This window comes from Camponotus floridanus, unplaced genomic scaffold (assembly GCF_003227725.1).
Source record: "Camponotus floridanus strain SB8 unplaced genomic scaffold, Cflo_v7.5 scaffold16, whole genome shotgun sequence".
Lineage (NCBI taxonomy): Eukaryota > Metazoa > Arthropoda > Insecta > Hymenoptera > Formicidae > Camponotus > Camponotus floridanus.
The window spans coordinates 3,202,715-3,346,893 of record NW_020229281.1 but is presented as its reverse complement, the minus strand read 5'-3'; the positions used below and the strand labels follow the sequence as shown (position 1 = coordinate 3,346,893).

The window sequence follows — 144,179 nt, the reverse complement described above, 5'->3', positions numbered from 1 at the left end:
GAGAGTGAATTATTTAAAGCTCAGTGAAATAATTTTCATACATTTTACACACAATTTACTCTATGCGATTATACTAGATTACATTATACCTGTCAATGTAAACGAAATTGTTTAAAGATGAATTCAAACGCGTTATGTTTCCAAAGAAAACTGATCAAAAGGATTGTAACGATAAAGAATGCACGTTCTCGATTGTATAATACAAGGTAAATTCTCTTTTACAAAACACCATAAATCCCGGTTCGTGAGGAGTTGAGAATTTTATTTGAAAAATATGAAGAATAAAAATGCAACAGAAACCACGAGATACTCCAGATGAAATACTTCTTCCTCTGACGCGATTATTATTTACTATAGTATATCGCATTGTTGATCGATGTCGGAACTTTAGAGGAATAGCTTTTTCGTCTATTGTAATATTTTAACGCTAAGTGAAGCCCATTCTCATCGCGAGTTTAATTATCATCGACACTGTTACAAATTATTCCGTGTAACAGTCAACACTCATGAAGACAACGTTCAATAATATCTTATCGATATGCCGATAACCGCACCGTTCAATAAAAGGACGCGTTATTTGAGACCGATACGAAACAATATGTTGACGAGACAATATGTCACGGGTGAAACGGAAAATATATCTGTTTGTTGAAATGATTATTACTGTTAGCGATAATTATTTAAACACGGCTTATTATTTATAAGCCAATCCTTTGTAAAATTCGCCAATCATTCTTCGAGGATATTTTTCTGCGCGCAAAATATTTTTTTATCCATAGAATTTGTAAATTAAGAGATTAATGCGATGATGCAAATACCATTTCCGCGAATATATTGTAATCGTCGAGAATTATTTCCGACATTGATACATATATCCGTTTCCCGTTTTAATCTTGCCACGCACAATAAATATTTATCATATGCTAAAATTGTGATTAAATAAGAGAGAGATAATTTTGTTTTGTAATTAAAAGAATATCATTCGATGTCAAAAAGAAGACAATGGAAAATCTCGTAAAAATTTAGAGTAAAAAGAATTATTTTATATATTTGTATTATATAATAATATTATATTGTATAATCCTTTATCACTTTGGCGATGCCAAGAGGATTTTTTCGCTGATACAACTTTGCGGTAACATTAGTTTGGGGGATGTAGAATTAATTTACACAAAAGCTCATGATTCGTCAAGAAATCTAACGCATCTCTTGCGCTCGAGATTTATAAACGTTTCTCGAGGAAATACAATGTTTTGTATTTTCATCATGTTTTAGCGCTGAATACGCCTAAAATTTATTTGTCTGCCAAAGCATCTGCATAAGAATTCAACATTAATACAAAATTAAAAGAAAAATTTAAAAACCGCTATAAATTGAGGACTTGAAATTACAAAATACAAAACTATAATAAAAAATTCTATAATATAAACTTGAAAAGAAATTCTTTTGAATCATAAAAATATATCACGAAAATAAAATATTTTATTTAGGAATAAGCTTTAACTTTCGCCGAGAGAAATAATTTTGATTTTAAGCTTAAAATATATCTAATGAAAGAGTAAGCTTAAAATATATTTAATGAAAATGAATAAAAATTGGAAAAAATTTTATTCCGAATTTTGAAGAGAAAAATATTCGCTAACTTGAAGCCATTTCATCAAACTTAAGTACTATACATTCTCTTGCACAGATAGAATCAAACAGCCGATTGACATTTCAGCGCTAAAAGGCGTGCCGAGAAAAAAAAGGCGGTCCGTTATCTCGTAATAACGCAAACGAATCGATAACTATTTTTCCTCCGGTGCGATATTATACGATCGCGCGTATATACCCGCGTAGAATTGTAGACGTATTTCGTATTTGTAGTAAGGCGCTCGTAGTAAGTCACGTAGCCGAGCGTGAACGCTCGGATCATTTTTAGGAGTCGCTTTAAGCGTAAGAACTTAAGTGTGTTGTAGTCACTCGATTTTTTCTCTTCTTGTCGATAGGATATTATAGGCGGGGTCCACCTCAAGGTCGACCACGGTCACGCGTGTAGATTAGCAATAGTGAGTCGTAGCGTAGCGATTATTTCGACGCACCTATTATTGTGTACCCCTTTGCGCGCGGATAAGAAAGGATAAATTCTCCCCTTCCCCCTTCTTTCCCTCGGATTCACACAAAGTACGGGAAGGACACATTGTACGTTTCTCCCTCGCACTCCCTATCGTTCGGTGAGTCTAGTCGTGAGTCCCTCGCCAAGGGTGGTCGTCGTAAAGGCGCCAACGGAGAGAATAGGGTCTCGTATTTTTGTCTCGTTGAAACGTTGGTTGTACCGATGTTTGTACAGGATGCTTCTTAACGCGCGTCAAATATCTCAGGAACGAGTTTGGAATTCAGAGAAAATATCTATACGAATCGTTTGTATTTTTCTCTTTTTTCTCTTTTTTATTTTATATATATATATGTGTATATAAAATAAAACACAAATGTATAGATCTATATATGTAGATCTATATATATATAAATATTTTATCGAATGTTTTATTAAATATGAACACATGAAAGAGAAAAGATGATGATGATTAATCGAGAGCGTGAATGATTATTGAGGAAAGTTGGGTGGAGTGACGATCCTGTGGTAACGACACATGTTAAGAAACATTTCGTAACGTCGGTGTTATCTCATTATTAAACGTTTGAGAGAAAATTTATTTTTCTACTACATATATCGCGCGCGTGTCGCATCGCATCGTGCATTTCCGTTTTTGCGAGACGCGGCATTCTCGCGATACGATCCTAATATGCGGATCTTCCTCGAAAAATCGGAGATCGTTAACACTAGAACATTCGGAGATTCGCCGACGATTTTCATAGCATTTTTGTAATCTGCCGAAAAGTGTTACGAAAACAACAATGTTAGTCACATAGGCATATATTTTCCTCGTCGAATAAAAATAATGCGAAGGTAGATCGAACACCGTCTGTCCGAAAACTCTGTACGCAAAAGTTTCATTATTTCGAAAAGAAAATTTCTCTTTTTTTCCCTCTGCATACAAGTTTCGAAAGAATGTCACATGCAGGTTCTATTAGCGCGTATATAGACATTCGCGATGTCGATACGCGTGACACGTGATGTCGAGTCGCAAAGTTGTCGCTCTTTCCCTTTACATTATTCACTCGTCGCGACTTAGTTTTCTATTTGATTGCGTACGGCGAGTTCTGGAAGAGCAGTATTCGATCGCAAAACGTTCCCTGGACGTTCTAGTGTTACGCGAAAAAAAAAAACGGGAAGAGAATCTTTCTGCGAAGGGACAAAGGGACTAATTAAAAGCAGAACGAAATCTCCCGAGAAGATTAAGAATAACGATTAGAGAGGAAGAAATAGAAGGAGGGAGGAGTTCCCGGTATATTTCTCCGTCATTCTCAAGTCGAGGACTCGCGACAACGCACATATATCGACGCGCATTTTACGCACACGTGAATGGAGGACGGGAAAGGAGGGACGCGGGGGAGGGAATGAACGTAGACGCGTATAAAAATGAAAGACACGTATATATCGACATGCTATGCGCGCACAACATTCGCCACATTGTAATTGCCACGCTGTATAAAGAAATCGCCGTTAGCGTATAACTATTACCTTCGGAAGGAAGATGTTATGTGTGTAAGGAACACGTTTCGCGTGTACGTTTTCGCACGCCATTCATATTCTCCCCGCGACATCAGTATCCCTCTTTCGTGTCTCCGCGCGCCGCGATTTCATCACAAAACCGATCGAGAATAATCGATCGTATATATTTCTCTCCCTCGCGCGATCGACGAAGAAGATCGAACTCTTCTCCGATGAAAAAACACTATTTGCTTCGAGAAACCTCGCGTGAGACGTTGTTGTTGCTTTCTAATAGTCTTTTGGATATCCAAAAATAATCCACGCCGTGCTATATTTGCGAGGCGATACTTGCGAAAGTCGGTCGGTACAAAAAGTCTCGTCGCCTCGGGGCGAGAGACACAGACGAGAGAAAGAGAGAGAAGAAGGCGGCCAGAAAGAAAGATCGCCGCGAGGGATGTCGCACGTTTTAGGAGCTGCCGCACCACCGCCCGCGCACTTTTACCCATCCTTTAAGACTGAACGATTCTTCGTATATCCTCGCGTGACTTCTGAAAGGGACGTGACAGGCGTATCCTCGTTTCTTAAAAAAGAAAAAAAAAGAAAAGAAAAAAAATGAAAAATGAGAAGAGGAGAAATCGCGCACTTTTGAGACGTGCACACCTGACGAGGGATGCTTGCGCGCGCAAACGAGAGATTGGATGACAGAACGATAAATCTGTACATTTATCAAATACCACTTGGATATGTTTTTCGTCGCAAGAGTTTGACGTTGCCCGGCGTTGAGGGGTCGGAAGTTGTGCAATCGGCAGAGTTTTAGTTTCGCGAAGAGGGCATGGGATTTTCTAAGTAAACACGTGTCGAGGGTCACTCGCGGAAAGTAAAACTCCCGAGCGAGCACTAACGTGACGAGGGGAGAGAAGAGGGCGCGGGGACGGGGAATAGGAATATTAACGAATAATCGACAAAAAAAAGATGAAAAAAAAAAGAAAACAAACATAATAAGAAAAACGATTGATTCTAACTCTATCTCTATATTCTTCTACCAATTATATTTTTCTAATTATATTTGTATGTTGACTCGTAAGCTAATCGACCAAGCGATGTTTTGTGCTTGTGGAACGAGGGGAGGATAGAGAGGAGGAGGAGAAAACGCGACAACAATTGAATTAAGGAAAAGAAAACAGGAAAAAAAAGAAAAGACAGAAGAGGAAGACGGATTATACGTGGTATTGATGAAAACTGGGAGAAACTGGGATGAAAACAGCGATGAGACTCGCGTTGCACTTCGCGACGACCACGATAAATCGCGTCGCTCGTTTTCGCGAGACGAGATTCGGTCTATCTGCCCTTTTTTTTATTCTCGACGATCGGCTCTTTATTCTTACCGCTGGTTCATACATACATACAGGAGCGCGTTAATACTCGTATATACGAGCGGGAGATCACGAATCGGTGTAATTTCGGCTTTTCTCGAACGCAGCGAAAAGCAGTCTCCAGCAGTTATTCGTCGGAAAATATGGAAATATGGAAACCCAATGATTCGGGAGGGACGAGAAGCATTCTTTTAACCTACGCGATATCCGAAATCCGAACTCAGCCGAAATTATATCGATTTCAGTTCCTGCGCGAAATGTACGACTTTAAGTCGCGCTAATATCGCTCTTATACAATGCGATGGTGACCTTTTTGGCGAGCAGAGCTGGGAAAGATTTTTCTCTTTTCGTGCTAAATATTTTCACTCGTCTATCGTTTGCGGAATTAACGAAATTACTATTCGAAAAAAATTGTATCGTATTTTTTTATTAGTCGAAATTTATTAAAAAACGGCCGAGAAGGGCGATAAAAAATCAGAATCTCACAACACATTTTATATTCTATTTCATTATATTCTATGCCATTCGTTTATTAGCTCAAAGAAACGAGATAAAAAATCATCACGTTGCGTTTAAAATTCTCTTTCAAGCCAGTCATACTCCGCTCGTAGTTCGTAATTATTCTCTTTCATTCGCTCGGCTCTGCGCGCAAGAATACGGACGTACTTAAAACTCCAACTACGCATACACAAAACTGTATCAGATTGAATTTATTAGGCCGATTTCACGCCGCGCCTGGTTCCCGACGGCAGCCTTTCGGTCGAAAAAAAAGGCAAAAAAACCAGAGAGGTACGTCTGCTTGTGATCTGACTACGAGACACGATGAATAGCGAAATAGGTATTTTATCACGATCTTCAAAAGTACTATTCGGAATTTTGTGCGGTACGATTGAAAAAAATTCTTTCACTAAGACTAAAGCAATCTATTAGAACTTATTTTTATACTGCAAAGAGGGGAGTCCTTGTGTCCAATGCAAAATGCGCATTCGTGCGAATATCAAGCGGAACTCTTTCAGAGATTTTTCCTACGGACTTTCCGCGTCGAACGAGGTCATTCTGATTGTGGCCGAAAATAATGAAAAAAACTAATATTATCTCTATTAAACTACTATGATATATTATGCTAGTAAATTATTATTACTGCGACTGCTATTCTCTCTGCCGAGCAGTATCGTCGGATTTATGGCGATTCCCGTGGCTTTCATCGACCGAGACAATGCTTATCGAAAATCAAAAATAAACGAGTCTGTATATCGCGAATCCGCAAAGCTCGTATTTTTTACGCGTGAAAGGAGAGCGAAATGTGCACCGACGCGTTCTCCACAAAGCCACAAAAGGCACTTGTTACGACTAATTTCGCACAAAATATACATATGTATACACACATACACGTACACAGATATGCGATTCACAGGGAGGCGCGGTGGCTCGAAATCACGTAGAAGCAAAAAAAGAGAAACGAGGAGAGCGACGTCGGGCCCGAGGCGCGGCACTTTTTTTCTTCGAGCACCGGAAGCAAGAAAAAAAAGGCCATTATCAATCAGCGGACAAAAAAAAAGAAAATTAATAAGCACTCAAAGTTCGGTGACGACGGCGCGGACAATTTTTTTATATCGCGTTTTATCCGGCGTTGTTAAGTCTTAGCGTTAATGATCGGCCAAAGGAAATGCACACCAACGCGATAGCGTATACACACGTGTATGAGACATACACATGTTCACACTCATATTTACACATGCATATATACAGGAACTCTTCATTTTCTCACCGCTCCTTCCAGGTATAGAACAATGAGAGACGAAGGGACATCGGTTTTATCCACCATCGGCGATCTGCCGGCCCATTCACCGATGTCCCGCACACAGTGTACGTAACAAATGTACATTTATTTCACACACACACACACACACACACATGTACGAGTCTCATGAAAATCCGCGAATCCGTATGAATGGTATTTGCATAATTATTGCGTACGTATATATGTATATTAATCACGATCACGTGTACACGAATATATCTATTATACGTACACACACTTGTAATATAATAAACATATATTATCAAAAGGCGAAGTAGAACGTAAGCTGATTGCGGCTGCTACTTCAAGAAATCAAATTTGCATGTTGCGAGGACGATGTTTTGCAAGGAAGACTTGTGAGAGTGAGAGCGAACGAGAGAGAAAAAGAAGAGAGAGAGAGAGATAGAGAGAACGAGACGATCGGAAGGGAAGAAGAATGGTGGAGACGTGAATAATAATAATTAACGATGACTGTAAACGGTTAAACAAGCGCCACGGGAGGGGGTGCGAGGTGTGCGCGGGTGGCCGATATCTTCGAATATCTTGCGCGAAAAAGAAACGAAGAATCGAAAGAAATGTTTGTCAGAGCGCTCATGATGAATATTTGATAAACTCGATACAAGTGTATGCATAGTTGCATACAATTATAAAATGTTTATTCCGACAAAATCTCACAAAAGAGATGCTGAAAAATTGCAAAGTTTGCACAAAAGCAAGAGTAATGAATACTCCTCTCGTTACTTGAAAAGTAAAAATTGGTAAAAATCCTTTATAATTTTTCAATTCTATGTGAAGAGAAAAGGGATAACAAAAATATTTTATGAATAAAAAAAAGAATTATGCTTTATACATTACATAAAATTACAAAATAAGACTGTTGCTGGAAGGAAGCGACGATGAAATTGCAAAATCACTCTCTATCACGATCGCTCTGATAAAATTTATAGCTTTGATAAACTCGATGCTCTTTGGGCGAACTTTCTATTTAATATTTGCAAAGGGGAAACGAACTCACGATATTTGCGGTCGGTTTTTAAATTAAGAGGCGGCGATATACGTTTCATTCCGTATCATTAATGCAACAGCTGCTATTTTAAATATAAAAAAGTTTTCCAGTTGGAATCATTATTTTATTAATTTTTATTTGTACGTTTTTATTGAGAAGAGAGAGAAGAAAGAATATATATATATATATTCACGGTGTCATATATATACATATTATATATTGCGCACTTTTGGAATTTTGGCTCAATTTTTTTTCCAATCGCAAAGGAGATATTGCTTTTAAATATATTTTTATTACCGATGTTAAACATATATCTGAGAGTCCATTTCTTTCTCTCTCTTTTTCTCCATTTCTCAGAGAGAAAAATTCAGTGATGTCATTTTCAATTTTATTATAGAAAGAAAATTCTGCCGTGCGAAATAAATCCTCGTTGAAAGTCACTGTTGAAATAAGAATTTTCAGTCGTTTCCCCATATAGAGAAAAATTCATCTCGTATCTATCGAGAATCATTCTCGAAAAGAGGAAATTCTCAAGTGAACGTCAGACTTTGCTCGTACATACACCAGTGACGTTATTGACAGAACGGATTCGTATTAATGATACGTGCTCGCGCATGTTTCAAACGCGAAAGAAGGAAGTAATTTTTTTTCGATATCGCGATATCGCGGATACGGCACGTCAACGTCGGGTTTGCGAAAGATTCTTTTTTTTCCGTAGATCGGCGCAACGTCCGCAACCCCTCGTTCGCAGAGCTACCCCCCGTCGGTCGCCGATTCATGTTTGTTTGGTTTTTATTGTCAGAAGTTTCTATTTTTCCATAATATGATAAGGGACGATAATATTTACTACTGATATATGTGTATGTGTGTGTATGTGCGTATATATGCGAATAAGTGTCGAGAGAGAAAGAGAGAGAGAGAGAGAGAACAAAAGAAAGAGAGAGAGAAAGAGAGCAACCAGAGCGAAACAAGTTTTATAGCGACATGGTTTGTTAAGTATTAAAAAGAGGCCACGAGTTTGCGAAAGGTACTTTAACAGTGCCCATCGTCGGGGCTCGAAAATCGCGTCCGCCATGTTGATAAAGGAGTTGTTGCAATTAAATATAGAGGAAACTTGATCGAAACCAATTATAAGATTTGTAAGGAAAATAAAGGTTTAAGAGAGACTAGTAGTTCTTGTTCGTCTGATTCTTTTTCTTCGTTTTTTTTATGTTTTGCTTTTCGAGCCCCGTGTCTGTTATTACCTATGATAGATGATACGAGACAAGTATATCGATAAAGATAAAGAAGAGAAAAAAAATGTTGCGAAGTTACTCAAGTTGAAATGATAAGGATGCAGAAAATAGAGTGAGGAGGACGGCAGAGCGAAGGCAAATCGGATACGAGTGAGTGCGAGCGAGAGGGAGAGACAATTTTTTTCTTGTTATGAACTAAGTGTGCCTAGTCAATAGAATATATCTCGTCAATTTTAATATTATATATATTATATATATTATATATATTACTAATATATATATAAAAATACGATTATATGATTTAAAACTTGATACTGTAATATTAAACGATGTGGAAACCTCATCGGACGCGTGAGAGGAAAAAAAAGAAAAAAAAAACGAGAAAAACCATAATGATACGACAATGATTGTGCTGTGTTGTACTACGAAATGTTGGCCTGTGACTTATATTTGTAGCGATTATACATACGTACCCGCATGAGAGAAGAGGAGCTAACAATTGGAATACAGAAGGATAAAGTAATAATAACGATACGCGAGTCGCATACGCATACGTACATATATATACGTGTCTATATATGTAGGTTGTGCCATCTTTTTTCAGCCGAGAGGGTCGGACCCGTTTGAGAATCGCGAACGATCGATCGTGACCGACGAGACTAACATGATTCATAGAAATATCGAAATTTGAATCTCTCTATTTCTATCGAATTCGCGTCTTTTTTTTCATAAGAAGAGAGAAGCAATATAATTATTTTTTTATTGAGATAAAGACGAGAGAGCTCGCGCGAAAAAAAGAGGGATAAACTCAAAATTCTTTTTTACGAAAAGAAAAACAATTTTGGGATCAGAGTTGTCGTCAAGAAACTTCGCGATTCTCATTCTTTTCAGTCGCGCACATCGGATAATAAAAGGAACAACGCTCATGTGCGCTTCGACTCGTAACAAGAGTAAGAGAGAGCCACGAGAAATAAGAAGGAATTTTGAAAACAGCAAAGTATATAAATGTGGATGAGCAACGATGCATTTGTTTGATTCGTTGCGCTCTCTCTCTCTCTCTCTTTCTCTTTTTCTCTCTCTCTCTCTCTCTCTTTTTCTCTGTCTCTCGCTTTCTCCTGCCCTTCTCTCTTTCTTTGTCTGATACATTTCTTGTGTTGGAAAAATGAAAAACCTAGTGTTAAAGCATATGTCGCAGAAAGAACCGAGATTCCGCAGAATAATCATAAATGCGAGTATGTGTGTTTGTGTATTTGTGTGTGTATATTTGTTGTATGCATGCGAAAGAAAAATACCGAGCGAGAAATATTTTTTCTAATGAAGATTCGTCCGTCGTCCCGATCATGGCAAGTAATTCCCTACTTTGTTACGAAACCGATTCAGTGTTACCGATTGGTTCGTGAACAAAACAGATTTTGGATCGTAAACGAAAGAGAGAGAGAGAGAGAGAGAGAGAGAGAGAGAGAGAGAGAGAGAGAGAAAGAGAGAGATAGAGAGAAATAATTTCTCTTAAAACCAAAGAAAGCGTGAGGAAGAAATAAAATAATAAGCGAGTGAGAGGGAGAGAGAGAGAAGTAGAGAAAGGAGGCAGATATTAAAGGGTCATATCAAGATTGGTTATGGAATAAGAGGGCTATTTATTTAGGATATAACTAAATGGTCTGTTTTAATGTGTCACGGGCTACACGTACTGTACTATAATATCTAACAATAAAGTATTTTGTTTGCTTCAAAAGGTTTTACACTTCATTTCTTCGCTGTTTCACTTAATAACTCTGTATAGAAACCTTTCAAGGGTAGGTAAGTATAAAGAGAGAAACAATTGAAATTTAAATAAATATCCAACAATTATTATACATTAAATTAAATAAAAATAAGATTTCCTCTAGAACTTATATTCATGTAAATAATTACTAACAAATAATACACCACATAAAATAATACAACATAAAATACAATAAAAGTGTGTAATATATATATATATATATATATATATATATATATATATATATATGGTATAGAAGAAATGTATTGTATATTCTTAAATAATTATACATTATATAATTTCTCATTAATATAGACTAGATATTAATAATATAACATTGTTAATATAACATTAATATAACATTGGAGTGAATATCATGGAGGCTAAAAAGATGCTATGAATATAGAAATTGTCTATTTTTCGCTTGATTTTGGCAAATACACTGAAAATGAATAAAAAAACGCAGTTTTATAATATATATATATATCTTAATTAAATTAAATTAACGTCTTCTTTTTATGTTTAATTTGTAATTAAAATTTCCATGACATATATATACCATGACTGATACACATGTCAATGAATAAATATCAAATCGACGTCGGTATTCATATTTATCTATACTACTGCCAATCGATAACTATCCAACAAGTAGAGAAAATAATGCATAATGCTACATAAAGACACACACGTGCGAATTATTCATTTATGTAATTTCGAACCAAGAATTTGTAAAATAATTACTAGATGACGTTTTATAGAATATCTTATCATTATTTTAATAATTACTAGAATCAATGCAAGTGATTAATATTGAATAAATTCAATTCAAGTGAAAAGTTTGCGACATTTTTACGATCGATAAATTTGTATATCGCATCTTGTTGATTAAACAATATGTGTCAATATATATATTTGATGATGATAATAAAAGTCATAGGAAAATGTGCAATGTATAGATATTTGGATTTATGAAACATTTGGCAAGCAAATATATCTGCTATCAATTTTAATGAATCATAATTAGAATACTGATGTAATATGCTTTCTCTTTATCATTAATATATTAATATTAATACTTTTACGCACTATACAGTGTTTTATTTTATTAATATACAATTATATGATTATAAGTTTACGAAAAAGAAATTAAATTTCTCAATACTCTACTTAAACTTTTTGATGGATTGTCTGTTTTGTAAATACTCAATTTATTTTGTATTTTTATAATAAAATGTAAAAATTTAAAGGATAAATATTTTTCTAACATGTAAAATTTTATTCGTTTTATAAATTTTGTTAAATTTTTTTTATTTTAAATAAAATAATGAAACACATATACTCATTCGATAGAAGGAAGAATATAAGCGTAAAAAAGTGAACTTTGTTTGACCGAACTTGCGTCTTTGTCGCATTTGATGAGTGTCCATAAGCTTTGGAGGGGCGAAGGAAGCTCTTCTTCGATCATGAACCGAAGGGGATAAACTGGAAAGTAAGTACATAACTATATCTTTACATTACGACTGAAAGCGCAAAACTTTTCCAATCGAGCTTCGTTCCTTCGTAGCGATCTATCTGTATTTCCGAGGCATTCCAATTTACTACGTATAAGCCGAGTCTCGTAAAAAAGATTTCCACGTCGACGAATTAATCGAATTGCTACTCTAAAACGGTTCCATCACTACGTAAAGTTTAGTCAGGTACGTTTAGTCAGGTACGTGTATAATTATAGAAGATATATGTGCCGATATAATATATGTGCGATTTTTCGCAAAAATCTTTTTATAATTTCTTAATTTGTGCTATCTTTCTATCTAAATTTTTTTATCCAAAATGTTATAAATAATATTTATAATCGTTATATTTGCTTACTGAAAAAATTGTATATTTAATATAAATATTACATTTTCAAAAGTTTATCCTTTTTAAAAAAATTATTTAACTCTTTTGCGCTAACAAACATCACATATATATATTTCAAATTTTATTTTATACATAATAGATTGAGAGAGAGAGAGAGAGAGAGAGAGAGAGAGAGAAATTACAACAATTGCACATTTAAAAGCCATTATATAATAATAAATATTAATATTAGAATAATATTATCTATTTTATAAATGGATGGAACATTAATCTCCAGAGAGAATAATATCGAAACAAAAGCGAATCACACAGGGGGAGGCAATTTCCTGTTCATGGATATTTTTTTCAAACTGTACGCTGATCATAAACACATTAATTATATAGAATGTGATTAAATGAATTAATCATTAAATCTGAACATGCGAACGGTATTCATATTCTAGATGGCGAAAGATTAAAAATATCTCCATTTTCATTTGCCAAAGATTCCTTTCTCCTACTTCGTTCCTCCCTCCTCCTTCCTTCCTTCTCTCTCTGTCTCTTTCTTTCTTTTTTCTACGCGTTTCATCTACGCGTACGTTTAATTTCTTATCTCGCGCGTTGCCGGCGACTCTTTTATTTCGCCGGCAAGTATACCCACCCTCGTGGACGCGCTTCGTAGGGGCAAATACCGCCGCCGGGAAAGAGACGGGGGAGGGGATTCTATCGCACCCCTGCAGAGTCTCGTCTCCCTCGCTCTCTTTCTCGACCCCTGCAGTCCCTCGCGGCCGACACGATCGATGGAGCGTCGCCCGCGGTGAGTAACCGGTCGACGCGTCGCGACGCCGCGGGCTTGACACACGTAAAACGTCGCGTAGCACGCGTCGACGCAAAATGCCACGGATGTAAATAGATTTGTTTTTATTTTATTCAAAAACGCATTTTACACGATGGATTTAAAATAATGAATGTAAAAGAAATAATGAATGTAAAAGAAGGCGAAAGCGAATGTAAAGATAATGGAAGGAGAAGCAGATATTACGAAAAATCGAAATAAAAATATATTGAAGTTTCTCCTGCGTGCTTTAATCATCCTTAGGATCTAAGAACTGTATTTCGAATAAGAATAATTTAGTACTTCGTTACTTATTGCTCGTTCAATTCCTGCTCGTAGACGAATTGCGAGCGTAAACGCGAACGGCCAATTTTGCGAAATAAAGTTAAACGAGCAACGCGATGAGCTCAACCTCGGCACGAAAATAATTAACCCTCAGATACTATCGGATAAGTTAAACGTTGGTTCGTAATAATTAGAGCTAAATGTATTGCACCTTAGAAGCATTCCTTGGATTAACTGCAATTTCGTATTTTATATTCGGACACCAGTAGGAAAAAAGAGCAAGCAGAATAGAATGAAAGTTAGAATAAAAGGATGGAAAGATAATATTATTACATTTATTGATATTTTTTTTTCAATAATAACAACATAGTGTCGAAAAAAAATGTATAAGTCAAGTTTTGACTCGTAGCAGAGAAAAACTGACTAACGATATTAAATTTTATTCAAAATTAAATTTTATTCTTCCTATATAAACTTTAATTAAAAATTCCCTTTGTTTAGTATAGAAAATCGATGAGTAGATAAAAAGATAAATCTTGCTTTTATACTCAAGTAACTTTTCCTATTTTATCCATATGAAACTTTTTTAGCAGGATTATTACTGAATTACGAAATGATATATAAATCACGTGATATACTTTGGAGAAAAATTATTTTCCACGCACAGTTAAAATTGAGATACTGTTGAGATTTCACATTCATTATTTCATATAATAAAGGAAAAGATTAGCGATAATATTAAGACAGACGATAATATTAAAATAAAAGAATAATTGCTTTTACTAGTAAAAGTGTAAAAAATCACACTCTTAGAAAGGAAACATTTCGAAACACTTATCATTTATGTCTCATAAAAATCGCAATTTTTATTGTTCTATAAAAAAAGAGAAATATGCGTATACGATCGCGTTAAAAATATATGTGACTCAGTATCAAAAGTACCTATATAAGCACTCACACACACACACACACACACACAAGCAGCAATGACGCGTTGAGTGTGACCTTCGTTAAAAAAGATTTTCAGGTCGCAGAAATATGATTCACAATCGTCCTCATGGCTCTGAATCATTACGCGTCATTGGAGAGAACGTCGATTACGTCTCTCCTGGCTACTGGTCGACCTACAGGTAGGTGTACAGAAATTACTTATACAAAACTTACACACTTACAAACACTGGACAAGGTAAGATACACGCAATATCGTAAACCAGGGTTGCTTTATTTCGCAACGCGCGTCATTTCTCCTCGATTGCTTAAAATATTAGCATAATGCAATGAGTTAATTAATCTCTTAACGATATCTGAAAATAATGACAAATAAAGTATTAAAATCATTTATATTATAATAATTATATATATATTGTCATAAAATAAAACTCGTTCACACATCGTTCAGAATATATTAAAAATTCAAATAAACATAGATTTTTTTATAATTGATAATAATCTTTATTAAATATCTAATTAAATCTATTAAATCTATTAAATTTATTAAATCTAATTAAATATCTAATTAAATCTTCATTAAATATCTGTAATTATTGAAATAGAAAAGTAGCAATATGAAGCACTAGAAAACATCTTATGTTTATTTAACGAATTTCTGTATGAATATAACTTTATTTCGTTCAGCTGAATTTTTTTTTTAATTTTGTAATTGGAGAATTTCTATATTTTATGTAATCATTTTTTAAAATTTGGATTGTGAGTAAGTTTGTTAATACTACGTACAAGATATATTAATCCAATAAATATATCAAACAAATACAATAAATAATTTTAAAAAACAATGAAAGCTTTTCAAAAGTGTAACTTTACAGTCATGTATATTTTAAAACACATTTTAATTAAAATATACAGTTTTAACCAGAATTATATGTAAAATAATAATAATAAAAACACAATTAAAAAGCTTTTATATATCAAACATAGGAAATATTTATGTTCATGCAAGAAAATAAAAACACAATAAAATACACTTAAGAAGCTTTTATTTCCTGTATCAAACAACATAGGATTATATATTATAATTTATATGCGCAAAATTAAATATGGAAATAAAGAACTAACAATAAGCGTACCACGACAAATAATAGTATAAAATTAAGATTGAAAATTATCAGGTCAAAAATAAAATATATAGTCTATTTACACTAGAAAAAATACTGAATTTAAATATTTATTTAATATTCCAGAAAAGAAAATTTTCAACAAAGGATATTATTTTCTCTATCTTGAAAATATCGAGTTTCATCAATACGAACTACAAGAGCTATCTAGCGAAATAGAAAACGATTGGTAAGCGATAATGCGTTACCAAAGAACGGTCATTCCTGTTTTCTTCGTGAAATTACCGACAAGAGGTACTGTTAAAGACAATCTTATAGATATTCGCATGCAAAATCCGCTGTATTCCTGAGAGAAGACTGAGAAATGTCATGGCCCGCTTTTGGGTGATCTCTGGAAGCGATACTCCTTCTGTGGATATTAAAAACATGAACATGAACTACAAAACCAATGTCCACGAATTCTCTCAGAGGGTAACATATACATATACATATACATATGTCTCTCTGATAATATAAATAATATAAATAAAAATATAAATAATTTAATTAATAATAATTTATTATATAAAAATATTAGTATGTTCTCTCTTTTCACGTTATTATTAATTAATTTATTTATGTCTTCTTTTTCTTTTCAACATCATTTATTTATTTATTTAGCTCGCTATAAGTCAATCTTTCAAAATGCAAAACTAAATATTATAGAATTTGATTTCGGAAAAGCACGGTAAAATAATCGAATAAAGTCAAATAATTAGCTCCGTGATAAATTGTTTAATAAATAATCAATTTTAATCAATAAATTAAAATACTTCCATAATTTAATATTCCATATGTTAATGTATATTTTATAATATATAAAATATTTCGGCAACGAATTATCGATAACACGGCGTTCGACTTTGGCAATATAAAATATAAACAGTAGTGCGCTATACGTTACCGCTTTGTCATCATTCGTAAAGTGACTCTTGAATAATAAAGCAGTGAGAAACGCTTCGAATATTATAATTTTCTTACTAAACACGATTACAATTAGTATCAAAACATAATTTGCTTTAAATATTAATTAATATTAAATATTATTATTAATATTAAAAATAAATATTAATATTAAAAATAAATATTAATATTAAAAATAAAATAAATATTAAATATTAATAAAAATTAATTAATTAAAAATTAGTAAGACATGAAACTCTATCGCATAAATCTTTATCGAATCGCAATGCTTCATTACAGCGATTAAAAATTGAAACAGGGGATACATAAAAGGGGATAAAAAAATTAATTATATGTAATAATCTTTCGATCATTGATACTAATTATAATATTTCTTTAATAATATTAGAATTAAATATATTTCGACCAATGCTTTAAATTTTCTCAATACTTCTTAAACAATTTAATCGAAAATATATTAAATTATAGGAATCCAAAATACTAAACAATCACTTCAATCGTTGCGATTTTTACGGACAATAATTATTATTTTAATATTTAGAATTACAAATATATTTCATCCGACTTATGTTATCGTTCTACTTGATTGAGACATTTCATATATTATCAAATTCTTTCTTTACATAGTCGATCTTGGCGATATAAACAGTATCGCGATAATGTTTTTGACTTACGATCATTCGCACAGTGATCTCGAGCAATAAAGTAGAGACGTTTCATATCAAATTCTCTCTCTACATAGTCAATCTTGGCGATATAAACAGTACCACGGTAATGTTTATGACTTACGATCATTCGCTCTGTAGCTTTTGAGCAGTGAAGTAGTGATGTGAGACGTCTCATATATTATCAAATTCTAGTCGATCTTGGCGATATAAACAGTATCGCGATAATGTTTTTGACTTACGATCATTCGCACAGTGATCTCGAGCAATAAAGTAGTGACGTTTCATTATCAAATTCTCTCTCTACATAGTCAATCTTAGCGATATAAACAGTACCACGGTAATGTTTATGACTTACGATCATTCGCTCTGTAGCTTTTGAGCAGTGAAGTAGTGATGTGAGACGTCTCATATATTATCAAATTCTAGTCGATCTAGGCGATATAAACAGTATCGCGATAATGTTTTTGACTTACGATCATTCGCACAGTGATCTCGAGCAATAAAGTAGTGACATTTCATTATCAAATTCTCTCTCTACATAGTCAATCTTGGCGATATAAACAGTACCACGGTAATGTTTATGACTTACGATCATTCGCTCTGTAGCTTTTGAGCAGTGAAGTAGTGATGTGAGACGTCTCATATATTATCAAATTCTAGTCGATCTAGGCGATATAAACAGTATCGCGATAATGTTTTTGACTTACGATCATTCGCACAGTGATCTCGAGCAATAAAGTAGTGACATTTCATTATCAAATTCTCTCTCTACATAGTCAATCTTGGCGATATAAACAGTACCACGGTAATGTTTATGACTTACGATCATTCGCTCTGTAGCTTTTGAGCAGTGAAGTAGTGATGTGAGACGTCTCATATATTATCAAATTCTTTCTCTAAACACAATTGCAAGTGCAACGAGGAACTTTTCGTGAAACGTAGTTTCGTGAGTGTAAGTGCAACGAGGAATTCAAATGAGTGCAACGAGGATTGGAGTGCCACGAGGAAAAAATGAAGAAAGCAAAAGAAAAAAAGGAAGTTTTGGAAATGGATGGATCAATAAAATATGATGTAAGTCATTAATATTTTAATTATTTATCACATTCATTATTTATTATATTGTTACGTCCTCGCATCTCATCCCCCTGAATGTATTCGCCACCTATTGAATTCTTTCGGCGGGAAGTCTGTCGACGGAAGAAAATTATTTCTGCGCGCGTTGTCAAGATGTTGTTAAACAACGACTGTCAGAGAGTCTAAGCTCAGCTGTCAAGTTGTGCGGACGTGTGTCTTTATATAATTTTTTAGTCTTTATAGATTTTCTCTTATCTTTTATATTTTTAATCAGTACTTAATCAGGCTTGAGGAGCAAAAAAACTTTGAAGTTAAAAACGGACATATGAGTCAAATTTAATATAAGAAACACACTTTAAATGGGTTAACGTTAATCATATTATTTGTTCGCATACTAAAAATTAAAAATTTAAAAGTTATAATTTGATAAACTAATTTCACACAAAATATTGACAAATCGAAAGTTCTATGTAAACGTTTCGGTCCTCGTCTGGACTCTGCTCAGTACAATTAACAATGATGAACGGAAATAAATAAAATATTAAAAAATAAAATAAAATAAAAGGTGAAGCTTTTTGTACGAATACATCTGAGTGTCGCAGCATATTCAGTTGTACGGACTCGGAATCAGGCTCTCGTAATTGTAAGCATCGACCATCTGGAACTTGCTTGTTAATGTCAATCTCCAAAGCATGTTCCCACATACATTTCTTTTATATTTTTATTTATCATTTATATTTGCGAATTAAAATTTATATAGTATATTATAAAATTAATTATGTATTATATTATATATAAAATTATATATAATATAATATAACCCTCCCATGGGGTACACCTTGTCGCGGTGGGAGGGCTTAGTACTTGGATGGTGACTTGAGGTTTAGCTTAAATTTTTCAATTTATGATAAATCTTAAGGTGCCTGAAAAGGAAGCTAAGTACCCTTTCGCGTCGTCGGTGCCGTCAACGTGCCGCGGACGGCAAGCGCTTCGTCAACGCATCGCATTTTCGCGATGTAATATCGCGCGATCAAATATAAAATTTTTAATCGCATCGAAATAGTGCGGGAGTGCCGTTCAGTATCGCGCGTAAAATAACGAAAATAGCGATATAAAAATATCGCTCGCGAGTGCGGGAGTGTCGTTCAGTATCGCGTGCCAACAACATGAGAGGAGGAAAAGGCCTGGTAGAGGCATCGGGCTTCGACAGAGCAACTTTCTGGTAAGCAATTTATTTATTTGTTATATAATTATATATTAAATATTAAATATATTTATTATAATTTAAATTAAACAATTAATCGCAACAATTAATTTGATGTTTTTATTTATATTTATATAAGGCAGAATTAAAGAAAAAGATTTTTAAATTAAAGCTATAATTTTGTAAAGGTGTAAGCTTTACAATGTTATAAGAGAATTATTAGTAATGTTTTTTAAAATTTATAGAATTATTTTATTAATCTGCTATTATTATATGCATTGAATATAAAATTCAATGTATACAATAATTCTTGAAATATTAATTATTTTGAACGCTGCTACATTGGAATTTTCTTTTGTATGTTATAGATCGATGCAATCCTGATGATCTGAGAGGAGGAGCAGGCCTAGGAGAGGCATCCTGCATCGGCGGAACAACCTGATGGTGAATATTATTATTTATATATTAATTGTTATAAATCGTTAACTTATTAAACAATAATTCGATTTTATTATTTAAATGAAATAAAAAGAAAGATTTTTATTCATATAAAATTTCCTATTTAAAAAGCAGTTTTAAAAATTTATAAAATTTTTCCATGCATGTTTATCTGCTCATTATTTTACACATATAAAATTCCGTGCGATAAACATTTTTTTAAATATTAATTGCATTTTGTGAGCATTATTATAAATGAATTTTATATTTGTATGTTACAGACAACTAGCTTCGATAACAACTCCGCTGTTGCGCATCAATGCTGGTGAGTGAAAAAAACTTTTATTTAACTTTAAGGTAACGGATTCGTAGAAGTTGCAGATGTAGATTGTAGATGTAGATTATATATTGTAGATAAATCCGTTGCCTCAAAATGGATGAGCTAGGATGGATTAAATTAAATAAATTAAATTAAATAATTAAATTAAATTAATTAAATTAAATAATTTTAATAAGTTTTTTAGAAACTTATACTTTATATCTTGCGAAAATATATTGAAATATTAATTAAAAAAAGAAGAAATCAAGAAAAGATTTTTTTGTAATGATTTTGTCTAATTTATAAAGGACACTCATTAACAATTATTAATTTTATCAATTTTTGATGCTAATTTATTATTATAATACGCACTTATTTTCTAATGCTCATAGCTCATCCATCGTAGAATTTGTAGATATTGTTTCCAAACTTTACTTTAACTTAATACAAAGCCAAATGATTAATTAATTAAATAATTTGTAATACGATAAATGTACACACATTAATTATATATTTTATTCTAAAATATAATTTATAAAAATTTGTAGTAATTTGGCTTTATTTTAGTTAAAATAAAGTTATATTCAATATTTAACGAGCGATCGTGAAATCGGACGATCGTTATTAAATGGGCATAAGTATTTCACGCTTTTTTGCCGGTATTATCCGTCAAAAAAAGGAGTAATTATCTCTTTCTTCGATCTCTGATTAGAGATCGAGAAAGAAAGTGGCTAGGATCAACGAAAGATAGGTTCAACTGGCCTATTCTAAAAAAGGCATGTTAAGTCGATTCTCGAAAGTCTCGAAGTATTGTTATCTCTCTTCCGCAATGCCGATTGGTTTTTTTATTGTGCTCAATTCATATTGTGAGTAGCTGTCATTTGCGATTATTACAAATTTTGACAGCTTGTGTGATAGTGAGAAATATATAATGAAAGGGAATAAATGGCGCGCGCGAAGCGCGCGCTTTGCGTTGTACGATTAAAATTTATATAAATCGTTATGATATAGTTTTGTTAGCAAAAAATAGAGAGACGTTATTAGAAATGATGACTATTTTCAAGAGGTTTTGTAAAGATAGAGATTTAAAATTTAATGCGGAAAAAACAAAGATTTTAGTATTTAATAGAAAAAAGAAAGAAAAGATGGAAAAATGGAAATGGGGTAAAAAGATGATAGAGGAGCTGCAGAACTCCAAGTATTTAGGATTTACTTTCAATAGGAACGGGAAATATAAAGAGCATATTAAAGAATTAGTGAGGAAATGTTGATTAGCAGCGAACAAGATCTGAGGATTAGGAGAAAGAATTTATAAAAAGGATTTTAGTAGGAGATGGAAGCTGTTTAGTTATTTAGTAGAAAGTGATGGCATACGGGATAGAAATATGGAGTGAAGGAAGAGAAAAAAGAATTGAAAAAGATTATACTGGATTGTGTGAGATGGCTATTTAAATTAGATTTTTGTACACCAAGGTACATAATAACAAGGAAATTAGGGATTGATAAATTAAAAATAAGGTGGGGTCTAAGAGCAAGAAGGAATGAAGAAAAGATAAAAGAAATGGAGGAATATAGATGGGTAAGAATATGTTGAGAAGAAAAAAAAAGGAATAATTGGGTAAATCAGTATAGTAAAGAGAGAGAAAGATATTATAATAGGAATAATCGAATAAAAAAGCGAGTCGGAACGCAATCAGTCGAATAGTGAGTTAAATATTTATATATACCAAACGAAAAGATGAATCGGAATGCATTCGTTCGATTAATTCATTAAATATTTATATATATAAATATATATATATATATATATATATATATATTAATATTATATATATAATTATACATATAATTATTATAATATTATGTATAATATAATATTATAATATTATATATAATTATATATAATATTATATATATAATTATATATATAAATATTAATATTTATATATATATAAATATTTAATTAATTAATCGAACGATTGCATTCCGATTCATCTTTTCGTTCGGTATATATAAGTATTTAATCAATTAATCGAACGATTACATTCGGCTTGCCATTTTACTCGCAGCGTTACAGTGAATATCGCGCGAGATAGGCAGGCAACATGTGCGGCATCGTGCACGATTTCGACCGTCCGCGCGCAGACAAAAAACGGCCAATTTATATCTCGACTTCCGGACGCGATAGCGATTTTGTTCTTTTTGCATAAAATTCTACACCATTTCGCGGCACTACCGTTTAAATCTCGTCCCGATCGCCCGAGGAGCGGCTGACTTATAGTAAATATCCGAAATCTGCTTCTTCGACTCACACTTAAGTGTAATATTTATATATATCGAATAAAAAAGCGAGTCGGAACGCAATCAGTCGAATAGTGAATTAAATATTTATATATACCAAACGAAAAGATGAATCGGAATGCATTCGTTCGATTAATTTGTTAAATTAAATATTTATATATATAAATATATATATATATAAATATTAATATTATATATATAATTATATATATAATTATTATAATATTATATATAATAATTATATATAATATAATATTATAATATTATATATAATTATATATATAATATTAATATTTATATATATATTTATATATATAAATATTTAACGAATTAATCGAACGAATGCATTCCGATTCATCTTTTCGTTTGGTATATATAAATATTTAACTCACTATTCGACTGATTGCGTTCCGACTCGCTTTTTTATTCGATATATATAAATATTACACTTAAGTGTGAGTCCAAGAAGCAGATTTCGGATATTCACTGTAAGTCAGCCACTCCTCGGACGATCGGGACGATATTTAAACGGTAGTGTCGCGAAATGGTGTAGAATTTTATGCAAAAAGAACGAAATCGCTATCGCGTCCGGAAGTCGAGATATAAATTGGCCGTTTTTCGTCTGCGCGCGGACGCTCGAAATCGTGCATGCCGCCCATGTTGCCTGCCTCTCTCGATGTTCACTGTAACGCGGCGAGTAAAATGGCAAGTCGAATGTAATCGTTCGATTAATTAATTAAATACTTATATATACCGAACGAAAAGATGAATCGGAATGCAATCGTTCGATTAATTAATTAAATATTTATATATATAAATATTAATATTTATATATATATAATTATATATATAATATTATATATAATTATATCTAATATAATATTATATGATATAATATTATATGATATATAATATTATAATAATTATATATATAACTATATATATAATATTAATATTTATATATATATATATATTTATATATATAAATATTTAACGAATTAATCGAACGTATGCATTCCGATTCATCTTTTTTTTAATTAAAAAAATGATTAATAAATATCAAAGATCAGTTTACTGCTAATTAAGAATATTGATAGAAATACGGTTAAAAATGTTTTTATTCCACAGCAGACATTTTGTATTTTGTAAATAAAAATATATAAATATGGCAATGAATATAGAAAAATATTTATTTAATTTTTGAACATTACATTAGAAGATTACAGTATCTTTCGCGATTGAATAATCTATTTACTATCAATTTATATACATAAGTATCTTGTTATATTCTGGTGCTATCGGCGTTTCGTGCATATAGCACGGAACGAAACCAGAAATTGTGCACATTATATATTACCCTCTGAGAACATTCATGGATATTGACTTTGTAGTTCATCTCCACGTTTTTAATGTCCATAGAGGGACTATCGCTTTCAGAGATCATCTAAAAGCAGGCCATGACATCTCTCAGTCTTCTCTCTGTGTATACTAACGTTCTTTTTCTTTATTTCAGGATATATAATTTTTTAAATATAAATATATAATATTATTAAAGTCTTTTTTATATAAAATATATATACAATATTTAAAATTTAATTTAATTTAAAGTTAGAGAAAAAGTTAGAAAAGAGAAAAAAAATTAAATAAACATTATTAAAATATTATGAGAAACAAGTTTTATTATTTTATTTAAAAAGGATCATTTTATTTTTCGAGAATGTACAACTTATAGATATAGCTCTTGATGTTGTACAATCTGATTTCGTACTACTTTATCAGGAAGAACTCTTATTGTCAGTATCACGATGCAATTTGTAGATAGATGTAGCATCGATCAACACAGAGATTATCGTTAAAATGAGCTTTAACGCTAATTAACGTTAAACGACAAATTAAGAATTTTATGATTTTTGCGACTAATTTTTGGAAAAAATTTCGATCTTCGTACATCTTACATCTAATTTCGTATACTATTTAACGTAACAATATACCATAAGATTCGATTTTTTTCTTGAAATGATTTCAGGTGTTATATTCTCGGCGAAAGGCATCGCTTTGAAACGGGAATCAGTAGTATTCGAGCGATCGATCCGATAGTTTCGCATCACGATTTATTGTCATTCTCGGTAAAGAGGAGGAGAAAGGAGGAGACCGATGTTGCTGCTAATTTGGATTTATGTTCGCGTTCGCGCACGTTACTCGAGGTGACCGTTGACACCTCATTCACCGATTTATTTTACAGATGACTTTTCTATCGCAGCAATATATGAGAATCGAATAGAACTGCCATTAATTCACCAAATTTTAGTTGCAAATTTGTTGCACAACATTTTTAAAGAAACGCATTATCTTCTTTGTCTTTACATGTATTATAAAATTATATTTTCTAGCGAATAAAAAAATAGAATACTTTATATATATAATATAATGTATAAAATTTTATTTAAATAAATGGAAGAATAATATTTATATTTTCAAATACATTTTTTTCATAAATTTTTAATAAATTCAATACGAAAAATTGCAAAAAATATATGAAAAGACAATGACATTTTAAATAAATGCGCACTTATATAGTTAAGATAAATCTCGATAAATTATCTATAATAAAAAAATATTTTTTATCTTTACACTTTTATTATTTTCAGTGATGATTTTTCTTGAATTTCTATTTTTTCTTTATTCTTTTCTTATTTCTATTTTTTTAAATCAAAATTTTTCAAAAGATACAGTTTCTAATAAGTTTCTAATAGGTTTTAATTTCCAAGAGATACACTTTTAAATTTGTCTAATTTTATGAGAAATAAATTTTTTTTTAAATTCCATCGCGAATTAAAAAAATGACAAGTGTAAAGATTTAAAAATGCATTTTTTTATATTTTTCTAGACTCCTCTTAAAGTTCTAATCGAGCGAAGAGAAGCTATTCAAAATCATCTCTTATTCTCGATGTATAATGCTAGTCAAATTTCTGCGTAATATACTTTATATGCGCAGATTAATTTACCCAGCGGCTGATTCTGTAGGTCCTTCGCACTTTCGCGCTCCTCTCGCGCGCGAATCGCATTCTCCCATATAGCGACTGATTTATTCTCGCGGTCTCAATATATCGGAAATCTCCGTGCATTAATTCCACCTGCGAGTCGGGATCCGCTTTCGCGATCGATGCCTGATTTATTTCATCGATTGAATTGACGTTGCTCGGACGGCAACGAGGCCGTCATGTCGATACCTGTACATGTAAGCCTACTCGAGGTGCATTAATCGAAGCGTCGGCCATAAGTGTCATTTTGCGAAACGAAACTTGTAGCCTTGAAGTCTCTCGCTGCTTTGATATTTCAGTTGACTAGAAACCGTCGCAAGATTGCTTAGCAAGATTCCGTTAGTATCGTTTCATCATTCTATTATTAAGATCTGATAAGTTGAATAAATTGAGATTTAGATATTTCGCGACAGCATTCCATTTATCATTTTCTATACGGCAAATTTAAATAAATTATACGTAAATTCTTAAAATGTATACTTCATTCGTGCGTATATTTTTCAAATGTTTTTGTAGCCTTATTTCGAAGTTCTGAGTAAATGATTTATATAATAATAAAATTTAAGGTCGAATTTTTTCTATTTAAATATAATTTTATGCGTGATACAAAAAACATATGAAGAAATATATCATGAAATATACATACATATAGGTATAAAATATCTATACAAACATATATTAGGATGCAATATGTGAAATTATAAATAAAATTATAATTTTCAGTCTTGAATTTCTGTCACAAGTTATCTAGAAGAGCTCTACTATGGGATATGAAATAATATAATATGATTAATTGCTTGATAATTTCCCGAATTACAAATCTAAAAAATAAACTTAAGAACGCGAGAGATTTTAAGGACGATCTCTGCTCAGACATTCCTCGATTTTCTTCTTTCTAATGTTGAATGCAGGTTCGATGCACTCTGAAGCGCAACGACGAACGAGGCGCGTGAGAAACGCAGCGAGTGCACGCCGCGGACCCCGCCGTTACGACTCTAGCGTCGGGCGCAACTTTGTATGGAAATCCCGATACGCGATAAAGCGCATAAATGGGCGAGCGTGACGGGGCAGGGGAGAAAAGAGAAAAGGGGAAAATATGTGATCCAACGGGCGGACGGGCGGGTGGTAGCCGAGGCACCGGCCGAGGTCATCATTATCCGCCATTATCCGGTCCCGGCCAACCACTGTAATCCGTATTTCATTCTCTGCCGGTTTTTTGTCGCCGGCCGCGAGGAGCGGTTACGGGCCCCCGAGATTACAGGCCCGCTACGGTGACCGATAGTTTCCGCGATGCAACGGAAAGCGCGAGACGAGACGCACCGCGCCTGGGCGGAATGCCACCCTCTGCGAGCCCCCTTTGTTCCCGACCGATGCGTAGCGATGGACCGGGTCAAGAGGCTCGGGGCTTTTAAAATAAAAAACATTCTTTTTTAAAATTCTAATAAGTAAAGAAGGAATAGATAGAGTTCCCCTTAGATGATTTTTAAGAGAAGGGAAAAATTCATTATTGATTTTCTCGATTTTTGCACGCGATCGATCATTTGATAGAAAATTTCTTTCCTAATGATTACATCTGACGCACACATATCTTTTTTCATAAAAAAGTCTCTACATCATAAGTTACTATTTAGAATGCAGGATACTTATGAGTTTTTAAAAAATGAGAGAATCTATATGCACGATTGCATCGACTCCTAAATTATTATTCCCCGCATTTATGAACATCTTACAAAGTTCACCAATCGCATCAAATAATCGTACATCATGGAAGAAAAAAAACAGACTTGACTTGCGAACGTTTTCGAGACTCACATCTTGAAGAACAGACTCGGGATATAAGTCGGGACTTGTTTCTAAAATAAAAATTGCAACGAATCAATACGCAATCTCGCGCGCGGAATATCTCGCTATTTGATAGCCCCCCAAAGTGTATCGATAAGTGTTCAATTTCTCTTTCTCTCTCTCTCTTTCTTTTTCTAGTTGTCTCAATACCTTAACGCTCAGCGAGATCGTCCTTCGTAGATCGATCTCCGAAGCGAGACAACGCGTGTCGCTCGTAATGAATCTCGGTTGTTGCATAATGAGAGCATAAATTACGCTCTCGTACGAGAGCTTGCTCTTTCTCTCCTCCTCCTCCCCCTCCCGTGTGGACCCCCTCTTCTCTCCCGCTATCGCTGCGCCAGGTAAGCGCAATAAATTCCAACGTATAGACAACGGGGGCCCCGCGGGGCCCCCGCCGTGTCGTCCGTAAACGCGCGCGCACTGGCGCTCGTTGTTCGTATATATTTACCTGGCAATTAGTTTTGCGGAGAATGTTGTTGTCCTTGGTCGTACAGACAGAGCGAGCGTGAACGCGCACGCGTCCGCGCGCTCGTTTGCGGGGGTGTCCTCGTCGCTGAGAACAACAGTCGGGAGAATCTTAAGGAAAATTTATACTCGCGCGCTCTTTCTCTCTCTCTCTCTCTCTCTCTCTCTCTCTCTCTCTCTCTCTCTCTCTCTCGATGATTATGCGAGTTGCATTTAGACTTAAAAAAGATCGCGATTAATTTATGTATGTATAAAGAATACTTTTATATATTTTATTTTTTATCATGTATAAATCATGTAAATTTACAATCTTTCAAAAATAAGATTGTTGTATAATCTAATTTCAGAGAGATTGTCGCGATATCATAAAGTTCCTTGAAGTTACATTTCATATAAAATTAATATATTAACACTTATACATGTATTCATGTTTTACAAAAACTTGCATGATTATATTTTTATAATTTTTTATGCAACTTTTAGCTATAACAACAAATAAATTTAACAATTTTATTTTAAATACATTGTGAATTCTTCCTCGCGTTAATGGTTTCATTTGACTCGCGTTTTCTACTGACAGCCTATCATCTTTATAATCGCACACCGTTATATCGTGCTTGATAAGAATACCGCTCGTATACGAAAGGAGGAATCGTGACGCCGATACTGGTCGCCGGTTTTCGCATCTAAACGGGGAGAAACCCGCGTTCTCTCTTGAATTATGCCGTTTTTCAAGTCTTCACCAGCGATCGCGAAACAATGACGGTCCAATAAAAATCCGGGGGACTCATTTATCGCGTCTATAATACGCAACACTTCGCGGCCGCTTGTGGTTGCTGCTTCGCCATAAGACTTCGTATATCGCTTCTCTCGCCCTTTGCGCCCCCGCCCCCTACCCCCGCGTTAATCCTCTTTAACACCGTGGTTAAACCTCGCATCGACCCGAGCGATATCCGCCGCGATAGATCGAAGCGGGACTCACTCCACCCTCCTCGCGATTTTTATTTCCCCGCCGCCGCTCGGCGAGGTGTTGTTGCAACAAGGTGTTAGATTAATTGCGCGATTAAATTGTCGTAAATCTCGAAAAGGGACGCCCACTCGTGGCGAGGGTGAGATGAGAGAAAAAGAGAGAGAGAGAAAGACCGCCTTCTCGTGCTCTTCCTCGACGTTTCCAGAGCGATACGAATCTTTATGGCGGCGAGATTCTCGCCTTCCCTCTTCGCCGAGGTTCTTTTCTTCCTTTCCTTGAGCCGCAAGACGTCGATTCTGAAATTAGAATGCCCATAGTTCGCCGGCTGGATTGCCCCCGAGGAGAACTCTCGAGAGCAAATACTCCCCCGTCGTGGCTATCGGCGAGTAATCGAAAAGTCTCGTACGCGCGAGTCGCTCGCGGACAAAAGGATCATGCACCAAAGAAATTAATATCTTAGTTGGTATTTTCACCCGTTATATTTTTCGCGATGCTAAGTCACTCCGTTATCAATCTCGCAAAAATATCAAGAAGCAATTTTTTTATATGCACATAATATTTAAAAAAAATGTATCAATATGTATTTAAATATACATGGAAAACAAGTACTTTTTATAAGCTTGTTAACGTTTAAATATGTTTTTTTTTTAAATAATTTTTATCGCTGAAGAATAATAGTTGTGCAAAATTTGGAGACTTGATGATCGGTACAAATCTAATCGCCATCGGTGATGATTAGAAATTCAACTCAGACTTTCACTTCATCGCTTTCGTTTCTTCTGGGCACGATTTGCGATACGTTCAAAAAATGCGTTCCGTTACTTTAGCGTTGGCGTAACCAAAGTTTCCAGGGAATTCTGGATGATACGACGCGAATTCCAAGAGAAAGGAAGTCAAATGGAAGAGAATAAAATAATAATCTCGCAAAATGTATACGAAATTTTTATTCTTTTTTATTTCTGTTTGTTTCGTATGTTAGTAACTCGCTCCGAATGTCGGCAGCATGAAAAATATCGACGTAAGAAAATATATATATGTGTATATATATTAATAATTAACATTATTATTATTATTAAAATTATTGCTCTTATCAAAGCTCATCCCACGTATTTTATAATCGACGTGTTAAATCTACATATGTCTTCATTTTCGAATGTCATTAATACACATGCTTTGAGAAGAGCTTTGATCTATGATTATTATCTCATGCGCGATACGCTGTACCCAACTTAATCTCATTACAACAGTCGAAACATGAATATATAAATATATATATATAATATATGCATATGTATATAACAATGTCTTTACTTGTAGCAAGACCGCCGTTAAGGAAATCAACGCTTAATGCTAATTAAATCTCTGATCATATAAAACCAGTATAACGCCTAAACTTACAATTATTATAAAAACATATATATATATGCTATATTATTCGTTAGCCGCAAATATATATACATTTAAATGCGCGTATGTAGTTAATTATGTTCTGATTGTTAAAGATTACTGGGATAATGGAAGCACATTTTCTCTCAATTTGCCATATTTTTTTCTTAACGAGATAAGTTAATTACAGCGATAATTTCTAATAAATTCCAGTATTAATATTTCTTTATATTTTCTTCATACAAAATGTTTGATAATGGACGTAGAAATGATGAGCAAGATATTTTTCCTGCCCAATAAAAATATTATCTTTGTTTATAATAAAATTTCAAATTAAAATGAAATTTGCTGTTGTATAATTATTTAAGAAATAAAGTTTTCTTAGCTATTTCAATTTTGTGATTTAATTCAATAAATTTTTTCTCTTTAAATCGTTCATGTATATGTATGTGTGTTCTCAATATTGATGTCCGACTAATAATTTTGTTAAAAAATCTTTTTAATTTTACATAAAATAATAGTCTATTAACAGACATTCTGTACAAAAATAATATTCATTTTATTGTCCTTTGCAAATAATTATTTACAAATAATTATTTTTCATTCTCACATATGTTAATCAAAGAAAAAAATTGTTTCTTCTTAACGCAATTTTCTTATCTTATACAATTTTATTTTAAGAGGTATTAATTTAATAAATAATTGATTATATAAATATACATAACAAGAGCTGCGCTGTGCAACCACATTGCGCGATTGGGATCTATTCGATGTTATTTACACTGTTATTTCGACCAATTTTATGATTTCCCGTTTCCTTACCTGAGTGTGCAAAATTAACCGCGCTCTTCAATTTTGTTCCTTTCTATTATTGTAGTTATACCGGGATTAATCTTCGGGGGATAAATCTTCCCCGCCTTCGGGTTTTATCGTGAAATTGAAAAGCTAACTACCGTTAAACTTATAAAATATACAGTATGTACGAGTATATGGTGGAGCCTGGCACGAAATGGGATGCAGGTGACTCTCAACATGTAAATGTAAATTTTTAGCGACTTTAAAACTCGTGTTGTTTCAGCAAGAGAGTTTTATAAAAAACTTTTTTATGTTGTTTATGTTAATTAATAGTTTTATATAAAGTAAGATGAAAAATTGGTATAATGGTTCTTGTTGGAGTAAGTAAAATATTAAGACTGTTACACTTTTCGACAAAAAATTGAAAGAAATATGAGTTAATTTATAAACATCGATTAACATTTAAAATACATTTTTTTCAATTTCACACACAATTTATTACAGTCGAGTTTTGAGATCCCGCCTCGGTCTACTTCCAATTTGACGAGCGTTCCATGCCAGGCCGCATAAAAAAAAATAATGCACGTGTCGTAGAAATCTAACAGCCGTGGAAGCGCACTTTACGATCTAATTACGCGAGTAAATCCATTTCCTCGATAGAACTACCTGGCATTCGCTCGTTTCACCTCGCCATGTGTTCTTTGGCTTCAGTTTCTGCATTCGAAACAAATTCGAGTCGAATCTTTCAGCAGCCCAAACGCCATTAATAAAGAATTATTACTCGAAAAGTGTCAATTCGTCTCAATAAATACGTAAATAAAATTAGCAGTCTTGTCATTAAGCGGATGAAAAAAATAAAGAATTTTTAACTGCAATGATAGGGTGAAACTTGGCAATATCGATACTTTATAAAAAAATAAATTTTAATTTCATTCCTTTTAATATTTCAAAATTTAATAAAATAATTTTCATTCTTATTTTTCTTCTACTCATCACAATTTTAAATAATGGCGTCATAATGAGTTGAGAATAATTCAAGTCCGATGAAGTAATGAATGCACGGATATAATTGCACTCTTCATTAATTGCACCCTTGTACGATCGAGAAACGACCGCGTAGTCCCCGTGACATTACTTTGCATAAGCAAATTGACAAGATGAAGTTGATGTTAATTGCTAAAGAACTTCCCAATAAAATTATTATACATCTCTATGTTATATATATCTTATCTAAAATATAAATTCGGATATAAATAGATAAAACGAATAAAATGATTATGCCATAACATCTATATGTACAACCGATCGGTGAGCAAACGTGAACACGTTAGTATGAGTCCTATACTTAACTACGTTGAAAAATTCGCAAAATTAATCATGTTAATCGTATCTTATATGCATAAAATAACATATTCGAAATTGCAATAACGAGCTTGCTAAAATATTTTCTTTCGAAAGAGTCATTCGTTCAAATATAAAGATATAGTGGTTTCTTAAGGAAAGCAACAGAGAAAAATATAAATTAATTATGCGAATGGATATTATTCTGATAATTTGTGCGATAGAAATGAAAAAATGCTAAAATGAAAAAATGCTGTTAATAATAAAAGAAAATAATACGCGTTACGAAAAGCTGCATAAAATACAATGCGCGAGAAAGGCTCATACAAACTACAAGCACAAGAAATGGACGCGATGTCGACGTCATAATGACGCGTAAAGAGAGGAAAATATGAAAGAAAGAAGATAGATGAATCTCTTCGAGTAACCTAAGGATGGCTCACGTGAGCCCCGATACACTTACGTAGCTAATAATAAGTCATCTTAAAGCCTAATCGTTCATGGAACATACAGCATTTAATATATCATAGATATATGGGACCAAAATCACCAGCACCAGTCGTTGCGTCTAGGACGCCTCGAGCGTAACACGATCGCCGATTAATTATTCTCTCGAACGGCAAGCTCTCGATCGATGATCTACGGGCGCGATTTCGATCGAGCGAAATTCCCATCCTTCGCGATGCCCACGGCACGTGTCTAAGGCACGCTCTCGACGACTTAATAAATACCTTCTTAGATGATAAAAATATTTTCGCGAACTTCGCGCGTGCCGACAGATTATAAAATTGTAAAAATGTCGATTAAAATGACATTATTAGACGATTAATATTCGATCAGGCAATTATATTTCAAAGATTTGATATTTCTTTGATAGATTTCTATCTTTTTACATATCGGTCGCGACGTAAGCACGGAAGGATGGTGATTGTAGCGGTTAGAAAAAAATGTTTAGTATAAAAAATAGAATGTTCCCTCTTTGTTTCGTCACTTCCATCGAGAGAACGGATATCAGAAGCAGCAGCGAATAGTTCCGCGCGCTCAAAATATCCCGATTATATATACATCGTGCGCATTGCTCGGACAATTCGAGGACATCCGACAACTGGTGCCGACAAGCGATCATGAGAATAGAGAGAAAAGAGTCATTTCTTCCCTTTTCTCTGGCGAATCTCTACCCGCTCGCATCTTCGCTTCACGATGAGAGAACTTCATCGAAGCGCAGGAACGATTCGATAGAGAGAAAGAGAAAGAGAAAAAGAAGAGAAAGAGAAAGAGAAATCGCACATGCTTATATATATTATTATTGACAGAAGAGGGAAAACTCGAAAAAACAATGCAAGAAACAGAGAAAGAAAGAAAAAAAAAGAAAAAGAACAAAGGAGAGGAATAAACATAAGGCGAAAGTGGTCGCCCAAAACGGGCGTACTAAGCAGACCCGGTCGTGGCCTCGGCGTTATCGTCACGGATAACATCGAGCACGGCGGATCGTCGTCTCGAAATTTGTTACCTTTCGATCTCCTCGTGCTGGGCTCATCCCGAAGTCACTCGCTCCGAAGGATCGCAGGTGCGCGCGCGCGAAAAAGGGGGCTCAAAGAGGATTCTTGGGGAGGGAGAAGAGTGGGAAGAGAACTCCTCACAGGCAGTAGGGATGACAAAACTGGTACACCAATCTCTGGCTGCGCTCCGTCTTCTTCATGATGCCCTTCTTGTAGTACTGTCGAATGCTGCGGCTGAGCTTGTCATAGTTCATGGCCGGCCGGTTCTTCCGCTTGCCCCAGAGCCGCGCCACCCGGACCGAGTCCTCGATCTTGAAGACTCCCTTGCCGCGATCTAGCCAACGTATGCAAGAGCCGTGGACACTCGGACTCTGCAGTAGTTCCTTCAAAAATTGCCACAGGTGGATGTGGCTGCCACCGTTGCGCATCTTGCCGCCACCTGCGCTGCCTCCACTCGCGCCCTGACCGGAAGCGCAATCCTCGTCTTCGTCTGCAGGCAAGAAATAAACAAACGCAAGGGATGAAGGAGGAAAATTATTTTTTATATATATTTCAGAGCCACCAAGGCACATTTGATTCGCGCGAATATAAAAAAAATGAGACGAATCGTCCTTATTTCGTTGAACAGCGTTGAATGATGTAAGAATCGAGCCAAAAGAAAAAAAAGAACGTACCATCTGAGAAGTCTACAGTGCAGGGGGATTCCTTGAGGTTGCCCGTCGTTGTCGTATTTCCGATAGTCGGCGATGCCACGGCACTGCTGGGAGACTGGACCACTCCCGCAGGACTCCAAGAAGCGGCCAGAGTGTTCCGCGGTGACTCCTCAACAGCGGCCTTCCAAATCTCCAACTGCGCGTGCAACATGCTCCCGCACTTCAACACAAACAGGTGTTGTTGCGGCGTTACAATTAGCCTAATTAGCCGTGACTTTGGGGCTCCGTGTACTTTAAATAACAGTCATCAATGCTCTACTTGAATTGATCGAGGCATAGCGTCTATATATGTGTGTGTTTCACCATTTAAAGCGTATCAAAATTTGATCAATTACCGTCAAAATCACGCAGTGATTAAAAATGAAAAGCTATCGGGGGACGAACGCGAGAAGAGCTTCGAAATAGAGGAGAGAGAAAGAGAGGGAGAAAGAAACGAGGCGCGGAACGTTAGAATTCCAACGGAAGACTCGTAGTGCGCGAGAGAAGAGAAAGCGGCTCTCCGGTCGAGACGCAACGCGGCGGACAACAAGACATTCGAGCGGTTGACCCACTTCTCGATCGTTTCTGCCGAGCCAATGGTGCGCGCATCGGCAGGTACGGCAAAGCGATCCTGCCGATCGCGAACGAGCGCGTGTGCACGCATGTACGCATGCACGTGTGCACGTTTCGAATTGATGGCTCAGCATCCTCGACGTCGCACATCTTCGTGACGCAGAAGTGACATTGACATCCAGAGCGACATGCAATCCTTCCATCTCTTGTATCTCATAAATGACGCGAAGCGATGTCATATATATATAGATATTATTTCGCAACAACTTTGAATGGGATATTTAAAAAATGGAGGATTTAATTGTTGAAAAAAATTAGATACTCTCTTGCGCGAATTTAAAATATTTCGACCTATGTGCAGCATTCGATCAGAGATTCATCCGGCGATATACAATTACACTCGCGACGTTCCGAGAAACAAGTTCTCGCATATCGATAATTACCGTCATTAAAATGCGATGCCCAACCGCAAAGAATGCCGTTAATTATTTCCTCGAGAAGCGAGTGCACCAGGACTCGTTCGTCAGTTCTCTCTCTATACGATAAACAATCTCAATGCAATCTAATTTTTTGTCCTTTCGCTTTTTCAATATTTTACTTTTCTTTTGCAACAGATTTATAATTAATAATTCAAAAGTTTATATATATATATATGTATAATATATGTATAATGAATCAGAATTCTCATTTAAAACATTTCTCTTTGTGCAATCTTGACAACTTTATGGAAGGTAAAACTGTTGGAATGTCAAATTCTTACATCATTTACTCTACATTTTTGATAGAAAACTTTTTATAATTTTTTATAATTTCCATGATATTTACGAGTATTTACATTTTTTCCTACCCCCTAGATATGTAAATTTCATCACAATAATTTTATTGGCAGCAAAATGTGCTTGAAAAATTAAAAAAAAACATCCAAATGATTAACCAGATAAATTAAATGTAAGAATATACAATATCCCCCTCTCTCCAAATTTGTGAGATCTCATTTTAATCAAACGAATTCTTTTACTAGAGATAAAGCAAAGCACACACGCACATATTTATGAACCGCACGTGAATGAAATCTTCGCGAAGAAAATTCAATCATATCGACGAGAAGCTGGAAGAAACGAGGAAAGAACTTCGCGAGATCGTAGATAGAACGTGACCATAAGCCTGACCATGATTCCACGCTATACGCTAGAGAATTACCGCGATACTTCGTAGCGCGATTATCCAATTACTAGACGCAAAGCAGAATCCATTATGCATGGCTACTTTTCCGTTCGCCATACACGGCTACTCTACTCGCTATTAATTTACGTTACGGTCCTCACGTCTGCAATTTCGAATAACGAGACGCGCGTCGAAAGATTTTTCAAAATTTACGCCGTTTTGAAAATAGTCCAAAATTTATGGCGTCGAAAATGTTATGTGCTCCTTGTTTAAGTGAATCGACTTTTCTGTTTCTTTCTCAAAAGTTTAGAAGGAGAAAAAGAAACGATTAAAAGATTTAATTAATTTTTATGTGATCAAGAACAAAAACATATTTCTCTTTTCTTATGTCATTATAATCGTAAAATAAAATAAATGCGAAAAAAAATATTGCAATTTTAAAAAACTAGTATATGGTTTTTTCAGGGAAAGTTAATTTATCGAAATGATATTTCACATACAATGTCAAGTTCACTTCTCTTCAGTTTTATCTTGACTTTGTCAAGTTTAGGGTTATAATTAGCAGTGCGTATAATCAACATTGACAGCAACCGGTTTTTAGTACGTTCAATGTCGATGGAAAACTTGTTACTTAATAAACGACAATATAATAGCCTTATACGCAAGTATCGAGAGAGGCGGTAGAGAAGTCGTTCCTTTTTATTCTCTTACAATTAGTTCTCTCACGAATAATGATATATTCGCGAGGCAATTTCATGCTTTTGTTCGCCAAATAATCATGTCATTAAAATGTGTCTTGTATAAAAGTAACTATTATACATTATTTTATACGTTACACTTAAGTCATGTTAAATTTTTAAATTAGATGTAGTTTGCAGGAATAAGTGTGTAATGAACGAATTCTCTTAACAAATTAGCAATAATTACTTTCATGGTACAAAAGTCACGCGATCATGGAACATATACTTGTGTCTTAAATTTACTTAATATGACATAAAAGATATAAAAGATACAATAATTATAATTTCTTTATTATTAATAAATTATTTTTACTCTTTTTGTATATGTATTGTATTTATTTTGTTTCATAATATTATATTATTATGTTACAATATTATTCTTTTTATTATTTAATAATGAATAATTACGGTTTTAACACATTTTTCAAATTTAAAAATTTAAACTTTATGTACATATGTAACCAAAAATGTATTTAACCAAAAATAATTTCATTATTAATAAAATTTTATTTATGCAAATATTTAAAGCAAAATTTTCTATATAATTTATAAATAAAATATATTAAAGTTTAAAAAATAAATTAATTTATTAATTATTTAAAAATTTTAATTTTTTAAATTTAATCTTATCTCTATTATAGATTCATTCAACATAGTAATGCAAGACTATATCTTGTTTAATGCATAAGATAAGGTATGATATTTGTGTATATAATGATATGAATTAGTGCCCGCATCTCTCGCATCAATTTCATTATCGCCAATCTCATCAAGATTTATTATTGATGAATAAGTACCAGTTTCGTAACAGAATCCGTTAAATAAAGAGAAAATAGCCTTGCAAAATCTTGGATAAAATCTTTAAGGGCCTCTCTCCCTGAAACTCTATCTCTGACGCAAACTGATGCAACTCTCACGAGTCCGATGATTCGCGCGGGAATTCCGATCCCGTTACATGTCGAAATCTGCCTGTAGTGTAGATACCTTCTTTTTATTTATGTCTCAGGTATGGATTACACGGAAGGAGCGCGTAAACGCACGTCGATTACCAGGAAACTCACTTTCACCGGACCTCGACGAGCGTTTCTCAAGTCCCTCTCTTTATCGTTTTATTTCTTCATCGAACGAACACGAACGTACTCACTATGCGACCCAATCGCAAATTGCGTGTTACAGTAATAAAGAATAAAGTTAATAACTGACTGACTCATAATCCAATTTTCCTGGTTGCCAAAAGTCTTGAACTTAATCGCAATAATTTCAGATGAATATTTTTAACTTTTTCATCTCCTTTCGTTGTGTCATGTTTTATAGTTCGATAAACATTGATACTTACTCGCGATTAACTGATTAAGTAATATAAATGTTGATTCTCTTTATATATTTCTGATTAAATAATATAAATATTGATTCTCTTTATATATTTCCTATCTTCCTAAAATTTTTTCTTATTTTAAATATTTAATTATTTAATTATTTATGAAAATTATATTGAGACAATGAACTTATTATCTAAAATAGATATTATGAACAATTTTTGTACATACGGCAATTAAAGTGATAAATGCAAAATGTATTGTAAATTCTCACGACGAGAGATAAATTTTATAAAAAATTCAGCCGTGTTGACAGGAGGCAGATAAGGAATGGCAGATATATATTTTCGCTATTATTTCTCTCTCTCTCTCTCTCTCTCTCTATCGATTCCAACATTATCAATTATATGTTTTAAACTAACAAAACTAAATTTTACGCGAAAATGTTGCAATTTTATTTTACTATCGTTAAAGCCTGGCACATAATAGGAGGCATTTCAAAAATCATTGTGAATAATTAATTTCTTAAAAATATAAGATCCCAGCTGAGATAATTACAAACGCAGATGCAGGCATTGCACAAAGTGTGTGATAAAATAAAAATCGAAGAAATAAAATATAAGATATATTATAAAGAAACACAAAAATTTAGGTAACAAGACATTAATATGAAATTTATAATATTTTTGTCCGAAGATTGAAGTTTGATGCAAATATTTGCGTAATATTCATGATTAAAATATTTTATTTATATTTATAATTTATTATATTTTTAAAATATTTTTAAATTATTAAAATATTTTAAGAAAATTAACAAAAATAAAGAAAGAACTCTTTTATTTTTCATTCTTAATCAAGTTTTATATTAAGTAGAATTTTATGTAGAAACACAATTAATCACGAGATATGAACAGAGATGGAAAAATTATGAAAAAATTTCGCAAAGGAAAGATGATCTTACAATATTCCGTAGAGTGAAAATATATTTTGTATAATTTTTATTATAATTTTATGTGTGTGACACATATCTGTATTTTTTTCATTATGTTTCTATTCTAAGAAAGAATATAATAAGCATATTCGCGCTCACCTGGGGAGCTCTCTGGCAAAATTCCTCCTCGGTGAGGGCAGCTAGCGTCGCGCCATCCACATTAAAACTCTCCAACGGCACCAGCGGCAATTGCAATTGTCGTCTGGCCCATTGCACCCAGGCCGCCACGTCTGCTGCACTCCAGCGTCTCGGTTCTACAATTAAAAGTCAGAAATCGGACATTATTCTGCGCGCGATTGTCGTGGAAAAAAGCATAATACTCCGACAAATTTAAATTTGGAGAACGAATGATCAAATTAATTCACTGAGAACGTTTGCTTGTTCAAACATTTATGTACATTCTCGGAATAAATTATTTTTTTTCTCTAAATTAATTAGGTATCAACAAGGTACAAGTGTATTCAAAACAAAGTTTTTTGCAAAGCATAATTGCGTCGATGACGTGTATCTTCATGATGCGAGTAATTTCGTGACTCGGCTTTCACGGCACTTCGTAACTTATTTCGAGCGTGACATCATGGTTTGAAACTAATAGACGAACTAAATACTAGTCGCATATACGACGACGATGACGAAGACGACGACGACGTCGAAACTATGCTCGCGGCAAGGTAACGAGGTCTAATAGAGCGAAGTCGAGAAAATCGATATACGCCTCGGAATTTCTGATGACTCGATCATAGCGTGTCATTCATATATCATTACGTTATACGAGATAAATCTCTACGGTATCTGATTACGAAGAGGGAATTTATATAAACAAATAAAAGTATATAGAGAAATTAATGAAATTTTTAGCTCTATAACAAAATTAAAAAACTTTAGAGATGAATTAAAAGCAGTGCTTGGCTTGATTTTTTTTTACCAACGGGAACTTTCTTTCACGTATCATATGTTGTGGAATGATATAATAAGCATTCCAATCTTCTTCTCTTTCAAGAATTATCGATATAATCGATATAATTTTGCACGGCGAGTTACATAAAGCGATTTTGATGAAAGAAATCAAATGATATAATCTTAAAAAACTCTTTAAAAAATCTTACACAATTATTGTAAAGTTGATAATAATTAATGCGCACGTAATTGCATCCGTCCATGATCATTACAACTATTGTAGAAATAGCGTGTTTACAAAGATACGCACAAGGTTACGCATTTTACTTTTCAACGAGACAGGATCCATAATCACGAAATATATAGTTTTATATTCTCTCTCTCTCTTTTTATATATTGTAAATTTAATTTTTCATTCCATTATTCATAATTTTTAATTAAATTTTGATAAGTTAATATACATGAATCTATAATGACTCTAATACTCGTTTTGCAAAACACTTTCTTTGTATCCTTTAGTAGAAAAAAAATTAAATCAAATCACCCGATCATAAAAATATAAGTACGATATGAAAAATCGTTTTATGAAAATTCCAACTAAACTTTGACAAGAGTAACCGACTCACCTGGATGAATGCCGAGGGCTACGCAAGTATTGTCAAAGTCCTTCTGCAATTGTTGGATGGCCAGACTGAGGACCGGCTCGAGCTGTTCGCGAGCGAGGTCGCCCACGCACTCACCAGCCTCCATGTCCTCGACGTAGCCGGTGCCGACACCGCCGAGATCGACAGGTCTCAGATTGTACTTCCTCTGGAAGCTGGTATCCCTCAGCACCTCACGCAGCAGCTGATGATCGCTCTTCTGACCGTCCTTGAAGAGTTGCTCCTCTTTTTGCAGCGGATTCACTAGCTCCTCCTGCGATCGTTCCACCTTGAGCTCGCTCAGCTTGTCGGGCATCTCCCCTAGGTTCTCCTTGCGAGTGACGCCCTTGAAGAGAAGTTCGCGCAACGCCGATCCGTTGCTCTCGAACTCGCACGAAGGGCTGGGCGAGGACGAGGTGGAGGAAGAGGTGGAGGAGGAAGAGGACGAAGATGAGCCGTTGCTGGAAACAGAACGCGGCTCTTCCTTGAAGAGAATCTCCTTAAGCAACGGATGAGCCTGCACGCCAGTGTCCTCCTTCTTCGGCAGAAAATCCGCGTCCAGGCTATTATAGATATCCTCCTCGCTACGGGGTGGAGTGCAAGGCACCGTGCAATCGGTCGAGTCCTCGCGGTAGCCCAGACTCTCGGCTAAGAGTCTGTAATCATGCGAAAATGCGCGATTCGTCGCCGTTATAAGATTGCAACGAAAACTGGAGATGACAAATAACGGCACTTAAGATAAAAACGTCGCCACGATGCTAAACGTCATCGTGCAATTCCCAATCATTTAATATGAAATTTTTTGTTGATATCATGTTGCAAACTCAAGATACTTATATTTAAACATGAAACATATGCAAATATGAATTATAAAATCGACTCGAAAAATTGAAAGACGTATTGTAACTTTTTTTCATAGCGGTAAAGTGACGTGACCATAAAATAGATCGCGATCAACAAGAGTTTCGAGGAACGTGATCTACCTAGATTCTTGAAGGATGGCCAAGAGATCGAGGCTCTTTTCCCTCTTGACCGGTTGCTTGGCCGACGGTTCCGGGCTGATGGGATAAAACTGGGCGCTTTGGGGGCTCCTAGGTACGTAGTACGGGCTCGTCGGGTATCCCGGCGAAGATCCCTCGTGCGAATAGTTGGGCGACAACGACAGGTCACCGTTCTGATACGGCGGGCTCTGGTAGATCGTGGGAGATCCCGGACGCGGCGAACACGCCTCCTGCTTGATCTGCGAACTCTTCAGACCGAGCTGATCGCCGACCGGGCTGTAATCCTCCGGCAAGAGGGACAGATCGAACTGAAAAGTGCTGTAGTCGAACGACGGCGAGTAGCCGGCCGCGGTGGGCACCGTTTGCGGCATCTGAGAAAAAAAGATGGAATTCAAGATCGTATAGATTGTTTATACACATTTCGTTCGCGAGCGATTAGATTGCAAAAAAATGTAGAGAAGAGAAAGCGGCGTCGCGCGTTTCTCGTCGCGGCCAAGGCTGATCGATCCGTGAGCAACTCGGCTTCGACTATAAGCGGCTAATGCTAGCAATTAGAGCGCGATTGTGGTTTTGTGGTAGTGGGCCGGTGATTGCGAACGCGTACATAATGGACGAACCAGCCCGCGATAACGTTGTACAACGCGCGAGCGCGAGGAAGAAAGACGCGAGAGAAGGAAACGCCGGAGATCTGTGTTCCATGAAATCTTATTCAATCATATTACATTGTAACCATGTTGTGGAACATATTAATCATACATATATGTATATATTTGCTCATAAAATTGCATATCATGATTATTATCGTGGAAATCGACTTCTATAGAAATGACGGGATAATGGCAAATAACGTCAGATTTTTCACGAGTGTCTCATTTATAACGGATATAATTCCCACGGGACAACAAAGAGATAACGAGCGCGGGGCGAATCCGAACTGTTCCGGGTCGTAAAGTACAATATAAAACGGTCGCGTGTAATAAAACAACGCATATGTACAAAAGAGGCAGTAAACTGGACCCCGCCTTTTGTAGTCCGAACGATACGAGAGATTCTTCATATCGATTCGCGCGCGAAAGCGAAAACCGCCGCGGAACCGCACCGGACGAAACACTTTCTCCGAGCATCCCGGATGGACCCGCGCGATCGCCCGTTTATCTTTCAGCGTGTTTATTGCCCGTCTTGCGTTTGACCCCGCGTCAGTTTGTTACGCCCCGCGAGTCGCTTAAGGCGATCCTCCTGCTGCTTGGGATGAACGACTGTCCCGAAACCAAGGAGAGATTAAGGAAAAAGAAAATGAAATTAAAATTATATTTGAACTTATTTATTGCAACGAAAATTTTATAAAAAATGTAGTAAATAAATTCTATAAATATTGAAGATAAAGGAGCGTGAAGCGGAGTATCTTTTTAATTACATAAATTAGGGAAAAAAACTTAAAAATTGGGGAAAAGAACTTAAAAGTTATCGCTGTGAAAAAATTGTATGCTAATATCGAAATGCATTTTCAATGTGATAAAAATATAATACAGAGAAAATCGATGTTGGTTTCAATGTCAGAAAAAAAATTTAAGTTTTATAAATTATATTTTACTTGTTTTCTTTCTGCTTTGCAAAATATGCAATTTTTCACTTGCTTAAAATAAAACCTCGCTACATAAAAATGATTCCTTTCAACCATTTCATCAAAATAAATATTCATAAAAATAATCATTCAAAACTTTCTCAAATGAAACAGTCACGCATATATGCAACTTACACAATTAAGTTACTCTTTGTTTCAAATGTTTAACATAATAATTGCAATATTTATATTCGATCTATTTTAAAATTGCAAGCATGTCAATCATATAGCACGTGAATGAAAATTTGAAACGAATAATGATTTCAAATCATGCTAATTATATTTATTTATGACTGCTACATTCGAGGCTGCAAGTATTTATAAGCTTTCAGGCTATTTTTATAAAAATTTCTCATTATTAATCACACGTATGACTGAACTAAAAGGACGTGCATTCACCTTCACGTAGCGAGTTTCAAGTTGCTGTAAAGCAAGCGAAGAGAAATGCATTTAAATATTTTAAAGAGGAACAACATAAAATGTAATTATAATTTATAGAATTTATATTCTATTATTTTGACGTTAAAATTAAAAATTAAACCGCATTATTAGAAACAAGATGACTGAAAGCATGTAGTTTGCATTCAATTTTTATTAATATCAAGTCAGAATTTTCTGCCGCAGCACTGTTATTTAATTAGCGCAATTTGTGCATTTTTATTCCGTTCTACTACTCCTATCTCTGAAAGAAACACGGTCGTTTACTCGTTTACGCGAGAACGAAAGCGTTGATATCCTGAAAACGGGCTTTGGTATCGTGCCCTCGGATCGTCTCGACGCTCATCTCGCGTCCCGGCAAACAAAACGCTCGAGATACGCCGAGTCGAGAGACGAAACACTCTCTCTCCCGCCGGCGGGCCCCGGTGTGGTGCACCTTAAGGGCCCATTTATCTCTACGTGTGTTTATTGCCCGTCGTGTGTTTGACCTCGCATCAGTTTGTTACGCTTTGTAAGCCCATTACAACGTTCCCAGTGCATCTCCCCTGCGCTCAGGCGGGGTCGCATCTGACATTTTGACGTAGTGCCCCGCAAAGGTCGACGCGAAATAAACGATTATGCCCAACGGACACAGGTACGCGCGCGGGCGCGGGGGCTCTCAGACAACGTAGAGACACAATACCTCTGCCACTTTGATCGCACACGCCAACAGCGCTCGCATATACGTGAACAAATATGTGCACGCGCACACGAGCACGCGAGATAGGAGTACCAAAGAGATACGCGAGCGAGCTCGGCAAGAGCGCACTCACTGCTCATTCTTTCTCTCTCTCTTTTTCTCTCGTTCTCTCGAGGCCTCGCGAAAGGTTCCGAGGAGAAAGAGAATGTTTATCTATACACTGATGGAATCTAAGAACGCCTCTCAAGAGAGAACCTTCCTTGGGTTTACCTCGCGGAATCACGAGGCTCGCGAGCGACACCGCGATTAAGCGAAAAAAATCAGCGTGCAAACTTAGCACGGCATTTATTAACATTGAGACATTTCAACCTGAAACCTTGTGGGAAACTTTGGGAGCCCTTGTCGCCTGATAAGCAAACTAAACAGACACAATATTCTCGCTCTCTTTTATCTCATTTTATATGTATTACGAAATGAAATGAAATGTCATCGCGAGAAGCGAAGAAGAAATTTCAGCGAAATTAATTGGTCGCCCAAATATAAATAATTGGCCAAAAAAATTGCGCGGCAAACCCTCGGGAATGACGCTCACGTGGAGAAGAATCTTATGGTTCTCCTTGGATTTCCTCCCTCTCGGCGAGCCTTTCGCAAAGACAAGCGCCATTGACGTCACGCGTTCGACTAATCGCCGGTGCAGCTGCAACATTCTCCCCTTCCGCGCGCAAAACGCGGGATTCCGCTGGAGTCACGGACCGCGCAGTCAACGGGACGGCCTCGTAATTTTCGAGAGACCGTCTCGTTCCGTTCAAACACCGTAATCTGTTTGCGATTACACGGCGGCACCTGACATTCCGCCGGGTTTCTTTGTTTCGTGCAAGCTAATCTTTCAAAAAGGCGCTTGTGTTTGGTCTCTCCCTCTTATACGCGTAAAAAAAATATATCGTTTAACGAGGTCGATAGAGATGATGCGATCTGTTGCAATCTTGAAGAATTCAACGCGCTATTAAAATTCAACGTTGCTCGTTTATCGCGATTCCGAAAATAGCGCGAGGAAAGAAAGAACGAAGATCGATAGATGGAATAATAAATCAGGGGATTTTTTTCGATATGCGTTTATTTAATTAATTGCGAGAATTGCAACGATACGGTTTAACCGAAAACAATTATCGCGAAACAATTACCGTCGAAATGTCTGCAATCGTCGCGCGAATTATCGGCAATCGCCGGCCGATTTCGTAATAATGGAGATTTTTTACGATTCTGTCGGACTTTGAACGCGCACGGTGACATTTCGAGCGAGAAATCGCGACCTTCGATAACACCGTGACCACGAAATGAGAGACGAGGAGAGGCGCGAGAGGCTGTCTTACTCAAGCGACTCTCGATCGCGCGGCTCTCGTTCGCGCGATCGTAAAGCCGTCCTCGCGAATTTGAATATGCATTCCGCGCTCGAGAAAAGGAAGGATGGGAACATTACGAGAGACGGTTGTAAAAACTGGAATCTCTCTAAGGCGCATGCCGAAAGGTGCGCCGTCGTCCATGTATTTATTGCACGCGCGACGATATTCATCCAAATATATCGCGCATTGTTTTCGCAGCATAAATTATACATTTCAGCGTTCGGTGAAATCGGAACGCTACAAACGAGCTTGGATGTAGCAGCGATTTTAAATAGCTATAAATGTCTAGCACACCTGATACATAATAAGTCTAATCGCGCTTTCGATTCCACTTTAGCTTAATGGATTTAAGAAAATGGCAACGTACTTCGCGGAGAATAAACTTAGCGAATTATAAGCGGACGGAGTTTCAATTCGAATTTCTCTTCATGATATTCTAATTATGTTGAATAGTGACTCAAGTTGGAAGATATGTTACTTTTATACGACATTGTAATATCTCAAGATTTAAATGGTTCGTAAAAGAGGAGAGCGGAAACTAAGAGCAATGATCGTGATGTGCGAGATCATCCTCGATTCTATTATGACGTAAGAGATTTAGAAAGGATTCTGACGTCACGTGTGTCTATTTACTAGCTAGCTTTATAGTAACTCAGAAAGAGAGAAAGAGATGCGATCTTTCTCTTCAATCTAAATCTGACGTGAAGTATAATGCGCTCCTCTTAAACACACAAAATGCCTTTATACTTCTATTTTCATCCATTTTTCTGCCATTTTAGTTAATGAAGAAATATAAAGAGACACCTTGATTTTTTAATGTAGATACACAGAAAAAAAAGTGTCAAATCAAAACTTATATACTTACATTAACGCGTTTATTGTTTCATATATACGCAACAATTTATAATCTTCTTAGAAGAATTTAATAATTTTAAATTTTAACAATATTATAGTCTTATTTTAATATTGTAATTGTCACCTCAAGAATATATAATTATTTAATTCTACTTTAAGAAAATCATAATCTTTGATTTAAAAATGTTATTTTCTACCTAACATTGTTTCTTTTCCATTCAAGAAAATTAAATCTTAAATCATAAGAATATATTTTTCTCGATTAAACTATATAAAATGGCTTCATTCAAGCAAGCAATTGTTCAAGCAATTATATTTTTCTTTAATTAACGCAATATAATTTCATTTCAAGATTTTCATGTTAAAACCAAAGATATTTTCAAAACAAGAATGTCCTTTTTTTCTGTGTACACAAACATCTTTGTCTTTGCATATAAATTCCACCCAGCAATTAACCGAGCCATTCTACTATACTTGATACTCTTGTTAATTACCTCACCCGTGCGACCACTCGACTCGATGTCGTTGTTAATGTGAGACGTAAAGAGGCAAAGAGGCGACACGTCTCGAAATCCTGAAACTTCTTTCCGTGTATTTTTCGAATTTACAATAATCACTGCGCATGCGGAATGCAACTTTATATTATATTCGGAACGTTTTACGGAGCAAATAACGACTTCGATATTCTTCCTACGGGAAAAAGTCGACTTCAAATTGGCCGGTGGATCTGTTATTAAAATGTCACGTCGTGGAAGCGGGACACGCACCTTGTACACATATCGAGATATATATACACGTATATGTCTTTATCCGCATCATCGCGTCGTTTTACGAGCCGGGATATTTACGGCAAGAATTTCCTCCCGAATTACCATCATTGTGACAAGACGCGATACCGCGCGACCGGTATTCTTTCCACCTTTTGCCGGGCATTCCGTTCGTTTGTCGTGCAATTAATTCCACTAACGCTAAATGCGGCAAACTGATGTCAGCCGCCTCAACCTGAACGCGAGAATCGCGGCTTGCGTGCGTCATACGCGCTGAATTACTCTACAAACCTCATTTCCAGATCGTCGCCCATTCAAACTCGTCTCGGTCCGGAGAACGCGCAGCGTACGCGCTTTCGGCCATTAAAGCTAAATGCGTTAATATAGAAGTATATAAATGCGAGCGTAAAAATGCAGACTTTTGTTTCTCGCGAGGAAAAAATTAATTAATTAGTTTGAAAGATGTAATTGGGAAATATTTCTCGATCTAATTAGAAGTTTAATTGTCGAGAAAAAGATACCAGAATATGTTATAATTGTTAATAGTATTATAAAGAAATAAAATGAAGAGCTATGTTTGATATTGCTTAAAGGGAGATAAAATATCGCCATTCACAGTACAAAATTAAGACGAGAGCAGATAAAATTATTTAATTAAGAAAATTTTTCTCTTTCAACGAATTTTTCAAAGGGAACCGATAATCCGTTTATACGGATTACATAACGAAAACGATTATTAAAAATAATATGAAAGAAATAATACGATAGAGAGAGACATAGGAGTATATTTATCACGAATAAATTAAAGTACGAGTGGCTAGATAAGAATAAGATTCTTCGCAGATTCTCATTCAGTTTCGATATTCCACAATGTGTATACATTTTTTTATATACATGTATCATTCTCCTCGTTTATCGACATATATATATATATATATATATATATATATATATATTGCTTTTTTTAAGCGACATGTAAAATATTCGTCGCGGCCGCGAAGAAACCGGCCAAAAATCCATCATTATCAATCGCGTAACAAGTCCTCGACTGTGAACGATTACTCACTTATTCTCCGAACGAAGATGCGGGAAGATTGTATATTTTTCTTTTCTCTCTTGCAACTATCCGCGACTGATTTCTATGCATTATTAGTGCAACGAAGACACTACTATGCGCCGCGTCATTTACATATTTTTTTTCTCTTAGCCGCGGATTAGTCGACGCTTGTGTCTATACCGCCGTGACATCACAGCAAATTAAAATAGTATCGCAACATCTCGAGATAAACAATACAAATGAGTAGTAGGTTTTTCCACTTCAATTCTATATTTTTCATTCGCCTCGCACGCATCGTAATTATATCTTTCTACTTAAACATCTTAGATTATATCGCCGTCATACGTTAATTAAATGTTGAAGCGATTATTTTAGATAACATATACATATTTCATCTCATCTTCATTATTTTTTTATCTTTGAATTAATCGTACGTGTGGTTTTTCTATAAATTTTTTCCATAATCAACTTAAAATCTTATTCGTTTTGTTTTAAATTATTTATTGTGTCTTTTGTGCTTTTGATATTGTATAATCGATGCTCCGCAGCTGTATCGTGGAAATCTCACGTGAAACGTTACTTTAATTACAGCATGTACTCCAAGGCCATAGCAGAGATATTCAATTCCAGTAAAAAAAAGCCCCTATCGGTTATTACAAATTAAGTGTAATCTCAACACGAAGAATATTTCTTTGCGATGTGTGCGGTCGCGTGGTTATTCGCGTAATCAATTATCTTTCTGCCGCGCGAGTAATGAATAAGTAAGAAAAATAATAGCGCTCGCTCGCTTAACTTATAGCTGGTCGTAGCGTTTCGCAGGCATCCTTACGTACGTATCTTTTACAATTCGATTGAATAATTAAAAACTCTTATACTTACAAAACAAAGGATAATTAAATCTCTAATTATTTAATTCACATTCTTTTCGTAATAGACTCGATCATTTATACCACGTAATTTTATCTTATTAACTATATATAATATAGTTATAATTATAATTATACTATATTATAATCTATCTTATTCATTATAATATTAATTCATTATAATATTATAACTATAATAAATCGAGACAATAAATTTTTTTAGAACTCTTGAAAATTTTAACATACGTAACTTTGATTGTAACAAAATTTTAATACGTTATATAACTATTACGTAATGAGATACATTTAAAAAATAACTCACTTTTGCAACTTTAATCAAATTTTTCAATATTGTGATATGATGGAATTTGAAAGTTGATAATCGCATTTAATGTCAAGAAAGATACATAAAATGATTATTTTCTTTTTAGTATTCTTTTTTGTTTGTTGGTAAACTGCATAATAATGATAATAAAAAATTATTCTAATCAATATATACCGCGAGATAAAAATGTGCGTAGCTAGTGTCCGCGTAGCATTTGAGAATGGAAATTACGTGCGATCTGCGGTAATCCGCGACCTGCGGAAACGCAGCGAGATGCAGCGAACTATCAGGCAGGCAACTCCTGATGGCTACTTTATTATCACATGGTAGGTAAACGACGATATCGCGGACACTAATGACTAAACGGTCGCTGGTCGCATTTCCCTTATTCTCGCGATTTTCTTCCGTACGTCGTTAAGTTCACGCTTTATCTGGGGATAACAGTTACGATTCCCTCGTCGCGCGAAATTCTTACGGCCCTCCTAGGTGCTCTATAACGAAACTACCACGTTACTAATCCGGAGATAAAGTCCCATCGAATATCTCGAAATATTCGAAAAGATTTTCGAATTTTAAGACTGCACGTTTCGCTGCGATTCATGTTTCGCAAAATGAATCTTGATAACAAATCTCCGTGAATCTGGTCTTTGTTGTAAATTTTTGCCATTTTATAAGAATCTGATATCTTGGAATATTTAAATATTTGGAAAGAATCATTCATGCAATCAGTAGCACAAATTTCATGTCTTATAGCATTTTCCAACGATAAGATAAGAGAGAGAGAGAGAGAGAGAAAGAGAGAGAGAGAGAGAGAGAGTGAAAAGACGAGCTAGTTAAAAAATCGAAAAAAAAAGAAAATGAAAGATCGAGTGAGAAGATCAAGAATGGCCAGCAAGGCAAGACAAATAAATAGGCAGTCGCGATAGCGTAAATAGTAACATAATATCGCATAATGGGGGCATAACGCGCCACGGTAATGCCGTCGGTGCATCACCATGAAGAAGTTATGGCAGGTCGGCCTTTGTCCGGCGCGAGCGAGCTTTAAAGTAGCATTATTAAAGCGCCTTAACTCGCAGATCCCCCAACAGGATCGTGTCCTTAGAGCGTTGCTCTGTCCGTGGATAGCCGCGCGAGGATCGTAAATTCGCGTCCGGGACCCGGACTGCGGGTCCCCCGGCTACCTGGATCACTCTCGTAGCTTCATCCCAGAGAGGACTGCAGATCTCGAACAACACATTTATCTCGCGAGATAAATTCGCAAATGTCGGTTCACGTGTTCTGTTCACTCCTCTATCTCTCATCTTTCTTTCTTTCCGGGGAGAATAGGGGGAGTTTACATTCACTTAATAGATCTATTCGTTTCAGTTACACTTCTTATACTTTGTTTTTGCTCTTCTAATGCCTCCCAATCCATTTTACTTTCTAAATGCAAAAGTGCAATAAAGCGTGTCTTAATTAACAAGCTTAATACAATGATGCTAAAAATTAAATTTCTTACACATCCCTATTTACTCTCTGTAACAATATTATCTTTAAAAGATAGTATCTTAATATATTATATCTTCTTATATCTCGATTATTCTCTTTTTATATCTCTTTTTTAAATATAAAATTATAAATATTTTTAACACATAATTGGAAAATATAATCTTAAATTATGAATGTCCTGTCAATGAACATCGTATAAATGCGAAAATATTAGAGATCACGCGCCTAATCGATAATCAAAGAAACGACACGCTGCATCACGTGAGATTTACGCAACGACTGCACGTGATAATTTTATGAGAAATTCGCTGAAATCTCTCCTGCGCGGCTCTCACGACTGCTAATCGACTCTCGTTAATAATTGCCTCATTATTGCGCATCGTTGCGCCGTCCGATATATCGATGGTGTACGCTATTAATAACACTTTACCGCCCACGCATCGCCCTTGCCGAGACTATAATGTCTTACGTTATGTACACATGTGCATTCAAGTTTGCCTCTGCATTTGCACACATGTTGCACGGTATTAGAAATCATGAAAAATTTACACCGTGTTTCGCGAAATTCTATGTGATTTGACGCAACAATGCACAAAATATTTAGAGTATTAAATTCTTAGGAAATTTAGTGAACTCTCTAAAGCTATTTTTGTAAAAAAAATTCAATAAACTAAACTAAGCTTTTTTGTAATTAAATTTAAACTTGTCATATTCGTTAAAATATATATTTTTTGTACAAATTGTAGCATAGGAAGAGAAAATTTTTATTCCAATTTTTACATTTGAAAGCTTTGAAGAAATACTTAGATTTATATTTGAAATATCTCGAGAAATTATTTTGCTCTTTTCTTTAACTTACGCATTATTTAAAAAAAATATATTTTTATAATTTATATATTTATATAAATATATAATGGATATCAGAAATGCGATCAATATCTCCGTCAAATTTAAAGATGTATAAAAATGTTTAGAATAAAAGAGTAATTCAGGTGGCATTGAAAGACGAATGTTATGCAAAGCAATTTTTTTTCTCCTCAAGGTTATTTTTTTAGAATTATCGCTACTTTCGCAACATTCTTTTTAGACTGGGTTATATTTTATTTCTCGTTTTGATAGGTTTAAAAATTATTTACAGCTAATTTAATACTTTACGATGCAAATATCACACATATACAAAACATTATATATAAATAAATATATATATATATATCATACAGAATATTTTGACAATGAATTAACTAGTATTAAATTGATAAATATATGAACATTAATAATTTATTCTCATATTTTCATTATGTTAAATTAATCTAAAGAAACTAATCTAAGAAAAATAGTTTGTAGATTAGAAATATGACAAGGGATATAAAGCTCATGCATGCGTGCGATGTAGAATAAAAAATTAAATTGGCCAAAATAACAGCGATTTCGATTTTTGTCACAAGTATCAATTAATTTTGTATAATGATTAATATAAATATAAAAATTCATAATCATTTTGTTGATATGCATCGTAGAAAAGTGATTTAGCGAAAGAGACTACTCTGTCTTATTTAGTGATAAATACATCATTATTTAACGATGGAACGCTTCCGTGTTCAAAGAGGCCCCTTGTCATGTATGGCGCAGGACCTTGTGTTGCTTTTAGATTAGTCACGTGCCAGGCACTTCAGCTATGATTTAATTCGATATGGACCGCTTTCCGAGTGTCGCAAGATCGGTGTAAAAAAATCAACGACGCAAAATATTTAAACTACTTATTGAACTAAAGAGAAGGCAAGAAACCAAGAAAAGGCAAATCCGTTTCGAAATTGTGATCTTATCTTTTCGTTCAAATATTATAAGAGAGAGACAATTAATTTTTCCTATAGTTGAATATATGATCTCTCCCATTATAATATACTATTATATAACTTAAACTGAAGATAATTAATTTTTAATTGCATGTATAAAAAATTATTTATAACTAACGGATAGATATATTTTATTTTTTATATTATTATATTTTTTTTACCTTTTCAATTAATAACGTATTAAATATCAATAAAATTTTAAACATTGCAAACACTGATATGATAAATGATGAATAACAACAGCAATATAACACAAATAAAAAAATTAAATATAAAATTAATGTGATTATATGCAAAGAAGAAGATTAAATTAAATTTAATAAGTTTTTTTAGATTAATTAAACGTTGACACAACGATAAAAACTGCACTCCAGCATATAATAAATAGAATTATTATCGGAAAAAAAACATTGCGGAAGAAAAAGAAAAGTGTTTCGTTGAAAATAAATATCATCAATTACAGATATTTATATCCTAAGACTTTTTGTTGGCAAATGTTTTGCTTATTTTTTTCGTGTTTATTCGCACATCTCGTGATAATGTATTCTCTAACTAGTTTCTAATATATTCGCTTACTGGTCCAATTATATAAGTGTGTTCCATACTTCGATCGTAGATATCGGCGCCAAAGGGTCGCCATCGAATAGCTGTGCGACTTTTTGTCGTTGAGAATTACATCGACGCAGCTCTTCTCCCTTCTTTCCCCTTCCCCTTCGTGCTCGCGGGCGAGACGAGGACGACGATAGGAAGTAACTCGTCATACAGGACCACGATTTGGAAAACCCGAAGTGACCGACCTTGAGACTGTCGGTCCACTCTGGCAGCATAAGGAGAGAGGAACGGCCACTTCTTCTCGACACGCGGAGAGACACAAGGAGGGAATACCTGCATCTCATGAAAGGGGGAACGGTGAAGAAAAAGACGGAGAAAAAAAAAGAGAGAGGAAGAGAACGGAGGGAACGAGAGGCGTTACATCTCCAGTTGTATGACGACTGTGAATAGCTCGATGAGTGAATATAATCCGCCGATAACAAGTATAAAGAGAAGGGGCAAAAGAGAGGAGAGATAGGATGCGTTGCAACTTCCATCGAGAATACATTATGAATTTTATACATGTACGTACTACGAATAAAAATATCAATGAAAATCAGAGTCATAATTAATCGATTAAATCGTATTGAATTGAGGTGTTTTAATTGTAAAAATAAGAAGAATAGATAGAAATTAGGTTTTTTATGTATACATTTAAAAAATGTAAAATTTATTACAAAAGATAGAAAGTATATCTGACAAACTAAGCTACAATGTAAAATAAGCGATAAGATGATGATTTCATTAAAATTGCCTTGGTAATTTTTGAAGTTTTAAAATAGCTAAAACATATCACGTCTATTTAAATAGAAGCCCATCAAATTAAAATACTTGACAATGTTTTCTGATGGTTTAACAGGCGATACGTGTATACTTTTCTCCCTCTCTCTCTCTGTTTCGTGAACGAATAGCATTCCAGACGTACGTATGTTTGCTTCCGCACGCGCTGCGACGCCGATCAGACCGTTATGACATAATTTATTCGTTAATAAGCGGCGATCTCGCGAAGCGAAGCGAGAACGAGCAGCCCCGAGGGACGAATATCCACGCTGCACGAAGTAACGACGGTAATGACGATAATTACGGGAGTCCCTCCGAGAGTCCCCACGCTTCATCGCGATGGACGCGAGGCGCAACGGTACATCGGCTGCGCGATGCAGTCCGGAAATGCAGCTCATGTTCCTCCTTGATCGTATCAAACATATACGACATGATGGTCGCGCGATAAATGTGTTTTTCTCGCGATAAAACTGACTATTATATGCTTCTGGACTCTATGAACGTATATAATATTATCTACAAAGATATTATAAAATCTAAAAATACGTGAAGATTAAAGCTTAAGAAAATTATGTAAAACAGAGAAAATTATTTCATTTTGAGATATTTCAATTTATAAAATTCATATATATATATATCACTTTTTTTACATTTTTATTTATTAATCATTCGCGTGCGTCAATTAATAAAATAAAAATAAGGTTCAATTGTGCATTGAAAAAATGCAACGATAAATTCTCTCACGAATAACTTTTTCAGTAATAATTATACGTTTGTTTGATACGCATCATAAAATAATAACTTTATGCAAAAAATCAAAATAACATCGACTTGACCACAAATGAGGTGATTCTTCTTCCCGAAAAGAAAGTTAGTGCGAAGATGCATCTATCGAGTCGCGTTTTATAACTGCCATGCCGGCAACATTCGCGGCATATCTTATGCACACGGTGACTTATGTTTAATTCAGCGACGCGAAACGTATGTTCGCATATGCGGAGGAACCGAGCAAGATCGAGCATAGATTGGTCGAGTCGAGAGAGTGAACTCGGTGCACACAGTCTCCGGAAAAAAAAAACGAATGAAAAATACAGAAGCGCGTAACGAGTTAAAAATAAAACGGCGACGATAATTTACAAGTGATGTTTCTCGAGTTCCTAATCGCCCGACGTTAATAGCTGTCAAGCCAGTTTTCCATCTCTATCTACGGGATATCGAATATGTGGGAATGTTGAAACGAGAAGAAAGAATATATATATATATATATATATATATATATATATATATATATTCAATTTATCCGTCGTCTATCTGAACATTTTTTAACCAAACATCCATTTCTTTCTGACTTTATGTTCGAACGAGGAACATTATTTGCGACATCGGTGTTTGACATCAAGTAAGGAAAGACGAGGGCGATATAGAGAGCAAAAGGAGCGACCGAATAAGAATATATGTATATAAACGACACATTGCTTCTTGGAAGCCTGGAAAGCCTCTCTGCGTAGGAGTTACGCAGTTTTCTCGCCCACAAACGCATGTAACCGTACTATTGTCATACTCTCGTTCAGAGCGGATTATATCATGCATACGGTACACCTACAACGAAGCAAAGGACGTATATATTTTCTCAAATTTATCTCTTTGTTAACGTAAAAAAAGAAGAATGAGATTTAAATTAGAACGAAAAATTTTACTAATTATAAACTTGCGCTGCGTTTAATCGGAAAAATTAATTGTGAGAAATCGAAACAAAGAGAAATGGTAAAATCTCGAAAGATAAATATTAAACATAAATCAAGACGCGTATCGGAAAAAAATTCATGTTATCCTTCTCGGTCTCAGCAAAAATCCATTTAATTCTTCTTCCATTTTAATAATATTGCAAAGCATAATATCTTTTCGAACAATCATAAAATTTCTCCCCTTTAGAAGATAATATTAGAATACTTTGCATTGAAGGTCTCGAAAGTGAAATTATGCGATAAGATAGATCGAGAACACAATTTTCTCTCCTCAACGCGAGCGCCATTTTCTCATAACGATCGCGAAATTTCGCATCCTTTATATTATATATGTAATGCGTTATCCTTTGCCAGGATAGCGAAACGAGAACATTCTCTTCGACGGTGATAGCGAGAAACGCCCGCGCGTACGAGCGACGCGGGGGCGAGCGAGTCGCGAAAAAAGCGCGACGTCGATGCTTTCCGCTCAAGACATAACATCGCCATGTTTACGGCGCGCATAGCGACACGACAATTCACATCCCCGAGAATGCTGGAACGTTTTATCCATGTTATTCGCGAAATGACAACGCGACGCGAAATCAGAGCTTTTGCTTCGTCGCGAAAAATGCGCTGCTTCTTTTCTCTGGAAAACTCGTGTCGTTCTTATCGTCTCGCGGAGTATAAAATACACCGCCATGTGAGATTTGCTATGCATTTCTTACAGTGGTACATGGACGCAGATTTGAAACACGCGATCTACCGGTTTCCGTTATCATTCTTGTTAATTAAAAATTCTGGCTTCTGATATCGCTCGGTCGAGGTATCTATCAAGGTCCGTTTCTAAGTGTCTCCTTTAATGGAGCGTGAATTTTGCGAGCGCGTAAAAGACGCGGGCGAATTCCGCTGACGCAAAAGCGAGAATTCGCGACGAAAAAACTCCAAGGGGACAAGGCGGGCGTTCCTGGAACGTGGTGGTACGTGGGGCGGACAGCTATTCTCGATGGAGCAATACTCTCTCCCGCACGACGACGATTGTCCTCGGTATACCCGTGGCATTATAATGGATTCGAGAGCTAAGGGCACGTATTGAGATATCAGTACGCGGCCGTGCACCAGGTAATGGCCTCTCGTTCCGAGAACTCGCCACCGTGTGTTCGCGCCAGATAGGATACGCGTATGTCGCCATCGTTTCTCCTCTCTCTCCCCGCGACTCCGCCATTTTTTTCACCGTCCACATCCTTTCGAATTTTCAAATATGACCGGAGGTAGAAGGGATATATGAAAATATCGAAATGAAATTACTCCTTTTCTTGCATATATGCAAATATGCATATATATATGAAAATATCGAAATGAAATTACTCCTTTTCTTAAGCTTTATATTGATCTTTTTAGAGAAAGTAAATCTCTCATAAAAAAAAAGAAAATTACACCAAACTTTATCTTCAAAAAAGGTTTGTTGCGTTTTTGAGGAGTAACATTTATTATTTGATAAAATTAGTTCTATGATGTTTGAGTTCTATGATGTTTAAATTTCATTTATTTTTACTTTCGTTCATGCTCAGATTCGTCTTTAATAAAGGGATACGTTCTAATGTTAATTTCATGGATTGTACAGTGAACAATTTAACTTTATTCTACGAAATGTACAGTTGGAAGTTATTGCTGATTGAATATATCCCGTTAGAAACCGTTCGCTTTAAAGCCGCTTACTTTTTACAGCGTTCAAGCGTTTAAGGTAATAATAATTATCTCAAAGAGAGATAAATAAAAAAAGTTGCAAAGTAAAAATGAATAATGCTAACACACACGCGCACAGTTATTCTTCAATTCTCGCGTCTGAATAAGCGGCGCGCTTCCCCTTGCATTGGTGATCGTGCATGGCATCGTGTATACGATAAAATCGCTATAATCACGCATACATACACACATATTTCCCTTCCTTCTTTCGACGTTCATTAAAAAAGAAAAAAAAACGGTTGTTATTTGCGCATGCTGTTGACGCTTTAAGTGTTTCCCCGCAAAACTCTCCTGTTTGCGCGAAACCATTTCTTTCTGCTACGTTATGCATTTCCGAGTGAATGGAGCTCGTCAAAGTCAGACGGCCGCGTCGCGCGCGGGAGATACCGTTGCACGTGAATGCGCCGCGCTGGTTCACGCATAACTTTGTACGACGAAGTTTCATTCTTTGCGGCGTCGACGAGTCTGGCGTGCATTAGCGTGCCTTGCGCAATACATGTGTGTGCGTAATATTAGAAATCGTAATTTTCCTCCACCCTCATGTTATACATATTGCTATACGTATTGTGAGCGTTCGCGAAGAGCGCATTGATTTCCGTTCGAAAAGAAAAGAAACAAATAATAACGTCATTGCCGTTCCACAATAATGGCATACATCATTGCAAATGCTCATCCTTGATTGTCTCAACTTTTACGCAAAACGTTTCTTTTTCTTTACTTCCGAAATCTGACGTAATAATATGATATTATATATCATTATGTTTTGAATAACTCTTTGGGAGAAACAAGGACTTATTCCGCGTAATTGGCGTCTTTCGATTAGCCGTGTCCGTCGTAACTTTCGTCGCTCTCGAGTTTAAGCGTTTGTTCCATTCGCACCGCAAATCGCAGAGGCATGGCGTACCTGAATTTTCTGATATCGACGTGTGTACGATGCTCGTAAAGAGGCAGACCGGGACGGTAAAGAGCAGCGAGAGGAGAAATGGAAAACGGTCACGAGCGTATACGCCGTCGAGTATCGTAAATCACTATCGACCTATTCTATTTAAATGAAACTCGTGTTCTCCCTCTCGGCGATGCCGTCTCGCGCTCTTGTTGCTTCTGCAAGCCCCGTCGTATCTTAAGAGATCTTCTTTTGCTTACGCGGAATCGCATTATTAATGAGAAATACCGAAAATTTATACTTCCATAGTCTATTCTGGCTTGCGTAAATATTTATCGCGCAGATATTTAATAAAATTAGTGCAATGAATAATAATGTTTTGCTGCTTCTGTATTTATTATATACCCTCGTTTTAAAATCATCTCTCTTGAGTGTAGCTAAACTATTTTAAATATTGTATTATATTTTATATATAATTTAATATTATTATATTTTTGTTATAATTATTTCACCTTATTTATAATTTTATTCGAATTTTATTGAATATTTTTAATTATGTAAAAAAAACTAATTGTAAGAAATTATATGAAAATTAATCATAACATGGCAGATGTGACATACATTAAAGAGCCTTCGACTTTTTTTCGAATAGTCATATCAAAGTGTCAAATAAATAAAATTTGATTCTAAAGTATTGACAATCGTCAATCGCTCGTCGTACCTACTCAGTGTCGGAGTGAGGAAGAGAAGAGAGAGAGGAGAGAGGACGGAAAGAGAGAGAGAGAGAAAGAGAAGCATCGAAAACTCGTTCATTAAACACGCGTAGTGGCTGCTCCGTATGTAGGCAACTCGCGGACAGAAGAAGCGGAGAAGCGGCCTAACGGTAAAAGTCACGTACCGAAGAAACTCGGTTGTGCCGCAGCGGTTGTGCCCGCGAGAGGATCACGTAGCTACGCGTAAATACCACGGCGTACGCACAGCGTAACCGAGGCGAATCGGCGGAAAGCGCGATTACGCCTCTGTAAGCCTCCACGAAGGGAACCGCGAATTAAAACCCCCTAAGAAAATTTCTTTTCTTACGCGTATGGGGAGTCACAGAACGGGACTGGGAATTAAACGCGAATATAAAGGAGATTAATGAAACGCTTGTGATATCCTCCGATTTGAAGAGAGTTTTTCAATGAAGAGTTTTAATTATCATTATATAATTTCATTTCTACATAATGTAATTTATAAAATAATATGTGTTCTTTTTTATTTAAATGAAACATGAAAATATATATATATATGTACTTTTATTGATGATACTTGTGAAATGATCAGTGCACTCTGAGGAATTTACGACTTTCTAAACAGCGAATGTGTGAACGTATAATGAATTATAACAGTGATTTGCAAATTATTGCATTTTCATAAATATTTATTGCATTTTCATAAGTATATACTATCATGTTGAAGAAAATATATATCCATCATCCATCCATCAGCGCATTTGCACAAAAAGAAATTGGAATGAAAGAAAAACAAATTATTATGGGCGCAACTTTCAGCAGAACGTATATATATAATGGAAGGTACTTTTCTCGGCGCAATAAAATAATAATGATAAAAGCTGCGAGGTAACAACGGATGAAATTGAACAAATGTCAAATGTCTCTTTATATCGATGAAAAATCAATCAAATTTAAAAAAATCAAAGAAACATAAATATTATTAATTGCTACTTTATTTCTTCTGGGACTAAAAATGGGACGTATGAAGAAAAAAATTCTCCTACAGAATATGTTTAGTATGCAATCAATTTAAAAGGCTTTTCACGTAAGTTGTAATATTTATAGACGTGACAATGTTTAAAATCGATGAAGAAAAATAAGCAAAACAGTGATAGACGAGAAACTTGCGTAAACATCGATCTATACGCATAACGCTTTTCATATCTAGTCATGTTAATGACAATCAATTACTAGCAAAATTTGCTCGTTTGAAAAATGATGAGAATAACTCTTTCTCTTATAACAAGCTAAAAATTCTTAATGATCCCCAACACGCGCAGATACACGTGGTGCGTACGAAATGGAATTGGAATGCACGCAGCGATAAGTGCACATCATAAAACGGCTGTTTCTTTCATTGTTTCCTCTTTCAAAACGGCGCCGTGTATTTTCGATCATCTTCCCTTTGCAATGATCACGAAATCCGGTGTCGCTCTTGAATATCAGATGTACCATGTATGGAATCAAAAATGATGGTAAAGAATTTAATGATATAATTATATGCTAAAATAAGCGAAAAAGTTTTAGTCAGCATGAGTACACAACTTAATTGCTATCGAGATAATGAACAATTTAATTTGACATCCATTAACACTATGAAAGTTAGTTTAAAAGATTTATCAAAAGAATGTTTTTATTACATGTAAAAAGATGAATGTTTAATTGCATCTTTGCATTTATTCGCAACTTTGTTAAATTGCATAGTCATGTTGATTAAACTTTTTTTTATTTCCACATATAATTGACATCATTAAATTTTTTGCCGTCTTTTGATATACTCTATATTATATATTTATAGTACGAATACTTGTTCGTTAATCTGCGTCTCTTTTTCATACAACAGCATGCCGTATGACGACAGTGACATGTCAGTGGAGAACGTGTAGAGAACTTTCAATACATGATACGAAATAGCTACGTATCTTTCGTTTGACCGCGTCCTTGGACGTCCCGTTTATCGTAAGCTAATAATATGGCGCTGGTAATTTATGAGATTGTAATTTATGCATCGTGTGTGGCGTGAGTATTTTAATATTTTATTCGCGAGTTTGCACAATAGAAATTTTATCGAAATCTTATTTAATATCTTATTTAATATATCTTATAGAGACCGAAAAATTTCTGTTTGCATCCTTAAATCGCGAAAATATAGAAGATTTTTTTCGTATGGAAGATCTTGTTTCGTCGATTTTTTCACGTTGTTGTAGAAATATAGATCGGCCGAAAAGAAAAAATTAAAGCGAATTACTCGAGTGCCGAGACACCGCGCACTAATAAAGTACACATTTCGAAGGACAGCTTTCGGCGCGAAAAGGTGGAGCTACTTCACTTGAGCGACAAGACAAAGGATATCGAAGTGTAATGGTTGTCATAAATTTTGCGAGTTAACACGCAAGAATGAACTACAGCAAGGATTCTTAAAACCGCATTGTGCGATCTTACGTAATCGGAATTCATTGATCATAAGTTATAAGGAAGTTAATCGACAATTCGTCAGCGAGTTCTTTTTTTTTTTTTCTTTACAAGATTCGAACAAAGTTTACAAAAAAGGCACAGTTCATCGACGATGATTCGATCATTCGACATTTATTTATTTGCACGACAGTGACGAATGAATTTGCGTGCGATAAATCATGGGAACTCACATTTCCCAGAGACGCTTTCTTTTCTTCTCTTCTTTTTTTTTTACTTCTCGTACAACAACACGAGCAACAACACGAGTTCGCTTTCCTCGATGGGAACTGCGAGAGGAGATATCGAAGGGGACGATCGACCTTTCGCGAAAGCCGCCTTTCGAAAATCCAGCGCTCTCGCCTTGCCCTGCCCTGCCCTGCCATGCCTCGCTTCGAGGAGCTTCGACCTCGCTCGATTTACCTCGCGCAACGTAGGCAAACGCAACCCGGGAGAAAGAGCCGATTTACGTCAGTAACGGCCACCCACGTGCGCAGAACGCCGCCGAACGCTGATTAATGTCCTCGATTTCGTGCTCCGGATCGATCCTTAGATCGTAGATCGTAAGCGCCGACACGCAAACCCGACGTCGCTCTTGCGAGGGCCGTCTCGTTCGACACGGCTGAGGATTGCGCCACCTCGTCGTATCTCGCTCGCGTTGGCAAGCGACGACCTTTCATGTCCCTTAAGTACGGGAGAATGGAACCGCAACGGTGTCGCGTTGACTAACATAAGCTATTACATGCGAACCCTCCGACGCGTAAGAAATGCATCGAGATTTCATCCCGGAGCGACGGGAAAATGGTAGCTTTTCGTAGACAGGCCTGCATTAGCGCGTCACATTATCTCGAATAATAACGTTTTACATTGTTTTCGCGCGATACTTATAGATTGAGTATAATAAAGTTCGCATTCGCTACGTCTCGAGCCATTTCAAACCCCAAAGTGCAAAGGTAATCGAAGGCTTAATAATTTATGGTACTCTAAAAACGTATTGCGAATCAACTATTTGAATTGAAATTATCCTGTAAATCTTTGTTTTCGACCGGTTAACGATTGGGCTCTATAAAAAGTTTAAATTATTAGTGGTTTTAATTAATTAGTGCGGTAAATTTATCCTTTCTTTCTTAACCAATCTCTCCTGTTTTACATATGCATTATCGCCTTTTCCTCGTTGATTTCAGAGGCCATGACTGGCACAACTGCCTCTGAATCATTTTTAAATTCTGAAATGTATCTCCGTAATGTGTTGCCGAATATTGCGCAATGATTTTAAGACATGCACTTTTCAAAGTTGAATATCGCCGCTATAGATATTTCTTGCTATTTATACATATTTTCTGCATGTTTTGCATTTATATTACTAACCGTCTCCCCTTATTTTCGATAAACTTTACTGTAATTCTTCGAAAAAAGATAAGTCGACAGATAATATTGAAATATTTAACAGTAAAAAATATTTAAAAATCTTTGACTTTAAATCTTTGACTTTGTAAATATAATTTCAGATTATCGAGAAAAATAAAAATGCAAATAATGATTGAAGCAGCTGCAAGAATGCAGAAATATGAAATTATATATCGGGATTTAAACGATTTTTTTATTGAAAATAATGTGGATTCTTAGGCCGTTCGCAAAGTCGGGGCCACAAACGAGAGAAGACAAGAAGAGAAAGGTGAAAGGGCACACTAACAGAGGGCGAGATGCGATGTCGTAGTTCCAAGAAAACCAACAAGATTGCCTCGAATGTATCGATTTAATTCACCTCGCGAAAATGTTCCTCGCATCGAACATGCGTTTTACCTTTTCCGAGTAATGTACAATAAAACTGACATTTTTAATGTTAATAAATATCGATAATATGAAAAAAAATCTATAAAAGAAAAAGCTTAATTGTCGCTTACATAATTTATTATGTTTTATTAATAAATCGAAAAACAGATAGATATGCAAATGACTTTGCATATATTATCCGTAAGTTTTCTCAAGCGTAACAATATACATGATACGAGGAAAGCCTTTGTAATTAATAAGTCTTTGTAGATAGTAAGAATTATATTTATCGAATTTCGCGATGTAATTTCTTCAATTTCATTAGGGGTTTATCTTATTCCGCAAAACATTATTTCTTTACCTTTATCTATAACATCGAAACCCAAACTCGAATTACATATTCGATCTCGGATAAATCTACATAAAAGATCTCGATTATGCGGTATTAAAAATCAGAGCAGAGATCTTTCCGAGGCAATATATATGTATGTCCATAGAGATATGTGTTTATCAGCGAGTCTTGCGACGTCGAGAAGGAAAAAAAGCGGAGGGAAAAAAAGAAAGAGAAGAAGGAGCGTGGAAAGAAGTCGAAACCATAAAAATCGCGCAATGGAAACGAGTCTGGTGCAATTACTATCCGAGGCTGGCTCTCCTCGGACCAGGAACGAACGACCAACCACGCCCTCGCTAATGCGAACCCGCGCGAGACAGGATTTCGAATTGGCTCGGCAAGGACGCCTGCTATATACAATGCCGGCACAAAGACCAGCTACTGACAATTTTTTAATTACACCCTGTTTACGCGACCGCGGAACTTGATACGACGACGCGACATACCCGGCTCTATCGCCGACAATAAATTTCGTATGATATGGGTACGCGCTTTTCTACACGCACATCGGCAACCAAAAATTCTGGACAAAGGCTGTAAACGAGAAAGAGAAAGATAGAGAGAGAAAGAAAGAGAGAGAGAAAGAGAGAGACGTGATCGGAATGAAAAAAATCGAACTTTTTTGTTTCTTTTCACTAGGTAAAGATTAGATTTAGATTTAAATTTAATAGATTTAAATTATCTTCCGTGCTGATTCTATGAACAGGATGAACAATTTCTTAAGGAAAATTCAAGAACCAAGTGATAATATACGTGAAAATAATATACATAAAATAGAATAAAATGTTATGCAATCAACACAACAGTTATGTACAATTATATCGCCGAGATAAAATCAAGATCAAAATCACAAAAATATCGGTTATAAAGAACCGTATATTTCTATCTCATAAATGTCATATCTCATAAATATTGTAAAAATATGCAGCTGCTATTTATTTTAATATCAGAGAAAGAATTTCATGCATGAATATTTTTGCGAAAGGCACGCGATGATGGACGCTTATCAATGAAACATAATTATCTATTATTCAAAAAGCAAAGTTCAACAGAAAGTCATTAAAAATGTTGTTTAATTCGTATGTTAATTATTTTTTATTTTTCGCGCATAGCGTGAAAGATGAACTCGGATACACTTCTTCGTGAAGATCTCTCTCGTAAAACTTCTCTGTCTTTAATATAATTTGTTTTCAATTTATGAAATGATGAATGGATTATTTTAAATTACTTTTTAAATTAAAAAATAACAATAAAAAATATAACAAGCTAAAAATCATTTATATAATGCATAATATTAATAAATTTATGCCATCAAATATATATGTACATTTCATACAAACCTAACGCATACAAAAAAATGTCGAGAAAGATCTCTATGTTAATTATATCTTTAAATTTTCTTTTATTTTTGGTATCTAAAAATTTTGATTGTCAATTAATTTATTAAATAACATATCCATAATTAAACAATATTTGACGAATTGGTTTTTATTATTATTAAAAAACATTTATGATAATATATTATGCTAATATTAAATAACATTAACCAATATTTTCGAAAAAAAATATTATTCTGGATAAGATTACATAAAATTTTTTATATGCTATCTTTCACATAAAGATAAATTTATCTAAAAATAAACTGAATATAGAGAATACTGATACATAAAAAATTTAGAAAAAAAATTAACAATAATATATTATTCTATTAATATTGAATCATCCTCTTTAAAAAAATATAATCCTACACAAGAGATTACATAAATAAAATTTAATATACTGTCTCTTACATAATGATGGAAATATTTACGAATAAACTGGATGAATAAATTTTTAGGGATATAAAAAATTTTAGAAAATATTCATGTTTAATTTTATATTTCAAATTTTCAGATTTCAAGTGATTTATTCCAAATGATCGCTTCATCTGAATAAATCGAAGAGACATAAAAGGGAACGACTGTTTAGCCGCTGAAGATTTTGTAAAATAGGTGAACAACGCTCGATTCGCACACAATAATACGGATGTCTTGTCCAAGCGTTTTGCGGAAGACGACAAACGGTGCTCGGTAAAAGTTGCGCCGCCAAGAAAACCGCGGACCGACAACGGGTTTCGCTTCTGTTTTTACCGCGAAATTTTCCATCACGTACTAACCGAGTGAATTTCTCGGTTCTCGTATCCAACTATCGACACTGCCTATAGTAGTGGTAAATTCGAAAGTTAGCCGACCGACTCGCCGGCTCGTGTCTTTCCTCGATAGGGCCGTAACTATTTTGACGCGTGCTGTTCCTCGGGAGAATCGGACCTTATCACGACTCCTTTATTTATGCCTGTGATATTTTTACACATTTATTTATATGAAAACACGAATATCTTAATATTATATTTTGCAAGAAATCGATCTGAGATTTAGCAATAAAACAAAATGCACACGTTTATAGCTGTGCGAACGAATCGCTTTTATGCTCTGTTTTTGAATTTATTTTTCTTGCAGCATTGTGAAGAGGATGCAAGATTTCCGATGTAATAATATTGAGTCACATTCTTCTTCATGTGATTTTTAATGATGAATGCGGTGAATGATGTGAATCATTATTGTTCCGGAAATTTGATAGTGTATAAACTTGTGCAAACAAATTGAATGATAAACCAAAAAAAAACTTCAAAACCGTCTAATGTTGGAAAAAATAATCGATGATTTTATTTAAAAAATTAACTGCTTGTAAAAATAATTATATTAAGATCTATTTAATCATAATATAAATCAAGATTTTCCGATCACAGAATTGAAAATAATAATTTTTAAGGTATGTACTCGTTCAACCTGTGTATGTGACGCAAACATGTGTTTATTCTTAAACAGGTTTTCACATAAAATCGCACACGCGTTCAAGAAAAATGGCTTACAGTAGAAAATTTATATAATAAAAATCACATAATATGGAAAAATAATGAGAATCGAAATCATCAAAACTCACCGTCTCCACCATGTCGAATCCTCCTCCGTAGACCATATCTCGATCGCTGGCGGCTCCACACTTTTGACAGCTGTCGTCCTCGCGCGCGAGGATCGATCTCTCGGCGCTCTCAATCGAGAGGAGAGATCAACTTTGTCTCTGCGCAGTTGTGCCGACGACGACGGCGACGACGACGATAGAAAATCCACCGGATCCTCTCCGTCTCGCTATAAACGCTGCGTTTCCGTCCGATAGTTTTTATCCAGCCGCTCTATCGCGAGCTCCTCCGTGTCTTCGTCGCATGCGCGGCCGTGCCTCTCGCGAATTCTCGCGGCTCCTCGCGGTTTTTCGCGACCCTCGCGTGTCGCGTACAATCGACCGACTGACCGCCGCGTCGAGCGCGTGGCGGGAGTCGGTGGGCGCGTTCGAATCGGGCCGAGCGCGACCGAGCGTCGCCGAAGCAATTCCGAGCGCAGGCGACCCACTAACTCGCGCATGCGCGATGGCGCGCGCGATTCTCGCCGGTGCGTCGCGCATTCGCGAATCTCCTCGACGCGGCAGACACGTGGTCCGCTAATTTCGCGCTTAATGACTTCTGCGCTTTGCGTTATTCTTGCGGCGGATCAGCACGACGTATATCACGCGACAGTGAAATTTTTGCAACGAGAAATATAATATCTTTTTCCTTGGTTTTCGTCGCGGTTCATGTAATCACGTGATAGATTCGAAGATTGCGTTTATGTTTATCGAGAATTTGCACAATTGCGAAAATATAATATGACGAAAATTTTGTGGTGGATGGGCGCTCGTAAGTCGAATGTAAAGCGCATTTCGCGACGTGACAAGTTGGGACGAGCGTACTAAGAGTGACCTACTAAAGATCGACGCGCATGCGCGCGACGTCTTCCCTCCTTTTTTTTCTTAGCTTGAACTATCAACGAGCGATCGGTCGTTTTTACTTATAATGTAGCGTAGTAAAGGAGAACGTGGCGAAAAGTTACATATTTTGTTATTCGATCATTCGTACAGGCGGCGACGAGGCATGTAAAGTACGAAAAGGAAAAAGTATGTTGGAAATGCGCGCTGAATAGAAATGGTCTTTCAATACGATGCTTGATCAATGTTGTATCTAGGTTCGACACTTTCGCAAATTTGTAGCTTAACATTTGACTATGACTTTCGTACAATTGTCTAAGTCCCTTGCATTCCTTTGACAATCCGTAGACATATTCCTGTAACACACACATATATGCTAATATATTAATTATTTTACAAATAAATATCAAAATACTAGATACTTGACACAATCAGAAATAATTATATTTAGTAAATTATTCCATTTCAGAGATAAGAAAAAATCGTATTTCTCATAATTAACAACATATATTGTAATTACAATTTTTAATGATGCACGTTGTTTTATGGCGTAATGATATGATACGAATGATATGCATGGTGCTGTTATGCGCTGCGTAAAGAATACAAATAGAAATATTTAAACACACGTGTTCATTTCAAAGTTAGCGCTCCCATAAGTCAGAGATTGGAGCAAGTGCTATGTGCGTCACGCACTCTTAACTGCATCCTGTCCGTATGTACACCAACGTAATTCCATTACTTTCAAACAATGTCCTCCGATAGGAGATCAGGATCTGTACCGCGAAGGTATATAGCTTGAGGTGTACAATGCTCTGAAATATTTTTATCGTTGGGAGGTTAGCGAAAACAAACTGAATGTAATACAAAAACGATTCTTAAGCGGGAAGACAATACATTGCCTCTCTTTTATTATGCCAGTGTACTAGTTGAAAACTAAAGTATACCATGGTAGCTGAAGCGTATATCTGTCATAAGACCACGCGTCTCGCGGGCGCGTGTACCAACCTTGATACGATAGTAAATAACTCGCATGTGCGTAACACGCTCCTTGAAATCGTAGTCCCGCGCGACTCGGCTCGGCTCGGCTCGACTTGGCTTGGCTTGGCTTGGCGATTCGCGCGAGAGCGCGCAGGCATTTCGCGTGGGCGATTAGATCCGCGACGCGGGATAAAAAATCGTCACAATGGCCCTTTGTGTGTCTGTCTGTTCGCGAGACGGTTCGGCGATGGCGTCGTGCGACGCTGTGTCGGCATGTCGTCATTGTGAAACGAATTCCACAGGCGTTTTTCCGGATCTGCGCAGTGCGTAATCCGTCGCGGTTTGCGTAAGCGCCCACCTTCGAAGAAATGAACCGCTTTGCAAGGGTGGCCCGCCCGCGTCACTCGTTACATCGCTTCTCTCGCGTCGACTCTCTTCGTGCTTTGCAAAGCGCCGAGATATACCGTGATTGCGTATGCCAAGGATCGATGTACTTTAACACAGTTAAATCTATCTCGTCGACTTGGGAATATTATTGCTTTACAACGCCGGGTGTTATATTTGTATTATTACCAGGAAAATGTATTTCGCAACGTGTCTTGTTACATGCTTTCCTGAGAAAGATGATGATTTAGCTGTATTAGCGTTATGTGTATGTATGTGTGTGTGTGTGTATGCAAGTATTACTTTTACATTTTTCGCATTATTATATTTTATCTCTTGTTATTTCTCATACAACGTTTTTTATTTCTATGATTTGTTGCAAGGAAATGAAATTTATAACATCTTCACAAAGAATTTATTTGATAAAAAAAATATTCACGTGCGTAAAAATTGCAAAAATAATTGCCATTTCCAAGCTGCAATTTCAAAGATATCTATAATTCGAGCTTCTCTATTTTTCTTGTCGTTATAGTCCATGAAAAAATTGCATCACGATCTTTCAGAATTCCCGTTATGCAATCGATAGCAATCGTCACCCATAGGACCCACAAGATTATTGCATATGCATCGTGATCTCATTTCGTTCAATTTACACTTCATGAGTAATATACATTTTATTATATTAAAAAAAATGTGTGTGTGTAAAATATATATCTTCATACATATTCGTACAAAGTACTTAATTTTTTTTTATCTTAAGCAATACAATTACGTGATCAATATTGACCACAAATCCACAGGTGTTCGCTATCGATTGATCTTTCCTCATTACGAAAAAAATACATGTCCGGTTAAGAATTAGTTAACTTTATTTCCAGTTGTGTTTCCATAGACATGTGTATAAAAACGATTTATATATACATACATACATACATGCATGCATACATACATACATGCATTCATACATACATGCATGCATACATATATACATATATATATAACATCGTTACATATTTGTAAATTTTATAATTTAATTGTGTGATATATTTAATATTATTTTTGTACGTAATGAAAACGCATGTTAATCATACTATTCGAATGGCGACAGTATGAAAGGCGTTTGCGTCATCACTGTGAAGGAACTCGAGAGGAGAAAGCGCGTTCACCGAAAAGAGTCTCGATTATGTTTTGTACATCCCCGAACATGGCAGAGGGAAAGGTCCTCTCGTGTGGGAAACACGAAGGGCGGCAAAAACAATAATGCGCAGATCTCGCTAGACATGACGTCCGTTGGACTAACGTCGCTTAGTTGGAAGAGAGAAAGAAAAAGAAAGAAGAAGAGAAAGAGAGAGAGAGTGAGAAAACGCGATTGAAAAAAAGGGAGCAGAATTTACGTCGTAAAGGAAAAAAAACTGCAAAAGTGCAATGACACTTCTATATCCCTCTTTCGCTACCCTGTGAGAGCTAATTTGCATTTCCGCCGAGAAATTAATTTCAGAAAGAGTTTCTATGGCATAATTATAACATGACAGTCGATTTAATTATAGATTATCATCGACTTGTAATAATTAAAATATTTAATCGGTTGATTCTTGAAAGATGAACATCTTAAGATATCTATTTATTTTTTCTTTAACTTGCGAACTGACAAAATAATGTTAGTCTCAATTATAATATCTTTTTTCAGAAAAATGAAAAATAATATAATATATTAATACTTTTTGATTATTATATTAGCTTTAAATTAAAAGACTACAAAATTCTAAATTAATAATTTTCATACTTTTAAATTTTAAATAATATAATATTTTTTTTTAATTTATTACATTCTTCGAAAAATATTTTTTCCACTTCATGTGTAATAAAACAATTATTCTTTTAAACTTTTCATTTATTTTAATATTTTCGTAAAATTGAAATAATTATTTTCTTAATAATTTCTTTTTAATAATTATAATAATTATTTTATATATGAATAATAATAATAATTATTATTATTATAATTATGATTTTATATATGAATAGTGTGTGTATTTTTCATTACATTATTTCACTTTATGATATTCTAATTTAAATCAACAAATTCATTTAATTTAACGAGCTCTCTTCAATATCAGCAAGTTAATGCAGCGATTTATGCGGGAGAGGGAAATGATAGACTGCCACTAGGTCATTACCAAGGAATTTTCGCGTGTTTCCGTCCGATCGACAGAAAATCATTATTTCATCGCCGATGAAGCATTATCTTCCGACAATCGGGGTAATAATTGTCCACCGCGTAGCCGAAGACTCGGGGTCCCGAAGATATCCCATTGTTCGAAGGATCCTAGCCCGAGATAGCAGATATTTTTCATCGTCTCGCATCTCCGTAACTTCGCGTATTGCGACCACCCTATGGTATCTCGCATGAGGTCTCTGGAGCATATTTAGGGCCCGTGCACACTAAGAAATGAGATTTTCTTTCCGAATAAAATCGTCATCCGTTTTGCGATGGATATCATTTGCTCCAAACTTTTGTTATTCCTTGATCCAAATATACCAAATATTGTTTCTGTACAATTATATACAATATACGCGAGTCTGATCGCAGATGCAACATAATTACAATTGTGCCGGCCATTATCTATCACACGAATAACATACGCTGCAGAATTCTCGCGCAAAAGGTTACAACATGCTATTGCAGCTCATATATATATACATATATCTATATATATGTATAATACATATATATATATATATATATATATACACACATATATATATTGTAACCTTTGCAAGAGGCGCACCGCGTCGTCATGTCGCAATCCCTCACAATACGCGGCGTTTACCGCCGCGCGCGCCTAACACTTTTATCGTACGAATTAATGGTGCGCAGCATTTTTTAATAATCCCGCTGATTTATGGAACGCGCGCTACACTGTTCAACGTTTCTTTTTTCTTTCTTTTCTTTTGTTAATCCAATATATACGAACCTTCCTTCATTCTAGGACGAATAATGAAGACCGTAAATGTCAGACTGTGCGCGAGAAGAAGAAATTTCACGCTTATTCTACGTCACGTCATTTTACTCGTGCTCTCCAAAAGAAAACATTGTTTATTTGTGATCGAAAAAAATCAATTTCTTCCATCCCTCAACGTAAAATATAAAATGCAAAAATGCTGCAAAATATTGCTTTTATCATTATGGAGAGATCGTCTAGTTTTAAATATAATTAAACTAAATTATGAATTTATGAAGATTTCTCCGCTAAAAGATCGTCTTTAAAATTTGCAATATTTTCCGGCTTAGAAAATAGTTTGTTAAATGAAGAGATAAAGAATTTGAATGATTTCAAAACATTTGTTAAAATAACAAAATTGATGATTTGAATGATTTCAAAACATTTTGTTAAAATAACAAAATTGATTTGTCAATTTTTTTTAAGACATAAAAACATGAAAAAAGATAAGGGGAAAGACGATATAATAATGCTTGTGTAAGTATCTGCAAGATACAGATAAAGATTTTTCTGATCCTTCGAAAAGAGGATTCTCTCCCTGCGCGAATCGTTGTGAGCTGATCTTAACGCGATCGGCGCTTATTGAGAAGCAGCCGTGATATGGGATAGAAGAAGAGCGAGGTTTGGTGGTGCTTGGTAAAGAGGAGGGAAAAGAGAAGCGGACGGGCGTCCACCTTCTCTTCAGGGTGCTCTTACCGTGCGTAAATATAGGGCATACCACGTAGCGAGTGCACCGCGGAGGGTGACCCCGATGACCCAAGTGGTACCCGAAGGCAGCCAGCCTCGATGAAGAGCCCGCGAGAGGAGCGTGAAGGGAGCGAGGGAAAAGAGAAGAGAAGGAAAGACGCGAGGGAGGAACGAATCGTCGAGCCGGTCCAAATGGAGAAAAAAGGTAGATTCGCCAAAGAGGAAGAAGAGAAGAAGAGAAGGAGGTAAAGGAGGACGACGAGAGAATGAATAAAAAAACAGAGAAAGAGAGAGAAAGAGATAGGTGGTACGCTAAAGAGACGTACGTTCCCACACGAACCCCCCAAGATGCGTCCTGCCATGCTCGGGCCTCTAGACCCCCGATGCCCAGAAGCTGATAAAAACAGCTACAAAACTGCCTACCGGTGTTTTCTGCCTTTTGCTCCTGCATTACTCCTTACTGCTGTCTCTCTTCGACACCTTCTTTCCGCTCCATCGACTTTACTCTCTGTTCTTCTTTATTTAATCTACATACAGAAAAATACATATTATATTCAAGTGAATATTATTTCTTTCGAGTATTTTATAAGTTTATAATCCGCATGTCTATCACAAACTCTTCACAAGTGTAAAAATTATTTATTCAAAATATTTTCTGAATCTGAACTTTCTTTATTATATTTCTAAGATATTTTTATAAATAAAAAGGATACATTCTTCCTTTAAGAACATGATAATGAGATTTTCTATAACTTGTGACGAGTATATATTAAAACTACATATCATCAAGAAAATATTCTTTGTTAGAGACGAAGGAAAATAAATTGAGTAATTATCTTTCCCAGTAATAGAATATTTTTTTCCGTATGTAATCTCGAAGGCCTGATCAGAAAAATTTCATAAAATGATGATCATCGTAACTGTGAGATAATTTTAGATATCAAGTTTTTAATGACAAGAGAAGTCTATATTAATAGAGTTGTTCACAACCAATATATATATTACATATAAATAATAATCAATATATCTAATATCTCTTTCCATTAATATAATTATTGTTCACCAAAATTAATATAAATATTGATATAAATTAGTAAAATTGGAAAAAAATGGAAGCATCACCGGCATATATCTGCAGGAAGCACAGGGGGGGAGAGTTGTTGACATACTGGGGCGCGAAGCTTAAAAGTTCCCCGATGTCTAACGGCAAAATGCACGTGTTCTTATACTTTCTCTCTCTCTTCTTCTGAATTTACATCCCTCGCTCAAATTGCTTCGGGATCGCGAATTGCGACACAGATTTATCGTGGGAATCGCGCGACGATGGATCGCTTACGGTTGGCGCGCGGCGCAATTCCACATCGGATGCGATCATGTTGTCTGTGAGTCACACATGTGGGGCGCCGTTGCTACACTTTCTATGATTCAGTGTGGAAAGAGAGTCGAGACTACGTACCAGAGAATTGCGAAACTATCGTCGAGATCGGTCGATTATTATTGGGAAGGTATACATACAGTGCCGTGACTTTTATGCGCGCAAGAAAGAGAGATAGAGAAAAAAAAAGTGCAATCAGCCTGAAAAATGACGCGTGAAATTGCAATGGCGATAATTCCTGCGCGCGGAGAAATAGCGACGTACAACGGAAGTGACTAATGCGATTTTTAACTCACCACCGCGTCATATCGCCATTCGTGACGTCGATCTCCCCCTTCTGTATAAACAATTAAATTTCTAAATCAGTGAATAAGAGATCTATTGCCTTATTACTAGTATCTCAATATAGATAGACTTCAGATTAATAAAAAAAATCAATCATTAAAATTCAGAATCAACATGACAATGATGTTCGCTGACAATAATATTGTTGCTGACATTATTTAAGAAATAAATATTCGACGAAATAAAACGTACATTCAACTAAGTAAATGCAATTTATTTTTTCTTACGGTGATGAAAGATGAATGAATAGCGTAAAATCGATAATTACTATTGTACCGTAAGTTTGATTCTATATAGATTTATTCACGCATAAAGTTGCCATCTAGAGAAACTTGTTTCGTGTTACATAATATTATCGATAATTATGCACACTTATCCTTCATACTAAATATATAAATTTTCTTATATTATACATGCCAAAAAAATATGAAATAACTGTTGTTATTTATGAGACCGATCGTCTTAGAGAACATCGGTTATGTTTTTAATCTCTTCTAGTGCACTTGCAAAATTCTAATTGTAAGACTAGATTCTATCTTCCCTCTGTAGACTCTATCTTTCCTTACATGATCTGTTGTACAGCATCGAATTATCGCAACATCATATCATAAATCAGATTATGGGATCGCGTTCATTTAACAGTTTAATCGATAAATTAAGCATCGATAAAGAGTTGTGTAATTTCGAGATAAATGTCTGATATTTTAATCGAATTATTATAATTAAATATATCATTCTTTGGTCTAACAAACTTTCTGTGAATGCGTTTTCTAATAGAGTTAATTTCTGAATCTTCAAAGAATTAAAGTAATTTGAAATAAAAATAGATTTATATTTAGCTTTTCATTAATTAATTTTATATTGCAAATTTTCTATGTTGAATGCAAAGGAAAAAGATCAATCTCGTTTTGGAATCAAATATTTATTTCGATTTAATTTTGAATCATTCGATTAATTTATCCGCAAATCACTAGAAGATAAAAATTACAATTATTAATAAAAATAACCATTAATCGCAATTACTCACGCGGAATTTGTATGTTCGAATACTCCTTTCTTTTCTTTAACTCGGTGAAAGTGCTGGATACGCTTGAGCTCCGTTAATTTATTTAAATTGCCGTGGTCTCTCTTCGTGTGCTTCCCAACGATTCGATTGTCGGTGAACCGTCGTTATTTATCGGCGCGTAATTTCGTTTCACAGTCAGATTTTTGTAGCATTGACGTCAGAATAAGTAAGAGGAAGATATTAAGATCGCACTCTCTTCTCTTCTAAATTAGAAATATATAATATTTGAATAAAGCACGCGTAATTATTAAATTAGCGAACAAATGAACAAATAGAGTAAAACACATGTTTAGAATTAATTAATGCCAAATATAGGTTGTACATAGATAAATTAACATAAATCGCGAAATTAGAAACGTAGAATTTAAAAATTAATGAACAAAATAATAAAGAAATTAATAAAATAACTAGCGAAATTACAATTGCAACTTACGCACGTTTTAATATACAGAATTATTCATCAGACGTTTTAAGGTATATTTATACATACATACATACATACATCATATATATATATATATATATATATATATATATATATATGATGTATGTATACTATCTTTATGCAATATGCAAGTTTATCGCGATATATAGTATAGCATACGCAGTGCGTTTCGCAAGTCGAATTATCCAATTATCTTCAATCGAGATTATATCTTTTAAAGATAATTGAAGGGATCAATTTTAAATATTATTATCATACCTATGATTAAAAATTAAGTAAAATTAATGCATTCATAAAAATAAAATATTTTTCTCAATATATAAATATATATATTTATATTTTTATATGCTGAATATGTACATATATAAATGTAGAATATATATTTTTTACATATTCTCTCTCTCTCTCTCTCTCTCTATATATATATATATATATATATATATATAATAAATATAAAATATAAATAGAATATAGAATAAAATATATATATATATATATATATATATATATATTTTTTTTTTTAATTTTATATTCTATTTATATTTTATATTTATTTTATATAAAATAATTTTTACGTATATAAATATATTTTTATGATTTACACGTTCTTACTTTTTGTCATAAAAGAGGAAACCTGCTAACCTGTTTTATTGAATCACAATTAATCTCTGTCAGTTCGATAATACAGTTAATATAAGGAGTAAAAGAAATCACGTCATTTTCCATTCGATTATTTTATCATTCAAAATACATCATCGCAAGTAAATAATGTTACAAAACTGTCGATTAATGTTTTCGCAATAACAAAAGACAAAAAACAGAACAAGTAACAGAAGTTAATCGCTACAGCTCGATTTCTCATTTAAAATCAACTTCGATTTCAAAATAAAAAGTATGAATATAAAAAATTATTATTACCTATATTTTGCTGTTGTATAATCACTTAGTTGTCACGCTTGGATATAAAAATCGGAGAAATTTATTTGATTGATTATTAATCTTTATCTGAGATTGAAAAGCGAAGACGTTATCCTTTTCTTGTTTTAATAATGCGCCATCTTATAAAATACATGCAGCGACATCTAGTACCAAAGTAGAGCAGGTTTGCTGTGCACTGCAGATAAAGGAAGAGAAACTAGTGCGAAAATTGAAGGTAAAAAGAAAAGATATAAAGAGATTTTTAGCTGTATAAAATTATAGACTTTTAATTACATAATAAAATATAAAAAGAATCTTATGCACTTGTCTTTTCGACTATTCGATCTGAGATATCAAAAAACTGATAAATGTTAAAAAACAAATATATCTCAAACTGTATGGGCTTCACAAACTTCTTATTAATTACACAATATATACTTTATATAATTATATATTTTATGTAAACATAGATTTTTACATGTGAAAAATTGTTTAGAAACAAATGATGTATTCTTTGCTTGAATATTGACAAATTTAATGTTGAAATAATTGCATATTATGGTATCATTAATATATTTTTTAAAATTTACATTCATTATAAAAATACCTCTCTATGCATGTTATCAAATCTATCTAGTAGACAATAAGCGAGAAAAGATAGTGCATTTTTTAAAAATCTGCATACACAACTAATAAATGCAACATTAAAATGATTGTATCAAGATATCAATATTTTTATTTAATTTTTTATCATATAGGAATCACATCATTTACCCGTCTGTCGACAGTCACATATAAATTGAAGAACACTAAATATATATAAACCGTAATTTTACAAGTTTTATTTAATGTTATAGTTACTACACACTTAGTACCACTTATTTGATCGAGCGACACTTGTGTTTTGTCTAGGAAAGGGCTCCTACAATAGTACGATAGTAAATTGCAGCAATATGTAGAGGTATTTAGCTCCTATAAACATTCGTATTCAAAAGAAAAAAATTTATGTGTAATATAAACCTTTTGAATTGATGAATTTTCGGACGATACTCCATTATTTCCTCCTTTATTTCACTAAGCCCATCTTCTTGGCTTCCACCTCATAAATTAATAACCTCCACATTTTGACTACAAATACTTCTGCTTCTTCGTCTAATACCTAAAACACACGAGATGTGTATTCCACAGAAAAGATATAACGCGATAGCGAGAAATATTTGATAATTACCATCTGTACATCGTCAAGTATTCCTTGGGGAGGACTACCTGCCATTACTTTGCTACAGATAAAATCCACTAAAGTAGGTTCCGATTCGCCAATGTATTCGATAATTTTTTTATTGATCCAAGGTCTTATCCTCTTCTCCATCAATGTCTAAACAGATAAAAACGTAAAAACAGATTAGCACATCAATAAAAATTTATTTTACCGCCAAAAATAATAATATGGCTATGATATAAACGAAAAAAATATAATTAAAGATACAATTGTATTCAAACGATGTTAATATAGAATAATTGTTTCTGAAGAATAAGTGACACTTACGTTATCGATGAGTGCCCAATCAAGTTGGTAGCCAAATAATGCGTTCTTATCAGTGGGTATTTTGTCTATTAAAGATTTTATATGTTTTCGCTTTTCTTCTTGGCTTTTTGTACTTTCTTCCTTCCCTGCCTTCGTAGCTTCTTCAGTTTTCTTTTTCTTTTCGTCACCATAATCTGTAAAAATATAGACTATAAATATTCTAGTTTTCCTTCTTGTTAATATTATTAATAACGAAAATAAAAGTAATTTACCTAAAGGTACAAGTTTACGTTTCTTCGCATTATTGGCAGCATCATCATCATCATCGTTATTGAAAACGTCTTTAACATCGATACGGCCTTTTTTCCGCGTTTGATTCGGTTGTTGTGAATTCGTATTAACAGTAGTATTAGGACTGACTGGCGTTTTACCACCTATGTGATCGCTAGCACGATTGCCTCCACTTCCCATAGCAAATGGAACAAAGTTGCCTATAAAAAAAAAAAACAATTATGAACAGAAAAAAAATACATACAATATCTGTCAACTAATGGAATATATAATTAAAATCATAAATAATATGAAGAAATAAGAGCTTAATTAAATCGCAACGAGACAAATATTGTATCAAAAAGTGAATCGAACTTACTGCCACTTGTTTTTTCCGGTTCACTGACAAGAGACATACGCGAATCTTCATCCAATGACGGTGGAATGGATTGAGCGGGTGTTGCGGCCGATTGATGCGCGGGCGACGGTCGTGCATCCTTTAGGCTTTCTCGATCCGCTTCCGCAAATCCTTCTTGATTCTCCTCACCATCACGATGATGATTCTGATGATGTCTATGATGCCGCCGATGATGATGATGATGTCGCGGTGGTGTTCTGGATGGTGTTTCCGGTTGAGAAACTTCATCAAATTGCACACCATCATCACTATCGCTCTCTATTGGCTCGGTTTCTATCGGTGGCATTATTTCTTTATCCTTTTTCGTCGCCTTGTCATCCTCTTCGTCAATTATAGTAATCACTGGTTTAGGCTTATACTGTTCCTCCCTTTCGGCTTTCAACTAACAAAAAATATCGTAGAAATAAATAGTCAACAAAAATCAAGAAATTCATTAATATACTTTCTTTGTTATTGTAATTAGAATTTGTAGCCACCAGATGTAATGTGATTAAGTGATTAATATACAAAAGAATTAAATCTTACAATTCTGCAATCATATCAAACATAACATTTTGCAATTATGCAAAAAGAGATCTTTTTTAAGATAAATCCACACACACAAGCTTAGAAAATTAATACAATTTTTGATAAATGATAGAAAATTGTGTTGAACATTTATCGACCTAAAATTTCCTGAATTAAGAAATTAGATATGCATTAAATATGCAACGCATTTTCTTATGCTCAAGATATAAGAGATATATGAATTACCCTTTCAAATTCTGCAGCAGGATCCGGATTAGAGGCATCTGCATATAATTTCTCGCGTAAACGTTGAAGTTCTTGACGTTCTGCGCAACGGTCCCGCGAATCCGCCTCAGCCTCCAACGCTCGTTCTTCGAGCCGGCGAGACAGTTCCTTGCCCTTATAATACTTAGCATCATCGCGATCGTCATCGTAATCTTCGAGAAATTCTTTCAAGCGTTTCGCTTCTCTTTCTCTAGCCTCACATTTCGCGCGACGCTTCTCGGCTTCCTTCTCATATTCTTTCTGCTTACGTCGTTCACGTGTCTCCCATGCCCTTAAACGTTCCTGGTATGCCGCCTCTTTCTCTCTGGCTCGTCTCTCGTTCTTTTTCCTCTCCTTCGCCTCTTCTTCCTCTTCCCTTTCGCGCATAATCTCTCTCTCCGTTTTCCTCACTTCTTCTCGTTCCCGTTCTCTCTCGCGCTCCCGGTCTCTCTCCTTTTCTCTGTCTCGCTCACGTTCTCGCTCACGTTCTCTCTCGCGATCCCGATCACGCTCTCGTTCCCGCTCTCGATCTCTTTCACGGTCTCTATCTCGATCCCGATCTCGATCATTTCTCGATCGATCTCTGTCTCGTTCTTTAGATCTGGAAAAGTCAAGATCATGAAAGAATTGTAAAAATTATATTGAAGCAATATTTATATATATAAACTAAAAGAAAAAAAATATTCAAATCGAGTCACTTGTAAATGTTGACGGGTCGTACTCCATAGCAAGGCTCGCACAAGTTCCTATACTGTAATCAAGGTGTGTGAACACACCATTTCTTACTTGCAAATATTTAATGTCATACATTTTATATGCTGTATGTATATTGGATTATTGCATCTGTTGTATGTGGGATGCAAATGGAATGCTCACCTAGATCTAGAACGACGTTTGTCCCTTCTACTGCTGCCTGTACTATCACTACGACCTTTATGAGACGTAGGACTACCAAGTTCTCCATCCTGATCTTCCTTAGAAACATCATCGTCGCGTTTATCGCGCCGCTCTTTCTCCCGCTTTTCACGTTCCTCCTTTTCGACGGCTTCCTTCTTTCGCTTTACTTGGGCCTTTTCTTCCTCTTGTTTCTATAAAACACAAGAACGCGAACACAGGTGAGACAAGAAGGTTGAAACAAGGATATCGGTTTGTGATATTGATGGAACCAAGGAACTAGCAATCGTATCCTCCTTAAGCGTAAAACACAAAAGAGATGAAAAAATATTCATAAATTATATTGTTATTAATAAACAGAAGTATCATTAATAATCATTATAAAAACGAGCAAGTTATAAAATAGCAAGCGTTCAATGAAAAACTTTGTCAAATTAAAATAGTTTCATGAGTATCATGATCTGATTGAATAAACTTTGATAAAAAATGCTCGCTAATTATTAAAAATGTGTCTTTGTTTATTTTCAAAATTATTGAATTTTTACATCTGAAAAAAATATATAAAGACAGAAAAAAAAGAATTAGCCATATCACGATTCATATACAGAACGATTACTAGTTGTATAAGCCTTAATCATCTGACATAACAAATGTAGAGAAGTGTTCATTTCAATATGGTATACTCACTCCACTGGAGTATGCTCGATCAGCGGCATCTTACACGCGAAATCTCGTTTACATATCAATTACCTAAGTGCAGGTACAAATATTTGGATACAGGCATAAAAGTTATCTTAGACTTTTAGCTTATATTTAAATACCTTAATAGCTAAACAGATGCATCGCAGAGGCCACTCAATGTACTTACAACATTGCAAATGTGCCTGTAAGATTTTCGATAGTCTAAATCTAATGGTAAAATCTTTATAGTTTGAAAGGGTTCTTATTTTTTAGATTAAATTTAGAGACATTCTTGATCAATACTCAATAATTATTAGAAAATATTATACCAATCGAAGGCGCAGTCGTCACGAAGAGAGGGTATCCCGCCAAAACATCTTTTCACATTTGCCAAGAAACTGTCTGATAATATTTGTTTTCTCCTGGATATGGTTACACGCGTTATGGCAGCCGATGCAGCAAACTGTTGAATATCAAATGCACAATAGTTTGCCCACCGTTATCGTCCCCGTGTTATTAAACGCAACGTCTTAGAAATAAATTAGTATGGTTCATCCTTATTCGTTACTAGTATCCAAAAATGGGTTACTGTTTGGAAAATCGATTCTATTGTTGTGCGATTTTTACACGACATTAAAATATAATCTACATAAAATTAATTATACTATTAAAATATATACTATTAAAATATTATTAAAATATATATTATTAAAATTTTCTTCTAATACTTTTTCCTAATATATCACTATATATAGAAATTTTTATTATAATATGCATTGGCAAAGCTGCTACAATTACAGAATTTAAAAAAATTCTCTTTACATAATTTTTTTTTCCATCTCTTTTTTTATCATGTAATATATATCATTAGTCCTATTTTCCATAATTATCTATTCCAATATCAAATGGAATATAATGATATATAAGCTCTCTCGTCCATACGGTAACCCATGGTTTTAAGCTCTAACAAGGGTAGAATAACTCAGTGCATAAAAATAGATGCACATTGTGAGGAGAGAATAGACTGCTGAAACATGAAACGTAGTCAAAAAGGTATTTTTCTCAGAGATGGGCAGTTCACTAGCAAAAAAACTACAAGAACCGAATTGCTTGTGTTGGCTCATGGTTGTGGAGTTTACTCACGGTGTGAAGTTGACTTGGTCAGTCAGTGTGGTGGTACCGGAGAATGGAGGAGCGCGCACCTAGGTACTACATGTCTGATCGAGACGCTGACAGAAGCTGTTTACACAAAATAAAGACAACAACTGAACAGTCTCCATTGGTGATGGACAAAATCAGTTTCAATTGTGTGTACCGAGCAAAGTTTCTCTCGATCCTATCAAATAGTCTAGTCCGTATCGTAAAAAGTGTGTCAGCGCCAAACTTGTGTTTTGCTCAAAATGATAATAATAAGGTTCGAATCCTAAATTATGCATGAAAGCAACCTGAACAACCGCTTACCTACGTTCGATATGCAAATACTAGACTGCTAGGCCTCTCTTAGCACAAATATCAATCAATCAGACGTTTGTTTACAAATGGTTCTTGCCGTTAGATACTTTAAATCATTGGATACTTTAATTTTATTACCGTGTTTTTATACCGCAACCATGCTCCATATGAAGAATTATATAGCATTGGATAATATAAATATTATGTTTTGATATAAATATGATACATAGTGTAACATGATAATAAATTAGAAACAAAATATATAAGAATTTTCCTCAGGTTTAAAAAGATGCAAAAAATATTCAGAATAAAATAAATAATCTTGAAAATTAATCTCGAATATAATCAATTTAGATATAATTAACGCTTTAATTTTATTCTATACAAAATGAAGAAAATTCTCTTTTTATAATTATTTTTAAAAATATATATTTCAATGATTAGAAAAATAAAATTCTAGGGAAAAATATTTCTTTTCGTATGTACTAAAAGTCTTTAAAACCATTTAAATTTTATTTCGAACATTTTTGTACATCTTTGAATCTAAGGAAAATATTTAATTCTGTTTTATTTCTAATAGTTCTTTTCGTATAAATAATATCTATTTGTAGTACGAAATACTATTAGATGCAATTACATATATTCCTATATTTTATAAATATACCTACATTTTAATATTTGTATACTAAATGCTTGTGCATATCAATTTATGACAGTTCTGTCAGATAAATCTTTTCAATTTTAAAAAATACTAATAATTAATATATTCTAATTTTAATAACGTATAACAAAAAGAAAAATAGAACGAATATAAACAATTACTCAAACATATTTAATTATGCGTACAATTAAAATTGTGACTGTTATAAAAATAAAATGTATCCATACAATAGTAATAAAGAATCCATTAATTCGACACATATTGAAATTGATATTAATTGTGCTAGCAGTTTAGCATGACATATACAGAAGTAGATAAAATTACTTTATTATCAAACGAGAATCGTATCTATCTCTAAACATTAAAAATATAATAGTCGCAATGAGACTATTTGCGACAAATTAATAAAACTAATAGAAACAAAACAGATGAGCTACATGTCATCAGCTTGTCGCGAAGAGCTATGAGAATCTCCTTCTTAATGTACAATATAATGCATTTCTTTTTATTTTTTTTTCTTTTTTGCTTTTTTCATGTTTGGTTGTTTGGATTATACTCTGACTTACCGACGAGCCTGCAGCCGCCTGCGAAAATACGAGGGATGTGCTGTGATTGACTCCCTTCAGAGCCAATGAGTGAGTGAAAGGGTGGTCCCCATACACAGCATTCCTAGGCGTGTGCGTTTGCTGTGTGCGACGCACGCTGCCTGTTATTATAATTATAGCAACGAGTCACGGCTCCAATTGTTCAGAGCTAACATAGCACACACGCACTTTACCACAAAATACTTAAAAGCTACGGCTTTCGAGATATATACTTGTAATCCTCTCTTGTATATCCAAGTACATTCTTTTACATTTCAAGTATACACAAAGAGAGTCTAATCAGTGCCTGCGATAGAATGCATATGCGATTGGACACTTTTACGATTGTAAAAGTGCTTGTCGCGATTTATGATTTCATATTATCGTTTAAACATTGAAAACGCGTGAATCTGTGTCCGATCGCAACATCTATATAAAGTAGATATAGCGGCAATTCATCGACAAACATTAAAAGATGAGTTCTTTCTTTCATATATAGCATGATAGATTCATAGATTTACGTCGTTGTTATGCTGCTGTATGCCTTTGATTTCTATATCAGCAAGACGTAATGTGATAATATTTTTCTGTACATTCAATATTTTCAAGTTTCGCGAAAATTTTGCGTACACACACTATATATCCGACCAATATCATTAACATATTCAAATATCATAAACTTATGAATGCACATATGTAAAAGATATAAACATCATAAAAATAACAAAATAATACAAAGTATTACAAACATATGATATTCTGAAAATAAAAAATGAAATTGTATTTCTCTTTATATTTTTATAAGAAAAAAATTATACAAGAAAGATAAAAAATATTAATGATATGAATATTTAGAAAGAATACAGATACATATTATTGCCAATGTGTATTAATAAGCACAATTAAATCACATAGATTATCTCATATTATTTTAATCTGATTTTATTTATATCTGAAATGTATTATTTTGTCCCGTCAAATTTCTACTAGTTTACAATAAGAAAAATGATATTCAATCGCGCGTAAGAAAATATGTTTATAATGCTTTGTAGACCGAGAGTGTGTTACACATAAATAATATTAATTTCGTCATAAATATCAATAAATTAATGAAAATTTTTTCAGCGTACTTGTTAAGAGAGATAAAAAATTCTATCTTTCATCGTATCTATGCAAGATCATAAAAGAATTTTTCATGGTATAAAAAGAAAAGAGAGAGACGTAGGATTTAAAGAAAACAAAAAGAGATCTAGAGAAAAATACTCGTAATAATAATTACCTTCATGACTTCACGGAATTTGCCAATTTCTCGAGTGATCAAATCTCTTTTGCTCTCTTCTATTTCAGCGTCATCCAGATTTAATGATTTAGCTACCATTTTTGTTTGATGTTCCTCTGTAATTATAAAGTTAAACTTTTAAACGTTTCCCATGTTAGCAAAAGAAGAGATTTCGAAATTATAAATTACCTGGAGCAACCTGGGCCATTTCTAAATCTGCAGCATGTTCGGCAATGATCTGGTTGATACGAGCGAGCGCATCCGCATCAACCACTCTCATACCTTCGTCCATATAATCTTCACCTTCTTCGCCATCTGCTCCTTCACCGGATGTCTCGTCTTGTAAAGGTGACTGACCACCTCTGAGCTTCTTCCTTCTTTCAGCTATAAAGTAACGCATCGTATTTAATTCACGTTATTCAAATTTCCTTACCTCCAATCTTATTTTATTTTTTAACGCGAAAACTCACCTTTAAATTGATCCAGGACTACCTTGGCTTTAGCATCTACTTTGACGACAAGCTTTTTCGTGCCTATTTCCATGTCGTGGAGCAATCTGACCGCTCTAAGACCTGCATCGGGACCCGCGTATTCGCAGAAGCCAAATGCCTGTACTCTTTTCCAAGAAAGCACATGTCCACATGCACCGAGAATATGTCGTATCATCACGTCAGGGGCTCTGTCCATTATGTTACCGATGAATACCGTAACAGGCGGGCCAGACTCTCTCTCCCGTCTTCGATTATTGTCGTGACGATTCTGATTGCGCGAGTAACGTACAGCCGGCGCGGATGTCTGCATCGCAGATACGGGTGTTGGAATCATCTATGTTTTGTAAATGGTAGGATTCTTAATTATGCACATGTCTACTCATGCACTCAGTTTTTCCCCTCCCTCTCTAATAGCGATTAATTTATTTTTATTTTAATTAAGCTTCTTACTACAGAATATCAAATTATAACACATTCTGTTTTATGTACTTATCATGCATCGAATAAATTCAAAGAAAAAAACTGCATTAAAAGTATTTTGCATTCAAAGCTGTTTGTATAATTTTATTAAAAAGATATATTTGTTGCAAGTTTGAAACAAATTTTGTGATACAATTCACATTAATAAATGTTGATATAAATTGCATGTTCATGCTTAATATTTTAAAAATAAAATGCAACACAATATATATATATATATATATATATATATATATATATATATATATTAATCAATACCACTTTGATTACATACATGTGTATAAATTTATTTTATAGATTAGAATTATAAGAAATTAATTTTTCAGCAATAACAAAAGCAAAAGTTATCACATACAAATTAAATTATTTAATATAATTCGTGTATAAGTAAATATTAATATATTTTACATAAATAATTATCAATATAAAAACACTTATCATGCTACAATCATCATGTGATAAATTTACTTACATGTGCCATAGGCATGACTCCTCCTATAATTGGTGGAGGTGCGCCAACCATATATGGCATTGGGGGCATCCCTGGAATACCCATAGGTGGTTGACCAGGATAAGACATGATGACAAATTGATACTACAAGAATGAATGCTCTGCAACAATAAATTTCATAAATTTTTAATAAAGCAAATAAGATAAAAATTGATCTTATCTTAAAAGATGATTACACACAAATTTATATCTTATAGGAACAAAATTATTAAAAAAAGAAAAGATAAAAGGCTACAAGGACCAGCGCAAAGGTTAAATATATGCGAAGAATTAGACGGTAGTTACAATTTAATAAACCGAAAGAAATGTTTATTTAACTTAAACAAGACAAATTCTTTATATTAATTTAGAACAAAATTATAATACGCATCATAATGCAACTATAAATAATAGATATTAGTTTTATTATATATTGTCTAATGCAAATAAATTTTTTAATAAATAAACAATAACATTGAAATGCAATATATGTATATACAGTATCTGATGAACATTATATGCTTCAAAAAAAGCATATATATATTATATATTATACATGTCAATAAAATGTTAAACTGTTTGTGACATTCTAAACAATTAATTATGTAGGAAAAAGAATATTACTTGATATGCTGTAAAATAGCATTATTTATCGTAATTTCGAAGATAAAATTGCTATCAAAATGCATGAGTTTTTAGTCATATTTGTACGTAGAAAGTATGGGGATGAAAAGCGACAATTGATATTTATTGCAATACATAATGGAGGAGACAATCATACTTTATTCTTATTACGTGATATTTGCATCACTCAGATAAAATAACAACAATAAAGTGCACCAGATCACTGTGAATGAGAGTAATCAATTCATGAATAACAGGAGGCGGAAGAAATTTAACGCGATATATAACAACTCTTTACAAATGCTTCTTCTTCTCTTTCTCTGCCTTTATCGTTTTTTATCTATCTACATGGTCCAATATACCTTCTGCAACGACTTCCTAAAATTAAATTAGCATCTTTTCCTCGAAAAAAGATTCATATAATCCCGATACAATCCTAATTATCCTCGCGTCGTGCATTGGCGTACTATTCATAAACGCCCGACAGAGAAAAAGAGAGAGAAAGAGAGAGAGAAAGAGACGTCAATGCGGACGGATTTTAACCACTAAATGAAAAGATTGTCGGGATTATACTCACACAACGGATTCGGAAATCAGTCTACAAATTATCGTACTAGAGTTCTACACGTCATTTCGATAAAAATTATCGGGCCGGACGTAAATTCTCACGCTTAAATCACAATATCACCCCGATCTTTAGCAACGATCTCGGTACAATACAATTGCGATATCAACACGGTATACTCGAGTATTATAGTACGGCAACTGCCCCGATATTTCTGAAACTTTCGCGCATGCGCGAGCAGCTTGTACTAGGCGCGGCACGCGGTAAGCGATTCGTTGACCAATCATATTTCCGCTATGATTATCGTCTCCGGACAAGCGAGAGATGATTGGTCGCCGCATTATCGTCATAGAACGCATTCTATAGTCCGTATCAGATTATGCATCGAGCTCTATAGTATATTACGCGAGTTTTTCCTATATAAAATGGCAACCAGATGTATATATTCTGTATGGTGTCTGTTGCTTTTTCATTTATCATCTGACCTAAAAACATTTCTCGTTAGATATTTAATAATAAAAGTAATACACGCAGCTTTTAGGAAATATTTTAGTTTTATTTATGAATTTAAATAGTGAAATTGGAAACGTTAAAGCCCGTTTCAAACTATGAATGAAAAATGTAAAATTTGAAATTTGAATGAGAAGAAAAGGAAACTAGAGATTTCTTTGTCTCGATTGGTCAAATGTCAATTTTCAATGCATACTTCGATTTGAGCTTCACAGAGCTCAATGATCGAAAATTGAAGTTTGACCAATCAGGACGAGTCAATTCAAACTCTTTTTATTCCGATTAATCAAATTCCAATCTTCAACGTACACACATACATAGTCCAAACAAGTTACGGGACGCTCTACACGCGCATTTAAAGACAATCGGCCTTCGACTGATTGGCGTTGCGGTCCTCTGTAACGGCAGCGCGATGCGATTTGCCAAAGCGGTGCGCGTGTGTGGAATAGTAGCGAGGACGGAAGAACCGAAGGAAGGAGCGTGAACTGCGTGAAGGAGTCGACGAGACGAGGACAAGAGTGCCACGGTGGGCCGTGCGTTGCGGGCCATTGACAGGCGCGTTCGGATGCGCTTCCCGCTCGCGCTTTCCATCTCGGCACGCGTCGCGACGACGAGGAAAATATTCGAGGTCGTCGTTCCCAATCGTTCCGTGCTTCCGTTAACGCGTACGCTGCGTGCAACCCAAGTACAGGCCTGCTCGTTAGTTACCCCTCTCGTTTCGCGATCTCGTACGTCCGCGTCTCGTATTTCTCGTTCCCCGTCTCTGCGCCGTCTTTCGGAGCCTTTGCGCCGGAGGAAAAACCGGCTGATCGTCACGCACGATACATCGAACTATTCCAAACGGCTCTATACACATTACGTATATATATATACATCGCGATCTTGTTGTAACTAACCTTGCGGAACGCGACTCTGGCGTCTCCAGCGAAATCTAATTAGTAGTTTGCGAATCTCTCCATTTCACTCGTTGCGTTTCTTCGCGAGTGCCCGTTGCTCGAGTGCGTGAAATGTGAGTTCCTCTAGTTGAATAATAATAATAAAAGAGTCGTTTGTTAGAGAGATAAATCATGTAAGTATATCTATCCTCGCGGAGGATGACATGTATGGGAAACTAATTCGACATTGCGAAATTTGCTAGAAACTCTTTCTTGTACAAGGCGATCCATTGTCGATTGTTGATTATTGCTGCTTGATTGTTTCCCGTTATTTTCATATAATTGACATTCGAATATACATTTGTGCTATGAAACAACAATTAAACTATAAAGGCTTGCCGAGAGAACATTTGTTGCATACGTAGAACAAATTTTCGCATTCCGTAAATTAGCATACTCGTAGAAATTATCGCTGGTAAAGTGTTTACTTAATGATTCGTTAAGTCGCTAAACAAACTTCAATCTTAGTTTCTTTGTTGATTTTTGAGGGTAATATGCATGTATAGATACTTTAGTGCGACTAGTGTGATAAAATTGTGCATATCTAATTTGTAGAAAAAAAATAGTATTTTTAAGATAGCAAGTAGCATTCCTTACTGACCCGAAGCATGTAAACAATTTCACTTAGCTGTCTCGTCTCGAGAAGGTTACAAGATATGTAAGAATGATAGTAACCTAAATATACTTAATATTTTATATCTTATATTTTTATATTGAAATTGATAAAACATCTATCAATTTATGTTATCTTAAAATTATAGAATAAATTTGCTTTGTTAATGATAGATGCACATTATAAATATCTCCTGAATATTGTAAACATTTGCTAATAAAATTAAACATATTAAATGTATATTTAATTATATGTTATTATGTTATGTGTATATAATTTTAATGATATATATTTCCATGCAATTAATATTTTCATGTCAATTAAAAATGTAAGCGAATAGTATTCTTTTAGAAGAAATTAATGAAAAGAATAAAATGCAAAATTATAAATATAATTATTATTGTGTCTATAAATATATACAATATATGTATTGATATGTTGTATGATAGTTGATGCAATGTATCGATATTTTACTTGTATCAAATAAATCTTTTTTATGATAGAGTTTTGAAGTTTATTCTTAGCAAGAATAAACTTTACATTGCAAATTGAGATTGTTTTCTATCTGTATGATATGTAATAAGTTGTGTTATTTTATCAAATAAATAGCAGATTCTTATACATGTGAATAATTTAATAGCTATAGAATGCCACCAAGACGAGTGGAAGATGTACCTGTGAAGAGAGTGGCAGCTGCAGGTTGTAAATTACCAGCGCAACTGCCAGCGGGAGAAATCTTAACTGATATTACACAAAATAAATGGAGACTCGGAAATACCATTGGATATGGTGGTTTTGGGGACATATATTTAGGTAAATGTTTATAGTCTGCATTCATAATATTGAATATAATATAATCTGTCATATTTTATATATATATATATATATATATATATATATATATGTATAAAATTAAATGTAATAAGACTTTCTTTTGTTTCTCTACAGCTTCTAATGACGTTACGTCGCCTGTCGGCCAAGATGCCAAATATGTTGTAAAAATTGAGCCTCATAACAATGGGCCATTATTTGTTGAAATGAATTTTTATATAAGAGCAGCACGTAAGCACATGAGTAAGTAATGTATATATGATACAATTTAGATTAATTCAGATTTATAATCTAAGAATACAAAAAAATGAATGAAAGTATCATTGTTGTTTTGACATTTTTTTTTTCTTTTGCAGTTGAAAGTTGGTGCGAGTCTCAAAGAAAGAGGAAAATTGGTGTTCCTACATACGAGGGCTCAGGTTCTCATATTTATAGAAATGAGCGATATAGGTTTCTAGTAATACCACGATATGGAATAGATATTGGAAAACTATTCCTGTCGCATAGAAGGAAATTACCAACAAGATTAGTTAACACGCTGGCTATACAAATGGCAAATTTCATATTTGTGATGCACTTTTTAGACAATTATTGCATAATTTTGCTTTTGATTATTCAGGAATTATAATTTTTTTTACAGTTGGATGCATTAGAGTATATTCATAGCAAAGGATATGCTCATGCAGATATTAAGGGACCAAATATTTTATTATCATGTGGAGATGGGATAGGAAAAGAAAAATCCCAGGCATACCTTGTAGATTATGGCTTGGCGTATCGTTTTCGTACAGGAACTGGTGAACACAAGCCATTTGTACATGATGAGAGAAGAGCTCACGAGGGTACTTTAGAATTTACATCACGGGATGCTCATCATGGAAGTATGTCACATTACTTTTAATGGGCATTTGCACATTTATAATTATTCGTATATCAATCTAGTTATAAAGAATATTCTCTTCTTACATGAGAAACCAATAGGAATAGTTAAACTGTTTAATTTCAACAAAAAACTTAATATTTACTATGGCAAAAACCACCCATTGACTATATTATTAGGAATAACTTTAAATTTCAAAATTTCATTAAATAAATTATTTTTTAGCACATTCAAGAAGAGGAGATCTAGAAACTTTAGGTTATAATATTATACAATGGTTATGTGGAAAGCTACCTTGGGAAAAAAATAGTGATGACATGGACTCAGTTATGGATCCAGAAGAAGTTCATCGACAAAAAGAAATTCTTTTGTCAGACTTGTCTTTGTTTATGGATAAATGTTTTCCTCACAAAAAAACACCACCAGGTTAGTCAAAATATAAAAATATCATAAGATAAAATAAATGTAAAAAAAATGGATTCACACTCTGTGTATTATTTTCTGTTTTCATTCTTTTTTAACATTATTTTACATAAAATATCTATCTCTCTTATAGCTGCAATTATGAAGTATATGAAGTATGTGACTGAATTAGAATTCGAGACCAAGCCCAATTATTCCTATTTACGGAATTTATTTGTACGCAGTAGCAGCCAAGATAGCAATATTCCTACATGTCTTTACAGTATGAAAGAATCCAATGAAAATCTTACAAGTGCTATATTTTTCGAGCGTCCATATTTAAGAGAAAGAAGACCTTGCAAACCTGTAAATGGCGAGGTAAAATAATATTAATTGAATATCTAATTAATTTTAAGTATCTGTTTCTTAAACTCACGTAATTGATTGTTATTTTAATATTATTTAGATTCGAATAACACGAAATACACAGCCTAAGCATTCAGTTCAGGATAAAGAATTTAGCTGGGAAGCAGTATTGGCGCTGCACCCGGATAAATTTGCAAAAATTAGTACTCAACCGCCGTCTTCACCTCTGACACCGCCTCTTACACCCCCGCCATCCTTACCTTCACGACCACCATCTTTACCAACGTACGCTATGCTGGACGTACTTCGTAGAATGAAGGAAAGGCAATCAAATTCATATAGGCATAAAGGAACGCCGAGATCATCGGAGTGAGTATTTAACTTTAGTTATTGTGTATTCAGACACGATATATGAAAAGTATACATATATAAATATATAAATATAAATATATATATATATATATATATATATATATTATATTTATATTTATATTTTTAGTAATTGGTTATTTTTTGAATTTCAGTAACGAACTCAAACCAAAATGGATGACACCCGCGATGGAAGAAGTTGCACGATTAAAAAAAATGGTTATTGAGTCTCCCAGTCCCGTTCCTCAAAGTTCACGTGTAACACGTTCACGTGTGGCGAATACAAAAGGTAAGATTAATACATAAAATTATTGTTTATAGAAAAGAAAAACAAGAAAAACATATAGGGTGATCATTCTTACACTTTTAATTGGTAGTATTACACTTAGTCAATATATTGTAAATAAAATACATATTTATTAAATTCTGTCAATTTGATTGCATTATTTGTAAATTGATGCATTAATGATTATTTTCAAAATAACTTTAAAGGTATTTTACAATATAGAAACATAATAACAAAATTTTAATAATTTTAACTAGTTTGGAAAATATTAATGATATTTTTTTATTACTGAAAAATTATTTCCACAATTTTAAAACATTTCTTCTTAAAACATTTTTTGTAAACGTTTATACAATAAAACAGTAGGACTTTCGAATACATTTTTTAAGATTGATGTGGATAATATGACATATAACTAATCATATAATTATGTGTAATCAGGAGTTAAGAAGCAACATAAACGGAAAAGGGATAATTCAATCGAAGTTACGCATAAAAGAAGGAAAGCCTCATTCTCTTAAATTGGTCTGGTTAGTATTGATGGAAATCAGTCTCTGATAATGAATCCATCGGAAATATATAATTAAGTATTATTCGGACAAAATCTCGATTTATCACGATGTTATCGACACACATCGCATTAATTTATTTAAGACTGCTTCATCATGATGATTTGTTTTTCAATAAAATCGAACAATATATATATAAGATTTCTAAATAGTTGTAGCGAACAAAATAGTGATAATATTAATAATATTAAGTGACTTCCTCCTAGGAAATTACAGAGATTCAATAGAATTAATGTGTTCGTATAGAAAGACATCAACTATGGATGTCGTAATATTCCTGCAAGACATGATGTCTGTTGCATAATTTAAGATCGCACAAATGAATTTTGCAATCAAATCATTAGGTTGAATTTGTTGTTTGTAACATTAATATGTAGAGAGAGAGAGAGAGAGAGAGAGTGTGTGTGTGTGTGTGTGTGTGTGTGTGTGTGTGTGTGTGTGTGTGTGTGTGTGTATATTATATAATATTATAATAAAATCAGTCAGATTATAAATGTTTCTCCCTACATATTTACAATCATACATTAATTAATTTAACTGATGTTTATATTTTACACAATATATAATGCAAGCAATGTTATAAAATTTCTAATATCTCAATCTCTTGTGTTCTAAAAAAAGGTATAACAGTATTAAAGATTATTTAGATACAAGCGCGAACTTACACAAAAGATAATTATCAAGGATTATGATAAATATTTATACATCACAAAATTTTTAATTCGTGAATATTCTTGTGCAATATAAATCATAAAGATAATGCACAAGATGATAATGTGCAAGAAAAGATAATGTGGATATTGAATATCGTATTATTTGTAAAATCTTGTTTTTCATAACGATTGTGCTCTTCTCTATCTAACTGCTCAAAGAAAAATCATTGTAATATTAAATTATTTATGTAAATATCTGATTCGATTAATTCTTATATTTCAGTTAATTTCTTGAATTGTTTTAATTTCATGCAAAATCGTGCGATATAAGAAAAAATAGATTTTTTTTGCGTTATGTGCACATATATTTCCTTTGTTAAAATCATAACTGTATATATGCCATTTCTTTTCATTAGAATAATTCGTTCTGCTAATTTATGTAAAAATGTATTTAAAGATATTAACTTTTATAAATTAATTTCTGCAATGACAGTAAGCAAAAGCATAGATATAATTATATTTAGTTTATATCATGACATTTAATATTATTAATATATATACATATTTATGCTATTATAATTATGTTCGGAGAATAATTCACTATTATATAAAAAACATTAGCAAAACGTATGATAAGATTTCGCTATTTTATATACCGTACATATGAAAGAGATTCAGTAATTTTTTGTATTCCATTATGGCGTAATTTCCGAGCTTACCATATATTAGAAAATATTGTATCATGATCTATTTTATGTCACAATTACGTGAATTTTTATCTCTGATAGAATTTTAGATATAATCTAGAATGCGCGCGTATTTAGATAAAATATTAATTAATGTTTGTTAGTGCTTTCGTTGTCCATGTCGTGATCCATTTATAGATTTATGTTACAATTTTTTTATACACATTTGTGATAATTTATTTATATCATTTTAAGTTATATATGTACCTGTGGCCCCTTTCTCTCCCCAATGTAAAATGTTATTACTCTAAACTGAATCGATGATCACCTATATTTGTATTGTATTTCTACATGAAATTCTTTATTGTTATATTTAAGTGCGAAAATAATTGAAATGGTACTCTGTTTCCAGAATATGCATTCAAAAAATAATTCATTGTAATTCCATATGAGAGGTTTTAAAAAACCATAAGATCTTTTTGCTAGACAAACATTATTCTCTTATAAATACTTTATACAGTCAAATATACATTATTAGATTATTTTATACAGGTTAATATCTCACTGGCAATAAAATAAATTTTGTAATAATTGAAAATACAGCGTAAGAAAATCGTTCGTTTTCCTAATTATCGAAGATTATAAAACTATTATTATGACTTTATATACATAAAATGAGATAAATTACTTAAATTCGAACGAAAAATGTAATTAAGATCAGAGATGTAACTATTAGGTATAATAAAAGAGGAGAAATGTGTGTATATAAAATATAAACTATATGTATGTGTGTATGTATGTATGTGTGTGTGTGTGCGTGTATACACACACACACACATACTCGTACTGGCATTGTATATTTACCGCTCAATACATTGTTCATGGCTACATTATATTGCGAAATATATCAAACAAATATATGAATAATTAACAAATTTATATTTTTGCATGTACAATATTACAAATTTATACAATCATTCAAATTATTGAATTATTATTTTGTGTGTGCAATATGACAAAAAGGGAAGGCAACTAATCATATTAATTATTTGGATTACATAGCACGTTATTCATTTTCCCATTACTTTTAAAAAATAGGCAATATATAAATAATGCTAATATTAGAAAAAAATTAACTACAAATGCGTTTTAATCTCTCTTTTGAAAATTAATAAGATATTAGTACAATAATGTTTCTTATTAACAACAATATATTCCTTATTAATAGAGATTTTTAATTCCAGTTTTATAGTAAAGCAAATTTTAGAGATTAATGCGATTTAAGAGCTATGTTTGTGAGAGATAGTACAAAAATTATTCAAATTTATATGAAGAAAAATCTCGATCCAAAATAATTAAAAAAATAATATAAACGAATGAAGGGAAACCTCTCTGCAATTGTTGTACAATTATCTCTGCTTAGTTTCATTAATAATAGAAAAGATTGACTACAAACTTTCGAAAAGTAAAAAAAGTCTTGAAACTTTGAAATTAATTTTCTGAAACTGAATTTTGTTCGTGGCGAACATTAAGGAGCAACGTCCTAATGTTCAGGGAGTGCATTCTCCATTCATTCCCGCCGTCGAATGCAAGCGTTGGCCATCTAATAATAGAACGGCGGCGATTCCGTTGACGTATCGTGCCCCTAATATATACGCACGTGTAAGTGCATGTTCCATGTTGCTTCTTCGAAAAATAAACGCAGCCACACGCGTGAAGGCTCGAAAGAATGTACACTTTCGCGATGTCCCGGGTTTTAAACTATACCGGAGTATTTTCGGGACATTTTTTTATTCCAATGTCACTCCGTAGTCATTGATATTCCATACAATGCGTATCAGTTACACGCTTTCTCATCGAAACGTCTCGGATATAAATCTTTCGAATCTTATATATTCAAATACACAGTTTCACAGGAATATTTAAACGGTGCGATGCTAAAATAAAAGTCAACGTGATTAAGATCATTCAATATCCTTTCAAATCAAGACTCCAACATAGGTCTTATTATTAAGAAAATCCTTCAAAAAAATATTTTTATTATATAATTTTTCTTTAACAAAATTTCTTTTTTTTAATATAAACCAAAATAAATCTGGAAAAGAAATTAAAAATTTTTTTGAAGGATCCGTTGAAAAGTATTTGTATATAATTGTTCATTCTTTTTTCTTTAATAGAGACTAAAATAAATGTGTGGAAAGAATTCAAAATCGGGGAGATTGTTTCACAAAATTGAGAGAAACGCGTTCATTGGCCCGCGCGATCGTTCACCCTCGACAATTTTCGGACGACGCGCGCCGATCGCGTCAGGTCGTCGCCGCTGTCCTGTCAGTCGCGCTTCATCCTGCGAGCGTGTCGCGTGGGACGCGTCGAGCGTCGGTGCCGTCCGAATCCGACGTCGGTTTTACGATCTCGCCTCACCCTCCTCGAGCGCGAGTTTCGGCGCGCTAGGAGGATCCAGTTCTGGTTCCAGTCAGTGGTGCCAGTCGCGATCCGTCCGGCGCAGCGTGTTGGTCCGTCGCTCACGTCCGCTCGCTTCGCGCGTCTCGCTGCTTCGTTCACCCTCGTTCGGACGCGCGCGTGATTCTCTTCCCAGTGTCTCGCGAAAGACAATGTCGGTCCCCGCGCGTTCATGGATGTGTCACCGAGCCTGTTCGGAGGGATCCGGCGAGACGTCATCGCGCGACAATCACGACTGCACGTCACGCGAGTAAACGCAACGCTCGACGGAACACAAGATACGAGGGATCATCGCCGTGGACGCCGCGATGGGCAGCGAGGTGGAGACCGTGAGTGCCAACGCCGTGGACTCCGACTCCGAATCGGTTAGCTGGGAGGATTTCTACGGTGAGTGAAAAAATGCGCTATTTAATCTTATTTTTTCCCTCTCGTTTATTCTCGAAAAACTAGATCCTAATCCTAGATCGACCGCGCATGCGCCTCGATTGTATATGTATTATTGTTTTTATTTTTTTTTTCGACACGTGTCTCGCCTTGTATATTTCGTATATGACGCGAAGGCAATACAAGTGCGAGCACGCACTTGTATTGCCTTCGAAACGTAAACGACCCGAATTAATACGCGTCTCGAGGCTCATCGCGCGCATTTATTGCGTCTAATAACGCGATCGTCTTATCCTCTCTCTCCCTCCGTCTCCTCGTCCAGTGAGTTTAACCAATTTGAAATGCGTGCAATTGGGCAGATTTCCCGCGCTACACGCAAGATTTTTAAAATAGCTTTAAAAATATTTATGAAGAAAAGAGAGAGAGAAAAAGGACAGTCAAATTAAATACTATTATAATAAAAATATATATAATTAAAATATAAACTAAAAATCTAATTAAATATATTATTAGACATATTGGAACATGTACAAATGAAAGAAGCTATATTTTTACAAAATTCGGATAATTGTAATTTTTCTATATTAAAGAGGGAAAAGCTAAGACTTTTGTACTTTTTTTAAAGAGGGAAAAGCTAAGACATTTGCACTTTTTTTTATATTATCAAAATTTTTCAATCATTTTATATCAATTAAATATAATTACAAGTACAAGAGCGTAAACATATTTCATTTGTACTTTCATAAATATTGTTAGAATAAATTACAATGAAACATGTTATAATATAAATAACGTATATACAATGTTCGACTAGATGCATTAAAATTTCAATGAGACAAGACAATAAACTGATCGATATAATAACTCTTTCAACTCTTATATAGTATACAAAGTGCTAAAACATTAGAACAAATTTCTAAAGTTTTCGATGACATTGCATTCAAACAAAAAGAAAGTATATTTTTTCGAAATCATAACATTTGGCCACCACAAAATATGTAAATTTTATTAAATTCTTATATATCAAAAAAAAAGAACAGTTTATAAACATCTCTTTTTCATACACAATTTCAATACGATTCAAAAATCGTACGCTTTCTGTTGATAAAATTTTTTGACGAATTCAGAATTCAAGTTCTTCCTTTGATGCAAAGAAATTGATCTCGTTGATGAATCAATATTGCTTCTCTCGGCAATGTATTTTTCTTCAAATATCCTTTTAATTTAACCATGGTAGATCTTGCGAAGAGAGCGCTCGCTCGGCGCTTCTCTTTAATTAGAAAGTCTGTAGCCGCGGAAAATGTATGCTATTTCGTAAGGACAAAAAGCGTAATTGAGACGTTACGCGCGCAGAGCGAGGCTCCTGTAAGAAGGTCGAGAAGCTAACTCGGAGAAGTTAGAGTCGGCGGGATTAATCGCCTGTGATAAATAAAACCGCCGGAGAGTCGCGATTCTCTCGCGTACAGATCATCCGTAATGAAATGAATATAAATAGTTGTTCTTAAAAAAAAACAAAGGAGAACGAAATTCGAAAGCAGGGTCTACAACAATAGTAGAAGATTGAATATGACGGGAAACGATCCTCGGATCTTTCGACGCGCGAAAATTTGCGACTCTTGGCGAGAAGACTTTGTCCGACCACTTCCAAGGGACAAGTGACGCAGAACTTGAGGATGCAATACCCGGCGTGTCGCAAAAAACCGCCGCTTTGCCGGATGCAGCTTAGAGTGACGACCGAACGCGCGTGCGTTCCGTGCGTGTGTGCGTGTATTCTTGCCCTTTTACGCACCGCAACGTCATGTCGCAACGAAAATTCGAGCGTTTCGATCTCTCTCTTTCTCTCTCTCTCTCTCTCTTTTTCTCCGCGCGTCCGGATCTCTCCAAAAAGCTGCTCCAGTCTTTTCGACGCACAAAAACGGCCGTCGTACTTTGGAAAGTACATTAGAATATGTATTGTGACTCGCGCTTTCTCTAAATATGGTCACACGAAATCAGTAGTACCTTTTGGTTTCTCGAAACTAAATGTCGAAGGTTCAAGTTTCGTAAAGCGTCCGAGAGACGTTGAAGTTTTCAAGTCGTAACTTTTCGAAGATCTATAAGGTATACGGTTAAAAGAGCGTTTTAATTATCCGCGTGTGATAGAGATTGGAGTATCTTAAAACTTTGAATTTCAGTGAACGTTATCCGTTTACGAGCAGCGAGACAAATTGCATACCGTATGGCATACTCGCTCTCGTGCAGGCTGAGGCGAATAAAAGACCGCGTGTACTCGATCTCGATGCGCGGCCAGTCGTCGTTCGCCGAATCGAGGAACGCGATCGCATTTAAACGCGGCGATCCTTCCGCGACGGGTATTTCCGCGATTCGTTCGGAATAAATATCGACTTGTGCAATGGACATTCCGGCGCGCACGACATCTCGGTCACACCAGACCGAGATACTTACGGTCCTGATAGCGTGGGCTTCGCCTGCTGGCGTAGGCGTGCTTCTCGCTTCTCTGGTTCTGCGACCCGAGAGAGAACGTAACAAACGCCGGAAATCTTTCGATCGCGAGAGATTTATCGAAACGTTATCGAGTCGTGCTATGACTCTTTACCGTTTAATAAACACGCGAGTATGTCTCTTGTCTCTGGCTTGATAATTGTTATTATCAGCATTTTCGATTTATCAAATGGTGCGTTAAAACTCATATATCAGTTTGATAAGGGCTTTCTGGACTAATCCGGAATCGATTTTTCTTTAACGAAAATGTCGAGATATTAATAATTTTCCACCCGGTGAAAGGAAAAAATTGATTTTTTGCAAACTAAAATTCTGGGAAACCAAAAAATAATAAATCTTACATTTAGCTAAAATTTCAAATAATTAATTTTATCTAATTTTAATTTATTGTTAGTTACAATGATATATATATATATATATATATATATATATATATATAAATTAGAAACTGTTGGGAATATTAAAATTAATATATCAAAACAAAAATGTATCAAAAATCCTTGCATGAAAAAAAAAAATAAAAATATCGAGATATTAATAATAAATTAATAAAATATATAAATATATATAATATGACCGATTAATATATAATAATATATATATCTATTCTCTCTAACAAAATTTTTCTCTCATAAAGTATAAAGAAATTAAAGAGAAATTTAATCACGGGAAATGAGACTTTATACAACAAATGCAGTACAACACGCATCTATATTTATAGCGTTACAGAAAGATAATTAGTATCATTAGGATAATAAAAAAGGCTACTACGCGTAGTACATTGTGATCTGTACACGTGGATGAGAGGGGGGGGAGAGATATATGTACATTTATATACGACTATTTGCGAAAAGTTGCACGACGCATTTCTTCGAGGTAGGCTCTCTTACGCGTGTACTATGTATCTTTTATGTACACGCGTGTACGCGGCCAGTTTAGATCTTCATCCCAGACGCCATTGAACTTGATTTCCCGCGGCCTCGCTTGCACGTGCAGAAATTTTAAAGGAGAATCGCATCGCCCGCGGCGGCGCAGGTTCGCTCGCGAGACCAGAACGTGTACGTCTCCGCCGAGAGTGGTCTCCTCGTCTCTTTGCCTTCTTCTATTTAATCCTAAACAGATTAACCTCGCATGCGCGTACACAACAAGGCGTTATCAACAATCCATGTAGGAACACAGAAACGATGTTTGTTACATTTATATCTAATTATTGAAATAATAAGAGTAATCAATTTTATTATTCAAATTTCCTATCTTATTATGTTTTATATCTTTTATTATTTTTTATCAATCTTTTATTCATATTTTTCTATCAATTTTTTTGGAATGGGATTTTTTTGCACCCTGAATAAAAATTATTTCAAGGAAAAATTAAAAGAAAATTAAAAAAAATATAAATATAAAGATTAATAATAAAAATAACGAAAGTTATGTAAATTAAAAATATTTATTTTGTTTTATTAATGAAAGAATAAGAGAGATATTAGTATTTTAAAATTTAATAAATTATAAATTTAGAAATTGAAACAAATAACGCTAAATTCGAGTAAAATTGATTAATCGTATTATTTTTTTTTATAATAAAGATTTAACTTGATAATCAATATTTACAAATTGAAAGACAAAAATCTCAAATCTTATATTGTGTTATAATTCAATCTCTCTTTTCTTTTTTCAAATTTTTACTCAGCCATTTCTCGACGAGAACAGCAATTATTGTGGCAATATTAGCTGCCGTTTCTCGCGATTCTTTGTTGACGATGTGAGCTGCTGGATAACGCATTATCTAAATAGGATCGTCGTGTTCTTTTCATCCTTTTCCTTTCCCTTGCGTTTCGACATTCGTCGCTTATGACGGGGAAAAGAGGATGTTTGCGGGCTTTGTTCTTCTTCACGCGAACTCGTATCTCCGCTCTTGATTGCATCCGCACCCACGCAAAGCGCGATACGATTTTCGCCGCTCGTTTCACTTGACGAAGAAACATGAAACCCTCAACCCCTTTCACTCTCCTGCTTGCGTGATACATACAAGCTAGTTATTATAACAATGACGTGATCAATCTCGTCTGTTTTTCTCCCCGCGTTTAAAGGGATTTATTAACTCTTTGTATCGAGAGCGAGAAACTTCAATCGTATAAACTTCGACGAGATAGCGAAATAGATTTCTTTCGCAACATTCAATATATCGACATTTTACCTCGTCGATCGTGCACCGTCTTCCTCATTAACGAAATTGAGGAAGCGAGCGAGCGCGGCTTTGAATCGGCCACGATGGAGTGTGTGAACGAACCTTTATCTCGATTCTGCTTAAACGTATAAGGGAATCGTAGCGAGTAGCGACATTAGGCATCTCCGCGGCTTTAAACCCCCTCGGCTGGCGGAGATATCCGGTTTTACATGTGCGTGTGTATCGATATACACGCACACACAGCCACGTGCATACGTGTAGTCGATCGCGCAAACAAGGAAGGGGGCGACTCGTGTCGCCGGATCGAGATACGAAGGTCCCCTTTTCCGCGTCTGCTCCGGCTCCGCAACAGCTGAATCCGGAATCGCGCGGGATCGAGATCTGACGGATAGATTAGCCGACACATTCGATCTTTGACCCGTGGCGTCCGTCTATGGAAGTCTATGGAGTCTATCTATGCAAGGCCGCTTATCTTCTCTTTCGTTTGCCCTTTTCAGCTTCCTTCGTTCCTGTCCTTTTTATGTACTCGTGTAAAGCGCACAGTTATTCCTAGATATCTAGCTTTTTGACACTTTGACTGCCGCGTCTTGCGCATGCGGAGGGAAAAAGATACGTAATAACACGCGCGAGAAAGCGTTCGGATGGTTATAAATATTTTTCACAGAGTTAAAGTAAATGGGCCGCATATGTCACGAGACATGTCGTAATGAGATTCAGGCGCTGGACGACCGACATGTCGAAACATGACCGGAATAATTAGCTTGGGTTTACGCATCGTCATTTGTATATTTTGACGAATGTCACGCATGTTTCCCGAAGATTGCGAAAGTGCGAGACGCGACACTTTAAATGCTGATAAAACGTGCGGAAACCGAGTCGCGTGAAAGAGCGACTCTCTAGCGCGTTCTAGATATTATCGTTCATAAAAGGATTTCTCGGAAACGCATTTTTTTGTCAAATTTATGCGACGGATGCGAAAAATAATCTAACAACTCTCTTACATAGATTGCACTTTTTGATCGGATAAGAAATCAAAATGGCCAAAATTCAAATATCCTAGAAAGCGATTCGAGAAAGATTCTTGAGAAAATGTTGACCTCTTACTTCGAGACCAATCGATTCGACATTCGTGGGCGGGTCGAGAAAAACTTGCGGCGTGTCGCCAACGTGCAACGAAAGTGTTAACGCACTCGTAAATCGTGCATTCTGTACACTCGCGTGAACGTTATGTCCTCGTATGAGCTGCTAATCGGTACGAACAATCTTCAATCTCGGCGCTTTCTTACGACATAAACTTCTCTAAAAATTTTGATAATAATTCCGCTTAATATTATCATTTCTCAAGTGATGGTTAAAAAGTGATAGTTAACTCATCCACATTTTAAGTTAAGTCCCTGTTTTATTTTTTATTTCATTAATTAGAAATAACGAAGAAGATAAAAAGAATTCGCAAAATTTACTTTATTTTATAGAAAAATTTGTTTATATAATTTATTGAATTGTTTTTTATTTGTTTGATAAATCGTGATTTTTTCATATTACAATTTCGTTTCATTTAAATTTGACATTTTTTGCCATAGTATTTAATATCATGCAAAATATAATGGCATTCTTAACGCAACTTTAATCGATTATCACGGAAAAAAGTAATATATTGGATTCGAGCAGCAAAAAGATCTTGCAAGATGCCCGAGATAACACTGTTAAAAATTTACCTTAATCGCAATGAGAATTTGAAAACCATCGGGATATAATAATAGTACGTATCACAGACTAAAGACCGAGTGCGAACCATATAACGTTATCAGATTCTAAGATAACGGGACGTAATTAATATCTCAGATATATCACTCGCGTAACTACGCGGTGGGATTTACATACATTATGAATATCCGAATGCTACTGTAGCTGTACCGAGGGATCAGATCCGGATGTTGCGCGAATTAAATGAGTCGACGTACATACGACTCGCGCGACATACGACTCGCGTATAATTACGCGAGGTAGTTGATTTAGAGCCGCCCGCGGCGGATTTACCTGTCGAGTCTCTGGAATCGCAAATGGAATCCGCGCCGTATATAATTGGCCTGTCGGCGCTCGTCTGACTGATTAATTTAGTTGCAACCAGGGCAAAGGCAGGGCTTTTAACGAGCGTTACACCTTCAGAGTACATTCAGAGTACAATATTCAGAGAATATTATCGAGGATTGTAACTGTTCTAGATCGAGAGAGAAAAGGAGAAATATTAAATTGCGTAATCGCATCGGAACTATTTTTTCACGTTATTAAAACGTTAACGCGCGGGGGCGGAGGACGGTCACGTATGCGCGCAGATACGGACAGGTAGAGAGAAAGAGAGAGCGAGGTTGGAGCGGTTTTCTAAGTCGCACGTGTGCCGCCGAGATTGCATTTCTGGGAAGGTGTCGCCTTGCACAAAGCGATACTCCCGCGTGCCAAAAGGCCGCGACCGGACAGCCTGAAATCAATTTGCGGCTCGCAAATAACGTCACGCCCGGCGCATTGTGATCTCCATCCCTTTCGCGCCTTTCGTGCCGTCGACCGCGCGTAAAAGACCGCGACACGAATATACTACGAGTCGATTTAAATCTCTTCATCGTGCGTCTCTTGCATACTTAAAAATCGATGTGGCGCTTTGACATTTGTCTTTCTTTATTAAAAATCGAATCTTATATGAAATTATTCGACTATGATTTTTTTCCGAATTTGTATTCTCGACTCTTTAAGGGGCGCCGTCAAAGATAGATATATCGACGAATCTTTTTTAAGAATCATTTGTGTAAATTGAAATAAAACAATATTTTTGAAAATTATTTCCTCAATGTACGATTTTTTTCCACTAAATAGATCGAGGATTTATTCGACTCGAGAGCGTTCAATCAGTAAAGAGAATTTAATTTTTTCTTCGACAAATTATTCATAAAATAAAATTCACGACTAGAGCTGAACGTGCAGCGATTCGATGGATGGGGAGCACGACTGACCGATACTCCTTCGTCTCTGGAAGGCAGTTGTCAGTCGACTAACGGTGAAAAGCGCGTGTTCTATCGAGTTCGCAAAGTGCAACAACACACGTCGTTCCGCTTCCTTTCCACTCCGTTCCTTTCACGCAGGACCACCGCGGATGCAGCACGCACCCATAATCAGTTCCTCGCCGCGATGATCGCGACATGCGGATAAGCGAGATCTTGGATCGCAGGACCGCAGGAAACTGTGGGCACGTGCGGCTTTTTGCGTTTCCCGGGAGAAGATTGACCGACATTGTCAATAAGTGTAATATGGAATTTCATTTATACGACTTCATTTATTATTATCTTCTTTATCTTTCAACCAAGTGTGTTTTTCTCGACAGACTTTGACAGTGTTGGAAAATCAGGTTATCTATGATATTAAAAAGAATTGAACTGGTCTCTCGACTATCTCTGTTTAGTTGTTTTTCTTAGAGAACAGTTTCTCCAAGTATGATATACGCGGTGTCCGAGAAGTCGCGTACTCTTTTTCTAATAAGATGAGATGTAGATCCTAATTAAAGCGAAAAAAACAGTGACAATTATTTTAATGCCGATTGATTAACACATGGTTTTGATACATCTAATAATTGTCTTTCCTCATTATTTAAATATTCTTATTATTAATGGAATTTTTATGAAACTTGAAATTAAGTATTTCACGAGATTCAAAGTCGATTTCCAAAAAGTTTAAAAAATCAACAAATTGTATAAAAAGTATGATTTTTTATGATGATTTAATAATAATAATAAATTTCGTATTTCGATGTGAGAGCATCTTTTGTCACTTTTATTTTCTTTTTTTGAATCACTCTGTACACATGATTTCTGATCGCGCGGGACACGTGGGAGGTGAAATACATCGCTTGTGCAGTGGCGTAACAGTAAACAAAGTTGAAAAGAAGGACGTCTCATGATCGAACCTGTTTGGCCAACGCGTTACTCAACGATGCAATATATATTACGGGTGTGAATTAATTTCCGTTTGCGAAAATAATCGTCGATGAAACTCGCGGCATCAAAATATCGAAGTCGAGTCGAACGCAAACTAATCTCGTAAAATGATATGATAAAAAATGATAAAGTATAATAATAGAAATACATGTTGACTTTCTTGACAATATATTCATATTATTAAAAGAAAAGGTAATTAAAAAATATTGCAATGTATTACTGTATATATGGATGAAAATTTTTAGAACCAAATTTCACGTGGACGAAATGCATTAAATGTTTTAACGTTAATATTCACACGTGTTTTTGAATTAAATAAATTGATCTTTTCGATTTCAATCAGCCGGGAAATTCTTGCGATGGTTCTTGATCGCAGAAAGCGACAAAAGACAAAGAAAGAAAATGTAAAAGAAAACTTGTTGGAGGTCACGAGCGCGTTCGAATACGATTACGCTCCTATTATATCGTGCGACAGTCGTGGGTGTAAGGACAGCGACCAGGCTTGCCAACCAAGTAAGAACCAAAATAATTTCAGAGTATCTCAAAGAAAGAGAGAGAGGGAGAGAGAGAGAGAGATGCCACATAGGTCAAGAGAATATTAAAAGAATAATTTCTTGTTTTTTTATGGTAATTGTATCACACGTTACAATCGATCGAATGAATTTGTTGTTATATAGAAGCCAAAAAATGCGAATAAAAATGTAAAATATTGTTTAGAAAATCGTGAAAAGCTTCGCATATAATAAAATGTGCGAGAAATCCGCAACCGCTAACCAGAATAGACACATTTACATATTAGGTCTTGAAACCTCTTTGTACATAGGTAGCATCATCTTAGAAAGTATAATTTTTTTATATACAGCAAGAGAATCGAACTCTAGACCTAGACAGTTAGCAAAAGAATATTAATCACATTACGCACGTGTGCAATGATTCCTGACTCTATTAAATTGATTTTCATTTGTTGATATTAAAATGTTTTAAGTGAGATTTTCACCACCAATATGTGGAAGGTATTTGACACGGTGAAAAATTGCAGGATAAATGATCTGGCAATTTTAAAACAATTAATCGCCGAAATCCGACGACGACATCGCGTGTCGCGTTGTTCCGTCGTCGTTTCGCGGACTCGTTCCAGACCGGTTTTGCTTCTCGCAGTTGACCGCGCGGAAAAGTGCCGCCGCGAAACCAGACCGCATCGCGTGGCAGCACATCTCGCGAGATAAAGTATTCTCCTAACACGTCGGGGAAACCGCATTAGAAGAATTTATTCGAGATGCACGCGACCTCGACAAAAGAGAAAGAGGCAATTTCATTTTTTTTTTTTAATTTTTTTGAAGGAAAGAAAAAGAGCTCGTAGAGAAGAAACCTTTGAAATCTTATCTCATTTTTAGTCCCTGTCCGAGAGAGAAGAAAAAAATGATGTTTTACAGAATTACATTATTTTAATGATTATGTCGCTTCGCAAATAATTGACTATTAGAAAATAATATCAAATAATAAAAATAATATTAAATAATATCATCCGAATTCGCAAGAGACATAAGTGTTCATAATTGTCTTAAAAATTAATTGTGTTTTCGGAAATGCGATTTGTGAACTTTAATATAACGTCACTATAATTCAAATTTATTATTATTTCTATTGATCTTTTATTCCGTTGGTTATGATTTAAAGTTTAACCAGTGTAAAAGGATGTCGCTTTCGATTCTTTTCTCTGAATCATACTTTACCGACTAATATTTCTTGTGGTACCAATTAAATATTGGTCAACACAAATTATAACCACTGCTTGTCGCCGCAGAGCAAATCGATGCAAATCGAGTTTCATTAATAAACTGCGATCATCAGATGGTTTCGAAGATACTGTGGGCGATATCTCGAGGTCTATCTCCATGCGCGAGATGTATGTATTCCGCTCTTCCGCTATATAATATACGGTATACAGACGCCCCTTTATTATTACGGACGCGTGAGTCCTTGTTCAATATTCATAGCGCGTCGCGCAAAAAGCGTCTTCGCTGATGATAGTCTTGTTATGCGTGTCATCATATATTACATGATTCTTGGTACCGCTGGATTTAACCCTCGGCTGTGGTATCACTCGCTCTCGCATTCAGATCGCTCATGTTGCATGGGCTTCAATCGACTCGGGGTGCAATTGAAACTTTGTAATTCAAAGTCTTGGGACGATAACACGTTAACATACGTCAAATAAATTTTTGAATCCTAATTTTTTTTCCTTATCTGAAGATTCGAGATTATAAATTTAAAAGAAATAATCTTAATTCCAAATTTTTCGTTTAGTTTTTTATCTTTATTTGAAAATTCGAGATTATAAATTTAAGAGAAATAATCTTAGTTACTTCCAAATTTTCCGTTTAACAGACAATTGCTTGACGAATTAATTGATTTTTTAAATTAATTAACACACTTATAAATACATTGAAGAATAAATTCGCATCTCAGTTTACACAAGATATTACACATATATAAGTATTAAATATAAATATCGACAAGATAAGATTCTGATACAATTCAATTTTTTATACCACGTATCGCGCATAATCAGTTCTGAGACAATTAGAAATATCTTGGATTTGAAAGTATTGAATATTTCAGACAACTATACTAAGACAATTGCAACTATCGTGGCACAAAGATCAACGTGAACGACGTAAGACGGAATGGAATGTCCTTTGTGTGAACCAACTGTTTTACCGCCATAAACGTATGTCAATGGTTGGATTAGCTAATATCTTCTAGTCGGTGCAACATGATTTATTTGTTGTTCGGGGGATAAGAATCGAGCGTCTTGAAAAGACTAGTGGGAAAAAAATATACACTGCCGGCCAAAAATTGAATACACTATTAAAAAATCAGAAATTATAAGGAAAATATGTTTTTATTGAATAGCTTTATATTTAAATAATTATTTTATGTTATAAAAACTTAAATAATACATAAGTAAACTTAAATTAAACAAAAATTCAACTTTTTAAATATTTCTGATATAAAAGTATCAAACGCTTTTTTGACGTTTGACGACAGATTGTATGTTGATTTAGATCTGAGGATTGTGGTGGCCAGAACATATTGACAATAGTCCCATCAACTTCTTTCCTTTTCTTATTACAGTTACGATAGTACAAATTCCGAAAGTTAGACAAGTGTATCCAAACTTTTGGCCGGCAGTGTACATTAATAATTTCTAGGGCAATGAGACGAATTACAAAAATTTCGTCCATAAATTCAACATTTTTATCTATATTTAATGATTATATATTTAATATTATATTTAACGATATATATTGTGTAGGTTTTAAAAATTTGCAATCTTTAATTATTAAAAATTTAGTGTTTTTAGTCGCAAGAAATCTGTACATGCCATTTTGTACATAAAGATTTAAAAAATATTTGATACTTTTATCTTCCTTGCCTTAGACGAATGGCAGATATACTCAAAGGGTCACGCTGCAATTAGTTTAAATATAGTTTCAAGAAGATACAATACTAATGCCGATACATTTATCGACTATGCTTGTAAACAAACGCAGTATCGCAACACATCCTTGCGAGATAAGATAATGATTGTATGCAGTATGAGATGTCAGGCACAATAATATCAATCTTCTCGTCGAATCTGACACTTCAGATGTATCATTTGATTTATCCGAGTTTCAATACGCCTAATACGTGGGCGTAAATATGGCGTAATTTCGATTTACGAACGATACAAAAAATAAAACGCATCCTACAGAGCGATTTTGATCAATATTTCTATTTTAATTGCGCGATATATGTCTCTACAATTGATATATCCTCGTTTCGTTACAATCTGTTAAACAGTTTAAGATATATAAAAACTAAAGAGAAAGAAAAGACTATTCAGTTATTTTATTCTTTTTTTATATAAAAATTTGGCAAATGGAAATACTATATTTTAAGACAATAATTAGAAATTAAATTCGTCAAATTCGAAAAGAAAAGACGTATACGATATTTACAATGTTTACGATATTTATTGCATTTTATTATTATATTCATACGGTGTTTTGTGTGAAAGTATTTTACATTAAATTTGTTTTTATTAAGAAATCATTATAACTGATATTTTCATGATTATTATTTTATCGAAGAATACAAACAAACGCATAATTATTTTTTGTAATAGAATAGAATTAAATATGAGATCTGTTGTGGAAAAATTGAATTAGATTTGAATTAAATATGGAATATATTGCAAGAAAATTGAATTAGATTGAATTAAATGTGAATTAATTGAATTCGATTGAAAATGTATCAAATAATCTTCAATTATATTTAATAAATATTGTGCGTAAATATATTATTTAAGAGTTTTCTAAATCATTAAGTATAAGATTAACGTCAAAATTTATTGTTTCATTTTTCAAGAACCTTACGTAAGCTTGTTTGTTCAATGATAGCTGAAAGACTTTCCCGCATCGTGTCGTGACGTAATTAATTGCGACTGGTCGAAAATTACCGGCGCTTTCGAACAGCTGCGTTGCTGATTCGTACGGTAAACTCGGTGTTTTAATTGCGACAATTGACCGTCATTGTTCTTCGACCACGTATGTACGAGTATGTGAGAAAAGGAGAATGCTCCGATCGGTAGCACCATGATAGAAACCGAGCACCATATAGATCATATGGTTGCTTCGCGACTTTCGAATGCATATGAAATTAAAAGCGTCACACGCGTAAAAAATACACGGACACGCATGAAAATCCGATCGCAGAAAGTATCGGATTCACGCCGATACATCACATAATAATATTATAAAATAGATTTGATATTTTAAAGTAAAACATCCATTTAATTAATAATCATCGTAAAATCATCGAAGATAATAGATATTGTCTTTCCGGATTATTGCTATATTCAATGATGAAATTGAGTGAGAATTGATTTTATTATTATAAAAAAATATTACAATGTCATATTTATATTTTCACAATTAATTCGATTGAGTAGATAGATGGTTTTCAATTTGCATAATTAGAATCTCTTCCTGAAATTGTGTCGCAAATTTAAATTCACCTAAATCGATATCAGAAATAGCAATAAAACGTCTTTCACATAATTAAATTTATTAAGTTTAATTAATATTTATTAAGTTTAATTATACAAAACTAATTGGCTAAATGCACCTACATTGACTGTTACTCTCAACTTTTACGGAGATTGTAGCTAAAAACATGCAATTATATTCACTAGATATACATATAAAAATTATCATGTAGTAAGGTATAATTTGTACATAGATACTTATAAATAGTTTCTCGCTTCTATTTTATCTACTACAAAATGTGCAGTAACGATTCCGATCTTATCTCCGTGTGTTTACGCAAATATAATAAAAATCATGTTATATCGAGAGCATTCTAAATTTATATATAGATATATATATATATATATATATATATATATAGATTTATATATAGATATATATATATATATATATTTTTTTTTTTTTTCATGATATAGCAAATAAAACATTTTCTTTTAATAGATATTTTTGAGAAAGCGATGAAAAAAGGACAAATTTTTTCTTTCTGGCAAACCAGTTGAAACTATATTTTGCTCAAGCGATAAGACCTAATATGCGATATTGAACGAGTAATTATTTATTTATAAACTTTTCTATACATATATAGCTGGATATTTAATTGCGCGAAAATCGCATAAACGTTCGCAATTGACGCGGTTCTGGGTGAGTCGATTCCACTATTAATATAGTATTAATACACGGTGGGAGAGGGAGAGAAATGTTGCAATGTTCCCGGCGTATGCCGTCTACAACGATTTTCGTAATTAGAAAGCATCGGTATCGGAGTAATAATTTTACGCGCGCGACCATTATAATTGCCACGTATGATAGATTCCTAATTAGACTCCCGTCAGGGTAACAATTGAATTGCTCGATTCGCCCAACCCAGTTTTCAAGAAACCGTGACTGTTGCCAATCGGTTTTGTTTCTGTCTTTTAATCATGCCACGAGCGTCGATCTAATCTAAGCGTTTCAGGGAACTTGTAAATTTATTGCGATAACGCCAGCATTGTCTCCGTTAATTATCTTCGTCACATAATCATGTATTCAGGGTCGCCCAAGTATTCAAACAGAACCGATGGTTGTGCGTCTGAGACTTGACACTGTCCAGCTCAAGTTAATGGCAAAAAATAAAGAAAAAATGGAGCAAGTTTTGTGTGACGAATAAATCGAAAGAAATTGTAATAATCACTTTTCGGGCAGATACACGTGTGAATTGGCTTTGTATCGATCCAAAAAATCTCGAGTAGATGCGAGCAGATGCATCACATGTAGTGAAAACGCATTCTTGTTCGCGTAGAAGAGAAGAAATAGAATCCAGGAGGCCATCGTTATTCGCGTCGCGATCTCGATGCGCGAGAAATCACTTTCATCGCTCCTCTTTCGCGGCAAAAGATTACGGAGAGAGTATCAAAGAGGACGTGGATTTCGATATAATGAGCCGATCGAATTACTTAGTAGTTGGAAACTGCTTTAAGCTCATTTCCTCGACGATCAGCTGATTTGTGTTGCCCGTCGCGCCTCAATCAGTTCCGTCATATCGAATGAAAAATTCTCGATGTTAAAAGGACAAGGCTATGAAAATCTACTCTCTTAAACTGAATCAATGAAAATCTCAGTAATTAAAATAGTAACAATAAAATTAAATCAAAGATCAGCAAATATTTTAACCGAGCTACGATGAAAAGATTTACATTTATTTCTTTATCTTAGATTCCACGATTATAGCAGTAAAATATTACTAAAAAATTAGTAATAATCTACATGTTTACAAAATATAGCTTTTAAAGATTTTCTTGTTAATTTTACTGTTTTGAGAAAAATCCTCATACATCTGAAATGAAACATGTATAATTAAAATTCAGAATTATATGCATATTATTTTTTTATTTTCTCAAGATGTGATAAATCTTAAAAAAGATGAAAAAGATTCTTGACCAAGCTCAGATATTATGTTTTAACAAAATATATTACTATAAATTTATTTCATATATAATATTACAAGATAATTTTTTAAATATTATTGATTTTTTTAAACAGGCATTACGATTAATTGATTCTTATAATTGAAATTATCAGTAAGGTTAGGTTAGGTTAGGTCTATTTATTGTTTTTCTATTTATTTAGTAATAATACATTATAATTCTATTTAAGAGAGTACCATTTGATTTTCTAGCCTTGTATTAGAAAGGATAATCAAATAACGCACAATAAAAATAACGAGATAATGTATTATTAAAATCCAAAATGTAATATTTATGAGATTAATTTATAAAAGAAAAGATATGTAATAATTATATCAAGTATATGAAGAAAGCAATAGAATGTTTGAACATCAGGAATTAGGAACTTTATAAACATTTTATAGACATTTTATATACGCGATATGTAAAAGAAATGTTTTTCATCCCTTTAATCTCTGTTCTAAAATAGCTTTGATAATTGTTTTCACTTCATTTCATTTATTCGCGTCGCGCGGTTGAATGAAAAGAGGTGACCGGCTTTTAAAATTGTAGGTTAACGGACGGTGATCATCGTATCTCTTTGAATCCTTTTTTGGAAACCAAGGACGCGTGCAACGCTACCGATTCGGCTTATTTTTAAGCGTAAATTTAAACCGGTATTACGTCCGAACAGATTTTTCTCGCGAGAAAGGAAATAATAACTCCATTCTCTTCGGTTTATTACACAGATATCTTCGTCCCGATATTCCTCCCTCCTCGTAAAAGAATTATTATTTTTATTTGGCAATATAAAAACAGGAACTGTATATTCTTTTTCGCTTTTTAAATTTAAATTAATTAAATTAAATTATTTAAATTTATTTAAATTAATTAAATTATTTAAATGTAAATAATTAAATTTTATTATTTTATTTTTATTTAAATTATAAATTTTATTGAACAATTAAATTATTTAAATTTAAATAATTCAATTTTATTAAATAATTAAATTATTTAACTTTATTTAAAAGGGAGCAAGATTGATTTTGACCGACATAGACGGTAATTATAAGTACAGCGATAAAAATACGCATTTCGACAAGTGATATTAAAATGTTTGAAAAATTTGGAGAAGACTTTGCCGACTATATTTGTATATATCAAAATTTAGAAACATAAAGTCATGTCAAAGTCGATCGAGATTCTTTCTCTCTGGTCGAGTAGAGTTTTCTTTTTTCTCTCAATTTTCCTCGAACGGGAAACATTTTCGAGCTCGCCTCGGTATTTTTTTTCCCCGATTCTTTTTTCGTCGCGATGCAGCACGCAACTCTCGGTAAGACTCCGGTGCCGGCGATCCGGTCGGCCGATCCCATGCGGAGGCGCCATGCGCGCCGCTCCTCGCGGAGAAAAACGATCCATCCGAGCGACGAACGAGCAGACATCCGACACACAGCCGACTTTCTTTCTCTATCTCTCGTCGTTCCTCTCGAGGCGCAACACACCCCGCGCTCTTTCCTTGTCGCTCTCCTTCCCCCTTCATCTTTATGCGGCGCGCGAAGTATATAACTCGGGGATACTAATACACTACATCCGAGAACACAGGCGCGTAGCTACTTATGCCAGGCAAGCGTTGAGAGATCGCCAACTCTCTGCACTCTTTTAGAGATATTGTACGGAAACTGCTTTTTTTAATTATGGAATCTCATTTACATGCACATTTAAATTCTCTCAAAAAAATTTCCGAGTTCAAATTATACTAAGTTGCATCGACAAGATGCTCGCGCGAATATTCTTTGCTTATCATCTAAAGCGTAAATTATCGCGTTGAACGAGAATCTTGAGCATATATCCGATATCTTAAGCATATATCCTGAGATAAATATATCTTCGAAAAAATGAAATAAATCGTACAACATAAAATGAGGGAGGAGAGATTCGTATCTCTCGCAGAAGCATGTGTGTAATCTGCTTTCCGAAAGGATCGATCAATTTTAAAGAGGCCATTTCGTATCTTTGTAAGGCAATGTGCAGTTACTTGATATTGGTGAAACTGAAGAATGAAGACCCGAATATTTTAGTCACTTCGAGGGCCGCGGCGGCGGCGGCGGCGACGCGGGGGTGCGGGGGGACGCGGATTGGCGCCATCTCCTACCGCACGCGTTATTCTGCGTGTACTTTTCTTTCCACGTTACGCGATGAATTCCGCTTTCCGGGAAGGGGAGGAGAGACAGGAGTCCGTCCATCGCGTCGAGATCCTGATGGATTATTTTTAATCGATCGAAATTTATATAACGCGTTAATTTTTTTCCAAATTTGAATAAATTATACGTAGAGATATACGAGGAACGTAAAGTTTAATTAATTTATTATTCCTCTTCGCCGTATTTATGGCTGCTGCTCCGTAAGTCGAACGACAGTCGCGCTACATTAATTTCATTTGATTAAGAGATTTTAATCGGTGTTAAAAACACGGATAATAATGCTCGTAAAATGTCATTCGTTTATTGGAACGCGGATAACGAGAATTGCCTCGCGATCCTCTATCTGAATAAGGTATAAAAAGACGGCGGACGCGCTCTCTCGAGTGCGATGCTAAAAACATCGCTGAATGAAATCCCGCTATGGGGTCCGGGCGGACCCCTCTTGATAGTACAAGGGTTAATTGACGATCAAATTGCAGCGAGGGCATCGCATACAGAGCCGATGTACGAGGAAGAAGGGCCCCGTTTCGGATGCGTGATCAAGATTTATTTGGCGTATATTTTTAGCGCGACTCGATGAGTGCCTTTCCTTGAGTGCCCTCGATACGAGAGTTCTAATGATAGGTTTATAATGTTTCTCCCAGGAGAGGATCGCGACACATGGTTTTTTTATAGGACTATAGAACAAAAACAACAACGTGCGTTTCTATCGCGCGAGAAATAGATTATTCTCAGTTTCTTGATACAATATCTGGGAGATACAATATCTAGAAGAATGTTCTCATCCTCAACAGGGCAGAAAGTCGACGATGGTTTCCGAAAGCTAATTCATGTTAGATTTAATTATTTGAGAAATCATATTTTTATTTAAAAAATAATGCAATTTTTATTTCCTTTATATTTTTTTTCCTACAACGGTAAAATGTTACTTTTTATATCGACAGCGAAAGAAATTTTAATTACATAATTTATCAGTCTATATATATGAAGAATATATAAATATATTTGAAGAAGAAAAATGCTTCATGGCAATTTTATTAAAGAGATATATCAGATTTTAATATTTTATTACATTCTTAAAATAATTAATGTTATATATATATTTATGCATAAAGATAGATCCTTTTATACATATAATTCACATATTTTGAATATATTTTTTTACAGCGTTTATTAAGACAAATCAATAAACAATGGGATCGTAGTATAACTTCTTCGTTAAATATATAGTATTTACGGAAACCCGATACTTTCTTCTCTTCGCGTGAATCCGAGCTGTGATATTGTTGACCTTGATACTCTCTTATCTTACGAGCATCTCACTATTTTTATTCTCTAATTTATTTTATTGTTTCTTTCTAAAAAGAGTATCACGTCTCTCACATTGCTGTGATATTAAATATCAAATCTAAATATAGAATCTCATAAAATATTCAAATATATAAAATAATAAAATAATAAAATATATCTCTACATTAACAGCATTTTATGACGTTACAAGAGGAAATAATCTTTTTCTTCTCCCTGAGACGTCTCATTCATTTTCTTCGAGGATTATCGACGGAATGCGGCATCGTTAGATTCAAACAGGCACTTGGAATGGATTTCCGGAGAAATCTCGCCTCTTCGACGAGCGTCGCATGAAATTTTGGGGCCCCACGTCGCGCATTCTTGCACACGGCCGTCCAAAAATCCCGGATCTTTTTTTCCATCGAATCGCGTTCACCGTTTCTGGAGTAAGGCTCGGACGTATCAAGGACACGCAATTCGACCGCGGGACGACGGTGCGTATTTATCGAAAGCCTCCTATCCGGCCAGCTTCCGATCGGCCGCCGATAATAACGCCGTATTCGCGGCAATGCCGTCGCCGTGAACCGGATTTTACGCCCGCAATTACTTACGAGCTCGTCGGGGCTCCCGGTCGCGATATTACGGACGCGTATTAGCGGCGACGCTATATATAGACTTTCTGCGAATATACATGTACGCATATATGTGTATAACGAGCGAGATCGTTGCATCTCGAGAAAGTTTTCCGATGCGGGAAAAGGAAACCGTCGCGGCGCCGATGGAGAAACGATCTCTCGTAGCTCTACGCCGCAATTTTCCCTCCCCCCTCCCTCCTCCCTCCTCTTCTCCCCGATTCCAACCCGATGCTATCGAATTTGGTATGCACGATCGGTATCGGTAGCTATCATCTAATAATGATAATCGTGCAACACTTACATTCGCTCTCTTAAATGGAATTGGTGCGTTATCGCTGAATAGTAGTGAATGACCGCTAACGATCTCATAATCCGTTATAAGTATACCTACTGCTGCAAGTCAGTGAAATCTCACCGAAGAAATCAGAGATGATGGCTGCTTCAATCAGTGATATCTTAAAAAATGGATCTTATTTATGAAATTATGTATTGAGAATTGATGTAACTGTATATTCTGTTGAAGAAATGTCTGAATTTTTTTTAACAAAAGATATGTAACACTTTATTACTAATTTTCTTAGCAAAATCTTATTGCCGGAATCAGTAGAATAAAACATAAAACGGAGGAGCAAAACATTTTTTAATAATGATTAATGATATTTTTATTGATTCAGTCAAAGAACAGAATACACGCTCCTCTAGTATTCGCAGTATTTAGTATTTAATGTATGTCTCTGACAATGAATTTGGTTGGAATGTAACAACGATCACGATTCACTCTCTCGGATATTCCGAGGGTTAATAGAGTGCTATCCCAGACGAAGAAATCGAGAACGATTCCCAGAAATGCACTTTCATGATATTAACAACTACTGGTGCAATTCTCGACTACGATTAATAATTATTTTGCCTCTCTATACGTGATGATATTATCTTATGCCCTGTATACGCAGAGTGTTCAACAAATGATAGCGATTTTGCTTACGAATTCTTTGAGCAATTTAAAATCGATCATTCTTTTATAAAAATAGTTAAGGATAGTTTCTAAATAGTTAAGGATAGTTTCTAAATTACAAGTAAAAACAGAAATGTCATCAATGAATTATTTTTAGTTTATTAATTCAAAAAATAAAGATTAGATAATAAAATGACCTTTTCTTCAATAGATTCTTTTAATTCGCATCGTATATTCGCCAAAGTATTAGTCTATATTGATGATTAATTTAGATTTCGATTTGAGTTGATTTTTTCTTAATCTTTACAAAATTCTTGGATTAAGTAGGATTATTTTTACAAATTTTTTTCCATGTGTAAAAGGTAAAATTTTTCAAACAGTTTTACTGTACACTTAAATAAAATCAAGAACTTGGAAGAAAATAATGTTACTTGCATTATGAAACAAATTAAAATGTAAACAGAATAGCATTTAATAGAATAAAATTTTTTTCTGTCAAAAAACATTGATTTTAATCGAAATGGGTATTGTTTCTGAGCACCCCGTATATAGACGAGCAATGTTGAATACCTCACGTGCCTTCTTGAGCGGCGGCGCCGCACATTTTCATTCCGAGACTGAGAAAGTTTCCGATTCCAAGCATTCGTGAATCGAGAGGCGTCTGATTTTTGCTGTCAGTGAGCTGTCTTTCTGTTTTAATTTGCCGAGAATAATAGCAGGAGAGCATTCTATGCAAGGTTGCCCGTATTACCCACTATTGCTTTTATATATATAATTGCTACGAGAATAAGAAACAAGAAAACATTTTTCTGCTAGTCCAACAATCGCGCGTTAAATGCGTATTCTCTCCATGAAATGGGGACAATTATATAAACAAAAAAAAAATAAAGAAATTGCGAAGAAAGAGAGAGAGAGAGAGAGGTGCAATATGTCTTTCTGTTTTTGACGCAATTACGACGTTGCATTGCGCGAACGCGGATAAATCGCGATAAAAGCGCGCGATTTCTTCATTCCCCTCGGCGTTACGTGTCGTTGGTTTAAATATAATTCCTTATCGAAGCCGGTGAAAGGTACATACATACACGAGAAGGTATCGGAGTTAAGAGCGCTACGCACTCGATGCATCGATCTCTCGGTTAAGAATTTTCCGCGCAAATAGAACATTAATAATTTCAAACAAACTGATGAATTTATTTCGACGAAATTGGGCGACGTTTGTGTCAATTTATTCTCCAAACAGATTTCACACATGATGTATCTTCCGATCCATCTTACAATATGCGAAAAACATTTTTTTCTGCAAACAACAAACACTCTATTATTATTATTAAAGTCTATTTTTATAAAATTAAAATAGGTTTGCGTGTAAAACGCGGGCTTTAATCGAGTCGCGGGTTTCATTTCGCAGTTTTGCGACACGCGATTTACGCATATAAAAACCGACCAGCTCGAGCGGCAAATTTCTTTGGCCTTGAGTAATATTGAAGGAGAGGAGGCGTGTTTCTCTTACGACGTTACGCGTGTCCTCGACAGCGTAAGAGCGTCGGATATTCGCGTTGCAGGAATTCGTGACGGGGAATTCGCGTGGCGCGTATACGGTTAGGTTCATCGGAAAATCCCGCATGTGTGTACGCGTTGTACGCACATACCGGCGCCGCTAAATATAACAGTACGTTTGTGTAACGTAATTAATGCCGCGTCGGACCCAACGGGCAGAAACACACGTCGTTTGCGAATTGTTGCATTAACCCTTGGCTGTCAATTAGCGAATACCGCACACATGCCCGACATTTTCCCGTACGTTTAATCATACTAATAATTAAATTGCAATAAGCGAGATATACGCAGTTATTTGTGTGGTAATTTTATGCAAGAGATCGCAGATTTATATCGCACTTTATTCAATCAGACTTTGAAAAAAAATGTTACGTTCTTTTACCCATAAAATTTATCTAGGTAACAGTTTCTCGTATCGTGTCGAATATTTTCGAGGCAAAATTTTTATGCTTTTTTTTTTAAAGTAAAATTCTCCTCTCGTACATGATAAATTTCGAAGATCTGTGTATTTGTGATAAAACCATTATGTGCAGTAGCAATGACGTTTCCAAAGTGTTTGCTGTATCCGATAATTCAAAGACATTTTAACGGAGATTACATTATCCTTTCGTGGAAACGTTCAACATTTTTTAAATACTTTTCGAAGGTGACGAATACGAGAGAGGAGAGGTGCAGCTTATCATTCTTTTACAGCCGAAATTAGCGCACAAGCGTCCACGTCATCGCTGTAATCGCCTCCTCTTCTCTGCTCCTCCTTCGCTCGGGCTAATCTGCGGCTCTCGACTATTCTCGCGCGCCGAAGATGCCGTTAGCCCCCCTGGATTTTACTCGGAATCCGCACGATTATTAGCGCGCTTTAGACACGCCGGTATGGTATTTCGATGATTCATAATTCGCGGTCGAACCAGTCTGTGTCCCCCCCTTCGTCGGGGCACCCGGGCATCCTAATGCCCCCTCGAGATCTCCCGTGGTTATTCACTTCCCTTCTCGGCGGTTCAAATTCCTCTTTCCAGCGCAAGGAGAGCCGGAGAGAGCCTTTTATCGGTCGTGACGCGTACGCTGTACAGCAGCAGCGGCGGCGGCGACTAGAGTACCTCGGTGAGTCATTCACACAGTGACTGGGCTCGTTGTAATTCATTGCGACGATCGACCCCCCCTCCCTCCATGTGTATGCTCTACAGTGACGTTCACACCGACCAGCGAATTATATACACCTAATCGTATCTTTTTTTGACATATATTAATCATATGTTTTTTATATATTTATAATGGTATCTTTTTTTTGACATATGACTAATACTTCGCTGCTGATTAGAAAAAGAGTATTATTCATCTTTACTGTACTCGATATAAGATGATTTCGAAAAAGCATAAATCTGGTATGTATTTTTGTTTGAAAAATCGATGAGAAAATAAATTCAATTTTGAGACGCGAGAGCAAATAAGATTTTAGATTCGTGAAAGTAAATTTGTTCTTTATTTAACCGTATCTTTGATCGAGAGAATTATGAGTTTTAAAATGCATATCTGTAAAGCTGAAATTTCAAATAAATTAATATGAAAAGAAAAAGAAGAGGAGATTATCCCCTTTCTCTGTCAATCGTCAAAGTTCGGCGCTTGATAAGAGGATTTTAAGGGATAAAAGAGAATGAAAAAGCCACACGTTAATCCCACGTTAGATATATGGTAATTTTGACGTGTTTATGATTTACAGATTTTATAGCCAAATTACATTCGAGGGGAAACACATCGTTTAATCAGTTTGAAAAGCTTTATTATTACAAGAAACTGATTATTTAATGAAAAAATAAAAAAATAAAAAATAAATTTTATTTTATTTTAATTTATGATATTTTTACATTAGACGTGATAAAATCTGCGTGTATTTATCTCATATCTAACATTTAATTATATTGCATCGTAATGTCATGTACATAAAGAATTACAATACATAAAGAATGAGTTATATTGCAAAAAATTCACTAGCGGGATATTAATTTGCGGATATCTTCGAGAGATATCGAAAAATCGAATCTCCTATCATACACGTGCATCGATGTATTAATGTAATATTTTAATATCCGAATGATTAGTCATGATTGACATAACTGCACATGTATTACGCAATTGTCATTCGATTTAACTCTAATCTCCGTATTACGCGGAATTCCTCAATGAATCTTTTCCGCCTTATGCATTTAGTCGCATAGATAACCGAGATTCATTACTATAAGCAGGCTACTATAAGTGAACAGCAGAGATGAAAGCTGCATAGATTTACAGAGAAACTTCATCGCACAATCAATATATATATATATATATATATATATATATATATATATATATATATAACGCGTGTATTCTATTTTTATATTTTATTCATATAATATTCTTATGTAATTTATATTATATTAATATTAATATTACTTATATTATTACTTACAAATAATTTATTATTTATAAGTAATATTTATAAATATTATTTACATTATATTAATATTTTACATAATTTCATGTGCATAATAATTCATTTTCATAATCTTCAAGGAATTTTTTAATGGAACAAATTGTTTCAGTTTCCCACAGTAATATAATAAAATTAATAAATATAATAAAATAGATATCTTCTACATATCGCTACGCTTTCAAGAAAAATACATTTAAAATAATTTTTCATCGTTACATTTCATATCAGCATATCATGCTTCCAATTCCCGAACCGAAATGTCGCATTATTCACTTGTCAATATTCATCCTGTAACGTTGGAATGACAGATAAGAATGCAGTCGCCTATCGCAATCCAACGCATCCACTTGTTGCAGTCGGTGTGAACGTCGACTTAATGACCGTTCTGCTCTCGACACTCTCAATCCGAGCCATCCGAGTGGCACGCTCGCTCCGTTTAGCTCCGTTCCCATCCACAGCCGTCAGTATCTACCTGTTGCTCGAGCGACGAAGGCTGCACGCCCGTATCTACCTGGCCGGGTACCAAGACCTACTACTCGGGTGGCGACGCGACGTCGCGCACGCATTCCTCTCTCCTCCCGCGCAGCGGGATATTTTTCGTCGGCACGAAGGTGGACGATAGATCCGAGCTCCGATTCGTTCCGCGAGGCGCAACGAACGAACAGCTGCTGTTATCTCCCTTATCGCGTGACACGTGTATAAAGATATTTCGAATTTTTTTTCTGTTCTTTCTGTCGCGCGCGGGTGATTAAAGTTCCTTTATTACGCGATAGTGATCTCAATTATAAAGCGTGGATCGCAGACGCTCGTCTCAGTTCTGTCCTCGACACAGTGATATCTTTACGTGATTCAAGTGGTTGCGAAATATTCAGTAGTTTACCGTTTGACGATTGATTTCTTTTTTTTTACCTTTATACTTGTATTACGAGGACGATATAAACCTGCTTTAAATGCCCCGCATTTTGCGAAAGTATAGTGGAGTCAGCGTCATTGTGCAATCTTACCATGTCACGTGGTCGTGATACTATAATTATTACGAGGAAACGGATTTTCTCGAAGAGTGACTATTTTATCCGGTTCAAGCGCGTTGCCTGATAATTAGCGGAAGTGGACGAGATAAATGGCGATCGTTTTGAATAATCGTTGCCGGTGGTCGACACGGAAAAACGAACGAATTATTCGAGGCAGATCATACGTGACATACCGAGTGGCGGAGGAATAAGAACATCAGCGACTCCGGAGGGTGAAAGACACCGTAAGTTATTGTCGCCTAAGTCATTGTCGGCATTATTGTAACGTCTGCCTCGTTTGTGTAAAGTGTTAGGTTGACTGTGTCGAATGACTATAACTGCAACCGGGACACGCACGATTAAGATACGCGGCTTTTAATTCCGAGAAACGAACAATTATTCGAACGACTTCGAGAACGAAACGTTCAATTTCGTAAAACCGATATGTATCGCTCGTGTAATTATTATCGAGTGTCGGCGTTCGAAATCTTTTGTGTATTCTAGGAGAAACGTGCCTTCTCGAGACCTCTCGTTTTCTTTTTAAAAAAAGAATACATGACATATATATTTCAATGCCATTGTTAGTTAGAATGTTTCACTCGTCGATCTTTCTTCTTCATTTTATGGCGTTTTATAAATAATCCTCTTGCTTTTAAAATATTATTCATGAACTTTCACTTTATTAGAAAAGATAGTTTAGATAGATGTGGAATGTGAAATAGTTTAGATAATTTTTGTGGGTTTTTAATAACCGCTTGACCTTGTACATTGCCCGAAGACTCATCAAAGATAACTTTCCATATATAAAATATAATTGATAAAAATTATCACACAAATATTTGTCGATTTTATAACGCTTTATATTTTCTAAATTCTTCCTAATTCGTTTAATCTTACGGTTTTTATTTTTGTAAACGGACAATTTTATCATTTTCCTCTTATCATATCCATCACGAGAAATCAAATTTCAATGTATAATTAAGTGCTAATAATAATATTTGTTGCCAATAAATAAATCCACGCTCTACAACTGCGTTGGCTCTTTACTGCCTTTTACTATTCATTTTGATTTGCCAATAAATAAAATTTATATATTTCTGATTATTTTTATTACTATTTATTTATATCTTATCATTGTCTTATCTATTTATGTCTTATTAGTATTTATTTATATCTTTTATCATTATCTTTTATTATTTTTTATTATTTTATTATTATTTATAATTATTTGCTTAAGGTTTCTTGAAATTAGGACAATAAATTAGCACAAAGAACAAATAATAAATTGAGAAAATTATAAATTGCTCACCACACATCATCATTGGATGTCTCATTGGACCTTTTCTCTTTCCGTTGTGTGTCCATTGCTGCTTCATTGTGGCATGCACACCCGCACTCACTCGCGAAAACATTATTAATTGCAATCGTGCGCGTACTAATCATCAGAAACCGACGCGGCACTTTATTTATAACACTCCCGACGCGATAATAGCAAAAATTAATTACTTGCGCTGCAAGAATAATCTTTAATTGTTCATAAGAAATAATAGATTTGGTATTTTTTAAATATTGGCAATCGTACTTTAAAAATAATTCGACACACAAAGCACATCACGGCACTCTACTTTCTCGCTCAAGTCTCGTTCTGCGAATGATAACAAGGCCATCGTATGTAAACAATAACACTGTAATATTCGGCGACATAGCATGTTATTGTTGTACGAAATCGCGACTCTTTTGTTATCATTCGGAGCAACGAGACGGAATTTGATTGTCATGGTGGGAATAATCAAATAATAATAGCGGGAGGTGATTTTATTTTCTTTTCATGAAAGCAGGGGAACAATAATAAAAAATAAATAAAATAATAAATTGCGCTCTTTGATTTCCGATAATCGAATGATTGGATATATGTCGTAATTTCATTTTCCATTAAGAAATATTAATATTAATATCAATATAAATATTGATATCAATTTTCAAAACGAATACCTTGTATGTAAAGAACATAAAAATATATATTAAAATGTATTTATTGTAAAATGAGGAAAGTAATTATGATAAAGATAAACAATTTTGTTAAAAAATACTGTCACAAACGATATTTCAATATATTTTGCTTATTAAAAAACTTGTTAAAAAATATATAAATTAATTTAATACATTTTTAATCCGAATAACTGAAAAACGCGGTAAATGCTGTTGTTTGTTAATGCACTAGGGTCAAAAGTGAATTAATTTTTCAATCGAGCAAATATTCCAATTTCCCTTGGAATCGCCGATTTAATTAAATCTCGCGATTCTTATCTAACAGTGTTTGCGCATGTTTTGTGTGATATTCGTTATCACAGATCAAATATTAGTAAAGAGGGTAACGCTGTTGGTTTTGTCTCATTTGCTATTTTACCTCAATTATCTCATTGTAAGACAGAATTGCAAGATTTATACAATCAACTAAAGATCGCATCATTACGATCGTTATGGAATGGAAACAAGAACAGTGAATATATATCACAAAATATAGAAATATTATCTTCCGAAAATAATATTTATTCTCTCAATCTTTGTCTGGTAATTTAACATCGAAATTCGAAGTTGTAAATTATATAAATTCTATCATGTTTTTTACTCACGTTTTTTAATTCACATTTTCTCCATATAATATTTTATATGTATATTAAAAATATCTATCTTTTTTAATTATCTCAAAATTCATTTTTCTTAAAAATATGTAAGATATATTAATAACTAAAATATATTAAAATACGACAAATAAATAAATTTTGTACTGTTTCCTATTTTTGCATTTTTCGATTTATCTCAGCATAAATAAATTCATCTATCTAATTAAAAACGAGACTATTTTTTTCATTGCTTTATTTTATTTCAATTTTAGAAATTAACCTCTCTTAAATTTATTTGTAAAAAAATAAATTTTAGTTTGTCATTTCCCATACGTGATATACATTTTCACGACGGCAATTTATTTCCGACGGTTGCTTCGTAACTTTATAACATATAATGTTATAACATATAATGTTGCCTTTTCATCCTGGACGTGCGCTTCGGAATGCGTCTCCTGGAGTGCTTAGCGCATTTCCGGGTGCACCTCCGGGAACAGATAAGAGCCCATAAAGGGGGACACCCTGGAATTCCGGGGTGCAGCGGCCACGACACGCGCGGTCCTTGCACTTGTCGACTATGTGAACTGCATACACACATATACGCGCATATGTGTGTGCTCGCGCGTCCAGGCTCTTTTCCTTTTCTAGTCGTGCGCGCCGCGCGATTCTCCAGCGGAACCGCGCGTGATCGGTTTCCAGAACGAGGAGTCGCACCAGGCGATGCAACTGTCCGCCTTCTTTCCCGTGCTTTCCCGAACTTTGGATATCAGCCAGTTAACGGTAGCCTCCGCCGTCTTTAGCCTCCGGCGAGACGCGAAGGCTGCACGGAAACGTTTCTTATAATCCTTCTTTAATACCCCTGGAAAAAGAATTCGGCACGCAATATTACTGCCGTCACGCTGTGTAAAATTCTAGAATTTATATAGATATTATAACGTATCTTCGCCATATGAGAAGAATGAGAGATTGGGAGGAGAAGTCGTGACAAGAAAACAAGCATAAAAAGAAATTTCGGAGTTCGATATCCCGGCGATTTTCAAGAAAGATTGCGCGTGCAACTTTTCTGCATTTATTTATTTTATCGCGAATCAAGAAAAATAGAAATGATATATTAGCTAAATCATTCTTGGCTAAGCCGATTCTCAAACGGACAGGAAATCGTTAGAGTTAATTGACCGGAGATGTCGCCGGTGCAATTGACCCTAATTCGCTGCAAAGTATCACTCGGGTATCGCCGTAACACAAGGATATTATCGACTCCGCCGTGAGTTACGTCTCCCTTCCCCCTCTCGCAAGAAATGTGTCCCCTCCTCGCTTTATTCTCTCATCCACGATGCAGATTTTATGCGACGGGTTTTGTCGTAGCGCCGAGGAGACGGCGAATGCAAAGAGCACGTCCACGCCTATGCAGCAGAATCATGATTCATAGGAACGTGTTGGCATGCGGTCGCATGCTCGAGGGCGCTTGAAAATTTTCTCAGCGACCGTTGCTTTTCATCATTGAAGGCCCATTTCTTTTCCACTTCTGTTTAACCGGTGTTACACGTGCCGTTACACATATACATGACGTACTCGAAACGTATAGTGAAGATCGCGAGAAACATGTATATTTTTAAAGAGCCAAACTTTGAAAGACAGATCAAGATAGAGAATAAAGAGCTAAAAAGAATTAACTAAATTTGTTTTTAAAATTCCTAATTTAATGATCATTTAAAAAAATATAGAATATTGAATGAGAGAAATTAAGAATTTAAAGATAACTTTTTGAAAACTTTCGTTATAATAAAGATCGAGTTTAAATTATTTAATTTGATATCGAAGAAAAATGATTTTTTTTCTTCAATGAGTCTACGTGTCAATGAACGCAATACGTGTAAATACGTGTGCATAATATCGGAGTTCTGTCAATGAACGATTCGAGGTATCTTCTCCTTCTCCTTTTACTCCCTCCTCTTTGCGAACGCTATTTTCGTAGCCCTCGTGTGAGGTGCCAGCCACAAAAGTTTATAGCATCGAGAACGTGCGCTTTTTCATCAGTTAAATTCTTTAAGAGAGATGGAGAATTTGTAAAAGCATGCGTGCGATATCATTCATTATTGAAATGATTCTTCTTTTACTAATGTTTGCAAATCTTGAATTTTTTTACGCGAGATTTAATCGTATTCTCTCAAATAAGAAAGAGAGTTATAATTTCATATTATATTTTCTTGATAAATATTTTTTTTTATTATTTACAAAAAAAGTAATTATTTTTTATTTCTTTCACTCAAAAGCTGAAAAATTTAAAAGAATCTATCTAAAAATATATTTTTTAAAATTTATATATCATATAAAGATTTTCTTTTTTTATATATTTTTATAAGATTTTTTAAAATTCTTTTTTTGACACGATTATCTCCGAAATGTTCTCTATTTTTGGTCGTCCCTTCCAGGAGAATTCGAACATGACTGCGATACATTTTAAGAACGAAAAACTAACATGTTGAAACCTCAGAATTGAGAATTCTAGTAGATACAGTAAAAGATCAAAGGGTCCCATTCGTAAACCCTTAAATCTCTTCGCGCCGGAAAGACCTAAATAAAATTCCGTTATTTTTCCCGTGGAAAATTTGTTCCGCGTCAATGTGTCAAATATGTATCGCGAGTGTGTTTATTGAACCTTCTTTTTTCGGAACAAGGGGCAAGACATTTCGCAAGATTAGTCGTATTCTGAGATAAATTCATCTCTTCTTTTGTCAGATACGAAACATTTTTTCATGTTGAAGATTTCGAACTTAAGTAAGATAGAAATCCAATAGAAGAATATCCAATATAGAATTATCCAATGATAGAATTATCCAATTGACATACTTCTTTCATGTTTGTAAAATTACCAAAACGCCGACGTCTAGACGAGATTACTTAAATCCGAAAGTCCGTGTCCCATGTTCCTATTATTAGAGGAAGTTTCAGCCAAGAGTGCACAAGTCGTAGGCAAATCGGGAGACCGAGATAATATTGCGATGAGTGAATCCGAGGGAGAGACATCGAGGAAAATCGAGGACGTGCTCAGAATCAGACCATTTACATATTATATCGTAACGTTATCGAAAAAAGAATTCTACGAATAGAAGAATTTTTATATGTGTGCGTGTACATTTATGTGTGTGTTTGTTATCGTAGAAAAATCAATTAGTCCACATCTACGTAAATGCACGATAATGCGTCCACATCTACGTAAATGCATGATAATGCGTCCACATCTATGTAAATGCACGATTACGTGTCGCACAGGTAGCGGTACGTACGGACAAAGTTGATTTCACGTTGAGGAAATTGGAAGTCCTACCCGTCCTGCTCGTTTGTTTGTTACACAATCGACCACGTATGAGCCGCGAGATGCAACCGATTGTATACAGGGTGAGATTTATCTCTCTTTCTCTTAATCTTCTGACAGCAGCCGGAATTTCTCTCTGCGATTTGAAGAGAAAGAGAAAAATGGCTAATTTTAATCAATTGCCTCTAATCAACGTTCAATATTCGTCATCTGGGAAATTTGTTGCGATGAAAATCGAGCGTATTTCTAGCACACATAATCGGAATAACTAGAATCAAGTGCGATAGTTATATAATCAAAAATCACTCAAAAAATAGTCTTGTAATAATTTTACCAGATACAAGTTGATTGAAATGGATAAATGAGCAAATTAGCAAATATTGTGATCGCGTATATTTTACACTTAATCAATCTAAATGACAGTCAGAATTTATATTTAAACTGTTAATGCAATTTAGAAAGTCTTTTTTAAACAATATTCTAGCAGCAGATACAAAAGATAGCGATAAATTTTGGCTGTCAGATTTAGAAATCTATCTGCATCAACAAAAACATTTTTTTAGTTGCAAAATGTGTATAAATTACGAGCATAAAAGTACTTTTTTACATTAAATTTCTATTCGAATAAACTGAATTTATGAATCTTAATTCTGATAATCACGAGATCTAGATTATTTCGCCAAAGTGTTGGCCATTAAAAAGAAAAATCCACGCGCTTGGGACACCCTGTATATGTGAATGTCGAGCCCATGTATGCTGTGCATACTCGTGTAATTGCATTTTGTTCGTGTGCGAGTAATCGGATCGGCGCAAGCTGATCTTTTAACGCCGATAAACGGGAAGCGAGTTAATTGAAGGCGATCGCATTAACGATAAAAGCAGTCAACGGCAGCAGCGATCTTTCTTTCTTGGCTTATTGGGGATTTTTTAATGATTTATGAAATATCGCAGATATATGTCAATAGACGCCTCTCCCCCTTCACATATTGCACATATCTCTTGTATAAATTCATCGAAGCGAGAATTAGGGTAAGGTTTGCGTTCAACAATATATTGTTTAAAAGATTCACAGTCGCTTTATTTATTTGAAAAATTTATAGCAGTAGAAAAAATTGTTTAACATTGAAAGAACAAAATAGTCTGTTTTGAAAAAAAAAGAATTTTGCAGATACCAAAGTTGTTTTCTAATTAATTCTAGGTTGTATGTTACAATAAAATATTTAAATGTTACGATAAAAAGATGTGCAATAATATTTTAATCGAGAAAAAAAATTATCTGCATATATGCCCATTTATTTATATGAAATCTTTTAAGACTTAACGCAAATCTTGCAAAAGATTATACGCTAAAGACATTCTATGTAAATATATAATTGTATATGCATACAAGGTGCACAAAATAATTTCTTTAATAAGTCATATGATGTATACAGTAAGAAAAATAAATTTTCATTACGTTGCTATGACAAATGACAATGCGATGATTCGTGATCATATATTAATTACTGTCGTGCTTGTTGCTTCGACGAATTAAGTTGAATGCCAAGAAAGGCCTGTAATTTCTCAAGACGGTATTCTAAGAATCTCTAATATAATCGGAAATGATTGATTGCACGAAAGAAAGTGTTAACGGCATTTTCGCGTGAACGAAGCCATTCTTCGTGATGAATTGAAGGTTATTATTAATGTTCATAGGAGCAAATTTCATCTGTATTTCTCTTCCATCTGGCATTCTCTCTCGCATCTCCGTGCTCCGTTTGCCAATCGTAGCATCGCTGATTTATGATGAACTCGAACAAATGGACCGTGAAAAGATTCACACGACAAATCGTGTAATGATGTTTCGAAGCGTGTCAAATTTATTCCAAGAAATGTTTGAAGAATATATTTCATTAAAATTGATATAAATCAAGATGACTTAAAGCAATTAGCTTTTTGGAATAATTAGCTTATCCTAGAAATTAATTCACCGGAAATCTTTGCTGTCGTTAAATGTGATTTAATAACGCAACTAATATTTCTTTCAATTAACTAAGATTTAATTAAGAGTCAATTTTCTCAATTATTTAATTAAGAGTTTTAAAATATACTTGAAACATTCTGCTTCTACAACGACTGAGTGAAACGTTGAATTTAATTTATTCTCATATTTGATCGCCAAATTCGTGGATTAATAAATTACAATGTGAATAAACTTGTAAATGAATTAACGGTCTCGCATTCAATTTAAACAATTACCAAAATGGACGTTTGAATTTTTTATTTCCAGGCACTAGCACAGACCTGGTGCCACAGCTACTGAAGATGTTCGACGAGTTAGCGCGACGCGGCGATGACTATGATGGAGAGCACGTGGTCCTGTCATCGTCCTGCGGAATCCCGCCGGCTCTGCAGAAGCGTCTGAGCCTGGTGCCAACCGCCCATCGAGACTCCATACTCGGTCAGTTCCGCACTGGCGACTTAACAAAGCCTACGCACCAGCGGGACAACTCGAAGAGCAAGGAAGAAGAAAGCCAGTACGTCGAAATCGCGGACGTCACCGGTACCGATAACACCATGCTGGTGGAAACGGTAGCGTCCTTACCGGAAGACGGGGAACGTAACGGGGAAGTCACCGAGAAGCCGATGTACGAGAGACGAGAGAGCAACGGTCTTATCCCGCTCAGGTACAACAGACGACGTAGGAACGGCACGGGGAGACCGCACTCCGGAAGCTCCATCGCGTCCAGCACGTCCTCCAGTAGCTGCAGCAATCAGGGCAACACCTGCGCCGCGAATCCATATTTGGCGTCGGTCGAGTCTCTCGCCGACACCTGCGCCAGTTCGCAGGGTTCCGCGGACAGCGGAGTCGCGACTGTTTCGGAAGCCAGTTGTAGAATCTTGAACGGCGACAATGGACAGAGGAGGGACAGCGCCGAAGAGAGCCCCGTGTGCCACAGACCTCGCTATTGCGACCCTCATCGCAACCCCGTCGAGAGGGTACTGCTAGAGATCGTGGACACGGAAGCGATATACGTCGAGCATCTGCGTCAGGTCATTCAGGGTTACCTGATATTCTGGCGGGACGATCCGCCGTCGTTCGCGCGCCAATTGCATCTCGGCGATCTGTTCAGCAATATCGAGGACATTTTCGTATTTAATAGAGAATTATTGAGAGACATCGAGAGATGCGGTTTGGATCCTGTTTGCGTGGCGAATACGTTCATCAAGCATAATACGGGATTCAAAGTTTACACCGAGTATTGTACCAATTATCCCAGAACGGTTTCCGTGCTGACTGATTTGATGGGCCGGGAGGAAACCGCGTCCGCCTTTCGCGAACGGCAAGCGGCTCTGGGGCATGCGTTGCCACTCGGGTCGTTTCTCTTGAAGCCGGTTCAGAGGATCCTCAAGTATCACCTGCTTTTAGAGAATTTGTCGAAGGAATACGGCGCTGATTGTAATTCGAGAGAGAATGAGGCTGACGAAGGCATGAGCGCCATCGAGGCTGCTCTCGCCGCGATGACTGGTATAGCGAAGCATATCAATGCCATGAAGAGGCGACACGAGCACGCCGTACGTGTTCAAGAAATTCAATCGCTTCTGTACGGTTGGCCGGGACCAGACCTGACTACGAGCGGCGAATTGGTCGCGGAGGGTCGATTCAGGATGCGCGGGGCTAAAGCACCGCGACATGCCTTCCTCTTTGATCGTATGCTTCTTTTGACAAAAAAAAAGGAGGATGGTCTTCTTGTTTACAAAGCTCATATCATGGTACGATTACTTTTATACCGTTCTTCTTTACCTTTGTTAATTTTCTTTTTCTCATATTTTTCTCTACATATTGATCGATTCGATTTTTTACCGTATAAATTCTTTTTGAATTTTAATTATAGTTTGAATAAAGCACATTTCTTAACCATTTTAATTTTTAATAATTTTTAATAAAATTATAATTTCTTTGTAAAATATATAAAATAATTTTTCTTCTCTTTGTGCTTCTAGTGTTCAAATTTAATGCTGATTGAAAGTATTCCGGGGGAACCATCCAGCTTTCATGTGATACCTTTTGATAATCCTCGGTTGCAATATACGTTACAAGTAAGAACTTTCGAGATATTTTTTTAATTGTAAAGTAATAGCTTTAAATACGCATGTAAAAAATATCCTTATTTAATGTTCTACTAATTTGTTTTCCAGGCACGCAATCTAGAACAAAAGAGAGAATGGACCTTACAAATAAAGAGAGTGATATTAGAGAATTATAACGCGGTTATACCGTCGCACGCGCGACAATTAGTTCTGCAATTGGGTCAAACGCAACAAGAAGGTATGCATAAATAGCAATATTGTATAATTAAAAATCTCTACTTTTAATTATTATACAAATCGAAAGGAAAAAAATAACATAAAATACTTTAAACAGACGACGCGTTGACGGATAAAGGATCAGCGAAGAAACACTCCGCGCCTCCGGAATATCTGGAGAAACGTAAGCAGGAGAGGGAAAGACGTAGGTCCGAGACTGGTTTGAGACAAAAGCTGAAAAAGGGTGTCAGAAAATCTGATATTACAATGGAGGTGAGGTCTAGAAAATATGCGAAAATTTCTTGATATAAGTCAGAAATTTTATAAATCTTTTTTTATCAATACATATATCATTAGGGTTCATCTGTGTCATCGCGCAAAGATGACAACGAAGATGTTGCCGTTAATGACTCCAAGGAGCAAACTCTTAATAGGTCATCGGATATACGCGTTTCAAAAGTCAAGGTATTATTGTAATATAATTATTACGAAACTATATACATATAATTCATATATATATATTTTAAAAAATTATTTTCCTTCTCGATTATTAGATTATTTTATCAATGTATCATTTATAAATTATTTTGTTATTATTTTATAAAATCTTATTTAAATCTTTATTATTTTATACTTATTTATCTAGTGTCATTAAATTTTTACGTCATTTCTTAATATTTTTAAAAAGCTATGTATATACATATATATATATATATATATATATATATATATATATTTAGATTATATAATAAATATATATATATATATATATTCAGGATCGCTTCACCGGCTGGAGACGAAAATCTGAGCCAGGCTTCCAATCGTACGTGTCTCTCAATCACTCAGACGAGGAACAAAAGACAGACATTACTGGCGATGCTCAATCTACAACAACCAAGATCGAAGAAACAGTCAAAACTTCTGCCGAGAAAGAGACTCAAATGACAAACTCATCGTCGCCGAGCGAAGCCAAAGATAATAATAATGAACAGCAGCATACCACTCCTCCACAAACAGTGGAGGAAATCGTCGGTCATATTCTCATGCAGAATCAAGAATTCCAGAGATTGTTGGAGAAACAACGAATTAACAGTATCATCAATGTGCGACAGCAAAGATTCAATAAACGTATTTCGGCGGACACGTCAGACGAAAGCGATTCGGAGAATGCTAATTATATCAGCTCGAGTAATCACAACAACAATAGATTGGGACGCAATCGGGTGACGCATCGGGAACAGCGACTGAACAGGACGAACAACGCATGGAATTCATTGTCCTCGGCAACTGCAGCGCGGGAGAATCAGCAACCGTTGCAGCTTTTTTACGACAACCTGAAGACCGCTCAAAACTCAATGGAAACGATAACGCAGAATGAGAATACAAATCACGTGCACGAGAAGCGAACGACCTTTGAGACGTTCAAGCGACAGAGTATTGTCACTGATAGTAAAGTGATCAAGACGGCGTTGCGTATCCGTGATAATTCGACATCGATGGCTAGTGAGAAGATCCTCGTATCGTCCCCATGCATGTTAAATCACCGAACGTCCGAGCGCAAGGATGTCAATTCTATCGTAATGACGGAACGTATCGAAAAAGACGGGTCTGAACGATGCAAAGGTGAAAGGAGCGATGCGAACGATGCGGAAGAAGCCGAGTCCAAGGGTTTCGGCAACTACGATAATCTGCAGCACGTTTGGGAGGGCCTGCAGACAGCGAAGAACGTCGACGACGGCAACGATAGCCCAACTCAGCCTGCTGTCTGGCTTACCAAACTATGCGAAGACCTGCCCACCTCGCCACCCAAGTGTGGCTCGTTACCGCGCAGTTTCCAGATAAGCCCTAACTCGCAACCAACAAGCGTGACTAAGTCGCGCTTTTTACAACGAGACGGCAAACCAATGAGCGAGCGACCGTTTACTATCGCGTCCGATAAGCCGGCGGAGATTAATCTCGAGGACATGGAGAGATACGCATCTACGTGTCAACCAGAGGGCAGAATCGCCAAGTTTCCTACTACTTCGACGAGTTCTAGTTCATCAACCTTTTTCTGCTCGCTGGAGGATACGCGATTGACTGACGATGCTTACTCCGACGTGCGTATGTCTACCACTGACAGCGCGAATATTCATCCAGATCATAAGATCTATCGGGCGAACGGTAGCAGTGGCAGCGCGATCTTTCGGAACGTCTTCTTCAAGGCGAGTAGTCGTCTGCAGGGCCGTTTGCGGAATACTATGAGCACAGAAACACTCGAATGCAACGACGAACTCGAGCGGACACGCTACTTTCGCTCATTGAGTGTCGTAAATGGCAAGTGTTCGAAGAAGCGATCTAAACAGACGAAGCAACACGCGAAGGAACCATCTTCGGATGCTGAAGAATTGGTGGGCTGCTCGAGCGTCGGCTCGATCAGCGATCAGCGGATACCCCAACTTTACTACAAGCAAGGCAGTTCCAGTCTCGGCGCCAGAATCGCCCAGTCGGATTACGCCGATCCGACGATTCTTTTTGCCGAGAATAAACGCATTCAGTCCTCTTCCATTGATGTCAATCAATCATTCGGCAAGACCAACGAATCGCGGGAGAGAGATCGCGAAGAGGAAGAGGAAACAAATAGCAACAAGGATGCAGAACGTCGCGAAAGCGAAACAGACAGCTTCTACGAGAGGAGTTTCGAGACCATCGAGAATTACGCGGATGCCGATACAGACGAGGTATACCGGGATAGTGCAATATTCAGCGATGTCGATGAAGTGTTCGTAATGCGACAATCGACGCCAACGACAACGACGACAAAATCGACGACGTTGGCGAAGGTGAAAATCGCGCCGCCAATACCTGCTAAGAGAAAACAAGAAGCGTTCTCGATGTCATTGTCATCAAGATGCAAACCGAGCGTCGCACAAAAGCCAGATTATCTGAAGATAAAATCTGTCTTAGGGAAGGGGCACGCTGTCGATGATTCGGAAATCAGGGTCACCACGAAAGTGAACACGATTTATCAGTCGCGAGATGATTCGCCGATTAGTTGTAATCGAAACTCTGAGATGGATAGGGACGATGTCTCAGCAGGACAGAGTCAAGCGGGTTGGGTACGGAAGATAGTAGGTCAATTGCAGGGGCACATCGAGACGTGATCCGTACTTATATATATATATATATATATACACACGAATGAATAGAGCTAATTGCGAGATGAGCCAATAAAAGTTTCGAGTCATAGTCGGTTAGTTATGTGGATAAAATGAAGCAAATGTTTTTATAAGAAGCAGTTCATGTTTTAAATTTAAGAAATTTATTGAATTATTAATTTTGTATGAAGTTGAAGCAAACGATCTTGTCTAAGAAAGTATCATTTATTCTTAGATAAGACATGGACAAACAACTTAGATAAGACATGGACACACTTTGTAAAAATTGGAAATAAAAATAGATAATTTGATAAATAGAGACATACAGTGAAAATACCTATGGATTTTTCGATCCATAATAAGATGTTCTTAATATCACAAAGTAAATACGCTTACGTAATATTTTCAACGAACTCTATCTTGTATGGAGGTAATTTTCAACAAAAATAATTCTCTAATGTTATCTTTATTCCAATATTTCTCTAATATTACTTTTATTTCCAATATTTTGACCTTTTTATAGAGGAAAATAATAGCGTTTGCTTTGCATTATTCATATAATCTTTTGTACTGAAAAATTTGAGGATTAACTTTAGTTAATGTGCCTTCAATATGTGCCTACAAGGTAATTAACGCAACGTGATACTATTACTCTATAATAAATTGATATCTCTTTAATGTTTATGTGCGTAATAAGCGTATAGACGTTCATGATTATTTCATAAAAGCATAACAAAATTATGTCAATTGTTTTCAATATCCTATAGACTGTTGAAATGTATGTTAAAATAAATATTATTTGATATTTTACTTGTACTATATAGAGCGTGTAAGAGACAGGAACAGTTTCAATTGAACAAAACATTTAAGAAAGTCATTTAACTTCCAATTGAAGAAGTCGTCAGTTAAATTATAGCTAAAGAATTTGAAAATGCAAGTTTCAAACAAATTTTATTCCCAAATACACATCTTCTACTTTTTACACAAATAATTAACTGTGACTACTTCGTACCAATGATCAAATAAATTTAAATAATTAAAATGTTGACTAGAAAATAAGAAAATAGTATATATGCCAGTGTATATGCTACCATATAACGTGTGTATATAATAATATGTTTTATATAAAACCTGCCACAACTATGTATTCTTCATTCTCGACCAGGCACTAGACATAATTTTCGGGTAAGTATAAAGTCTATAAATGCCAGGATGCATCAGGATATAATGGATTGCAATGCTACAAATGTCTTCGACTATATATATATTCTTTTTTCCTTTAGATGGATTTTATTGCGGGAAGGTCTATTTACAGAAAAGTTTGTGATTGTTCCTATAGATACATCGGAAAATTAAATACGTTTACTACACGTAATTATAAATTATTTTCTCGCAATACTGTATTTATATAAAAAATGACTAAAACGAAGACTCGGCGAACGCAAGATATAACATATGTATGTATAATACGTTATACACATTATATACAACTTTCGCGTATAATTACAGACTTAGTCGCTAGTACAATTCCAATTAATATTTATAAGGAAATCTTTTATTCTTCTCTCCCGTTTGTGTATAATACGTAACTTTCGACTACAAAGAATAAATCAACATCTAATCTCGTCCTGTTTCGCAACGTATCTGTGTTATATAAATTTTTTCGGGAAGAAGGGACAGCATTACATAATATTCTTTAAATAAATAATTAAATGCACGTGACAAAGTAGTAGTTGGTGAGAATCTTCTTCTTTTTATACAGCAAAAAGCTCCTTATATTCCTAAAATCTCTCTGTACGATGTAACATTATATTTTTGTTTCGCTCTTCTAATTTCTGGTTGGAAGAATAATTTTGTTCGTTTGTTCTACCTGTGTTACTACGGCTTTAGTTAACAACTATTACTGATATATCGGCAATTCGTATCTTCAACATCTTCCGGCTAATTAACAAAATTATTGGAATTCATTCTATTAGATATTAAGTGAATATCTCTTTGAATTTACAATATATATGTCAAGAAATTTTATTAAATATATTTGTTTATATTTATGTATATATATATATATTTCTCTCTCTTTTTATCCATCTTACGTAACTTACGAATTTGCCTCTCAAAATATTTTGTATATTTCTCTGCATGCAAAACGTAATGCACGTGTATTATCAATCGCTGTCAGATTCCTGATAGTAAATAATAATAATACATGCATGCGGCGCTTAATCTTTTTCTATCCTTTAGATTATCGGATTGAAAAGTATTTATTTTGAAACCAATATATTTCCCGATATTAGAAGTATCAGAGATGTAATAAAATTGAACTGAAATTTATTCTATCATAAATTGGTTTCACGAAGAAATTTTTTTTGATAAAATTGAATAAAAATCAAATAAAATAATCATGGAATATAAAATGGAAATCTTATATTCTTAGAAATCGTTATGCATGATGAAATTCTGAAAACATTTTTTAATATTTTTCAAAAAATAATATGAATATATTAGAATCATATGCCAATAAAGAACACAAAAAATCAATTTAATCCGAATAAATCCGAGGGATGGTTGAAGATTAAGGACTATAATATGTATTACTGTCTCGCGCACGTTGAAATAGATTTCAAAGTTCAAAATATGCAAGAATTAAGAATTTGAAACTCAAGCATCCGTATGTATAGAGGCAAACCATTAATATGGTCAATGTGTACAGGTACATTTTATCGCTGTATCAATTGTCCTAACACTTACACATGTACATGTTTGCGCAAAAGGACTTTTCGAAGATCGCTAGTATGGGTGTACGATACTCTTCGCAAACTGGACGCAATTATTCACTACATATATATATAGATTAATCGCATATATCTCTGTATATATTTCGTTTTCTGAATGTATTGAAAAATAAAGGGGTTCTCTTTTTTATGTCCTTTTTAAATTAATCCATTCGAATGGAAAATAAATCTAAATCTGTTGCATGTATCTACATCTATCTCGTATTCGAAATAACTTGAAGAAATGATGAAAGTGCGAATTTATCATGCCCTTTATTAATTTCTTAATTGTATAAAATTAGCGAAACAGATATTTTTCTCGACGTGTCTTACACCCATACTCTAATTTTATTATCTTTTATAAAAATTAAAGAATGAAATTTCAATAGTCGCGAGCACAGAATATGGATATGTGAAATTTACACAAAGTGTGTGTGTATGTGTATGTATGTGTGTGTCTTTTTAATGCATATAATTCTTCTAATACTTGGTCTGTGTCAGAGGATTAAAAAGACTTTAATTGTGTCATCTATCTTTTTTTCTTCACTCTGTACTAAAATTTATCCGTTTTAGAGATTTATAATATCTACTCTGATGCCAGTGATGTATCTACTTTGATGTCGCCTTTTTCCTTCCATGATTCGCTCGATACGATGCTCCGGATAAAATTATTGTCTTTACAATAATACAAAAATTCACATCAGGTAACATTGCAATTACTATTTACCATTATTTTTATCAAAATATTTTGTAAATATGTACGTCCCCGGAAAGAAGCAGAATAATCTCGCGCAAATAAAATTTCTCGCCCATATCAAAATAAAATAATATCTATCCTTCCACATCTGACATTTCTAAACTATTTAATAACACTTGAACAGCCTTTAGATAACTTTCTAGCTGGATTACATCTGCGTGGAATAAAGATAATGCTCCGTCTTTTTCAATATATATCACAATCTTTCTTCTTCTTTTAGACATCAAGCAGATTTATATTTCGATTTATACTAATAATAGTTTGCTCGAATAATTTTTACAATATTAGGAAAGCGGAGATTGTCGACTAAACAAACATTGAAAATACATAATTTTACGGATATCAAACATTTTGCCAGAAATATTAATATCGTAGATATTTAACAGATCTGGTATTAGCGTATTGTTATTAGCAAGTATGTATAGGGAAGACAATTACGTTTCTGTTTATAACAAATAACATGTAGACTTGACTAACAGAATTTAATCGATCGTAGAATAAATTGACAATTTATATAAAAACGATTGGCAGAAATCGACAAATTCTTTCGATTATTCGAAATCGAGCAAATTTAAAATTCTGCAAAATTGAATTGCGAATTTAAATATGCATGATAATAATTAAATTAATTTAAAAACATTATCGCTTTGGATTTTGCCATGAGGCGAAAATTCAGCGGAAACAATAAGACACCGATTCATAACTTCGCTAGGATATATTTTGAATTTTTTTTTCGATAGTACTTTCTTTGAATAATCTATTCTCTATGTACAGAGAAAAAGATGCATATAAAATATCAAAATAGTTCAACACTCCGCAAAGATAATTTCATGAGTTTCGCTCTGATCTGACGATTCTTTACAGTTCGATTTACATACTTTACAGTTCGTCTTTCGCTTTTCTCAGCAAAGAATTACAAATTAAAGACTCTAACTCAATAAAATCTCGACAGAAATAGATGGAAAAGTGCCAGATATTATATAAATATATATATATATATATATATATATATTATATATACATATAAATGTATATTATATATATATATGTGTGTATATATATACATATATACATATATATAATATATATATATATATATATATATATATATATATACACACGAATATCAGTCCAGAGAAAATAAAATGTGCGTTTTTTACACGACCAAGAATTTCTGATCTTCATGATTAAGTATAATTGCAATAATGAATTATTTAACTGTAATATGTCAATGAAGATACGATTGTGAATTAATTATGCTTTTTTCGCGTTATTTTACGAATATGTTTATTTAAAAAATTGCCGTTAATTTACGTTATAATCGAATAAATATGTCGAATTTAAATATCAATTCTGAAAAGTGATACAAAAGGAACGCAACAGCATTATAATGAATATAATGAAATGATATCTTTACTAATTATTAGAGATTAGTGAATATTTCATAAAAAATATTAGTCAAATATTCCAAATAAAAAAAGGGAATGTTTTGTTTCCTTTAATCATTATCGAGCTAAGAATCGATTCGTAGACGCATTGATTAGATTTTAGCAAACATGTTTGGGATAATACATATAATATTTATACAAATAAAATTTCTCTCGTTAAATTAAATGACGTTGACGATACTCGAGAGTTGCAGATTTCGACTGCGTAAATTTAAAACGCAGTCAACGATCTTTTCTCTCGCCTAAATCCTACATAATCCAGCACTCTTCCTCAAGCATTATAGAAAGTCTACTGTAAACGAGAAAATACATTTCTCCCAGTCTTGAGACCGATCACATGAAAGTTATGTTGCGTTCGTCGCTTCACAGATATATACGATAATATCGTCGTTGACAACATATAACGATACCAAAATTACTGGATATAAAAAAAAACTGCAGACAAATATTGTGATCTCTGATGCGAATTACATATGCAGCCGATTTATATGGAGAGAAGTACTCGAACGAAAATCGCATAAAAGAAATCATTTTTATCCTTCTCTTCTCATTTTATTTTATTCGCGTGACTGCATTTTTTCCTGACACATATATCACAATGGCGCTTCATCAGAGAGCACTATAATGACTCGACAAAAGAAGCAGATTATTTCATAAAGCAAAAGATATCGGGGATTATTGTTACGTAAATCTCTCAAGGCTGATCATGAGTCAACGATCGCGAATATTTTATTACAGTCACGATCAATATCGTGCAGCAAGCGAAACGATTCGAACATAGTAACGCGTATATATTTCAAGATAAATTCGCGCGATCGCTATCGATGACATTGTCGTGCAATTTATATATTTAATATCGCCGAAAAATTAGAGACACCGCGAGACGAACGCGATGTCTGAATAAAGATAATTCTCTCGAAGTGTGATCCCATGCCCAACGAAATGAAGCTCGAATAGCGTAATTTATCGTGCGTACACACATTCTCAAAGATGACACATTGGTACAAGCGAATTTTGTACTGCTTACATGTGTGTACATATAATATATGTATACACGATATTATATATACAATTCACATAAGGAATTCATTTCTACACGGAACCTCTCGAAAACGTTTTTACAGGGCATTATACATCAACTAACTACTTTCCTTCTATGTCGTTGCCATTTTCTCTACGATCTATCGTCTTTGGAAGCAAATACACGTGATGTTTCGCTCCCACCAGATTAGATTTCAGTGATAAACTCGCTACTTCAGAATCATTTCTTTTCTTAACAAAGACTTTC

General features: G+C 34.8%; 4 protein-coding genes across 7 annotated transcripts; 2 read left to right on the top strand and 2 right to left on the bottom strand.

Moving 5' to 3' along the window:
• Positions 1 to 31,084: 31,084 nt before the first annotated feature.
• On the bottom strand, positions 31,085 to 68,024 carry LOC105255935 (DNA-binding protein D-ETS-4). The gene is made up of 6 exons (XM_011265484.3): positions 67,562 to 68,024; positions 42,107 to 42,495; positions 41,109 to 41,779; positions 39,685 to 39,839; positions 34,784 to 34,982; positions 31,085 to 34,599 (listed from the first exon to the last, which is right to left on the bottom strand). The coding sequence occupies exons 1-6, from the start codon at positions 67,595 to 67,597 to the stop codon at positions 34,247 to 34,249; spliced, it is 1,803 nt and encodes a 600-aa protein (XP_011263786.1). The 5' UTR covers positions 67,598 to 68,024; the 3' UTR covers positions 31,085 to 34,246.
• A 10,315-nt stretch (positions 68,025 to 78,339) lies between these two features.
• On the bottom strand, positions 78,340 to 88,971 carry LOC105255936 (RNA-binding protein 25). 2 transcript variants are annotated; one of them, XM_011265486.3, is made up of 13 exons: positions 88,817 to 88,971; positions 87,598 to 87,737; positions 86,625 to 86,979; positions 86,344 to 86,538; positions 86,155 to 86,270; positions 81,480 to 81,691; positions 80,586 to 81,204; positions 79,794 to 80,214; positions 79,417 to 79,635; positions 79,166 to 79,338; positions 78,848 to 78,994; positions 78,640 to 78,778; positions 78,341 to 78,541 (listed from the first exon to the last, which is right to left on the bottom strand). In XM_011265486.3, the coding sequence occupies exons 2-12, from the start codon at positions 87,703 to 87,705 to the stop codon at positions 78,686 to 78,688; spliced, it is 2,658 nt and encodes an 885-aa protein (XP_011263788.1). In that variant the 5' UTR covers positions 87,706 to 87,737; positions 88,817 to 88,971; the 3' UTR covers positions 78,341 to 78,541; positions 78,640 to 78,685. The 2 variants fall into 2 exon arrangements, with proteins under 2 accessions (XP_011263787.1, XP_011263788.1); XM_011265485.3 differs by having other exon boundaries at positions 78,340 to 78,778.
• Positions 88,972 to 89,613: 642 nt separating this feature from the next.
• LOC105255937 (serine/threonine-protein kinase VRK1) lies at positions 89,614 to 94,970 on the top strand. Of its 2 annotated transcripts, none has more exons than XM_011265488.3 (10): positions 89,614 to 90,323; positions 91,503 to 91,675; positions 91,811 to 91,936; positions 92,050 to 92,246; positions 92,334 to 92,574; positions 92,799 to 92,999; positions 93,130 to 93,353; positions 93,442 to 93,710; positions 93,866 to 93,999; positions 94,438 to 94,970. In XM_011265488.3, the coding sequence occupies exons 2-10, from the start codon at positions 91,510 to 91,512 to the stop codon at positions 94,515 to 94,517; spliced, it is 1,638 nt and encodes a 545-aa protein (XP_011263790.1). In that variant the 5' UTR covers positions 89,614 to 90,323; positions 91,503 to 91,509; the 3' UTR covers positions 94,518 to 94,970. The 2 variants fall into 2 exon arrangements, with proteins under 2 accessions (XP_011263790.1, XP_011263789.1); XM_011265487.3 differs by having other exon boundaries at positions 89,614 to 90,383.
• A 3,276-nt stretch (positions 94,971 to 98,246) lies between these two features.
• On the top strand, positions 98,247 to 139,437 carry LOC105255939. 2 transcript variants are annotated; one of them, XM_011265489.3, is made up of 7 exons: positions 98,247 to 98,751; positions 132,761 to 134,244; positions 134,476 to 134,571; positions 134,671 to 134,800; positions 134,897 to 135,051; positions 135,136 to 135,243; positions 135,555 to 139,437. In XM_011265489.3, the coding sequence occupies exons 1-7, from the start codon at positions 98,673 to 98,675 to the stop codon at positions 137,919 to 137,921; spliced, it is 4,419 nt and encodes a 1,472-aa protein (XP_011263791.1). In that variant the 5' UTR covers positions 98,247 to 98,672; the 3' UTR covers positions 137,922 to 139,437. The 2 variants fall into 2 exon arrangements, with proteins under 2 accessions (XP_011263791.1, XP_011263792.1); XM_011265490.3 differs by lacking the exon at positions 98,247 to 98,751 and adding an exon at positions 124,007 to 124,796.
• Positions 139,438 to 144,179: the final 4,742 nt, after the last annotated feature.

Bases quoted from the DNA above. Each gene is read 5' to 3' on its own strand.
- LOC105255936 (XM_011265485.3), bottom strand. From the start codon at position 87,705: ATGTCTTATCCTGGTCAACCACCTATGGGTATTCCAGGGATGCCCCCA. The intron at 86,539-86,624 runs GTGAGTTTTCGC...GTTACTTTATAG, and splicing joins AGTCCTGGATCAATTTAAAG to CTGAAAGAAGGAAGAAGCTC. The intron at 80,215-80,585 runs GTAATTCATATA...ATTTTTTGTTAG, and splicing joins CTGCTGCAGAATTTGAAAGG to TTGAAAGCCGAAAGGGAGGA.
- LOC105255935 (XM_011265484.3), bottom strand. From the start codon at position 67,597: ATGGTCTACGGAGGAGGATTCGACATGGTGGAGACG. The intron at 41,780-42,106 runs GTAGATCACGTT...GCATGATTACAG, and splicing joins GCCATCCTTCAAGAATCTAG to ACTCTTAGCCGAGAGTCTGG. The intron at 39,840-41,108 runs GTGAGTCGGTTA...TTTTAATTGTAG, and splicing joins AGCCCTCGGCATTCATCCAG to AACCGAGACGCTGGAGTGCA.
- LOC105255937 (XM_011265488.3), top strand. From the start codon at position 91,510: ATGCCACCAAGACGAGTGGAAGATGTACCTGTGAAGAGAGTGGCAGCT. The intron at 91,937-92,049 runs GTAAGTAATGTA...TTTCTTTTGCAG, and splicing joins AGCAGCACGTAAGCACATGA to TTGAAAGTTGGTGCGAGTCT. The intron at 93,354-93,441 runs GTAAAATAATAT...AATATTATTTAG, and splicing joins GCAAACCTGTAAATGGCGAG to ATTCGAATAACACGAAATAC.
- LOC105255939 (XM_011265489.3), top strand. From the start codon at position 98,673: ATGGGCAGCGAGGTGGAGACCGTGAGTGCCAACGCCGTGGACTCCGAC. The intron at 134,245-134,475 runs GTACGATTACTT...TTGTGCTTCTAG, and splicing joins TTTACAAAGCTCATATCATG to TGTTCAAATTTAATGCTGAT. The intron at 135,052-135,135 runs GTGAGGTCTAGA...ATATATCATTAG, and splicing joins AATCTGATATTACAATGGAG to GGTTCATCTGTGTCATCGCG.